We start from the raw sequence: 143,773 nt of genomic DNA, 5'->3' as shown, positions 1-143,773 counted from the left end.
AAACGATCAAAAAAATTTTTTCAAACCAGGATATTCAGTTACTTATTAGTCATTATGCATGGAAATGAAAGAAAAAATAAACAAAGAAGTTTAGTGACGTTATTTATTTATTAGAAGTTTGAATGAATGATAAAATATAACGATTGAAAGTTCCAAAAAAAGTTAACTGAAATTTTTCACAAAAAATTTCGGAGTACGGATAGAAAAAACAATATTACATTGTTACAAAAAAAATTAGTCGTAGCAATATCTTCATTTTTTTTATTCAAAGGTCCAAAAAAGTCTTGTTCAGTGAGTTCAATCAATTTGGTAATATGCCCTAAAAAATTTCAGTGATAATCCATTTTTTAAATGAGGTTATTTTTTATTTTTTTTATCGATTATTTACTAGCGATATTACCAGTAAAATCGTCCATCTAAGAACCAACCCTTCAACACCTCACGTGTTAAATACAAATTATTTATGATGATGGCACAATAGTCGTTCAAATAGTTCGTGTAAACTATACAACTCCTTCCAAAATTTGCGGAATACTTATCTGCACTATCTTCAGAAATTCTAATTTTAGTTTTCTTTTAGATTATACATGTAGCCGAAATTTTCCGAAATATGGCCGAATCCGAAAGGTTCAAAATCCGAGCGAAACTCCGGCCGACATGGCCGAAATTATGTGGTAACTCTGGCCAAATTTGTGGTGCCGGCCAGAATTATAAATCACGTGACTTATATTACATAAAATTCGTAATGGGCCAAAATGTATAGTGCCGGCCAGACAATTTCGGCCTGAATTTCGACTTTCGGCAGAGTTTCAGTTTCGGGAATGACTGGCCGAAACCGAAACCTGAAATTATGCCGAAATTACTGAATTTTGGCAACATGTATATTTCTGTTAGATTAACAATAAATTGTAAAATTTGTCTCAAATAATAATAAAGATAATTTAAAAAAAATTATCGTTATTTATATAATTTTCTTGTGAGAAATATAAAAAGAGTGACCTTTTTCCATCGAACAAATAGAAATAATAATAAATATTATCAAAAAAAAGAACGAACTAGAGGTTAGAACCGATTTGAATTTTACTAACCGGGTTTAAAACGATTATAATCGGTTTGCAATTCGATTAACCGGTTTTACTACAACCGATTTAAACCGGTTAACCGGTTTGTTGCAACCGATTTCGATTCAATAAACGTATATTATACTAAAAGAGTTATATTACATTTGTGGCTAAAAATAAATATTACATGTCAAGATTCTTTTTTTAATAGATCATCAAATCGATTATAGAAATAAAGTGAAGATCTTCCGGCATTCTTTTTTATTTTCTGATAATGACCGCATATCTTAATTTTTTCAGTTATATCATCAGATCAGAAAAATGAAACGTAACGTTTTTCGGACTTTGAATGGCTAAAAAACTAAAAAAAACCCGAATAACGCAATTCAGAAAAAGAAGATTCGATTTTAAAAAGGAAATCACTTTCCATTTTTGATTTGCCTTTATTTTTCGTCAAAAAAATTAAAGTAAAAAAAGAAATAATTTTCTATTTTTATTTATTTTTTTAAAGTATAATAATAAATTCTGAGAAAATAAAAAAAGTAATATGCGCAGTGATTATAGTTGTGTCCGAAATAGTGTTTTAAATTTTGAATTTGTATTTGTTTGGAAAATATCATTGTACCAGATTATGAAATATTCTGAATTTCCGAATTATGCAGATTTTGTACCCCTGAGTTACAACATATGCCATATAAAGTTAAACTCATTGTTCTGAGCGCAGCGAAGTATACTATGAGATTTACAAGTTTTTCTCTGTGATTTTTCACCTATTAAAATTTGTGCTGATTATATCACGATATACTTCCAATTTACTAAGACAAGTATCCCCTATTCAGTTTGTGATCACATCGTATACCAAAAATGCACGATCGGCACGTATAACAGATAGTAATTATGGTGAGTAAATTGCCAAGTTTTTATAATCAAATAATTAAAATTATCAAAATTATTAATTTTAATTAGAAAAGGGTGGTTTTGGTAACATAAGTTCTAAAAAAATAACATATGTAACTAAAGTCCATCAATAAAAATTATAACAAGATATTAATGTTGTCAAATCACATGACTGGCAACTATTTAAGAAAAAAAATTTCGTTTTTTATTGATTTGCAAATATTAATTTGACAAATATTGAACATTAAGTCATTTGATTAATCGGTTTAAACCGGTTTGAATATAACCGGTTAACCGAATCGTAAACCGGTTAAATTTCGAATCGGTTAAACCCGGTTATAAATCCGATAACCGATTCCGGTTCTAACCTCTAGAACGAACAATTAATTTTTCCCCTCGCTATCGCGGATTTCTTTGGTCCAGACGAAAATGGTCAACACCGAAGTCGCAGGAATCTTTAAAAAGGTTACAATGATACAAACGCGTCTCACGGACTTAAAATTATTGATGAGTGTTAGAATCTACTATTCGATCTCACGTATGAATTGAATATTATGTTTGAGATAAATGTGTTGAATTTTTAATTTAATTTATTTTCTTGATTTGACAATTTTATTCGATTTGACAATTTGATTCAATTTGACGATTTGGTTCAGATTCAGACAATTCAGATTCGATTCAATTTAATTCGAGTTTGATCAAATCAAATAGATTTAATTCGAATCAAAAATACTGTAATTTGTCAGCAAAATCGCATTTTGGCATATGGACGCTTGTATTACCAAATATTAAAACTAGTTTTTTTGACTTTAATTAATGATAAATATAATTAATTTTATATTTTACGGCGCATTATTAGGTTATTTATGTTATTTATAGTATTTGTTTTAATAAATTATTAATAATTCATTTATGTTCCTAAACCATTAAATTCGTCTCTATCTGTGATCATCACTTTCATATAAATACCTACAAAATTCCGTTGAAAAATTACATCCATCGGTTCCTTTTTATAATGAAATGAAGCATTCTAAATTAAAGATATTTAATGAATCATGATGATCCTAAATTATGACAATTTTTTCTAAAGCTTGTATCTATCTATACATTTCCATAAGGTCAAATGCGACTATTTCATTTTTTTGTAATATTTTCACCAATGTCATAATAATATCAGGACCCAGAAATATATATACAGGGGTGGGGTACACAGATGCATCGGCATCATAGTGGAGTGAAGTTTGATTTGCGTACAATTGAAAATTTTTTCGTCCATATTTAGGTCATCAAGATTGCGTATTTTTATCAAAATTTTTATATGTAAAAATTAGTTTGCGTATTTTTGGCTAATCTTATATATATAATATATTTACTATACGTATTTTATTTAGTTAACCGCATTGTAATATTTAGTATTAATTGAAGGAAACTTCTAAGGGTTGAAAAGTGAAATTTTGACTATTTTGAATAATATTATTGAAAAAATGATAAAATAGGATAAATTTATTTTTTCACATTAGTATTTGATTTTATAAATAATATAGAAGCCATGATAAAATAATTAATATGAACTTAATGTCTGAAATTTTATTTGCGTATTTTCGCAGGATTTTCAATATCAGGTGTCAATTATGCGTATTCATATAAAAAGTCTCTGCGTACAGCTCATAGTAAAAAAAATTATGTAAAATTATCAAAACATCAGTTAAGCTGGGAAACACATTAAATACTTGTTTTATTTTTAAAATAAATTTTTTTTTTTTTTGAGAATATCTTCAATAAAGAGTATTATTACAAAATCTTTAATAGCATAGAGTATCTATACTATGAGATCATTATCCAAAAAGGAAAGTACATGGGCGAAAGGAAGGAAATTATTTAGGGGCTTATGATCATGTAAATGTAGTTTTATATTATAATAAAATAAAGTAATTAGATATTGAAAGTTTTCTTTATTTCGCTCGTATAATTAGCCTAAAAGCGGTAATTTTAACGCAGGTTTAAATAAATATATTATTCATCACCTATTTTTGTGAATTAATACATATTTGTTCTTTATGCATTATTCATACACAAGTGAAAATGTGATTATCTAAAATTTCATTTTTTGATCGAATGAACTTTTTCTAAAGGCGCAAAGGGAAGAGTCTCAAATTACGAATTATAAATTCATTCTTATTATAAACAAGAACGGTACCGGTATTTTGACCATAAATTCTGGTCGGAGTATCCAATGCGGGCCAGAGATATTCCGGGTAAAAACAAATTGGTATTTGCTGGTATTGTTGTAACTTGTAACCAAAAAGCGATGATGTTCCAAGTTAGACTTGTGATACACAGTCCTCGATAATATAATCCAGAACCTTTGATACACCGGTGTACGATTATTTTATTCATTCATAAATTTAGTTTTTACAAATTCTCTATTATTGTGGCTTACAGAAGTAATTTTGACGTATAATACCATAACCAGAACAATCATGTAAAATTATAATGTTATGATTAGGTGATAATCAACTTACTATAAAATTTAATTATAAGGGATTTAATTTATAATATCACCAATGTTCAGAGTTGTGGTAAATTTCCATAACCATGATCTAGTAACATTTAAAAGTTTATACGTTATATATTGTTTCTGCACCCTCGATCTCGACAATAAGTGGTGGTCAATCCCTAAGTTTGTCCAGATTAAATTGCGAGAGTATTATTTGGTAAAATTAAAATATCATCATTAAATTTGTTATAATAGGTATATATGATATATCCCATCCACAATATAACCATAAAAATTAAGTTTAGTTTTATCATTTGTGTTTGGTTCCGTATATATATATATATATATATATATAGTCAACTCCCTCTATAGTCACTCCCGTTATAGTCACATTCTACTATATAGTCACACCAGTTGAATGTTCAAAACACTTTATTATTAAAATCTATCCTATATAGTCACAATTTATCTATAGTCACTATCACACCTATCCTCAAAAATCTTATATTAAAAAGAACCGTTTATAATCACAGTTATATAAAGAATATATTAAATAACTTGGCATCTAATAATCGTACAAAGATGTATATCATAGCTTGTTAGAATCGTCTCACTGAGACGAATCGAATGGTGGTAGTTTTATCCTTTTCCTGTGCAAACAGTCTTTTGACTTTATCTTTTATTTATATTTTAACATCGAAGATTGACGAACAATATTACAAAAATAAGAAAATAAACTAATAAAAAATAAAAAGAGTAGCTTCACGACTCATACAAGCAAAGAAATCTAAACTAAAATAAAATTAAAGCAAAGAAAAACTAAACTATTACAGAGTCGCATACCCCAACTTTACCCGAAGGCCAGTGTGAGTCAACTATCCAACGTCCAAAAATCCAGTCCGTTACCAGAAAGAAATCCTAAGAGGTTGAACTGTTAAGCGGCGCAGAAAATCCAAGTGCGAGATCCATGATCCACCCTGAATTATAGAAGAGGATATCCAAGAAATCCAGGAATCCTGAAAAACTGACGCCAAAGAAGAATTGTGAATATGTGAAGAAATAGCAGTAGAAGGAGGATTTGAAGATAGGCCACGTAATTTGGAAGCAGCCGAGATACCCTGTGACTCTTCCCAAGCATGGAAAAGAACATTTCAACATAACCAAATTTCACCATATAATTCGATTTGAAAGTCATTAAGAAGAGGAGAAATAGTTTTGTATACGACGGACAGAGGAAAGTATTGTTTCAGAAACGTCGTTAAATGAGCGGGTAACAATCCTCTAGTAAGCCAAAGACAGGATGAAGAAGGAGTTTCATAGTTCCAACAATCAAGAGCAGAGAATGCAGTTTGGAAATTAGAGTCCAGAGGTTTCAAGGACAAAAATGAGGATAAACACAAATCTCTGAATTTAACAACTTCAGAACGATGTGTTGAACATGGATTAAGTTCTGGAAGAATATAAGGACAAGTCCAAAGATGGTTCAAATCTTCAGGAGCGGAATTGCATTGTGAACAAAGCCAATCCGGAGAGTATAAGTAAGGTTTGCGTTGTTGAAGAGTAGTTAAAGTAGGCAGCATATCCAAAAGAAGTTTGATACGGAAGATCCAGAATTCAGGACGACCATTCTTATGCGAAGCAAAACCTTTAATTTGCGAAAGGCAAAAGTATATACCAGCCCAATCAAAGAGTGACGGAGGGCTAAGAGCAGTGAATCGTGCCATTGAACAAAAAGATAAAAGTGCGCGAGCATCTGCTACAGACCGGAGGAAGTGCCGAATATTCATGTCAATAGGCAAAGAATTAAAAGTTAAAAAGCATGGGACATGACAAAATGCCAAAGGTGAGACGGTAGGTTGTGAAGACAAATGAGAAGCTTTTGCCAAAGAGTCCACTTGTACATTGTAGATATCGTCACCATGAGCAGGGACTTTAATCAAATTGACAATAAGTTTACGATCTTTGATCAGTTGTCGAATAGAAAGCCAAAGAAGGTGATTGTGTTCTCGAAGCAACTTCGGTGAGAAGGGAACATCAACAAAGCGTTTCCATAATAAAATTAACTGACTACAGTCAGTATGAATAGAAATTGAAGAACCATGGGAAAGAGCGTTTAGCCCTAATATAACAGCATAGATCTCAGAACGCAAGGCTGAAGGGAAGCATGAAGGAATTTGTAAAGATGAAGATTCCAGGATAAATCCATCATCATCAAGAGCAAGCCAGGCAGAAGCCATGGAAGAAGATGAAGAGTCCGTAGCAATATGAAAAGAACCATCGGTATACAAAGACTGCACAGAAAGTGGCAAAACTTCATCTTCAGTCTTATCCATAAAGGAAGAAGCCAGGGCAGAGGAAATAGGTAAAGACGGGTTTGTCAAGTGAACAAGAGCCAAAGAAGTAGCATAACTCCATGAAGTAGATAAAATTATGGGAAGATAAGCCGCAAATACTTTGGCATTTCTGGTAGGATAACCTACGGTATCTGATAAGATTACATTAAAAAAGCATTTCTCACTATTACAGCGTTGTTTGATTGCAGATTTCGTGGATAGAGCGGGGATATTAAAGGAACAACCAGGACAAGGATTATAAGATCGTTCATCAGCAGAAGAAGATACAGGGAGCCAATGAGACATGATAGCAGAGTTTTGTTTCTTGTAGGTGATACAAACATGGCCCACGGATAAAATTTGGGTGGCAGAATCAAAATTAATAGCCCATTGAGGATAAAAATGATAATCTTTAACAGTATGATCTAATAGACAAGGTGAAGCTAAAGTAAAAGAAGAATTAATAAAATACAAAGGCAAAAATAAAGAAGAAGAAGAAGAAGAAAGAAAATTGTTTTTAATAAAATTAAACCAAGTAGGGATCTGTCCTTTACGACTTACAATACCAAGGTAACGAAGGTCAGACCAATTCATAAGATAACGTCCACAAGGAGAAGCCAACTGAGCAAGTACGAAGATATTCAAATGTTTCCAAAGTTTCCAACTTGTTTGAAAAGTTGAATGCGGTAGAACAGTTCGAAGCGGTAATGCTGATTGTAAATCTCGCCTCAGAGGTCAGAAGGGGAGGGACCACGTGATACTCAAACGCGAAGAAAATAATAATGAATTAAACAAAGTATGCGTCCGAAGAGAGACGACATGTGACCATGGTTCCAAGTTGATGGTAGTTGGGCAACTTTCAGCACCCAAATATCCTTGAAGATAGGAGATTGCATAGAGAGCAAAATCTTTAAAGTCAGGATGTGTGAATATTTTTTGCCAAGATGCAACATGGGAAGAGAGGAACCGATAAAAGGCATTTTGAATCAAAAAAGGAAGTTTAAGAAATAACAAGGCCAACGGAGTAGTTGCAGCGAGTCCAGCTTTTCTTCTAAGTACTGAAAACATAGGCTTGACTATTGATTGAATAGTACTTTCAGAGAAAAGGGTAGTTTGAAGACGAAATTCCAATCGCGGAAGAAGGACAACATTATAGAGATAGGCCACATGTTGTGCTAATAATTTCTTTGGACCCAGAAGAGCAGCCATATCTTTAACCATAGAGCGCGCTTGCTTAAGAACAAAAGCAAAGGAGGCAGATAAGGAAAACCAAACACCTAAAAAGCGAAACGAGGTATTAAGAGATAAAGAAGAGAGGGAAAGAAAAGTATTGGAAATTAAACACGAAGGTGAAAGTTCGAAGGTAATCTTTGAAGAAGGGGAAGAGGATGAAAGAAGGACATATTTTGCCGAATTGGCTTGAACATTATTTAAAGTATAAAATTCAGCAGTAACAGTAAGATGATCTTCTATTCCAGATTTTGAAGAAGCAATAAGTGTAGAATCATCCATAAACGTTAAATGTGAAATTGGTAAGGAATGTTGTTCAAATTCAAGTGGAGAATAATTTAAAAGAGCTGAAGATTTTAATTTAAAAGGATCTCGTGTTTCTCGATTCAAAACAGTAAGTAAGGGATCCAAATAAATAACCCAAAGAAGAGGGGAAATAATTTCTCCTTGATCGATACCAACACGTACTCGATAAGCAGCTGTATCACCGTGACAAGTAATTATCTTATTATTTCGTCGTGTAAAAAGATTCAAAATAAATCGCACTAAAAGTGCAGGGATATGTAATCTTTCTAAAGCTAATTTAAGCATATTTAAGTCCATAGAATCAAAAGCTTTAGAGATATCTTGAGAAACGATCCATAATTCCTGATCATCAGTAGAGTCATGTTTTTGTTGATGAATGATCGCATCAAGCATTTTGATAGGGACATCCGTAGAACCACCAGGTAAACCAGCAAAATTACCACCTTGGAGAATTTTATTATTAGCAAGGATGGTAGAGAGACGATTCGTGACGACCTTAACTACACATTTACGAACTGTTTCCAGAAGAGTAATAGGCCGAGTGTTCTTGAGTTGAGCATCAAAATCGTGAGGTTTAGGAATAGGATAAACCACAGCTTCACGCCAGTCAGCAGGAATATTACCGCGAGAAAGGCAAGTATTGGCAAGTAAAAGAGAGAAATCCAAAGCTTCACCAGATAAATGTTTTATCATTTCATAAGAAATTTTTGAGGGGCCGGAAGCTTTGTTATTTGGCATAGAAGAAATTACATCAGACCATTCTTGCAAGGAAATGGGTGCCAAAACAGGATCATATAATGAAGCAGACACATCAGAGAGAAGGGTGTAAGCTTGTTGCCAACGAACAGGAAATGAAGCGATAGAAGAGTAGTGGACCAACGGAGGAGAAACAATTGATTGAAAATGAGTAATAGCAGCTTGTTTGATATCCGAAGGATTCGTTAATAGAGTAGGAGTAGAGTCCAAGACAACCAAAACACGGTCAAGAACAATCGAGCGTTTTTTTACTGACAAGGCAGAATCTATAAAGGTGCCAAGTGAGTTCGAAAAGTGTTCATCACGTAATGCGGTGTAGTATTCCACAGAGTCCGTAAGATGTTGGGCGAATTTAGTGGATAAAAAGGCAGAAACTAAATTCTTCTGTGATCGTAAGAACGATTTGAATACAGATACAGGAGTTGTAGAATAAGTAGGGACTGAATAATCAGGAAGCAAGGATGCAAGATTCTCTAGATGGGAGGGTAAAGCAGCAGTCATTTGTGAAAGTTGAGTAGGCCGATTAGGATGACGAGTCGTAAGGCGATATAAAATTCGATCTAAAAACTTGTTAATGGCAATAAGTTTGGTTAATTCAGGAGAGTACGAATGTCGGTGTGTATTGGAGACTTTTTGAAAGGGTAAAGTTTCAATTGCAGCACTAAGTATGGCAGCTTTCAATGCATGCCACATACGATCAAGAGAAAGAGAGCAGAAATTAAAATTAGGGTGATATTGCTTGTCTAAATATACTCCAAGAGAATCATCAACTTCAGCGGTAAAATTATTCTATTGTTCAACTGAAGTGGAGGTATAAGAGAAAATAGTACGCATTTCTTTTTTTTGTTTAAGACGAGATTTAGCTAAAATAGCCAGGCAAGAACTGAAGTCAAAAACAGTTGTAAGAACTTTGTGATCTGTAAAAGGATGATCAAGAAGATCGGGGCAAGTAACCACTTGCGAAAAAAGACCAGGAGCAGGAAAACCAGGTAAAGACCAGATATAATCCAGTCTAGAAGATCTATTATCATGAAAAAAAGTGGGATCAGGACCATCACTAAAAGAATGAGCTTGATGATCGGTAAAAAATCGAGAAGAAAGTAAACGAAGGAGTTTAAAATGGTTGGGGGGATAATTAGAATGAGCAACTTCATCGATATTGAAGTCACCAAGTATAATTACAGAATAATTATTAGTACGTGCGTGATCAAGCCAAGAAAGAAGTTTGGCAATAAGATCATTGCAAATAGATTGATGAATAGAACCGGAAGGGGAATAATATATAGAAATAATAGAGATTTTAGTTTGATGAAAAAATAAATCTAATTTAAGAAGTCGACCTTTCCAAGGATCGATTGTTTGAACATGTTTATGAAGGGGGTTACGTAATAAAATGCCAACACCATCATGAGGACGAGAGGAGAATGAACAGGCCCAATAGGACCGAAAATGATGTTGGGAATGTTCATTTTTAAAAATAAATTTAGTATTTGAAGGGGAAAGACGGGTATCATTAACAGATAAAGCACCAAAAGAAGAATGAAGAAAAAAATTAAGCAAATGTTGTTGTCAAACAGGGGAACATAATCCATTAACATTAATTTGACCAAATTTAATAAGGGGAGAAGGGTGGGGAGAAAAATTATGTTTTTTGTTATCCATCATTATTACACACTGATAAAACGGTAATAAAGAAGGGGAAAGAAAGAGAACAATTACTGATTAGCTTGGCCATGTTGGCGAGCTAAGATGAGGTTGTTTTGTTGTATTCCTTCTTTAATCGATCCAGCCAAAGAGGCAACAGTATCAGAAAGAGAGGAGAGACGCTGTTCCATATCAATAGGAGAGGAAGGAGCGACATTGGAAGGTGGAATAGGAGCAAATTGAGGAATTGGGGTAAATCCACTTGTTGATTGTAAAGGAGGAGAATTAATATCAACAAGAATATTGTTATTAGTATGGTTCACTGAATCATCCCATCCTTGCATAGAAGAAGGGATGTAGGAAGGTGGTTTAGCGACAAAAGGTCCTAAAACAGGAGCACGAGCAGCCATAGCAGATTCCAAGTGGGTGATGCGGGTGTTCATGGTAGCAAATTGTGTAGTAAGGAGGGCTAGTTCTTCCACTACTTTTTCAAGAGCAGCACCAATAGATTTCCAATCAGTAAGCACAGTAGGAGGAGCGGGGTATGTAACATCCATGCCATCAGCATAGTGATCAAGTTCATTTGCATCAGGAATACGACGATGTTGATTATTGTTATTCTTATTATTAAGATTATCGCGATTCCATGGTCGGCGTTGAGAGCGAGAACGAGATTGTTGTCGATTATTAGGTCTGGAATTAGAACGATGGCGAGAAGCACTAGTATGGCGATGTCCATCATTGTTATAATCAGGGCGGGCAAAACGATTATGTCGTTTAGCGGGATAGGAAGGAGGTAAATGTTTATTATATAAAGCACGTAATTTATCATTAGATTGCCAAGGGCGAGAAGAGCGATTAGGCCTAGATGAAGAACCACATTGATCAGGGTTACAATGAGGGTGACCACATCGATGACAAAGAGAAGTGACTTCATCCGGAGAATGCCAGGTAAGGCCAACATTCTTGAGGGCGCATGAAATAGATTTTGCATTTTCCATAGCCGTTTCAGAGGCAAAATGGCAATAGGCATAAGGCTTTGGATTATAAGAATTCATAGAGAAGGGAACATTAATAGATTTAGCGGAAATTTCATCGGCAATTTCGGCAAGATCGACCGCAATAGTACCACGCGGAAGACCGGCAAGTAAAGCAACATAAGCGCGTCTTTCAGCGCGTTGGTCAGGTGAGAAAGTAGCAGGGCAGACGCGTAAGCAATGTCCACCACAAAGGACGCCCCAAGTAGAGTCGAGGTTCTGTATTGCACCAGTAGATTCAAAGGTAATGTATGCAATACGATAAAGTTTAGATAAACGGGTATGGCAGCGAGTAATATTGCCATAACGAGAGAAGGTGCCACGCAAAAGCGCGTCAGTAATGAAAAGGGGAATATCAGTAACCACCAGGGTACGTGCGTGTTCGTCTGCCTTAATAGCCTTGGGGTCATATGCATGGAAATGTAAGCCGAACAAAGAATCCATAGGGGAAGCTGTGGCTTTGTCAAGATCTTCCTTTTTCCGGAAGTGTACGATGATCCTCTTCAAATCGTTGGATCCACTACATGTGGCACGACTACCATAAGAGGGGAACAAGGAAAGTTGTCGATCAACCGCGTCGCACGCGTCGCGGTTCGAAGCGAAGTGAGTCCAAAAGCCTTCGACGTCATTAGGAGTGGCTGAGGCGTAGAAAAGTGTAGGTTGAGATTGTACTGCAGCTTGGGACGCGTTCGGGGAGGCAGCACGTTCTGGGAAGGAGACTGCGGGAGTAATTTCTGGGCTTTTGCCTTTATCGTTATTGTTAGCAGGGGCGTGTTGGGAAGCGTCCAGAGAAGAGGTATCAGGTTGAGAAGGTATCTCAGCGGAAGTTGTCTCAACAGGGCCAGGAGGCGTGAGAGGTTTATCAACATCCATGACAGAGTCTTCAGCACTGACTCTGGTACGTTTGTTAGTAGAGGTGGTCGAAGGTGAAGTGTTCGAAGGGTCAGATATAGCGGGACCTTGACCAGAAACGTTGCCTGCTGGAGAGCTAGAGGCAGGACGTTTAGAAGTAGTATCTTTGTTAGACTTGTTATTTTGTTTCTTGTTATCTTTAGACATGTTGTAGAGTGTCGTAGTTATCTAAAATAAAGAAAATATAAAGAAAAAGTAATAAAAAACTTCGAAAAAAATTTTTTATTTTTTCCGTGAATATTGTCAAGTGAGCAGAACGGGAGAGAGTTTTTTTTAGTTTTTAGTTTTATCCTTTTAGTTTTATCCTTTTCCGATCACTGGCTGACGAGTTATTCAACAAAATGTTAAACATCGGCATTATAATATTTCTTGATTTACGTTTACTGCGCCATTTAACATTTTGCTAGATTTCTTAGTACCTAGTGATTGTAAAAATACGATATATAGCTCGTTGGAATCGTCTCATCAAGACGAATCGAATGGTAGTAAGATCGTCATTCTAGGATCAATATTGGCAGAGTTATTACACAAAAACCATTAATATTTTTTTAATTTCGGAAATTAATCTAGTGATTGGATTTCGACGTATTTTATACCATTAGAACCGTCTCATCAAGACGAATCGAATGGCGGTAAGATCATCTCTCTACGATTAATATTGGCGAAGTTACGATACAATAAAGTTTTAAGTATAATTCTGGCTAAAATGTTAATTTTTGGCCAGAATTATGACATACAAATATAAGAAATTTTTTATATAGTCACATCTCTTTATAATCACCAAATATGGACTGTCCCAAATGTGTGACTATAAAGAGAGTTGACTGTATTTGTTATTAGACAAGAATTGAAGATATAACAATGATACAATTTCGAAGAAGAAAGTACAGAACTATACTGCAAGAGAATACATTACAGACAACTACAACAATGGAAGAAATTAAATCAATTGTAAACTAAAGACCTAATAATATACCCCTATGTGGCGAGTACGAAGAAATCCATTATTACGAACTTTGGTGTAATAGAATCTTTGGGTGGGAAAACATTCATTAGTAATAGTATTAACAAAGGATGCACCTAACCTAATTTTACTATAAAAGAAGCGGAACAATAATCTTTATTGTTTATGCTCATGTCACATACCGTATTTGTCCAAAAATAAGCAAGTACCAAAAATAAGCAATATCATATTTGTACGGAATAAGCAACTCGTAAAATTTTTGAAAAATTCCTTGTAAAATTTTAATAGACAATATAATAATAAATATAATTATAATTGCAAATAATGTTTAATGAAGAAAATTATGCTATTCTGGCATTAAAATCAATGAAGGAAATGCTCTATTCTGTCATTAAAAGTATTATCATCCTAATTACTTTAATATTGATTACAAATTTCCCAACTTCTGCACATTGTATAACCTTTGTACAAATTGGATGATCGTAAAATGATGATTTTGCGCATCTTGATAAGAAAAAAAGGTGTAGATTTCGAGCAATATAATTGTACCCAAAAATAAGCAACCCTATGATAAAAAAGGTTGCTTATTTTTGGGCAAACACGGGTATATATAAAAAGGTTAATTTACATTTAAATATATGCCTTTTAATTATTCCGTCCAACTAAATTCACTATGAGTATTGCTAAATATCAACGCTGGTGATTGTCATCTTACCAGAATTAGGGTAGAATTTTGGGCAGAATTAAAAATGTCATGAAACTCATGTGATGATCACGATGATCGCTGCGCGGTTGGTTCATAATCTAATTTTGGACGATATTTAATGTATCTGCTAAAGATCAAATCCTTTAACAGTTCCAATTAGGATAAATTGTACATATTCCTCCACACAAATTTTGGAAGGAGTTGTATAGTTTACACCTTACACGAACTATTCGAACGACTATAGTGTTATCATCATCATAATCTGTATTTAACAAGCGAGGTGTTGAATGGAATGATTTCGCTGGTAATATCGCCAATAAAATAATTGATAAAAGAAAAATAAAAATATCCTCATTTTGAAATTAGAGAAAAAGAAAAAGAAAAGAAAAGAACCTAGTTAACTTTTTTTGGAACAATCGTTTTTTTTTTATTATATTTTATCATTCATTCAAACTTTTAATAAATAAATAACGTCACTAAACTTCTTTGTTTATTTTTTTCTTTCATTCTGACCCTATAAAAAATTTTTCAGAAAAAATGATCACGTGTCTGTGGAGTTTTCCAGAATTTTATTTAGGGTGATCGTTTGAATGGATCCGAGAAAGGCTCACTTTTACGGAGTTTTTACAGAAATAACGGATAAAAATTTTTTATAAGGCAAGTTATGCAACTAGACCCAAATAAAAATGATTACGAAAATGGTGATATTGATAAAGATTCCGTTTTACGTGGTAGGATAATATAACGATATTTTTAAAATTTTAAATTATATTTGATATTTTTATTTTACATAGTATGAATAATAGTATTCATTTTTAATATTGAGCCTGTATCGTAACGTATATCAAGATTGTAAACTTATTGCAATGGGAAAAAAAAATGTTTAAATTCACGGCTCAAAAATCTCAAATTCGATGAAGAATCAATGAAATAATGAAAATTATTGTGCTTTAAGGATATAATAAATCCATTTTAAGATAATCATTTTTATTATTGTGATTGACATTCCGTACAACCTTATTAGCTTCGCCACTTTCTTAATTCGTTGTTCTATTTCCTATGTTAGATATGTAAATGGGATCTAACTTCTTTTAGTAGAAATTTAAAAACGAAATTATTAAGTAATCATTCAAAAAAGTTAGTTATCATTTGGAATGTTTATTTCCTTAATTTGCTACTTTATGCATGCAAATTAATATTATTTATTGTTCATTGTAATGTAAACACAAACATATCAGATATTATTCTTTAGTCAATGATACAAAACGCGTCTTACGGATTTAAAATTACAAACTTTAACTTATAGAACAAACGAAAATACGTTTAGGATGTAAAAAAGGAATTGCCGGGCCACATAACTTGTCACGGATTTGAAAATGCCATTTTACCGACATGTAAAATTACCCGACTTGCCATTTCGCCGAAAAATTCATTAGCTGCGCCACACCCTTACAGCGCCTTAATTTCAGTATTTTTTTTTTTTATTGATTAATTTATTTAGAAAGTGATAAATATAAACGATGTGCGGTTATGTATACATAATGTACATTCCTTCTATGTATAAAATGAAATAAAAATGAATACGTATATAAACATGTATAGTACGTAATTTTTTGAGTATTAAAATTCTCATTGCAAAAAAATTTTTTACATTATGCATAAAATTGTTTTTGGGAGGTGGTATGCATGATGATCACTTTTCTAAAAAAATTTTTTATCGGGAGTCAAAGTACGAGTTTATATAATTTACTGTCAAGTTTATTTAGTAGGTGTCCGACCAGCTCTACAACTTTACTTAGAGTGTAAAAGGAGGTTTTTTGCAGCGCTTCAGCTAGTTCAGCGCCTTAAAAAATATTGTATTTTAAAAAATACTATTTTTTTTTTTTACTTTAGTCAGTTCCTATTTATTTTATTTTATTTTTATTTTGAAATATTTTTATGATGCTAGTTATTTTGTATTGTTTACATCTTAATCTTTAAAATGTTTTATACTGCAAACAAATTTTCAAATTTCTTGTTTTTGAAAATTTGAAAATTCCGCCAGTGATTTAAATAGAAAATAGATATAACTTCTGACCAATCTTACGTAATAACTGCAGGAATTATTTGAAAAAAGGACGGAACAAGAGATTATCACATAAAAAATTTTTTTATAGTATTACAAAAGTTCTAAAGTTCTAAACAAAGCTTAAAATTGCAAGATAAAAAAAAATTTTTTTAATTTAATCCAAAAAAAAAAAAATTTTTTTTTCATAGTTAAATTTAATTCAATGTGTGTTGCAATCAAATTAAAATACAGTATTATAAGTTTAGTATCTCTTTGATTTCATTGTTACCCTTTTTTCTTTTTCTTAAAATATATTTTCGTTCTACATGTAAATTCTTCTGGAATTTTAACATGCGCCATTTAAAAAATCTTGAAACCTACTTGAACTTGAAAACTTGAAATTGTTTATTTTATTTTATTTTAATTTTATTTTATTCTATTCTATTCTATTCTATTTTATTTTATTTCATATATAATTTTTATTGTTGAAGCTGTAAGGGATGAATAAAATTACACCATGCAAGCTGGGAAAATAAAAATTTTTTGGTTAGCATAATGATAAATATTCTTTAAATGAATGATATAATTAGTTAGTTTGAATATAATAGGTTAGGTTGAATGCAATATTTATTGTATTTGGTTAGTTTGAATATTATATTCGTTACCGAAGTAAACTATATCCACTATATTCGGCTCGGCGGAGCGCATGGGTTAAAAAAATTCTTGCTTTGTATAAAAAGAGTAAAGAAGCACTAAAGAAGCGTTTATCTAGAATAATTTGAATTTCTTCAAAATTATGCAAAATATATATATTTATATTAAATAGTTATTGGATCCCCCATCCAATAACTGAGTTATATTTCGGTCATTAGGAATACTGCGGTGACCAATAGGAATTAATGCTACTAATACTGATTGATGTCTCATAAAAATATCGGTTAGTAAAATCCCGCATATTCCTAATCGACTGAACAATAACTTTCATTATCGTGCCCGATAATTTTGTTATTTTTAAAAAAATCAAAAACAAGCTATATGAATTAAGCTATAATTAAGCTAAAGTCCATACAATGATTATAATTATTAAAAACATAAACTAATAAATCTAAAATAAACTGATAAAATAAATGATATCACTTTTTCCTTGCCAATCTTTAAATCATGTGTTTGTAAATCACGAGTCAACTGCGGTAAATTACTATCCCGTGACATTTTAAATTTCTTATCTTGCATATCAATTTACCAAATAAAAGAGTCGTACATACAAGCCTAAAAGAAAGATAAATGCAGGAGATTGTTACATGCAGTTTCATGTTGGCGTACATGTAACAGAAGACACTCCAGAATAAGATAAACTCAATGAATTTTGAATGAAAGCCTTGTGAACCAAAATAAGCAGTATTTGAAAGTAATGATTTCTCTGAGTAAATTCCGAGTCATAGTTCTACAATCGATTTTACGAATTTGTCTAGTCAAATAATTACGTAGACCGGAGTTACATTCCCTGTTATTCGTAATTTCTATAAAAACTCCATGAATATAAATTGACTGAAACCAAATGTTAAAATTGCTTATGATTTTAGTTTTAGCTAGTTTTTACAATTGTTAAAAGCTGTAATAAAGTTTAAATGATAGTTTGTTAAAGTTAAAATTAACTTTTGTATACAATAACGACACTTCCAAAATTGTTTTCATTATAAAATTAATAACGAACTGTAAATGAAAAATCTCAATAACATTAAATTAAATTTATCATTACGAATAAAGAGTCTATTGAATAACGAAAATTTAATGTCCCAAAATTAATTTATTTATTTAGAGCGTTATAAAATTTACAATTAATTAAATCTGACACTTTCTATTGTAACTCATTCTTTAATTATAAAAATAATTATTATCTATTGAATAAAAATATAATTTCTAATTAATTGTACAAATCTTAAATTTCGCTCAAGTGTTTCCTTAAAATAATTTAAAAAATTATACATTTTTTTAATTACTTACAATCTTAAAATTTATTTTAAATTTAATTTAAAGAAAAAAAAACTAAAAATATTAATTCGAAATTGTGATTGAGCATTTGCATTATCGAAATACTCAATTATTTGTGTCGCATGCTTTCAATATTTCCATGAAAAGAAATTCTATTTCCATCAAAATCCGATCTCATGGATGTGATTTTTTAAATTTAGTTTGAGATTTAATTTTTGTTGCAAGGTTAATGTATGTTTGCGTTTAAATTCGTTTACGTCAAAATTGATTCCATAAATTTTCTTATTCAAAATACCTATAATCAAGGAAGGCGATAAAAATTTACATGTTACATGTCTTATATCATCTGGAATCTGGTAAAAGAATTCATAATCGTAATTGACATCGTGATAATCTTGCAAAGTAATTTTACAAATAACATTATAGATGTTAATATCGCCTGGCGGTTGATAAAATAATTTAAGTTCATTCGACTGCAAAGCTTGTTGTGGAGTTAGGATTTGGTCTATTGAAGCATTCTTGAAGTCGCTAATAATAATGAATAGATAAATATCAATCAAGCTTCAAATAAAATAAATAAAATGATAAAATTTTAGGACGAACCTTTTTAAAATCTGTTCCTGTAAAGAAGGAAGATCTTGTGTTAAATTCATTTCAAGATTAATCTTTTGATTCAAAGTTAACGCGTCTTTATATCTCAAGTCGTTTACATCGAAATCAATTCCATAAATTTCCTTATTTAATATATCAATTATCAAAGAGCGTGGGAACAATTTACACGTAACATGATAACTAGGTAAACTAGCTTCATAAAAAAACTCATAATCGTAATTATCCTCAAAATTTTCCGAAAGTTGTAAAGTCCCATTTTCTGAAAGTTTTATGGTCGGGTTAAAAGTTATGTGATAGAAATTATCATCATTCGGTGGTTGGTAAAATAACTCATTCAACTGCGAAATTTGTTGTACCGGTTGCATTACTTGCATTAGGTTGAAATATTGGTTTACCAAATCCAAATCAAGTGCTGCGGTTGTCAGTTGGAGCTGCTGCATTAAATATTCGTAGCTTTTTTTTTGCTATGATAGAAGAACGTAAAATATGTTCGTATTTATATAAAAAGAATTTAAAGTAACTTTTTTGCGGACGAAAAAATGGATGTTATGAAAGAATTTTTTAAAAAATAGAAATGTATCACGCACTAAGAAAATTATACAAGAAAAAAAAAATAAAAATGATAGTAAATAAAAAATATTGATATTTTGTATGTTTGGGGAATAACTAATTTGAAGTAATTCACGTTAAGCGAGATGAAAATTAAAAGATTTTTTTATTTCTGAACCTTTTTTTTTTTTCGCGGTTTTATAATAAAAAAAATTTCGTATAATGGGAGACAAAATAGGCAAAAAAAAAAATTTTTTTTTTATACACACCGACGATAATAAATTAGATCATGTGACTAACTAACGTTAATTCAACCAAGAATTATTGAAATTATGAATTCTGGTGGATAAATATGGTTCAAATTTAAAGCTCAATGACTTTAATATACGGAACATTAGCTTTATCTAACTGAAATCTTTTAATATATATTGAGATATTTTAAATTTGTGCATCAAAAAATTTTTTTATTATCTCTCTGATGATTTTATTGTGCACCCTTACTGCCGTCTGCCGTACGGTGTGACGATATTCTACTAATGACTAATCAATTTGCTTTATTTATATATTTTGAAATCGGCATAATTCTGGTCAGAATTACGTATTTCCAAATGAAGAAAATGTAATATTGGCGCAGAATGTTTTTTTTTTGTACTTATAACACCTGAAATCAAAAAATCAGATTGCAGATTGTTTGGATTGTATTTTTTATTTTAATCACTATAAAAATGTCTTGCGAGAGATAAGAAATTCAATAAGATGAACCATGAATTTAATGATTTTTAATTGATTCATCTGTTCCATCACTTCATTGTACATACAGTATATGTAATTTACGATCGACTCTCGCATTTTTATTTACATAAAAATATGCAACTCAGATTTTATTTATTTTATTTTTTCTATGCAATCTGAAGATACTGTACAAGTGTACACTAAGTGTCCATGTAAAAATAAATTGAACCGATCCAATCCCTAAATGCTTTAGTTTTAGCCTATTGAATAAAACTAATCATTTGTTTAGTAACTTTAATTTGAATAATCACTAATGTTTCTTATTAGTAAAATTCATGATGTAAAATATAACACAGAACACGTAATCTAACGAACAAATAATTCCGTGTAGATGAACTATAGAGGGTTGACCGCGTGAGACAGTAAAAACAAAATATGAAATATGTAGCTGATCAGTCTGTTTATATATTCATATTTTAATAATCGAAGTTCAGGAATTAAATGTACAGTATATGGGAATTTATTATGATATAGTAATCAGCAGTATTTCGTGTCAAAAAATAATAATGAAGTTCGCCAGTATGATGTATAAATGACGTCAAAATTAATTTACTCAACTATTTTTAATAAGTAGATTGTTATTATTCTGCATTCAACCTGGTAGATTAACTACAAATAAATTTCATTCTTTTCCCTGCCCGTAAGTCTCTGAAAATAGGAAAGTTTTCTGCTGGTACACAGTTTTGCTTATTATATTTATAAACGTTTGTCAATAAAAATTTATTTATACCGTAATCGTATGAAAACATCATCATGATATTCATTGAATATATATACATATTATATTTTGTATATAAATTGGATGTTAATAAATAATGAACGTTCGAAGATGAAGATAATTTACTCGATCATATTTGATGCTACGTATTCGATCACATGATTATAAATATTCCATGATCATCAACCCATGACGAAATTAATTTGATGAACACAAATTTTTTCCCAATATGTCATTTTTAAAGTTCTAAATTTGGATACTAGGAAACGGATCCGTTATGGGTCCGGAACAAAAAAAAAATATAACTAAAATTTGCAATTTTATTGGCTGATGATCACGCGAGTGGACAGAATTGCGCGTAGTGAGTCCGGAGCGAAGCGAGGACAATAAAAATTACATCAAGGTAATATAAGAGAACTTTCTTTTAAATTTTGTGCTTATCGGATTTAGAGTAGTGTAAATAATTTGTTTGCTATGAGAATCTTTTTATATACTGCATATATAATAAAAATATTATGTAGTATATTTCGTGTCGGCTCGCAAACTTTGGTTTATTTTTATTCCTTCGGCATTGCTTATCCTGGACAATCAAATTTGTCAATATAATAATTGATAGCCGATATGTTTAATTTTTCGTGTTATATATTTTCTTTCCTGTTTTCATACTATTTAATTTTTTAATATTTCTAATAAGAACGTACATTTTCAAAAAAAAAATCAACATGATTATTAATCTCATTGTAGTTTAATACAAAATGCTAACTCATTTATTTTTATTTGTTTTTTCAATAGAATCTTAGGATTTTAGAAATTATTATTAGTTATTGTTAGTTTAGCCAGATATACTGTATAATATTATTAATATTTTTGTGATGTATGTGATATCTATGAATATGCTTCGTGTACTTTTGACTTTACGTTAATGCCGGTAAAAAAATATTTTTTTTTAATAATAAAACAGGCTTTAAAAAATATTGTGCCGTTAACTGGATTGTGGTCAAGGATAAGAATGTTCTATATCACTCATAAAAGTACGTTCCCGGTGATCCTGAGGCACATCGAGTTTGAAAGAGTTTTGGGTTCATCCCTTTGTTGTTGATGTAGATGTGATGGTTTTAATTGGCGGTATTTTCGCTTGCGTTTGTTCGTATTAACATTAATGGTTGATTCCCATTTTTTAAACACGTAATTGTGAAGCGCCAGATTAATTTGGGTTTGTTTTTTTTCTTTTTCTTTCCTAAGACGTTACAATATGTATGGTCACGTGATTTAAATCGCCAATTTTTTGTGGAAGAAAACAGAGCATTTCGGTATAAAGTCTAATTTTGTGTTGTGATAACTTTACACAGCTTTTAGAATAAACTATAAATTTTACCAGAAAGATTTTTCCCGTGGCCCGCATATTATGGGGATTACATGAAAATTATATGAAATTGTATTTAAGTGTGTTTAATTATGTGAAAATTATGTGAAATTATGTACATATTATATAAAGGATCAAATTTTGATTGTGAAACTCCATAAACATCATCCTTTTAAATTCTGCGCATGTAGTAATAGCGCTTACTATCATATTTTATTTTGCGTGCTCTGCGCGTATAAAAATAACTAACGCTGGATTTTTTAACGTAACTCATATGATATGTTATTAAAATAGAGCCTTTAATTGCCATTACTTTCTGATTGGATAAAATTATCTGTTGCCTAAAAAGAAACAAAGCCATTAACATTATATTCTGTCAACTATCTTAAATCAACTTTCTCCTTTATACCTAACCCTTAGCAAATAATTTGACAACTTATCCCTAAACTAACTCTTTTTTTTTTAACTAACCATAAACTAATAACATCAGAGATATTCCTATAACAGCTTATTCACCTCTGGATGAATTAAGATAATTAAACCACCACCTAGGATTAAATAATATTAACAATCCCGGGTTAAAATTAGTCATATACTAAAAATTAAAAATTAATAATTATAGAATTTTATGCAAATAAAAGATAAACAATATTAAAAGCATTTTTTCCTTAAAATTCTAACCATTTATCTATTTATAAAGTCAGAATTAAACTTCTAAACTACTTTTTGTATATTTGATTTATAAGGTTCTAAATTTGCCGATTTTATGGAAACAAGAAAATTTGCCAATGAAAAGTTAAAAAAAAAATTATTTTTATCATATATATATATACTGTATATATATATATTGGTTAATTTGGAACCTCCAATAGGTATAATTCTGGTCGGAATTACAAATAGCGCTATTAGTCACGTGATTATAATTCTTTAAATTGTCACTTCGAACTTTATATAAATACAATAAAATGTAAGGACGTTCCGTGTAGTGCCAAGCTCTCTAAACGACAAGGAAATAGAATTAAAAAATGTAATTTTATATATCCAACAATCGATATACAACAACGCAATTACCCTCGTTTATACCCTCTAGGCAGCATACCTTGCATTGAATGCACTAGTGCCCGCGATGATAATACGCACGTGGGCTTATGCAAGGAACATTCAATTCATATCAAAAATATATTAATGCGAGCTGCTCATGATTTACATGAATTTATTATTGAGAATACGAAGGAAGGAAATTCTACTTTGAAAGATACCATTATGAATCTTCCCCTTTTTAATATCTCTTTTGTGGACGTTTTACCACAATCACATCCTGGTTATTTACTTATACACCATTTGGTCCCGAGTGACCTTGTTAAAATTTTTAATATTTATATTAATGATAAAAAATTACGGTTTTCTTTATTTTTAAAATTTTTTTCGACTTTAATGTCTTCAATTGATACAATTATTTGGACACGTCGTGCTTCCTTAGTTAAACATTGGGAACATACCTTATCTATTACAAAAAACAAAAAAAGATTTTATAGAAAACGACATAAGAAAAGAGCTCCTCCTTCTCCTGATCCAGGTGCTCCTGTTCACAATTCACCTCCACGTCGACATTATAATCCTCGGCATCTCACCACTACTCCTTATTATAGGGACGGTGGTTTTAATGATAATCTCGCCCATATTCGTTGGACGACAAGTAATTATTTACATTCGGGACATTGGACTACTTATAGAGATAATATGGGGTTCAATAATATAGATTTATTTTTAACTTTACAAAATAGTTTTCTTAAAAATGTTTTTGATATTATATAGTTTATTTTTGTTTTATCTTTTCTTTTTTCTTTTTTTTTCTTATATATATATTAAGGCGGGTGTTCCTGGGAAAGTTCGTGGTTCTGACTCGCGTTCACCTATTCCATAAAGAACAGAAAGCGTCACGCCTTGGGGTGGCTTGCTTCGTAGTGATAGTATTATATATAGACTTTTTAGGTTCTCTGTATAATTGAATCTACGGGTTTGATTTTCTGTTTTCTAAAAATAAAAATAAAAAAATACAATAAAATGTAAATCATCTTTATAATTAATCCTATACACGTGCAACAAGGTACAATATATAGAAAAATACATGGAAAAAATAAATAAATAAATAAAATAAATAGATGTAACTAATAAGTAATAATGATAAATAATTCGCAACATACTAAATTAGCAAATATATCGGTTTTGATTAAGGAAGTGATGATTTTTGATTATTAGAAGTTGTATAAACTGTTGTATCGTTTTTGATTATTGAAAAAAAATGTATCAGGTATCATTTGATAGTATCGCGTTTTATTTATTTAATTTATACTAACATTAATGTATCATCATATAACATTCTTTTCCAAAAATTTTGATTTCTTTTTCATTTATTATATAATAGTTTTATATTTGCGGTTTATAACCTTGTTTATATTTTTCACGTGATAATTATATGTAAAATATTTCTTTTTATAAAGTTTGTGTAATGTTTACTTTATATTATAATATGGAAACTTACGAAAATCAAATGTTGTGCTGTGGAAAGGTATGTCACATGCAAATCTTTTAAAAATCGCTTAAAAATCACTCGTTAAAGCTATTACTGCGATTCTTTCGTTTCATATGCACTTCAAATTTTTTTTTGCAAGTTTTATTAAATGATTCACACATACTGTACATCATTATATAGAAATTACAATAGCAAATGAAAAATCACGTAAAAACGCTACCTAGCTATTAAAGAATTAGAAAAGTTAAAAAAAAATCATACTTCCAACAGAGTTATTTCTGAAACAAAGTTAGGAGTATTAAAGAATATATTAGAAGCTGATAAAAAAGGTAAAAAGTTAAAAGGGAAGAAAGAAAAAGTTAAAGAATTGTACAACAATTTGTATAACTTTTTTTTACACTGCTGTTTGATTTGTTTGATTCTAATCTTAATGATTTAAGTGATAATGCCTCAATTTAAATTCTTCCCTAAGTTTCTCCCTGTCTTCTTTTGAAATTTCTCTTGCTATTCTATCCTTCGCATTACGAATTAATAGAGCAACAAGTTTACCATTATCACTTATTTGCATAAGAACATCCTTTTCTACCTCGATACTTTGTAATCTTGTTGTAGGCGGATAACCAGTAAAATAAACGCTTAACTCGTTACGATCTTCATAATAGATAGAGTAAAGAAATAAGGGCCGCTTATCATCTATCCTCTCGTTACAATCGAATAAATGACAATACAGAAAAGTTGACGCATCAAATATTTCAATCGAAATGATCTTGTTATCAAGAACATAGCCGATGAGGAGGTTGCCAATATGATCGCAATAGTCGTGTAGAACATCATACTTCCTCAAAAAATGAATTGAAAAAATGTCTGCATCTTCATAATATGCATAGTTTGTATTTGTCCATATACTACAAAAATATTTCATTTTAAATGAGATGATACCACTATTTAAGTATACTTAATATTAAATAATAAACATACCTTAAGTTGACATCTGTCCTAAGTTTACCTTTATCCTTCGTATCATTATGTTCTTCCAAATTTAATATTTTCTTGAATATTTTAATAAAATACGGTAAGACAAATAAAAAATAAAAATATTAATATAGTAAGAAAAAAAATTATACATACATCTATAAGAAGTTCTGGGATCAAGTCGCTAGACAAATGTTCTTCTGGAGAAATCATCATCTTATTTTTAGACACCACTTTCCAATGCTACTTCCCTCTATATTGAGTAAAGAACTTTCAGTTGTCATCTTTTCTCCAGTATCGGTCACTACTTCCTGAGTAAAACGTAGGACAAGTATTTTTGTCAATAACAACACGTAATACAAGTCTTCGGTTCGAAATTTTCTTTGAATGATTATCGTATTTGATTTTGAACTCTCGCACTCTTGTATATTATCGTTATTCCTGCTATAAGCAGACACCAAATCCTCAACTTCTTCTGGTTGAAATGTCGTCTCTTTCAGTGTACGTATTCTCTTTTGCGTGAAACGTCCAGGCAGTGTTGGGTTTTGGACAGACTTTTAGGATTTGATAAAACTTTGGACAGGTTTTGGACAAACTTCCCAATACTGCCGTCCAGGTATACTGTGTTCAAAAATAATAGACCAATTTTTGTAGTGATAATATGACATAAAACTGTTATTGTTATTGAAGGACTTGTTGAGTATCTTTAATCACTACTACGTAATTTTTTGGTGACCGTATTTGACTGATGTAGCTTTTGTGTGATACAGTCTCATTACTGAAAATTCTCATCAACAAACAATTGTTGAAACACATGAATTTATTTCATTTAATTACACAATTACATAATAGATTTTTTCCTTTGTATTATCCTGCTCCCGATCGTACAAATCCAACAATAACGTTTTCTAAACATCTAATTCGTGGAGGACACGGTTTCTTGATTTTTTTGATTTAAAATATCTTAACCAGTGAACAGGTTCACATGTTACAATGTTACAAATGTTACATGTAAATTAGTACTAAATCCCTTAGATTTGACGGGTTTTTATTTTTTAATAAAAATTTTTTTATCATCTGACGTTAAAATTATATTTAGTTAAATCAATCAACAAAATTTAAGGAGAGAAATAATATTTTACTATCTTGGTAATAAATCAAATAAATTCAGACAAATGATTAATAATATAATTTAACTGACATCGATAATCAATATTCCAAATAAATAAGACTTTATTACCATAATCTCCTAATGACTACGTGTTACTAAAAATGATCTTTACGCAAAAATGTAATAACCGACATTCACAAATTTTCTTGTTCTAAATACCTATAATCAAGGAAGGCGGTAAAAATTTACATGTTACAATGTTACATGTCTTATATCATCTGGAAACTGGTAAAAGAATTCATAATCGTAATTGTCATTGACATTTTGATGATAGTCTTGCAAAGTAATTTTAACAAGTAACATTATAGATGTTGATATCGTCAGGCGGTTGATAAAATAATCTAAGTTCATTCGATTGCAAAGCTTGTTACGGAGTTAGAATTTGGTCTATTTGAAGCATTCTTGAAGTCGCTAATAATAATGAATATAATAAAAGTTTAAAATTTTAGGACACGAACCTTTTTTAAAATTTGTTCTTGTAAAAAAAGGAAATTCTTGTGTTAAACTTAGTTTAAGATTAATCTTTTGATTCCAAGTTAATGTGTGTTTGTCTCAGGTCGTTTACATTTGAAATAATTCCATAAATTTTCTTATTCAATATATCAATTATCAAAGAGCGTGGAAATAATTTACACGTAACAATCGTAAGTCGTAACATGATAACTAACGTCATAAAAAAACTCATAATCGTAATTATCCTCCAAATTTTCTGAAAATTGTAAAATCTCATTTTCCGAAATTTGTAAAATCGGTTTGATAAAAATTGTAATTTTTTTAAAAAAATTTTTATTATGTACTTTATAGTATTTTAATGTAAAATCAAGCTAATAGGTATAAATCTGGTCGGAATTACAAATAGTGTTGGCCAGCACTATTAGTCACGTGATTTAAATAAAAATGAATTGTCTATACCCTCTTTGCGTTAATAAATACCAATAATACAATAAAATTTATTTATTTAGTATAAAAATTGTGATTTACTTAAATCATCTTTATAACTAATCCTATACACGTGCAACAAGGTACAGTGGAAAAAATACATGAAAAGAATAAATAAATAAATAAATAAAATAAAATAAATAGATGTAACTAATAAATAATAATGATAAAATAATTCGCAATATACTAAATTAAATGTAAGTAAAATAATAGTTATATAGTAAATAAATCTGCTCAGAATGGGAAATGGACGATTGAAGGTTACATTAGTTAAAAGAAATTAACGATTCAATTATATAATTGATCGTATTTATAATTTAGTGATGTTACATTCGCAAGTTAGTAAGAAGAGTTTGCAATTCCTCAATTTTTATTTTAGCATTATAAACGGTTTGTTCTATTTCCTCTTGTTTTATTTGTATTTGTTGCTCTTGAAATTGTCCCAACAACCGTTGTAGTTGAAGATTCTGTTCCTCTGATTGGCGGAGTTGCTTAGTTAAGGAAGCATTTTCTTCTTTTAAAGATACCAATTTTTCGTTCATAAGAAAATTTTTTACTAAATGTTCATTTAAAGAATAAGGGAAACTTCCTTCAAAGTCTTCCTGAGGAAAAAGGGTCCAATAATAGTTAATGTTACGCCAATTTCCTTCAAAGACGAAAGACTCACTGCCGTACAATTTAGTTCTCGACCAAAGATAATAAACTTGACATTTTCTTTCAAGACGAACTAATAAATCGGCGCTTAAATCAGAAGTTTTCTTTACTAGTTTATACGTTTGACCATCGGCAATATCTCGCAATTTAATGACAGATATTTTTTCTTTGTTTACAAACCCTTGGATCTTTTCGCTATAACTTTCTACTTTGCCTCTCCAAAGGGTTTCGTATGGATTCACATTTAAATTTACCGAATTAATACAAGCTAAAATTTCTTCCTTTGTTATCATAATGTTGTCTTTATTGTTAGGGTAAAGTGAAGGATATTCATATTCAAAGACTTGATAAGTTCATTTTTTTATACATTGATCGGTTTCACATCCGTGTGCACAAACTATCAGCCAATACGGAAAATACTAATATGCACACATAATGATTTCTTATTTCCACCAAATTTCGACAAATAAAGCGAAATGTACAACAGAGAATTGTTTATATTATTATTTTTACTGTTCCACAAGGGATTTATTTATACAAATGAAGTGTGATTATATTGTTTGTTGCTCTGCATCCGTATAAGGCAAAGCTCTGAAAGAGTGATAGTTGCCCTCGGATGATAACCTTTTTTTTAAAAAAAAAATAGTAACGCGTTTATTAATTAAGAACAATAATAATATTGATTACATAATTTTTAAAGCACCTAGAAAATAAAATAATTTACATAATCATATTCTCTATAACTAAGTTCATTCTATAAATTTCTAGAAATTATATAATCTATCTAAACTAATCTATCTAAAATTATAACATTTTAATTATCATGCTCCAATTGTTCTTTATCGAATTTCCTTCAGTAATTTGATCTATCATTTTATCTTTTGTTACTAATTTAATATTTTTTGTTAATTTTTTTATTTGATTTTATCATTTTCATCTGTTTTTCTATTTTTATTATTATTTTTTTTTCTTCTGAGCCAACATCTTCTTCGTTAAGAATTCTTTATATTGAGATCTTTTTTCTTTAACCCTCTTTCTTTTTCTATTTCAGCCACTGATTCACATCTTGGTATCCATATTCTTATACTTTCGTAACAGAAACTCCATAAATTTTCTATTTGTTTGAAATTCTATCGAAATTTATATTGTAAACTCCTCTCAATAACTCCCATTCTCTGTTTTTCCCAGAAAGTACTATCGAAGGTTGTTCTAGAACTCTCTTAAAATTTGGATCCATTCACGGAAAATGTAAATAATTCGATAAATTAAAATTTTGACTTCTTCGTGTTTCTTTTCCTCTTCTATAATTATAAATCGATTCTTTAATTAATGCATCAACTTCTATTTTATTCGCTTCACATTTCCAGACGTGCTCCCAATCTTCTTCATATTTCTTACATCTAGGACATAAATTCCATTCACTCCTCTCTTATATAATATACTATACGTTGGCAATTCCTGAATTAAATTTTTTATTTTATAAGATCTATCTTTCATGTCGTTACTCGTTATGATTGCATTGCCAAAAAGAATAGTTGTTACGATTATTCACAAAATGCAATGTAATAAACCAATCAAAATATAACCCGTTAACGTTAATAAATCGTTCAATAGCAAATTCACTACTAGGACTTATACCAAAAAAATGTAATAAAAGCTCAAGCCTCTATCCGAATTTCCTTATGTAGATGGACTATTTTAATTCTAACACATGTTTTGGCAGATACTGTTGTCCAATATTTTCTCTGCAATTTTTTCTCTGAAAATTTACGGATTCCACGCAATCAATAAAAATCTTTTTCTCTCTAATCGAATCAAAAATTTGCTTAACCAATGATCAAGGCTTCATAATAATTTCAGTTAACATTACGCAATTTTTGTATTTATATTCTTTTAATTTCTCAATGATATCTTTTTTTTTTTGAAGAGTTCTTTGAAACTTAAAACTGGCCATCTTAAAAAAGTAGATCTTTGCAATCTTGGGGTTTTTTTTCCATGTTATTTCCGTAAATGTATTATATTCATGGGAGTTTTACAGAAATTACGGATCCGAATGTATTAGTACAAATAAATATCCTAAATTTTATTAGAACGTCCACAACTCAAACCCCCAGTTTTTTGTGCAGGAATAGCGCCACAACAAGTTCGTTTTCCTGATAATAATTGGAGAAGAGGGAAAGATGGTTGGATATGTATACCCCAATAGGATGATGTAGTGAAATTCTAATATATTCTCATCCCGGAACATACAATATATAATTATGATAAGAATACTAGATCAAACAATCATAAAACGAGCAAGCATTTAGTCATCTATAGACAACCATGGATTTAGGTGTCCGCATATTAGGTAGAAAAAATTTGTAGACAACAGATAAAAAATCCCGTTGAACTTTTTGCTCTGGAATCAAAGGACTATCAAGCAAAAGAGTGTCATGGTCATTTACACGTTCACATCAAACCAGAGGTGGTTATAGCATTCGAAACCACTGGAGTTGATGCTGTGTATGGAAAAATAGGGCAACCCAAGCAGTATGGCATACAAAATTGTATAGAATTAGAAACACATCGCCTGAGATGGGACAAGTTATAGAAGAGATTTATGGGTTAGATTAGAAACTAACGGACTTAAATCAGAAATTAGTGGCCTTAAATCAGAAATTAATGTGATAAAAGATGATTTGATTCAAAAGCTAGATGCGATATTGAAACTTATTCAAAATAAATAATGAATTGCCATCACAGACTTATCAATAATATCGCCAATTGATAACAATCATATCCCACCCGTATTCCACAATCATTGGTGTAATGATTATTAACAAAGAATTGAATAAATTTATTATTTATTCGCCTCATCTGCTATCAACTGTAAAACTCCCACTATATTATGTCCATTACATAGATGTTTACAATCATATATTTTTACTTATTCATTGGCTAGTCCGGAGAGGTGTAATTAGGGATTTGTATACAATATCTTACATATCGACCAACAAAAATAGTTATTATATTCCTTTACGAGAGAATGATTATCCCGGATTGTCGGTATAACTTTGTGACAATCACTATCAAAGTTACGTGATGTATTAGTGAAACTAGAAAATCCATTGTTATTTATAAAAAATGATACAAACACGAAAACAAAAATGTATGCATTCGAAAATGGACAGTAAAAAATTTGTCATTTTTAATTTCATACACGGAAAATAAATTATACGCTGTGTCGCATCTATTGTCATTATTGCCATGCGAAAAAATCCATAAACATATTATAAATGATAGTATGGTTAATAAAAAAGCCTCATTATGAGCGAAATATTATTATCGTTTCTTAGTATAAATTGCAAAGGAAAATTAGGATATACTTTTCTCGGCGAATCCTCATTATCAAAGAAATCTATCATTTCTAATGCAATTGTCGGAATAGACTGTGCGCAGTGTTGATGGCAATAATAAAAAACATGTATGTTGTAGATATCTAATGTTTAGTATCATCACTTCGTAGAATCTCTGGTTACAAAGTAACATATCTGAATAATAAAAGAATGAATCTTATGCCTGATGTTGCCACTAGAAATAAGCACAGATACAAATAGCGATGGCCTTCAAGCGGCACAATATTTTTTTATCCATCATGAAATCAAATGCAAAAGTAAATTTCTTTCGATCACAGACAATTTTTATCATATGCTTATTTGCTAATCTTTGGAATTAACACTACAGGCCTGAAATTATTCCGCATCAAAAAAATTATCTTACGGAAGTTAACTGATCCTTTATATGCTCTGTGTTGGTGGGTATGATATAGACAAGTAAATTTGTAAATATAGATAATAAACTGATGTTTATAGAATTGGATGTAATTATAAATAGAAACAAAGCTATAGAAATTTTTCGTAATTGTAGTAGTAAAGAAATATTATAATATTTTTTTATTTGCTAAAAAATCATTATATTATTTACTATGATCAGAAAAATACATGTGCGCAACTATGCTACTAAGTATTAGATTAAATTTCTATTTCACATGTTAATGATGTCTTAATTCCTAATATGCCATCCTAACTATAGGAAGAGAAATTCTACCTAACATTGATTCAAGCTTTCTTGCCAAACGTTCGTAAGAGAAGCGTATTGATCAGTTTTCAAGACTGTAGCGTCACCTAAAATTTCATGAAAGGTTTCCTTGGATGTCCATTACAATCTGCGATACATTTTCTAACAGTATACAATCTCCCCCTTTCTAAATTTTCCAATAATTCACGAAATAACTTTCTGATTCTGAAAAAACAAGTCTTCTTAATAGTATCCACTTAATTGGTCTGTGTGTTTCGGCGCTCCACGCTAAGTTCTTGATAAGATATTCCTTAGTATTATCGAGAAAGTATAATTTCATAGTCTCATCAACATATAAGAGTACTGATTTTCCCGAATGAAGTATGATACTGTCAATGGCCTTAAGAGTATTCAATGAATCAAACATTTACTAAATTTATCGTAAAACTTATCCCAGCCTAACTTGTTCTCATCGAAGAAATAGCTAATCCTTTTCGAATTTTGCTGTCTGCATTATCACCATCATATAACGAAAGTCCATTATACGTAATACAAACGCTGGTTGAATTACGAATAATGACCCTTCCATTATCCTGAGAATTTTTTTTAAAATAATTACTAACAAGTTTAATATCTTTACCTTTTAAACTAGCTAACTCGTCAAAAAAGAATGATTTTCCTCCTCCTGGTGCAGATTAAAGTGCGAAAAGTGGATGTAATTTTTTATCGCTAAGACTTTTGCATTACTGGTTTCACAATACCGTTTATAAATATAATTGTATGTTTCGCGCAGAATATCGTCTCTACCTTTTCTTATCTATTATCGCACAATTTGTGTGGCTTTGTGAAATCAGTTTTGATCCCTCTTTTATTCTCTTCATCCTCCGTTAAAACTTTACTATTGATTCAGGAGAAGATCTTTCAGAATACATGAAAAATGTTAACATAACATATTACTTCCATCATGCAAGAATACGAAATTTATATAGTTTATTCTTCGCGTACCTAGTTTCTCTTTTTTCGTTATATTTGCCTTGTCTAAGTCCGAACCTTCCGCTTTCCTTTCACTAATCGAATAAAAAATTGATAATTCATTACTGCAAATCACTTACCAGTGGTGGCGGGCACTTGGATGTTATCCGCTGCATCATCATCTTTTTATCTTCTTGGCACTAAATTTTTCTTCAATGTTAACTTCCTTAACATTTTTAAGTAGGGATACGTCTTTTTCAGTTTCCAAAGGATCAGATCAGCATAATCAATGTCTAACGGTTTACTTTTCTTATTCCAAATAAGATATTCAACATTACCCTCCTTTATAGAGTTGGTACCAAGAACGTTAACCGAAAAAATATTATCAAAAAAAGTGTGTTCTAAAGTAAACAATTTAACGATACTTCTATTTTGGACATAATTCTGTAAAAGTAATAAAATGAATTTTTTAGAAAAATTATTTTTAGAGTTTGCATGAAAAATTCTCGATGAGGAATTATCATGAGTATTTATAAAAAAAAGGAGAGTTATTGTTACGCAATTTTTCAGTCGTACGGTTTACCGTATTTGACTAGCGTGACCGAAATTTTATAAGGTCTTAGAGAAACACCCGTTCACATCCACGAAGATTATCTAAAAATTTTATACCGATAAATATAATTTAATCTAATATTTATACAAATTATATTTTTTGATCAATTAAGCGATGTATATAGACCGTTGGAACAACAAATCAGATAATCGTCCATTTTAAAACACTCATTTTTTTGGTAGAATCTTCAAATTCTTTATAAATATGATCAGGATAAAATGAAATTGTCAGTAAAGATATCGACAAATTGAATAATAGGAATAAATTGATAGTTTTCTTTAATGTTTCATAATTTTTCATTATTCCATCTTGTTCTATCATTATTTCTCAATTCTCAAACCAAAAATCTGTTGATCGACGAATATACATCTAGATGTTCTTCTATGATCTCGGTAAAGGATTTTGTATAAATTCACTTTTAAATCACCTGTTGGTCTTTAATAGATAGGATTAGAATTCCCAACGCTGTTATTAAAAAAAGAAATAATTATTCAACCATCAGATAGAGCCACGTGATTAGTGTCAGTAATTCCGGTCAGCATTTTGCCGGAGCTACGAAAATATATATAACTGAAACTCTGTCAATTAAAACGAACCATAGAACCTTAAAATGAATTTTACGCGTTAAAAAATTTGTTTAGAAACACTCTAAGAAGTATCGTAAAGATAGATCGTATTTTTCATAAAAATAGATTAAAATTGTTATTTTTGCTTATCAATGTTGTCTCAAATAAAGGAATAGGTAGTGATTGTCAAATGAAGCATGTAACGTTAGAACGTTTGTTGGTAGCAGCAAATTAAAAGCGTGCACAAAAGAATTATAAGCATTGTTTTTTTTGTTTTCATTCTATTCATTTTAATAAATTTCAAAGAAACATAAAGATTAATTAAAAGTAATAAAAAGTAATAAAAAGTTATAGAGGAAATAAAGTGTTTAAGTACCAATATATTTGACAATAACTATAATAGATAAGAAAATTTAATATTTTACTAGTTTCATTTAAACGTTGATGAATATAGTTTGATCCTATCTACAATAAGTTCTTTTTATTGACTATTTCCCTCCATTTCATCACTAAAACAATTTTGTTCACCTACTGAAATACGAGTGGTTTACAGTTTCTTGGTACTTGTCCACTTACCAAAGCGCAAATGTCCCTCCTATCAAATCATAAGATGTTTCTCAGTTACCCAATAGATTTAGGTCTGCAGAAATATCAATGCATTTCTTTCAACTTCGGTCAGAGAATAGTGTATTGCTAGCACAAATTGACAAAAAAAGTTTTACAAAATTTAAAAATGATGATAAAGACGAAAAAACAATACTTTAACAGTCACGGGAAATTATTAACTGCTTATATAATTATTACATCACGGGACTAGCTATCAATAAGTAATCACCGAAAAACTAGTCGCATAATTGGCGTAATCGACGTAACAAATATTGTCTAATAATTAGACGCGAAAATGTGAACTATTAATTACTATAATTATATAATGATCAAAGAAATGTGTCAGCACATCGATATTCAATGAATATAAATACATCATGGAGCAAATTTTATTTTTATCCTTTTTCTTTCCTCTTTTTTTCTTCTATTATATTTCGTCAAGTATAGTGACAATCAACTCTCCAACGTTAAAACATACTTGAGCGAATACAAAATTTTGAAGTTTAGTAGAGAAACCTGTGTTTAATCCTTGGTCCTTAGTCCCATAGTTCAAAATTATATGATTATATGGGTAAAATGAGAGGTGATGTGAGTTGGAGTGATTGGTGTGGTGATTAATTAGTGGGTTTGTGGGTTGGTATATTGTGGTTGGTATGATCTATAGATAACTTCACAATTTGTCACCTCTCTTTAACTAAATATTACCTAATACAGAAATATTTTGTTAAATCATAATTTATTTATCCAAGTTGTATCATTAATTGATGTTTTAATACGTATCATTATTAACGTCACGTAAAGAAAATTGTACTTGTTCATTTATAATATACATGACTAAACACGAGACGCCATGCGCAAATATAATACTAATAGGCTGACCAATAATAATTTATTAAAGATTTAACGTATTAACTTAAATTGTTTCTTATAATAAATGTATTGTCAATCGTGGGGTATTACGCTAGATTGGAAATTTTTATAATAAAATCCAATCCAATTGAGTCCTCAAACGTGAAGCATCGACTCAATCCAATCTAAACGAATTATGAATTCATCCCTCAAGTTGTAAATACAAATATTTTTTAAAAAAAAGACTATATTAAAATTTCCTTTTGTATCACGTCACGCGATATTTAGCCATGAAAACTATACAGATAATTTATACTAAAGATAAAACCATTAGCAGCAATACAAATTAATCGAATTACACATCTTCGTTAAAATAAAAATTGTGTTTCATACCTTTTAAGATAAATTTTTTGTAAATCTTTCACTATCAACAAATCAAATTAATAAATATTATTTATAGCTATTTTTCGCTATTCCAAATAAGGAATTTTGCAAGAAGGGCTTGTACTACAATAAAATATTTGCATGCAAAAAAATCAGGTTTTAAATTACCATATTTGGTATATTTTAGGATAATTATACAAATTAATGCTCATTATGCTCATTTGCAAGCTATTATCACACCTCTCACGAAATAAATCTTCCTGAACTTTAATAATATGTAACAATAATTTTAACTAATTTAAAATTATTTATAATATCTGTTAATATTATCTGTAATTAATTGGGCGTATTCACAAATATTGTTCTCAGAAACCATCGGCCGGCTCCGTAGATTATCATTGGAATTTTTTGGTATTGGAATGATCCCACATACATACTTGTACTAATAATTCTGTATCATTTATCTTGAAGCAATCAAAAACTATTTTATATAGTACTGAACAAGTGTGGCGGTAGTAAGAGATATAGCAATAACAATTGAAACGGATGAAACGAGCTATTATGGATCAAATTATGAGATTATATCAATCACAAAAAACGGAGTACTAAAAAAAATTTTGATAACCTCCTTTGCGTATCAAAAATAGTAAACAATATTAAGTTTATTTACTGCACAGTTATTGTAATAAAATCCAAAAATAATATGTATGTTACTTAAAAATCATCATAATGAACAATTTTGTATCGCAAATAATAACTTTGTTATTTTATTATTTATTGTAAACTGAGACAAAATTCAACTTCAATTTAAATTCACAAAAAAAAAAAACCAAAATTTAAAAGAAATATACTAAACCAATTAATTAATGATAAGAAAAAAAAAGAAAAAAAAATAATAATAAACCATCGAAGAGAAGGAAGCTCGAGTAGGAAACAAAAAGGAAAATAAAACTTGACATCCTTATAAATACAAATGAATATAATACAAATGAATGGTAATACAAATGAATAATAAATTATAATTATTTTCATAATTTAATCTCTTTTTTTTTCATATGCTAACTAGTAGTTACAACATTTTTAAGTAATCTCAACAGCATATACTGTTGTGTCAGCAAATGATTACGAACTGGTCAGTGAACAAATATCCGGTGTTATAATTGACACGAATATTTATGAAACGTAAAATCGTTTTCACTCATTTTTTAACTCCTACGTAAATTCGATTTCTGAAACCAGCAATGCTAAAAAGATTGATTCAATCATAAGTTTTAAATTTAAAATTTTACAACAAATAACAATGATGAAAATGACAATTCTTTTTTAATAATTACCTCTTGATCTCATCTACATTTTGTGGATCGTTGGCAGCCACAAGTTTATGTGATCCGCGTGCATCGGCCGATTTACGTTTAACGGATTCGCATTTAAAAAAATCCCAATCTTCAATTTTTAGTTCTGGATATACATCTTCAACTGATCGTCTGATTCCAATAGCCGAATAATCGTTGAAATGAACAAATTTCATTATTTTCTTCCTAACATTTTTATATTTAAACAAAAGTAGTAATTAATTAGTAATTTAATTATTAGTAATTTAATTAAGAAAAAGATTAATCTTGAATATAATAAATATATTCGTACGTTCTTGGTATGATAGATTTCTTATCTTTAAGAATTAATTCAAAAGTGTTAGGATCTCTTTTTTTATTGGATGCAATTTTCGTCGTGAATTGAATATTCTTAATTTTACAATTTTTTTGAAGTTTTTGGGAATTTATTAAATTCTCTACTGGCATTGCTGTATGATTCGATTGAGGTGATAATAGCAATACTTCAGGTTCTCCATTTTGATCTATGCTATACGTGCCTGATGTTGATGTTTGTAATTGTTGTGGATAACTGTGATATATAAGCGGAGATTGTTGTGACTGTTGTGGATAACTTTGATAAGTTTGTTCACTTAAACTATTTCGTAATTGATGTACGTGTTGTAAATAATTTTGATATGCAGCTAAAGTTTGTTCGCTTAAACTATTTCGTAATTGATGTACGTGTTGTGGATGATAACTTTGATATGCAGCAAAAGTTTGTTCGCTTAAACTATTTTGCAATTGATGTACGTGTTGTAAATAATTTTGATATGCAGCAAAAGTTTGTTCGCTTAAACTATTTCGTAATTGATGTACGTGTTGTGGATAACTTTGATATGCAGCAAAAGTTTGTTCGCTTAAACTATTTCGTAATTGATGTACGTGTTGTGGATAATTTTGATATGCAGCTAAAGTTTGTTCACCTAAACTACTTTGTAATTGATATGCATTAGCTTCACATAATCTATATGGTGATTGGGCTAGAATTGGCGCAAATATACGTCGGTTATTGCGAAGTGCCATGGGTGAAATCTGAGAAATTGGTGAATTTGAAGCTGAATACGATCCGTAAGCATTAGACAAATTATATATAAGCATTTGTTGTATTTGATTCTGTCCGAATTCGGGACAATCCAGTTGTGTAACATTGTTTTGAGTCATTTTTAATACGATTTTAATGTTTGATGATGAAGAATAAGAATTTAAAAATTTCGATTCAACAATCAAACAGGAGTCCTTTAAATAAGTTCGGTGTGTTGGGTTCTCCTTAATATTTACTAATTTGTAAATTGTCTTTAACAGTTAAAATATCTGTTTCGTAATAATATTCTTGAATTGTAGAGTGTGGCGCAACAGATATTCGAGATATTTTTGGCAGATAAACTGATAGCTGCATAAAATGTTTATTATGTTTATCAGAACACCAACACATAAGTAAAACAAATAAAATTAAGGTTAGAATTTATAATTCTCATTATTTGTATTAATTTAATTGTAAATTCATCGTTTTACGTAATAATAATTAAAAAATTTTCGCAAGATTTTCACAACTAAGGAATTCGTAAAAAATTTTTTTTTTTGTATTTTTTTTTAATGCTATATAAAATATTTCCATGCATGATGCACCTTATATTTTAGCATAATTGGTGATTCATCACTTAAATTTTTTGACAAATAATCATTGAATTAAAGAATTAATTCATTACCTTACGCACTTAAAAGTAAAAAATTTAAAAAAATACGTTAATTTATCATCTCTACCAAAATGACATAATGCATAATAAAATTGCCTCGTGAAGTGTGCCAACCGATTATTTTTATGTACTAGTAATAACCATTGAACAATAATCATATGTTGTATATATTTTTTATTCCGTGTGAATATTTTTTTTTTTGTTTCAGGTTTTATTTTATTTTATTTTTTTTTGGTACAACGATAAATCGTATTTTTTTTTATTAAAAATATCAAATTAGTGCAGAGCATGTTATCACCACCACATTCTGATAATAATTTGTTTTTTAATACAGCAGATATGCATGTACACATTATATAAACAAGTATTTAATAAATAAAAATATCTGTTAGTAATCATAAGTAAATGATCTACACCGGATTAATTATTAATTGTCAACAGTTAATGAACTAATCTTCGCAAATTACTGCAGCAAAAAAAAATATGGAAACCTTAAGAAAACCGCGCATATATTAAACATCATCTCAATGAACTACTGTACAACGTTATATACGGTTACGTATTGTTTCGGAACCACCTAATTAAGTATTTGTTGTTTATATATATATATGTGCGTACTATTTAGATATCTTTGCATAAATATCAACAATATTGCCACAAATAAACAGATGTTTAGTACATAAGTTCTTTATTACGACAAATCGAATATTTAACTGTAGTATAGTACTACTGTAATCATCAATTATTCCGCTTTTGTTCTTATTTACCTATCTGCTTCAAAGTCATTAAAGTTGTTACAGTTTACAGTTATAAGTGACTCATCATTGTTCATATAATTTATTGTTCATTTAGAATTATAACAGATAAAGTTTTGCCATCATAATGCAGGGGTCATTTGGAATTTTAGATGATGGAAAATTGTACAACTTATTATGTTTCTCACGACCTAATTTGTATCAGAATAAGCGTAATATCATACGCTTCTGATTTATCACATGATCGCATTTTATCTATCTGAATTTAATGAGATTAATTCATTTGGAATACCGATATTACACCTATGACCTATCGTATTATACTCCGTTGTGGTCGATACCTTTGGAGCATGGTTACCGGTCATATCCCAAATTATCATGGAACAGGAATATTTGATGTTCCACATTCAACAAAGATTAATTCTAATTATCACACACATTTGGCGCATGGTCAAATCTGACCATGATACATAATCGCGTTTGAGCTACAGTCATTTAATATTATATCGCTATATAAAATATTCTAGGAAAATGTAAATACCTTCAATAGGTCATGGTTGAAAAACTTGAAATCATAAGAAAGGAGAATGGATCTTTGGCATTATCATTATATATAATTAATGTATTGCGCGGCGTTTGACCAGTATTTTATGATGTAGTAAACGTGGAAGTATCGATTTCTCAGCTCTCTAATATATTACTATTTTTATTAACTATTAATAATGCCCTGTAAAAAAAGTCTTTTTTATTCCATCTTTTTTCCGTAAAAAGCTCATATTTCCGGAATTAATAACTTTATATCACGGAATTTATCGAATTATTTACATTTTCCGTGAATGGATCCGTGAAAGGCTCATTTTTACGGAGTTTTTACAGAAATAACGGAGAAAATTTTTTATAGGGCATAAATAAATAATTTTATAATTAACTTCCTTGACGATGTCTAGGTTTTATATCATCTACTATATTTTATATAATGAGGTATGTCTTTGGATCATATTTATCCGTACGTCATTCTCGTACAAAAGGGATCATAATAAGTAAAAATCTTTATTCTATCTTACTACTTGACAAATTATTGCTATTTAACGAAATAATATTATTACAGAAATGCAACGGTGGACTAACTAACGAGCTCACGCGTTTATATCAGGTAACTAAATTAATATACACAGAAAAATTCTTTTTCACTCAAAATCATTTTTATTTCGAATTCTTAATATAGTCTCAATTCTCAGTTTTTTAAGAAAATTTATTATAAAATATAATTCTCAAAAATCCGTGATATGCAAAATTGTGCGTTTGATTTATGCATCTACTTACTACCAAGTTATAAAGAGAAAGAACGCGTGACGTATGGAAGTCTTCTTTAAACAATGGAGTCTGAGAAAATTGTCATATTCAAAACACTTCTTTAACTATGATTTTTATTAAGTTGAAAAAGAAGAACATTTGAAATTAATAGACCATCGTTATTTTTTTATTAGTTAGATTTAGGCAAATTTGCCGTATATCGCATGTTTTTACTCAAAAAAAAAAACCAAGTTGAATTGAATCATGTGCCGGAATAGCCTGTCCACTTTTTTATTCCAAACTTGGTGTAAATGGAGAATTATTCATTCCATTATCCACTCATATTCTTTAGCAAATCTATTATTATAGTATGTCCTCGCGTTTCCTTAGTTCATAAAATTTACATTGTACTGTTATTGTCTTGAGAAAATAAATTGATATGATTCCAAAAATAATAATATATAGTACCTTTAAAATTTAAATTTAAAAAAAAATGTTGGACAACTATCCAACGATTTCCTTTTCCATAGAGGTAGGTTTTGTATAATTCAAGATAAAGCATAAATACAGAGGGCGATCAGAATTATCCGGCCACTTTTCAAGTTGAAAAAATTTATATATATATAATATAGCAATAATAAAAATTTAAGTTAAACAAATTCATTATGTCTTTGTTTACTAATTCAGATAAAATTTTAATAATAAATTCTATCTCCATTTGCAAAAATAACTCCCCAATTCACAGAAATATGCTATTGATAGATTTTTTATAATATTCTGGAGGAATACCTTTCAATGCAACTTTAACATAGTACGTTTCAAGTAGTTTTATCAGAAAATTTAATAAGGTATGCAAGCATAATGTTGAAAAAGTATTATGCCATTATATTACATATTAATTACAGGTATTATGCAAATGTAATACTATGTAAATTATAAATTTTTCAAGTTTGCGAAATTCGCGAATTTTAAAATTTAAAATTGTATGTTAAGGTTATTTTGAGATCTAGTGATTGAAATTTTGAAATTTTTGGTTCATCAGATTCGTCTCATTGAGAGGATTTGAATGGTAATAATTTAATGTTTGTAGGATCGATATTCATCACATGATTACGCTCTAAAAGCCTAAATGTCATCTGCGATATTTTCTGATCCTGTGGTTAAAATTTTACGATTTATAGCTCTTTTGATCCGTCTCATTGAGACGATTCGAATGGCGGTAAGCACAGGTCGATCAGATCGATATTGGCGAAATTATGATATTTTTAATATTTTTAAGTTTGTTTACACAAAATTGTAAAATTTATAAAATTCATACAATAGGGTGACTTCATATTTTCGAAAAATATGAAGCATTGGAATTTGTTTATTGTGATTATAAATACAAAATTATATCTTATTTATATTACATTAACACATCATGATCAACAAAATTTTAGCAAAATAAACTGGCCGGATAATTTTGATCACCCTCTGTATTTGCTTTTTGACATTTTATATTAGGAGTAGCCTATCTGATAAGAGACCGGAACAAAAGACTAACTATATGTGGCGTTCACAATAGTTACAATTACTGAGAACTCCCACAATCTTTGTAGAGAAGATAAGTCAAGAGACATATCGAAATTATTACAAATAAAGAAGACTTGTCGTTTGACGAAAGTTATATCAAATACTTCTGTTTCAACTTGCAATAAAACAACTGGAAGCATAAATTATATTGGGAGCCAATCTTAAGAAAGTGTTGAGAAACTACTTCTTTCATCCTAAAAAGAATATAATGGATACCTACCCATAAAGAAATTTGAACGTATTACAGTATATATAGGAATATACGGCGGAGATCTGAAAATTTTTTATAAAATTAAATATCTTCATAATGGAATTGGAGCGTAACCAGTGAAAACAGTGTCTAAAATGTTCGTATTTTTGTATCCAACTGGCGTACTTTAGTTCCGAAAGAATATCGCTTTGCTTAATAGTAGTAGCACGCGAATACAGTCCACGATACATATTCTTTATATTAATTAAAATACTACAGACCAAACTGATCAGACCCTGTAAAAAAAGTCAATCCGTTTTTTATATTCCATTTTTTTTCCGTGAATTAATAACCTTATATCGCGGAATTTATCGAATTATTTACATTTTCCGTGAATGGATCCGTGAAAGGCTCATTTTTACGGAGTTTTTATAGAAAAAAACGGATAAAATTTTTTATAGGGAGATAATCTGAGCGTTTACGTTGTAGACTTGCAGAGTAATAAATCGAACATGACAACTAATCGATCCAGGAGTTATTTAATTATCGTGTTACTATGTCGTGAATTCGATATATATTGTCACATGGAAATGCTAATGCTGGAGTTACTTCACAAGTTCGGGAGAAAAGAGAAGATATGAAGAATTTTCTTTATTAAACTTCGCAGATTCAGTAAATCTATTGACAGGTCGCGAACAATTGTGTGGGCTTGGACTTTAAGTTGGATTATCAAATTGCGCAGATTCTAACCTTCTTACTAACTCATCTAAAAAGTAATTCAATCGATGGCTTCTTTCTAATTTTCGTGTATGCAATAATATTTTAACATGATCATTTTAAATTTTCGTCTTTAACATCCAATCAAAAAATATAAATTGGTTTCTTAGTTATCTTTATTTGGTCAAAAGAATGCGAGAATGCGAGGTTTTAATTAAAAAAAAATAAAATAAAAATAAAAATAAAAATAAAAATAAATAAAAAATAAAAAATGAAAAAAAATTCAAAAAATAAAAAAAAATAAAAAATCAAAAAAAAAATATTTGGTGGTTTAAAATAATTTACCAATCATGTTTTATTATGCTTTATTGCTTTATGCTTTATTGCTTTTTTGTACATTCTCACTCTCGTTTTTTACCGAAAAATTTTTGTCTTTGTTATTTTTTTTTTCATTATTCCAATTCATTCATTGCTTTACAAGTACATATTAAAATTTTTTACACAATTATCTCTCATAGTACATTTTGATCGGCAAATTGCACGTGATATCAATTTATCTCCAACCTAGGGTACCTGTCACAGATTTCCGATTTTGAACCCCCGATTATCAATTCAAAATTTTTTTTCTTTTTGATTCGAAATGTTCAAGAAAATCAGATTAGAAAAAAATGATAAAATTCAAACACCAAGTAATCACACTAAAATTTTTCAACCTTTTCGCGCAATAGGATATTTTGCAAATGATATACCTTTTGATATTCAGAAAAGAGGAGACGTATATTACCTCACAACTTGTGTTGGTAATAGTTTTCATGTATATGAAGTATGTTAAAAACAGGTTTATTATTTTTCTTACAAATTATATCAATACTTTAATAAAAGTAATAATAATTTGTTATTATATTTGCATATTTCAAGTGCGGGAAACTAAATTTGATAACTATAGGTATGTTCCATTCGTGTTAGAATTATTCAATACCATTTATTTATTAACGTTTATTTATCGATAAGGTCCTCAAACAAATCAACCTATTACGGCTATTGCATCATTAAATGAAGATACTTTTGCTGCATGTGGAAAAGAAATCATCGTTTATCATCGTGGTAAAGAGGTGATTTTTCAACTTTTACTATTCCATTTTAATTTCAAAAATTTTAGTAATTTAGACGAGTTTTTTAGGTTACTAGATATACTGGAAATATCAAGGGAAATATATTTTCGCTTATAATTTTTAGTAATTATATTATTGCTTTAAACGATGATAATGTACTTACTTTATGGGACCATACTTCTGGAGGTATGAAATTTGTTAGTTTTTTTTTTAGAAAAAATATCTTGATGGAATTTAACTTTAAAAAAATTACATTTGAATAGAATTTTATGATGAAATTAAATTTGATGAGGATTTTACTTTATCAACGGTCATCCATCCAAGCACTTATCTAAACAAAATATTGATTGGTAGTAGACAAGGAAAAATGCAAATTTGGAATGTTCGCACAAAGTATTTATATCATTTTAAATAATTTTGTTAATTTTATTTTTTATTTATATTTTCTATTTTCCTTTTTTTTTACTTTTATGTGATAGGAAAATGATATATTCATTTCCTTCATTTGAATCTCCAATTACTTTCCTTACACAGTCTCCTGTTGTGGATGTTATCGCTATTGGTTTACTTAATGGAACAATAATTTTGCATAATATTAAATTGGATGAGAGTATAATGTCATTAAAGCAAGAGGGATGCGTTACTTCAATTTCGTTCAGAACTGGTATTTTTGAAAAAATTATCATCATATGTATCATCAATATTGTTATAATGTTAGTCAACCTCTCTAACTAAACGTGTTTTATAGACGATAGGCATGTCATGGCTTCTGCTAATATGCATGGAGATATATCTATGTGGGATCTTGATAAGCAGAAATTATATAATGTGATTAAAGGTGCCCATGATGGATTAATTCCTTCAATGCAATTCCTTATTGGACAACCAATATTAATAACATCTGGCGCTGATAATTCGATTAAGGTATAAATATATTTTTAATATCATTATAATATTAATTCTAAAGGTTAAGATTTATTTTACATTTATTCTTAGGAATGGATTTTTGAAGGGCGAGATGGATTTGAACATCGTGTTCTTAAGTCGCGTAGTGGCCATCATTCACCTCCAACAAAGATCAAATATTATGGGTCTTCTGGACATTTCATTCTTAGTGCAGCAGGAGACAGGTCACTTAGAGTATTTTCTGTAATTCGCGATTCTCAGAGTGTAGAATTATCGCAAGGTTATAAATCTCTTACTTTACTGTATCAATTCAAAATAATTTTTTTTCAGTAATTACAATTAAATCATTATATTAATAAATTTAATAATTTTTAGGATCCATTATTAAACAATCCAAGCGTTCAAAAAAGCATGTTGATGAACTTAAATTTCCCCAGATTACGGATTTTTCATCATGTAAGATATTACTTTAGTGATTATAATATCTATCGTACCTTTTTTTTAAACAATAATTACTTTTTTTTTTAGCCGAATCTAAACAAAAAGAATGGGATAATATCCTTACATGTCATATTAATGATTCAAGAGCTCGAACATGGTCATTTCAGAGAAAAGCTCTAGGAGAACATATTTTTAAAACTCTTGATGGAACATCGATTAAGGTGCGTGCAATAAAGAATTTTCTTTTTTTAAAAAAAATCTTAAAATTAATTTATTAATTTAGGCATCAAATATAAGTGCATGTGGAAATTTTGGATTTATTGGAACATCATCTGGTGGAATCGAAATGTTTAATATGCAATCTGGATTACATAGAAGAACTTTTGCTGGAAATGATGGTACATATAAATTTTCTTGTTAACTTCATCTGCAAATCATTGGTTATTAAATAGTCTAATTGGTGATGTAGGACATGTCAAATCAATATCTGGTTTAGCAAGTGATCCAGTTAATAGAATATTAATTAGTAGTTCTCTTGATGGTACTGTTAAGGTAATTGATTATCAATGTCTTGACTTTTGGCTTGCGTTTATTAACATCGTCAAAACTTTTATAATGCTTTAGATATGGGATTTCCATACAGCGAAAGTGCTACATACTATTAAGATCATGTCACCTATTTCCACCATGTTATTTCATTGCAACAATGATTTATTAGCGATTACTAGTGATGATTTATGTATACGTGTAATTGATATAGAAACTCGCAAAGTTGTAAGAGAATTTTGGGGTCATCGGAATAGGATCTCAGATTTGGTAGGTTTTCCATGATTAATTTAAAAAAAATAGTATATTACAAGATTATAATATTATTTAACATATTACAGACATTTAGTCCTGATGGAAGATGGATTGTTTCCACATCTCTTGATACTACAATTCGTACTTGGGATTTACCTACGGGTCATTTAGTTGATATCTTTCGGGTGGAAGACATACCCACGAGTGTTACATTTTCTCCAACTGGTGATTTTTTGGCCACTTCACATGTTAACAATGTTGGAATATTTTTGTGGTAACTAATCGGAAAAAAAACCATTAATCCGTTTTTTTTAACACGCAAAGATAATAGAAAGTTTTTTTTTTTGATCTATGTTAGGGCGAACCGTGCACAATTTCATAATGTATCCTTACGAAACATAAGTGACGATGAAATAATATATACAGTAGCGCTTCCGACTACAACTGGATTGGAAAGTGATAATGAAGGTATAAATAATATAACCATAATTCTAATGAATCTATTCAAATGATAACACGAATTATTTTATTTTAGATGAATCTGATGAAGTAGTTAATGATAAGGAAGATGAAAAATCATTTGAAACTGCAGAACAACTCTCAGAACAAATGATAACATTATCATCAATGCCAAAATCCAAATGGCAAAATTTGTTAAACTTGGAGACTATTAAGGTATTTGTGAATATGATTTAATTATTAATTAGTTGTTAGTAATTATTTGATTTTTAACGCCCTATGTCAATAATACCCTATATCAATAACACTTCATGTCAATAACACTCTGTCAATAACACTCTCAATAATACCCCATATCAATAATAGAAAAGAAATAAACCCAAAGAACCTCCAAAAGTAGATGATAAAGCACCATTTTTCTTACCTACGTTGCCTGGAGTTGATCCTAAATTTATACCAGTAAATAATTCAAATGATTCTAAAGACAAGGAAAAATCCAAGAATATAAAAATGTCTGATATTAAAGTAGAAACAGAATTCGCGAGAATATTAAAAAAGAATCAAGAAGAAGGAGATTGTAAGTTAATCTTTTTTTTTAAACATTTTTTAATAAAATAATTTAATTAATAATTTATTTAAAAAAATATTATTATTATTATTATTATCATTTCCCATCATATAATTTTCCCATCATATATAGATACAGAATTTTTTGAATTCACGAAGACTTTAAATCCTTCAGCAATTGATTTTGAATTAAGATCATTAAGTCTAGAAAATAATTTTTTAGATTTAAAATATTTTTTAAATGCGATTGAATTTAAATTAAAAACAAAAAAAGATTTTGAATTAGTACAAGCTTATTTAAATCATTTTTTAAAAATTTACGGGGATATTATTTTATCAAATAATGATGATCAACAACTTTATAATCATTTAACTTCTATATTAAATGAACATAAAAAAGAATGGAAAAGGATAGAAGAATTATTACATTATAATCTCTGTGTATTAGGATTTTTTAGAAAATAATTTATACAATAATAATAATATTAATAAAAAAAAAACAAAGAGTATTGTAATTTAAAGAATTCTGGATAATCTGATCTAAAATTGTATCTAAACAGTTTCAATTGTTTCAAATGATGAAACATTGCTTTTGCGATCCTTCTAAATATAGTGAACAAACAATCATTGCAATATAAAAAAAATAATACAAAGAAAAAATAAGGTTAATTAAAATCATTTTTCAAAAAATTTATGCTTGTTTTTTTTTTAAAAAAAAAATTCTTTAAAATGAGATAAAAATAATAACAAATTGAAGAATAATTTAAAATTGTAAATAATAAGTCCCATCCGTTTATCCGTTTTTTCAGAATAAATTTTTTTTTATATTATAAAATATCCTTTTAAACGGAAATAATATCTATATAACATTCAGTTCATAACAAAGTTCTTATTTACTACTAATAAAAAAAAAGAAGGATGCTAAAATTACAAGGCCATGGTCGCACGTAGTTCCGCTAGTTCATCATCTTCATCCTGTTCAGTAACAGTAACTCTCTTTTTGTACGCTATTATAAAGTTTAAAAATAATTTGTTAATGCTAAACCAGTAACGAGAAAAAAAAAATATTCATCAAATTTCATACCAGGTTCGCTTGTTGGTACGTTAGGAGCAGTAACTGGAGGTGCATCTGCTCCGAGCAATTGACTATCAAGAACTTCTTGCTCTAATTCTTCTAATTCTGCGTTCAATTCATCCTAAATAAAATAAAAAAAAATTGTTTTTATATTAGTAAATAATAATTTTTTGATTTGATAACAGTGATAAATAGCAATTATAATAAAATGAAATATACATCGTCTATATCGAAACCAATCATTGGTGCAGAAATTGCATTTGAAATTTCATCAGCCATATCAATTTGTTCGCGTATATTATCCATTGTATCATCCACTTTATTTATATCCCTAAATATAAAAAAAAAAATAGGTTATTTTTTAAATAAATAATTTATATATGATATATTTGTTCAAGGAAATGTAATAACATACATAGATCCGTGTATTGCTTTCATAGCTTCAGCACCTTTTTCCATAGCTTTAAGAGTTTCCAGATTAACATTCGCATTTTCAATCGCCATCACCTGCGCTTCGATTGTAATACGTGCACCGGATATCTTTTCGATCTGATTTTCATATTGCTTCTTTCGTTTAAGCGCCATCAAAGCAGCTAGAAAGTAATAAATAAAAAATTACCTTTTTTTAGTTAATGTTTATGATACAAAAAAGGAGAAACAAAACATTTACATTATTATAACATCTAAGAAATCTAAAATGTTTAAATACAAGAAGAAAAAAAAAACAAACGAAAAAGAAAATTTTTTTTTATAGATAAAAAAAAAAGAATTAATCTAAATAACGCGACGGGTTTCACGTATTACGTGAGAATTCCATATAAGAAGTTACTATTTGGTTTTTTTTTGGTTAAACATTAACATACCTCTTTTATTAGTAGCCGCATTCGACCTAGCATTTTTTAGCTCAGTATCAATCTTAGTTTGCAAATGACTTTCACGCTTTTCTAACATTTGCAAAGTATCTCTGAGACGAACGATAGCATCTTTAGCGTTAGCTTTTGGTTTCTGACGAGGAAAGAATAATTGCATCTTTCTTTTTTTTAAATAAATGAAATATAAATAATAGTTATATAACGGACAAGAAACTACAAAAAAAAAAGAAAACAACGTAAATAAAATGGGATTAAATATCAAAAGATATAAAAGAACTAAAAGAACTGTAAAATAAAACTTTTCAATTTTAAAATTACGATACGTACATGACTTTTTCGTCGTTGAATCTCCTACCAATTGGAACAATAAAGTAAAGACTGAAAAATCCTAGGAATACCTAGTTTTGTATAAGTCATTCACGTAATTTCTGATCTACTTATAGGATGTTATTGTTTCAAAATGAGCCAAATCCGCAGGAACTTAACATATTTAATTTTTATGCATGAATACATGATATACATGACGAATTGTAATGCTCACGTGATAGAATACTTTTTAATTTATAAATTAATATAAATTTTTTTTTCTTTCAATCTTTTATACCTTATACATATAAATATATATATTAATATAAACAGTATCTATACATACTTCGTTGAACGATCAAACTTTCTTTTCTTTTCTATCTAGAATTTTCTTTATTTTTAAGAAGAATAAATATTTTGTTTATTTTTTTTAAAAAAAATATAAGAATACATAATGACGAAACAAGTGAAACCAACCCTAATTTCTATTATTTTATATGAAGCTTTATTTTTAATTTCCGGTTTTTTTTCAACTCTTGGACAACAATTTTTATATTATCAAGGTGCTGCAAGTAAGTAAAAAAAATAAATTGATTTTATTTAGTTCGATTAAAATAATTCAATATACTAAAAGTAAAAAATTTTTTTTTTTTTAATTATTAGCTGGTTTGAGGTTTGAGAATTTTTTTTTGTGAATTTCTTTTTAGATTTTTAGAAAAACAAAAGAATTTTTTTCCTTAGATTTATTTGATTTTTTTTAGTCTACTTACCAATACGGCAACTTATTTGGGTATGGCAGCTGTTGGGTTTTTACTTTTGCCTGGATGGTATGGATCTCGTAAAAATAATGATGATATTAATATGGTAGATGTCAGAAATTTTAGTGATCCTTATAATATCAATATCATAAATATAATTTTTTAAGTGATTTTCTTTTTTATAAACCTATTTTTCTTTCTTTTTTTTCTTTTCTTTTTTTTTCGGGGATAAAAGAAATGTGACGAATAGATTTATGATCTACTATTCAAATTCCTTATTATTATTTGAAATTTAGGCATCGATGACAAAAGATTATCAATTATTACCAGGAACTGAAGAAGAAACTTCAATAGATGCTCAAAATATTATTAATACGAACCAACCAAAAGAGGTTGTAGATCATAAAATCATTTTCGCTGCTGCTTGTTTAGATGTTATTGCCAATTTCGCTTTAACAATTGGATTCTTTTATGTTGGAAGTGGGGTAAGAAGGAAAAAAAAATTTTTCTTTTATTTTTATTATGATTTTATCAGATCATCGAAAATTAATTATTATATTTCATAAAATAGATGTACCAAGTAATATATAGTTCGGTTGTTATTTGGTGTGCTATTCTTTCATTCTTTTTTCTTGGACGAAAAATTTCCTTCGTACAATCGATTTCTATTATTGGTGTATCAGTTGGACTTGCACTTAGCGCATTAGGAATAAATCAAAATAAGGAATTGACTACGCCACCACCACCATCAAGTTCAACGGGAACGACGATGCCACATTCATATCACATGTCTAACACTATGTTTGGAATGCTTTTAACATCATTCGCAACATTTGGATACGCATGTGTTTATGTTGTATCAGATCAAATTTTAACAGCACGAGCACCAAATACACTACCACCATCACCAAAAAAAGTATGTTTTTTAGTAGGAACATATGGTAGTTTAATATCATTTATATATATAATATTTTATACTATTCCAAATTGGAATATATTAATAACACAAGAGATGGTAAAAAAAATACCACATTCAAGTAATTTTGTGATAATTTTAATGTATTTTTTATTATCTTTTTCATCATTTATTCATAATTTTGCATATTATTGGTTAATGAAAGAAATTGGTAATGTTTCTACGAGCATATTAAATGCATTGAGAGCCATAATTGTATTTGGGTTAAGTCATATGATGTTTTGTAAAATTGACCATGGACAATGTTTAAATATTTGGAAAGGGTGGAGTGCATTTATAGTGGTTGGATTTGTTACAATTTTTTCTGTGAGTAAGGCAAGAGAATCAAAATAAATAAAATAAAAAAATATATATATACGTATAGAGGGAGGGTTATATATAGTAAATTCTGTGAGTAAGGCAAAATAAATAAAAATATAATGGGAGGGTTATATAATATATACAGTATTATAAATATATTATCAATAATTTAATTACATGTAATATTATAATAATTATGATCTTGAATTCATTTATTTAAGTAGACTAATCATAATATTTACAATAAACTACAAAAACTTAGAAAAATTAACACTTATAACTAACACTTAACACTTAAGACTTTTAGCAACTACTACATAATAACAAATTACAACTACAGATCATAATAACAAAAAAAAAATAAAATATTTACTAAATCTACAACATCATTTCATCATGGTAAATTATCTCATGAATCGTTTGTTGATGAATTGTAATTAGCAGTTTTCACTCCTTTACGACTTTCAAAGAATTCTTTGTTAATAGTGATCAACTAAAAATTTCGATCAATTATTTCATTTATTTCGATTAATGAAAAAAATTTCGCGTTTATAATAAAAAGAATTTAGATTAATTTAAAGTAAATAATTTTTTAAAATACCAAAATAATAAATTAAATTACCTTTGGATTTTCATGTTGTTTAATCTTATTCCAAGGTTGTTGTGGAGAAATTCTATTAACTACAACTTCAGGACTTTTAGCTAAAGTGTATCCAGCATATCTAATAAAGAAAAAAATAAAAGGTTAAACTAAAATATCTTACAACCAAACGATAAAATCAATTACACGATAAATTAATCACTAATCTTTACCCAACACCACCGAAAATACCAGCGCCGGCAGCAACAAAAAGAGGAAGAAGCTTAAAAAAAAAATGAATAATAATTATAAATAATAATTATAAAATAAATAAAAGAAAATAAAGAATTTAAATAAATCAAAAGAAATTAAAAGATATACAAATAATTTATAATAATACTTACAGCTGGGTTTGTTCTAAAGAAAGCGGTAGCCATGACTAATTATTGTTAAAATTAGAGAAGAAAAAAAGAGTTGTGTGGAGAAAAAGTTTCGCCGTTAAAAAAAAGGATAATTATGTTTGTTTTGTTCAATATAATTGGTTAAAAGTCACATTACTTTAAAATTTTTATGATAAAATTTTCCCAAGCACAAAAAGTTAGTATTATGCTTTTAATGTTAAAACTATTTTTAATTATGGTTATCTATGATTAAATTTTCTCTCGTGATTTATTATAGATTTTATATCCGACCAATAGGATTTTTAATCTTTTACCCATTTTTTCCCCATGACTAATTTGTATCATTAATGCAAATAATGGGAAACTTATCAATAAAAAAAAACATATCCCATTAATGAAACATCTTATGTTCCAATAAATTCAATAAGGAAATTCATGGTTGTAACGAATTTTACTGTACATCAAAATTTCTTTGTTGAATTAAAAGAATCACAGTATTTCTTTAACCAAAAGATAAGGTTAATCTTACTGAAATTGACATGAATAAAGTACATATATATATGATGCAATAATGATTTCAATAAAGGTTACATTGGCTACAAATACTACAATATGAAAGTAACAACTACAGATCGAAACATTTTCTAACATATTTTTTTTCTTCAAAGAAAGGAAGAAAAGGAAAGAAAAAGAGATAAAAAGATGTTGATTTTTGCATACGTTCAAATGTTAAACGTTTCACATGATCTATATCTAAAGCTTTGCAGGTTTGCAGTATACTTGCTTTTAAGAGGAAAGTTGCACAAGATTTGCAATAAAAGAAATCAAAAAAGAAAAATGCAACCTATGCAAATTTTTATTGGTAAGGGCTTATCATTTTCATTCACTAAAATACTTAATAAGAAATTTTTCTGAATGGAGTTTTTACGGATCAAATTAAAACTTATATGATTTTGAGCTTAAACAAAATTAAATAAACAAAACAATAAAAATGTACTTTCAAATTCCGAATTATTTTTTTTTTAAACAATAAATAATGTAAATTTTTTATATTGTAAGACTGATAAAGTAATTATCACATGTAATGGTTAGACAAAGAATAAAGATAATATGAAAATTATTTCACTCTGTAACTCCTTAAATTACCTTCTGAAAGTCATACGTTATTCACATATGTCAATTTTATTTGTCGCGTCATTCTTATGAAATAAAAATATACAAATTAAAAAAAAAATCATTTAAATATAAACGGGTTTAACTATCAAAAAAAAATTTTTTTTTTTTAAAAAAGATTTCTCTTTTTTTTAAAAAAAAATATATATATATATTTATATATAAGATTTCTTTTAATAAACAAAAAAAATTTAAAAATTAATAAAAAATGTGGATTATTGATACAATAGTAAAATTATTTAAATTATCATATAATATTTTTATCCATTTCATTATTACTATAAATCGATGGATAGTGTTTTTAACACACCTAATAATGATGTAAGAATATAATTTATTTATATTTAAATATTTCAATAAGTAAATTATGGTTTATATTAAAACTTTTTTATATCATTAGGTTTTTCGTATGGAATTCATTATTAGTAATTATTGGTATAGTACAAACCGCACAATTGACAATAGGATTCGGCTGTGATGTATCAAACTTAGCTACCTTCTTAAAGAGTCCTGATTCAAATAAAATTTCTATTCAAGAAGAAAAGGAAGAAAAACCTTTAACCTTTTGGCAGAAACGCCGTAAAGTTTATCAAGAAATGATCGATAACCTTTACGTAAAATATATGGAAAGATTGGTTGAAATACAGCAAGAACAAGCAAAATATTGGCAATCTGATAATTATATTTACCCTCAATCACGTTTTTATGATTATGATAATTATAATTATGATAATGTTTATTATGATAATAATATTGAAAATCTAGATTATAATGGTGATGATAATGGTGAAACTAGTTCCGATGCTAGCGGTGGAAGTGGTGATAATAATCATCTTTTTATTCCTCCTATAAAAATTACTGAAGATACTTCTACTGCTTTTTAATAATAGATTTTATTTTATTTTATTTTCTTCTTTTTTTAAAAAATGCATTTCAAATAACAAATATAGCTTAAAATTATTAAATTTTACAAAATTGTTTAACAACTGTCGGCCGTTTCTTTTTTTTTTTAGCAGAGAGTTGGCTCGGGATTATTGTTTTACTTATATAAATCATAATCGATGATTCTCTCGCTTAACTTACAGTTGTAGGTAATAAATTAATAAATAAACTATAATTAGAGTAAAATTTATACTACCCTTTTTAGTAGTCAAATTCATAAAAATAGTATATAAATAGAATAAAAAATTCATTTACTAAAAAGGTAATATTTTGTTCAGTAACATAATAAGCTATAAATTTACATATATTATATTATATGTATAGAATTTACTTAAATAATACAATAAAAGATTACTATTTTATAATTTAAATATGGAAAGTAAAATATGATTTTTATAACTCAAACATGTATAAAAGAAGTTCTTTTTCACAATTGAAAAATTGCTAAAATGTATACTTTTTTTTATTTTCTTATACAATTAAATAATCTAAATAAAAATTTATTTATTTAAAATATTAACAATTAATTTTAATTTTTTTAAATCATTTATTAATAGTAAAATAATATTTTTAAACATAATTTTAATATAAAATTATTCTTATTAACAATTTTTCACTATTTTCTATAAAAAGTAAATTGAAAATAAAAGAATTTCTAACTGGATGATTTATAATTATTTTAATAATTTATAATTTAAATTTATTATTTCTTCTTAATAATACACTCATTTTACTCATTGTTTTGATATTTTAAATTATTATAAAAAACTTGAGATTTATTGCAATCTATACAATATATAAGCTAAAAAAGAATAAACAATATTTTAATTCATTATTATTAAAATAATTGTATTATTAATTAATCTAACAAATGCAATTTATAGTTTTATTAAAACAAATTTACAAAAATTATATAAGATAGTTTTTCAAAATATAGTATTAAAATTTTTTATTTTAATAATAATATTATCTAATATTTAATCTAATATAAATTATAAAATAGCTCCATATTAAAAAGAGATAATAAAAATAAAATATAAAAATAATAAATAATTTTTTAATATTGTATAATTATTAGAATTATGCCATTTGGACAAGAATTGTGAATGGAATTACTTATTACTATAAAATATTTTTTAATAATTATATAGTAAATAAAACTGATTATATATTCAAAAAACAAATTTGATAAAAATATATTTAATTTAATAAACTATTAAATTAATATCGATCATATTATATAAATAATAAATAAGTTTTTTTAAATTAAAAAAAATTTATTAATTAATTATATATTTTTAAAAAAAAGAAATTATAATTAAAATTAAAAAAAATCAATTTTAAATAATTTATTTTAAAACTAAAAAAATTATTATTAAAAAATATATATTTTTTATTTTATATTTTTTAGCAAATTAAAAAAAATAATACTGATAAACATTATTTATTTTATTATTTCGCATATTAATATACGGGAAAATATATGTAATTAATATATATAAATACTTTCTTGTATATGAAAGTAATAAAAACAAAATAATCATAATAATATTTTATAAAACAATAAAACACAAAAAGTCTTACATAATTATATAATTAGTTAAAATCATAAAATTTTAATTAATAAATATTATAAAAAAAAAATAGTATTTAATTTTAATAATATAATATAGTAATTGGTAACAATTTATTTTAATACAATTAAATATTTTTATTATATTTTTTATTCATTGAATTTTTTTAAAAAAATCTTATAAATTATATAAATAATATATATTATAATAAAAATAATAATAAAATTTTGAAATTTGCAATATTTTTATCTGATTTTATATTAAACAAAAATTATTTTATAATTATAATAAAAATATAATATTTTATTAAATTTTAACATTATATAATATAATTAAAAAATTTTTAATATATATAATTAATATTACTACTATTTTAATTATAATTAATAATAAGTAAAAAATATGAAAATTTCATAAATTATAATAAATAATATTAAATGAAAGATATAACAAGTTGAAAAAAAGTGGCAAAACTTAATTAGAAATTTTAATAGTAAAATAATAATAAAACATAATAAAACTATAAAAAAAAATAAAAAAAAATTAATAGTATTAAGGATTTCTGTGAATGGAGAAATGAATACCAGTATAAAAGGTGAACAGGTGGTTGCAAGATTGAAAAAAATATTACAGGCTATTTTGCAAAAAATATTTTTTTTTTAATTTTAATATATTTATAATCAAATAAATTAAATAATTGAATAATAATTAGTTATAAATTACTTATATAATTTTTTTTAATTTTTTTTAAAAAAAATTATTCTTAATTTAAAACTTTTTTTTAAAAAACAATTTATTTTTAATTAAAAATTTATTTATCAATCATAATGCCTATTGAATGGTTACTGTCACAAACTATTTAATTAGAGAAGAAATCATCAAACTGGATTTCAAAAAACTATATCAAATATTATTATTTAAATAAATTTATATTAAACATGAAAAAGTATTGTAATAAAAAATGTAAACTTTTTTATTAATATTTAAAAAAAAAAATATTATTAAATAATAAAAAAAAAATTCCCACCACCAGAAATGGATTTCTAACAGCACAAAAATCAAAGGTATTCACAAATATATAATAAATATAGTATATATATCCAGAAGCTAATAAAAATTAACTTATAATAAAATTTTTCCTAATAATATGATGTTTTATTGGTTTATTAAATATTTATATAATTAAAATTAATAAAAAATGGTATAGGTTATTTGTTAAAATTCGAATTAATCTTTTTTTATGAATTTATAAATTTGCCTATTTTATAAAATTGAAAATGTTCCAATCAAAATTCAAAACTGAGGGATAAATTCAAATATGTAAAATTTGCACGTGCACGTATTGGACAGTGATTCATATTGTATTTGCATATTGGTAAGACAAGTTACTGGAGTAAGCATAATCAGATTTAAGAAAATTTTTTTTTTTTGATTTTTCGATTATCAAATTTATCTACAAAATTAAAAAAAATATGTTTTATGGACCAATAAAAGCTCGAAATCCAAGCTGTCCAAGTCGTTCCGAAGTCCAAGTTTAAGTTCAAGTCCGTCCTTAACGATTTCTACCAAAGTGTTGTTTCAATCTGTAATGAAAAATGTTGGAAAATTCTTAGACGTTCATTAATAATATGTGATTCACCATATAGAAATGAAATTATAGTTGGTAAAAGAACATACAATAATGGTGTTATTTATGAAAATTTAATAGAGATGAAATAAAAAGTTAGTAGTGACAAATAAAAGACACGAGCAATGGTTTCGATAAAGAAGAATTTTATGAATATAGTACCATAAGATCGATGAATCAAATGGTTTAATAATAATTTAATGATATTAGAATATATAGTTAAATTAAATATAGAAGAGATAATTAAAAATTTTAATTTTTTAAATACAAAAGGAAATTTACCAATTCCTACGATCGTCGATTTAATGAAATCTTTAATTAAGAAGAAAGAGATTATCACGGCTGAAGAATTATTTGGAAAATTGGGAAAAGAATATTATGATGTTGAGATATATAATAGTATGATGGATGGATATATTAAATGTGTTAAAGAAAATAAATTGGAAAAATCATTATATATTAGAAATGATGCAAAGAAATGGAGTTACCCCGTAAAAAAAGTCGATCTGTCTTTTATATTCCATTTTTTTTCCGTAAAAGGCTCATATTTCCGGAATTAGTAACGGAATTTATCGATTTATTTACATTTTCCGTGAATAGATCCGTGAAGGCTCATTTTTACGGAGTTTTTACAGAAATAACGGATAAAATTTTTTATAGGGTTAGACCAAATAAAAAAACATATTTTATTAAATTTATTTGGTAAATTAAAAGCTCAAACTGAAGCAGTATTTGGAGATATAATTGAAAATGGAATTGAACCTGATGAAAGAGGTTATCAAGGAGTAAACTTATATTATGCAAAAAATAATGATATTGGAAATGTTTTCATTATTTTGATCGTATGATCGATAAATAAGTCCCGAAAATTGCAATCGATTTATATAAGGAAATGGTTTATACTGCAAATATTAGACCTAATGGTGTAATTTTAACAACTTTAATGTGCGCTTGGACTCGACTTAAAAATCCTATAAAAATAATGATTTTGATTAAATATTTGAGGATATAAAAAAATATGAACCGGATTTAATCGCTTATACAACTTTAATTAATGCAAAATCAAACCAGGATGTTTATTCAGTGTACGTTTGATTTTTCGCATAATCACGTGTACATTACTGCCGTGTGTCACCAGTGTTACACTATATTTAGAATCATGATCGATCGATTTTTTTTTTCCAAAGAAATTTAATTTTTTTATCTTTTTTTTTTACTTATTATTATTCTTTTATATTAATATATTTTTTTTTTCATGTTTCAGTTTTTTTTTATCATGTCATCATCATTTTCACAACTTTTAAGAAATTCAAGATTATCAAAGTTTGATCCTAAATTATCACAAGTTTATAAAACTTATGGGGAATATCAAAAACTTGGTGATTATGGCGTAAAACGTAATTTACCAAATTATTTACGTACAAATGTTGTAACAATAAATGAAATAGATACTATTGAACATCAAACTCCTTATAATAGTGCTGAAACTTTAATTAGATTTAAAAGAAAATGGAAAGAAAATTTTTTAATTTCAAAAACTGCTGAACCTTTAAAATCAAATGACATTTATCAAAGAAATTTTATTAATATTTCAAAATTATCATTAAAAGATTTTAAAAAATTATTAAAAAAAATTGAAAAAAGAAAATATGATTGGAATCAACTTTTAATAAATTCTACTTATGATTCAAATAATTGGTTGGAATTTTTAGGTTTAACTTTTACTACAAAATCTTCTAATTCAATTATTAAAGGTTTAACTTATTCTCATAATAATCCTGGTATTAATTTTGAAGTACAAGGTCGTGTACTTAATAAAGATTCTAATGGAATTTTTGCTATTGGTATAAGTGGTTTGGTTGGTAGTTTACATTACGGTAAAGCTCAAAGAAGATTGGTTCAAGTTAATCGTAAAAAATTGGATAATTTTTATCTTGAAAAAGTGGATTTTGATGATCAAGGTCGTCCAAATATTAGAGTTTCTCATTCTCCTATTCTTACTTATCAAAATGATTTTAATTTACTTGATAATTATCCTGGAAAAAATTCTTTATTCTTTGATTCTGCTACAAATCGTGTTAAAGATAATGAAAAGACTCAAGAAGAAATTCTTACTAGACTTCGTTCTTTATTAAAAACTAGTGGTGATTCTACAACTTCTAGTGATGTTGAACCTTCTTCAAAACCTAGTTTTCAACTTGTTTATGAAGAAATGTTTTCTTCTAATACTAAAGAAGAAGGTGGTGAAAAAAATAACAAGAATCTATTGGAGATTTTGAGTGAAAATAAAGAGTCAACAAAAAACAATTCTATTAAAGTAGAAGGAGGTGAAAAAAATGGCAAGAATCTTTTTGAGGTTTTGAGTGAAAATAAAGAGTCAACAAAAAACATGGAATTTAATGAAAAGAATCAAGTTACAAAAGATCTAACAGGCGATAAAAATTCTGATTAGAGATTAGGGATTAGGAAATAGGAATATAAGGTAACTATAAGTTATTTAGCTTATATTCTATTTCATCAGGAACAAAGAACTAACGTTCCATTTTTTTTATTGTAGGGTTGATGAATGTCTTGAAAGGTATTTAAAGAGAGAAGGAGAAGTTGTTTGTTCTGGCGTTTATAGAATTAGGTTATTTTGATCTTTCTTAACGCGTTTATAGAATTATCTTTCACGTGTTTATAGAATTAGGTTATTGCAATCTATACAATCTTAATATTTTAATTCATTATTATTAAATAATTGTATTATTAATTAATTTAACAAATGCAATTTATAATTTTATTAAAATAATTTACAAAAATTATATATGATAGTTTTTTTAAAATATAGTATTAAATTTTTTATTTTAATAATAATATTAATATTCAATCTAATATAAATTATAAATTAGCACCCATATTAAAAAAATAGATAATGATTTAAATATATAAAAATAAAATATAAAAATAATAAATAATTTTTTAATATTGTATAATTATTAGAATTATGCCATTTGGACAAGAATCATGAATGGGATCACTTATTACTATAAAATATTTTTTAATAATTATAAAATAATAAAACTGATTATATATTCAAAAAATGAATTTAATAAAAATATATTTAATTTAATAAATTATTAGATTAATATAGAATCTTTATTATATAAATAATAAATAAGTTTTTTTTAAATTATACTTTTTTTATTTATAATATTATAAAAAAAATTTATTAATTAATTATATATTTTAAAAAAAGAGAGCACCATTCATGAATCTAAGAGTTGGAAACCTATCTAAAATAATGAAAAACAAAATTGTTAGGTTAATGTTTTGTTAAAATAAAGTTTAAGAATGTGAAAAAAAAAATACCATAATCTGTACATCCAAAAACCTAAAGTAACTGTTTAAAAAATTGAAACATTAGTAAACATTCCATTAAAGAATAATTAAAAAATCACTTTCCTGCCAAATTTCCATATATCCAAATATTTGAAAACTATAAAAATAAATAAATGAAATGTTAGTGAATGTTTTGTCAAAAGAAATAATAAATAGTAAAAAAAAACTTTACCTATTAAATTTTCCATATGTCTAAATATTGTATTTCATCTACAAAAAGAAAAAAAAGAAACTTTAATTGTTTTTTTAAAAAGTAAATAGTTTTTTTTTAATTAACATAAAAAACTGCTAAAAAATGATCTACTTACCAAATTTTTTATGCATCTAAACATTTAAAAAATACTTAAAAAAAAGAAAAAAATGAGCATTAATAAACTTCATTAAAAGAAATAACGTGTTTAAAAAGATTCAAAGCAGTCACTAAAAAAAAGTAAAAGAAAAAAAATAGGAAAAAAAAACAAGAAAAAGAATAAGAAAAACAAAAGAAAAAAAAGAATAAAAAGAAAAGGGAAAAATGAACGGAAAAAAGTGGAAGAAAGAAAATGAAAAAAAGGAAATTATAAAAGGAAAAAGAAAGCTAATGAAAAATATTAAACTTAAAAAAGCTTATTTATTAAATTGCAATTTGCAAATCATTATTAATATTAGCTAAATAATTTAAAAATAAGCTATTAGTTCTCTTCTTTTTATGTATATTCTTTTTATATTATTTTTTATCTTCTTAACTTTTTTTTAAATTTTTTTTGTTTTTCAAATTAAAACTTTTTTTAATTATTTCTTTTAATTTTTTTTAAAAAGTTTTGATCGAACTGTTAAATTTTTTTTGAAAAACTTTAAAATTTTTAATATAAGATTAAAGATCATAAACTTTCTTACCAGCTGACAAAATGTATGAAATTTTTTTTAAACTACAAAAAAAGCCTTACTAAAGTTATCTTTAATATAGAACTAGTAATATATTATCTTGGCTATAAAGTTTGTAATGTAATTAAATTTGAAGAAGCATATTAATACTATTTTAAAATATTATTACTATTCTATATTTTTTTTTTAATTTATTTGATTTTTTAAAAAATTAACAATTTTTTTTAATTACAATATATATATTTATAAACTTATTAATAAAGAAATAAAATTCAAATATAAAGTATATGAAGAAACTAAAACTACGTTAATATAATTAACTTATATACCATTCATTATTTAATAAATAAATTCTATATATATACTATTAATTAGTTATTTTCCTATGCAAGTAAATTATATGTAAAATAAATCATTTTAAATATAACAGTCCTTAAAAACTTCCAAAAAAATTAATAATTAAAATTTATATTTATATAATAATTTTAAAATTTTAATTTTAAATTTCATTTAATAGGAAATTATTGTATAGAAATTTTTCTAAAATAAAATTTATTTTAATAAATTTAAATTTTTTTTTTAGTTGCAACATATTTAAAACTTTATTAATAGATAAGAAATGTTAATCGTATTAAATTTATAAATTTAAAAATATTTAAATATTAAATATAAATTATTATATTAAAATCATTAAATATAAAATATTAAATTAATTTGTAATTTAAAAATTAATTGCAAAAAATTTGCAAAAAATGGAATTTAATATAATATTAATTAAAAATAAAAATAAAATAAAAAAATTATTTTAAAAATACTAATAAATATTTAAACTTTAAAATATTTGATTTCAAAATAATTGATTTAACAAATATTGAAGAATTTGATAAATATGATATCAAAGGTTATTAAAAAGAATTAATAACTAAGTTTTTTTTGTAATTTCTTTTTAATTTGTAACTAATTTCAATTATACTTAAAGAAAGATATGATAATTAATACTAATGCAGTAATGCTTCAAAAATTTCTACAAGTAAATCAAGAAATAGTAGACATCAACAGTAAAAAAAAAACTTATAAAAAAAAGAAACAGAATAGTTTAATATATTTTTAATAATACAATATATATATTAAATGAATTTTAATTATATAAAAAAATATTATTTAAAAATAAAAGATTGGATATCAGAAAAAAAAATTTGTATTGAAATTAATAAATTATATTAAAATATGGTTTTATTATAATTAATATTTATATATTTTAAATGAAAATAATTTTAATATAAAACTATTATTATTTTTAAAAATTATTTTTAAAGGAAGCAGGTATTATTTATTAAAATTGCCAGTAGGTCAAATTACAAATAAAGGCAACTTATAATTAAATTATTTAAAAATAAAATATATATTATTTAAATTATTATTTATTAAAAGAATAGCTAATTCTTTAGGAAGAATAACATTTAATAAAATAACTGAAATAAGTATTTTTAAATTAAGATAAAACAAAAAATTCACAAAGAAATGTAATTATCACAAAACACTGCACTTAAGCATTTGAATATTAAATGTAAAATATTAGTTTAAAAAATTATAAATAAAATTATAATATATATATTAATAGAAATATATACCATTATTTTTGTATTAGAATTGAATAATTTGAAACAAGATATATTAAAAGTTTAAATATTTTATTATTAATTAATAAATTAAATTTCTTAATTGAAAAAATTGAAAAAAGTAGAACTGAAATTTAAGATTATAGATTATTTGATATTTTTTTCTAAAAATAAGATTATTTAAGAATTAATTAATAGAAAATTTTATATTATATTCTAGTGTATTATTGTAGTATATCATCTGTTAGTATAATTATGTAATTTGTATAAGAGATACTTGACAAAAACATTAAAGCAATCTAGAAATATATGCAATTAAATACTAATAATACGAAAGAAAAGAAATATAGTTTTATTAAAAAAAAGTAATCCTTAAATAAAATGTATAAAAATGTCTCTCATAATTTAAATCTCCTTGATTTAAAAGTTTACAAAGATTAAAATGTTCCCAAAAACGGTTTGGTGTTTGATTAAATGTTCGTCATAAAGATAAGATTACGTTATATCAATAATTTTTTTGCTCGAATATCACTTGAAAATCTCACGTTCAGATCACGTGACAATAGTTAAAGTTTTTGACTTGTAATAATATAAAAAACGGCCAGTATGCTGTTACCAGTCTTATTATTATTATTTTTTTTTAATAAAACAAAACATTGCATGAAATTAACAATTAGTGACAAATAGATAAATAGTTGTACATATGATAACTTTCAATAATCAAGGATGTTTACGTGCATACGTTATGTAAAGTTTAAAAGATTGGCAACAATTCCTTTACATGGTAAGCAAAAAAGCACCATGCGAAAGGCGTGAATATAAAAGAATGATTTCCTTATGTGTTCCAATTGATCGTGTATTCAAAAAAAAAAAAAAGTTCTATAATATATATTAGGCTGTTTTTTCAAGGAGGAAAAAAAGACTTGCACAACCAACAAATCAAGTTTTAATAGATGGAAGCTCATTAAAAAACGGATTTTCATGAGTGTCCCAAGCCACTTTAATTATAATAATCATCATTGCCTTATTAGAAAAAAAAAGATGTCATCATAAAAGGGATTCCGAATCCTTGTGATTTTAATAATATATGGTAATTCTTTGAAGTACAAACGCCTGAAACAAAAACAAGAAAAGTTATAATATATTTTTTTGGGCCCGTGTAATTGTACAATATATATAATAATTATCACATCAGTTATCATTCTTATATAAATAAGTTTTTATTACAATTCTTTTTTTTCTAAAAGTGTTCTTTTCAAAAAAAAAAAAAAAATTTTTTTTTAACCGTAAATTTTCTTTCCAGTGAACCTGTAAGTATATGAAAAAATTTGTTATCTTATCTAAAATTGTTTGTTTTTTTCTTTGTTTATTATAATAAATCATTTTTAGTGAAGTAAACCTTTATTCGGATAGTGCCCTCTTTTTTCAACCCGATAAAAAAAAAAACCTTTTTTTTACTAATAAAGTTTCTCCCTTCTTTTTTTGGGTTCAATATTCTCTTTCAGTATAAATAAATAGGACTGGGGAATTTTTTTTTCTTGCAGCAAAAAAAAAATTTTTTTTTTCTTCAAAAATTTGGAACTTTCTTAGTTTTTTTATAGATTCAAGACAATAAAAAACTTTTTTTTAACAAAACAAAAGTATTATTAGTGTAACTTAAATAATTATTTGAAGAATTTAAAATAATTACAAATGTCTCCTCGTACGAACTCCCCCACACCACCATTTGGTCCGTACGACGATATCAATGACTTTGATTATCCTGCAGGACCTTCAGGACATCAAAATCCTTACTTCAATAATATCAGTCAAGCAAATTTTTATCCATCACAACAACAAAATAATATAACACCTAATGGAACAAATGTACTTAGAAATGATATTACAGAAACACCTTCAACTCGTAATAGTTCTAATAATGATGAGAATGGATTATTTAAAGCTCTTCTTCTTCGTCCTCTTAATATACCAAGAAAAGTTCTTTCATCTTCAGTAGTAAAAGGTGTTTCTTTAATGATATTATATTCATTTTGTATAACAAGTGTATGTTTTATATTTTTTGTTTCATACCTTTTAACGTTCTACGATGATGCCCGAAGATTATTCCGTACTTCACGTGTATGGGCACAATTGAGAAGTGGAGTTAGAGAGAGAATAGCTATGATGGGGGATGATTGGGAGGATTTCTTACAAAAATATTTTGATCAATCATGGGATGGCGTTGATGTTAATCGTAACGTTCATCTTGGTAATAATAACAATTCATCATCAGCAAATGATTCAAATTCTAAAAGACAAACTCCATTTAATAATGGTATTCCAAAAGATTTAGATTGGCTTAAAGGAGCATTATTAGATTTTATGACTGTTATTGCAGGTCAAGATGTAACCAGCAAATTTCAAGAATCTTTTCGTGGTCAACCACCAACTGCAACAGCTGGAGGTGATACTGGAAGAAAATAAATTTATATATATATGTATATCCTCTCTCATATTATTATATATTTATAACATTTAATTATAACATATTGAAGGTTGTAAATGATAATCTCGACTTTCATCATCCAAAAAAAAAAAACTTTATATATAAATATTTTCTTTCATTGTGTATTTTTTTTTCAATTATTTTTTTTTTTACAACTGTAGAATTTAATAAAGATACATTCTAAATGATTTTGATACTTTTTATATCAAGATATATACATATTTTTTTTCACACAAAAGATTTTTCATACAAAGATATTCTTCTCATTCCAATATATTTTTCATACAAAGATATTCTTTTTCATTCACAGTGAAAATAAAAATCATAAAAAATTTGTAGGTGCATTTAAATATTGTTTCCTTCAATGACCAATGTATATATATGCTGATAAAAAAAAAATAGAATTTATATATTTTCAAAACGTATTTACTATTTAACGTATTCAAACATTAATTTTATCAATCAAAAATTTGTTTTCAATCATCTATCTATTTGATTTATTATTGTATTTCATTTAAGTGCGCATTTATTTACTGTGTTTATTTTATTGTATTGTTATTGATTATTATTGTCAATTTTAAGGATGATTGGGCGATTACCCGGACGAATGAACGTGCAAAACGTTTAACCGTCAAAAATTTCGAAAAAAAAAAAACTTACGATTAAAAAAAAAGATTTTTTTTTGGGGGGGATAATAAAAAAAAAATTTATAATTAGCTTATCTTAAAAAGATTATGTATAAACTTAAAAACAGCACGATTTTTTTCTCCTTATTTGTTTAATCAAAACAAAAAAAAAGCCATAAACAATTTTTTTATTATTATTTTTTTTTTTCAAACAATTAGAATTTTCACATGAATAATATCATCATGATCGTGATATACGTATGTTATTTATTTCTTTTACTTACTTTTTCGTTTAATTTGTAAAACTTTTTTAAACTTTTTTAGGAAATACAAAATGAAAAAAAGTATTTATTTGGGTAAAGGGATTAACTATAAAAGTCAAAGACCGTTATAAATAGGTTTATCCAATAAAATAAAATGATTTTGATCAATTGGGAGAGAATCTTTTTGATTATAATATCGATCGATGCAGAATAATATCGATCGAACCTTATAATCCAACATTCTAACAATAATTTAAAAAGTTACACAAATGTTTTGACAAAAAAAAAAAATTTTCAATCAAATTACTAATTATATTCAAATAATTATATTCTAATAATCATACTCCAAGATATTTAGTCCACCATTCTTCAAACCCGACACATTTTGTATCAATACCCAATTCTTCAAGTCTCTTGGTTGATAAATGACTATCAAAAGGTTGTTTCGCTATAAAAAAAAAATAGTATAATAACAATATAGTATTAATAATTATATTATTTAGACAAATAATAAATTATCGATAACTTACCTGCAGCTGAAGGCGGTTGTGAATCAAGCGGAATTAAATGGTCACTTGAACAATTCAATATTTTAGCAAAAGTTTCTAAAAAAAAATAAAAAAAAATATTAAAGGAATGAATAAGTAAAAAAAAAAGATTTTATAATAATACTAATTCATATATATATATATATTTAAGGACTTACTACATATTTCATATTTTGTAAACATTTCATTTGCGGTAAAATGAAATATTCCTTTTATTGGAACATTTTGTTCAACACTTTTCACTATAATAAAATAAATTATTATTTTTACTAAAAGTAAATTTTAGAGAGAATAAAAAGGATCGATTTAATTAAATACCTGTAAGATCTTTAATTACTCTAGCGACATCTTCGACTAAATTAATTTAAGTTCAAGATTTTGAATTCAAAAATTCATTATATATAAAAAAAAGAAATATTATTATTATAAAAGGCAGGTATATTTACCATTTGTAGGATATCTTTTGGAAATATTATTTATTTCAGTCTTCTTTGATGAATCCTAAAATAAAAATCCAATATTAATAAATATTTAATTGAAGCAAATAATGCGATTCATCTGATTTTTATAGATTCTGGTGCTTCAAAAATCGTAGCCGACCATTACAAAATCTTTTCACGCACAAATCCAATTAATATCAACATTACCTTTACAGAATCAATCAATATATTCGCAGCTGATTCAGCGGGAGATTCGGCTTCACCGTATCTAAGTATACGATTCAGATTAAAAATTTCTCATTTTCAAAAAATTGGTTAAAATACTTACAATAGAGGTATTCTTAAGATTATACTATCGGGATTAATTTTTTGTATGGCTAATTCTCCTTGATATTTTGTATTTCCTAAATTAACAATAAATTAAAGTCAACCAAAAATTCGAAATACTCTTTATATCTATCCATCCCATCAGTTTGGTAAATACATTTACCATATAGATTTATTGGATTAGGTGTATCATCAACTTCATAAGGAGGATTTTTTCCATCGAATACATAATCCGTTGAAATATAAGTTAATGAAAATTTGTATTTTAATGATAATTTAGCAAGGTGTTCCGTTGTATTTACGTTTAACTATCAATCAAATTTATTATTAATGTAAAATAATGAAAATAATGTAAAATATTAAGATATCCTTTGTAAATGCATTTAGCATTCATATAACTATTGTCCCAAAAGATTATAACTTACCTCATAAGCTAATTCTTGATTTTTTTCTACTACATCAGGTTTTCTTTCGGCAGCACTATGAATAATTACTTTTTTTTTTAAAAAAAAAAAATAAATTGAATTTTTTATTTTAACCAAAAAGATTTTATTTATTTATTCAGTTACTTTATAAAAAGGAGATTTACCATCAGGTTTAATTTCTTCAATGAATGATTCAACAGCTGCTTTATCAGTTAAATCCAACTTTATTAAAAGAAGATAAAAAATTTACAATCAGTTAAAAATATAAGATAATTTTTTAAGAAATTTGAAGAAATTTGAAGAAAATTTGAAAATTGATCATAATTGATCATGATAAGAATAACCTGTTTTAAATCATTTTTTACTCTGGTTTTTGCAAGTCCAATAACTATATAAGATTTTTTAAATAAAAATAAATTATGATTATTACAGAAATCATTTAAAATAATTGAAATGAATGAATGAAATTTGAAAAAAAAAAAAATTGGAAAATCAAAAATTTAAAAAACTTTATAATATAAGTTATAATCTTATAATCTTTGATAAAAAATACCTTCATAATTTGAATTTGTTTCCTTAAAAGTTTTGTAAACAGCACGTCCTAATAAACCAGAAGCTCCCGTTATAATAACTTTCATTTTAAATGGAAAGAGAGAAAAAAAAAAGTTGATCGTTTTTTTTAGTATATCATTTTTATATTTAATCGACGTAGCACAAAGTTGCTGATTATCAATTATCATGTGTATTCAATTCATCAACCGATCGGCGTTACGCCTGGTGCTAAGTTTTGCCAAAATTTGATATTTGGCCAAAATTATTATAGTGTATACTCTTATAGAGATCGGGGTACTCATAACTACCATATGTGAATAATATAAATAAATAAAAATTTAAATATTGTACAATACAACAACAGATAATGGGATAAAATTTATCCACTATCGAATTAAATCATTCCGATAACCGATTTTTATATACAGTAGTATCGAGGATATTGATGAATTGGAGAATCAAGATTCTGTATTTCCAAATGATTTACTGTTGAACGTCCGTAGAAAATAGTTATTTAATACTGTGTATATATACTTGATGGAATCAATAAATTACCAAGAATCGCCATTCACCACTATACAATAAAAGGGCCGAATCACACTGCACAACATATCTCGAAATACAGTAACTGGTTTAGAAATTGTATATACTGTACCTCGGTTACAACTTCCATCCTGATAATACTTAAAACTAATATATATGAAATATCATTTTCATAAGAAGCTTTTCCTTTGAGTAAACCAATAATATTCAATTACATAATATATTGATTTTTGACCAATAAAAATGCTTTTGTATTAACCCTCCCCTAAAATATTACTTAATATCTATTAACTATTGTCACTACCTTTATTATACGGCATAAATCAACTGCTACTGTACGTATTATAGATTGAGATATTCTTAAGGGGGGGGGGATAACTTAATTAACTTATGCAGTGCGGTACGGTATGTATTCTAGAATCGAAATATGACCGATTCAATATAAACATTCAAAATTTGTGAATCGATATCAATTAATTTCATTTTCAATAGTTAGCTTGTGAATAATTAAAAAGTAACATGAACTAGAACGCAAAAAATATAAACTTTGGTTACATTTGTAATAGAATTAATAATGTTTCGTTCGATCATGCAAACTAATATTCTTTTTCGATTTTTCTTTGTAAAATCACAAGAAGACCTTGTAATACATAATCCATTCTGAAATTACATCATTACACATTTACACTTTTGTACGCACATTAAACCAATTATATGATTTTTTCATATATTAACCGCAAACAGATAAAGGTCAAGCTTATATTCTTTTAGTTAGATGCTATTATCAAGATAGATCATTCAAAAAAAAAATTGTTTATTCGTTTACATGTTATCTGATATGTTACCTAATAATTAAATTTATTACCCATAAATTCGATTATCAAGATGGTTGTATACCAATAATAGGATCGCTGAATACTCTGAATCCTCGATTTCTGGAATCACAGATGAGAGCAGACAAAGATAACATTGTTTTTCTTGACCTAATACAAAACTTAATCCTCTTTGTCTTTGCATTTTGCATATAAACACATTGTGTTACAAAATATTACACGTTAAATTGTCTTTAACGAATGGATTAATGTGCGTAGAAGCATGATAGAGTAAATAAAGCATGATTACACTCAAATCAAACATGGAACAATTAAAACAATTGAAAAAAAAATTTTTAACAAATTTAATAAAATTTACGTTTCTTTTATAGAAAGTAAAGAGTTGTTTAATAAATTACCGTAATTAAAAATTATTATAATTAGCTAAAAAAAAAAACCCAAATATTCTATAAAAATGTATTCTACAAAATCAAAGAGATACAATAATAGATACAAATGAAATAATAAACACCCCAGGTGCAATCACTATATATATATATATAATTATTTTTATAATAAATTATTTTTTTTAATTAAAGATTAAGAATAAAACCATTCCAATCATGAAAGATAATCCGAGGACCATATTATTTTCATTAATATTATTTGAAATGGCAGAGGCTGTTTGATTTCCAGATCCTCCAACAAGATTACTACTAGAGCCCAATATAGAATTACCTTTATCATCACATTTATAAGCAGTTTTATATTGAGATGCTTGATTATTGAGGTCAGTAATAAGTTTTTGATCAACGCAAACAGCGCTACATTCATTATCAAAAACTGATGCCATACTATTGGCAAATAAACATAAACAACTGGCAACTTTTGGTGAATTAGGTGATTTATTAAATGCCGTAAATTCATCCTTCGATATTCCCTTACAAGCTGGTAATTCTGATCTCTTATTAGTCCAACAATCATTACATTGTTTTGCTAAATTTTGGTCTGGAGCTGGAACTGGAGCTGGAGCTGGAGCTGGAGCTGGAACTGGTGGAGCTGGTGGAGGTGGTGGAGCTGCGGCAGCTGGGGGAGCTGGAGCTTTAGCAGCTTTAGGGTCAACCTTTGCCTTTGCACCCTTTGCATCTTTTGCGCCCTTTGCACCCTTTGCATCTTTTGCATTCTTTGCATCATCTTCCTTTGCTTTTCCTTTAGCTGGAGCTTTAGTATTGGCTTTTGCGGGTTCTTTGGTTTTTTTAGCATCTGCTTCCTTAGCAGGGGCTTTTGCGGGAGCGGGAGCGGGAGCAGGAACAGCTGGTGCAGGTGCTTGACCAACAACAAATGATATCAAAAATAATAACGTTATTAACGTTAATATTGAAGAGAGAGGTCCATTAAATAATTTTCTTCTTCCCATATTTTAATTTTTTTTTTTAAAGGTAATTATTAAAGGATTTTTATTTTTAAAATTACGGTAATAAGTGAATGAATGAATGGATGATTTTAATTAAGAAATTTAATCTTGAATAACATCAAGAAAAAATTTTTTAATAGAGGATAGAAAGAAAGGAAGGAAGGAAGGAAAAAAAATAAAGAGAGGTAGGGATAAGGAAATGGGAGAGATAATTATTTCACAAAAAAAAATCCAAAAAAAAAATTCGGTTTTCATTTTATATGAAATAAACAACCGAAAATGCACATGAACGAATTTGAAATACGACATACAAATGTACGACAGTTACAGAATACAGATTTAATGAAATAATATACATACTTACAATAATACACATACAATATTATTCATTAGGAATTTTTTAATTAAAATAAAATTTACGTTTTCGTAAACAATGTAACAATTAAACCCAACCAATACATAAAGATTATTTATTTTACTTTTTTATTTTGATGTAACCTTTTTTATTGCCTCTTTTTTTTTTAATGTAACCTTCTTTTTTTAAATTTATTATTTTTCTTTAGAAAGAATATTTTTCAAAGAAAACATCATCATACATTAAAAAGGTTTAATGCATTACTTACTTTGAATCATTTCTTTTTTATGAAAAAAATAAAAAGGTGGGAGAAAATTCTTATCTTTTTTATGTTGTGTAAAAATGTGATCTTATGGATTGTTACACGGGTTTAATTAGCTACTACGATATAAGGAAAGTAATTTAATAAGTACCGTCCGTTTACAAATCAGTAGAAAAATTGAATCACATAACGTTGTACCAAATGTTAAGGTCGATCAATATTATTAACATTGGTTGAAATCCTTTTTGTTTTGTAAAACGAGTTATATTCAGCCTATTTATCTTTGTTATTCATAACTGATAATATTAATATGAAATAAATTTTCCGTTAAAATTCAAAATCTTAAACAAATATTACAAATATGAAAATCTATTATATTTTTGATCACAAAAATAAATATACAATAAATAGTATCCAATTTGTTTTATTATTAACAAAAATTCACTTCTTTAATTATCGAAATTGTATACTCATAATTAAGGTATATCATACGAACGGCAAAAAAATTATCAGTTATGCGAGTTCGAAGCAAATTAATGAGTAGCATTGAAAGTTACGTGCAAGTATTATTATGATGATTTTATTCATTTGTTCAGAACTTCAGAAGTCAAAAACTTTATTTTTGAGGAAGTATTAGATATATTATGTTCTGTCGTCGTACATAATTTTTAACTAGCGTATCGTACTACAATTACTTCTTAATATACATTTAACAGGGTCTTCAATATATTAGTATACTAAGATTTTCTTACATTTCATATGCTAATTATTTATAATGCATTATATTTTGAGATTATTAGTTAGATCTCTAAGAATGATAGGCGATCCTGCATTTTTTTAAAAAAAATTCTCATCCCTTTTTTTAAAAAAATTTAAGCTCGCATAATTTATATAGGTATTATAACGGAGTACTACCTCGTTCACCATATCCCCTAAAAAAGCGAGTTAATGTAGGCCCAAATTAAAGCTTTGTAATTCTCACATAAATTAGTTTGCTTTAAAATTCTCGACCGTTCTTTGAAAGATAAAGTTCAGAGATCACATAAGGTAAGTGTTGGATAAATTGATAAAAAACAATCTTTTAGTTTAGTGAGTGTTCCTGAGGGTTATTAAAAAGCACACAATCATCGTCAGTTAACGATTCTCCTCTACAAGAATTTTGTTTAACAATCCCCCCTCCCCTCTCAAAAATTCCAAGTTTATATAACATCAAAAAAAGAAAAAGTCTTTGATTTTTTTTGTTTTTTACTCCTCTTCCCTCATATTTTCAAAATTTGATAGTTAATAATAGTTTTAAAAAATTTTGAAAATTATTTTTGGCACCCCCCCTCTTTTTTCAATAAAAATTCGTGTTAAACAGAAAATCCAATTGGTATGGCCTCAACGTATCAACTCCTTCTCTCCCTGGTCCATATTATTGATAGGCGATCCTGCATTTTTTTAAAAAAAATTCTCATCCCTTTTTTTTAAAAAAATTAAGCTTGCATAATTTATATAGGTATTATAATAAGAAAGTCACGGAGTACTACCTCGTTTATCCCTGCAAAAAGTTAGTTAATGTTGGCCCAAATTAAAGCTTTATAATTCCCATATAAATTAGTTTGCTTTAAAAATTCATCATAAAGCGATTGTTCTTCGAAAGATAAAGTACATAAAGTGAATGTTAGAAAAAAAGAGGCCAAAATTGATAATAAAGCAACCTTTTAGTTTGGTGAGTATCTCTGAGAAAGGTTATTAAAAATCGCTTACGATTCTCTACAAGAATTTTGGAAATCAAATTAATTTAACGCATCAATAATGTGCCGTTCCGGATTCCAATCAGTCAGTCATCATTCTATTAAACTTCACATAAAAAAAGTTATCACGTAGTTTTAATTATTTTAACGATAAATTTTATTTAATCATGATAATACATCATAAAATTAACCTTAATAATAAATATTGCTAATAAATAACCTATAAAATTCTCCTTATATAAAAATATCAAAATAAAATATAGTATAATGATAGGAAAAATAGATGTGTAGAATAGCATATAGTATACTGTATGTTATATTACTTAAATCAGAAAGTGTTACCCACGAAAGTTATTGAAATTGATAAATGAACCATTTACATCAAGAAAATTTTGTTGTTGTTGTTGAAATTGAGTGTGCGAATTATCGTTAGTGATATTTGAGTAAGTATGCTCCTGTTGAAATTGATTTTGCGTATTTAAACTAGTTGAATTTGTGGTAGGCGTAGTAGGTATAACGACAATTACGAATCCCGGAATCTCAAATCTAAATGTTCCGGGATTATTAAAATTTAGCGATGGAGTATTAACGTTATGATTGGAATTATATGGCGTATAGGATGAATTTGATGAGTTTGCAGCAGGATTAGATTGTATAGTAGATGTTGAAATAACACGTTCATTATTTATAGAAGGGGTCATGGATTGTCGTTCATAATTATTAGTTGCGTAAGATACTGGAATGCCATAAGAAATATTTAAGTTGTTATTAAGAGTATTTGATGAATGTTGTTCTATTTGCATAACATTTGTTTGTGGTAAATCACTAGAATAAATATTAAACCCACTATTATCAATAATAAATCTATCTTGGATATTATTGATATTATTATTTAAAGGGGATTCATCATAATAAATAAGAAAATTTTTAAAAGAATAGAAACCAATTTTTTTTGTTGAATAAAGCCCCTTTTATACAGTATCTGTAGTTTTTATAGCCGCGAATTCATCTCATTAGGAACCGACAAAAGGAACTCACATACTGTAACAATATTAGGTACAATGTGTAACATTTGAGAGATCAACCTTAAAAGATTTGTAATTCAGAAATTCATACAATTCATACATGAAAAATATTATAAACAAATTAGAATTGATAAACCTTATTTAGCAAGACAACGAAATCATGTGCATATCTCGCTACATCTACTTTATATATCATTATAGAAATTTAATATTTTTCCTTCTACGACTGTTATATCATGATTTTTCAATATTATATATATATACAACGCGGAATTTCTTTTCTTTCTCCGAGCGTCCTCCTTATCCCCAATTTGATTCATTATTTGTTCTAAAATACTAGGAAACGGGAACCGTTGTAAGTCCGGAGCGAAGTATAATAAATAAAGATGTAGCGATATTCTACTAATTAGCAGCATAACGCCTTGGAATTCCGGTAATTTTCTGCTGATTAGCAGCATAACGTCTTGGAATTCCTGGACAGAGAAACTCATGTGATTGAAAATTTACACGTTATTTCCATAGATCATCATAGTGCGTAGACATATATAGTCCTTCGCTTCGCTCCGGACAATAATTTCTATATTCATAAAGAATATCTAATGTCTGAGTTTGATTATTAAGTATTTTTATGAATAGTATTATAAAAGAATGAGCAGAACAATTCCTATATATTCGATAGATCGAAATTATTTTCCGTAAAAAGATCGAATGTTTCATCACTTAATAATTTTGTACCAAATATTAATTTTACGCCTATGTAGTAAATCAACATTACGTAAGGAAGGACGACGCAAAACATCACCAATAACAGTTGTACTCAATTTATTAACAATATAATTTCGACATTATCTCACGCGTGTATTTTAAAAAAAATGAAAAATGATTGTCATTATCTGTTATAGATAGATTAACGTACTGCATGCAGTATTTACAATATTTATTCGCTGTTCTCCGTAACCAACCAAGTCATACCAACTTAAAAAGATCAATAAAATTTCACAATTATAAATGGTTAATGGGTATATTCGCATAAATCGGCGCAGCATTGTTGTTATTTATAACAAAAATACTGCGCCAATACATATCAAAAATCGATAAATGAATAAAGCTAAGTTGCCAATTATTTCCGTAACCATTTTTTGGAGGATAGTATATTTAGTATTATCTTCATAGGTGAGTTTTGGACAGGGTGGAGAAGATAAAATTTTATTAATATTAGGTCTTTTATAGTTAAAATTTTGATTCACGGCCTTATTTATAAATATGGTATATAATACACATTTACTTTTTGCCAGCCAAAGTAATTTTACGTGTACATTTGATTAGACATGACGGTAGTTTTTCAAATAATCATTTTCTTTATTGTAGTAATCAGCCCGATCTTTTGTTTTTATACTCTTCAATAAATGTCTTCAGTAAGGTAAACTACAGCGACGTCATATAATCTCATTTTATTTGTCACACTTGTTGACTTACATTCACGAAGAGTTTAATCATTTAAAATCATTTGAAAATCGAAGGAAATATCAGGATTAAATTAATTTTTAAGAAAAAGCTTACTATTTTGAATATAAATGTGGCTGAATTAAGTAAAAGTCTGTGAATTCGACTTTCTCTCGATCAATATTGTTATTAACATCTTTTTCCAAGAACTTATAACATGTTGTTGACAAGTCAATAATTATTTATAAAAGGTTTTCAAGCTTGGAATTATTAAGAAGAAGACTGCAGTGAGATATAAAGTTGTGATTGTTAAAGTTTCCGTACTGGGTGGACGCGCAGTTTTGCCCCTTGAAAATAGATGCTATTATTCCTTTTAGAAGTTCATTTTCACAATTGACAAAGTATGAACAGTTATTTTGCTGCTGTTATGTTATTGGGTTTGATATTTACAATTTTTTTTATATTTCAAGCACGCACAATACAAACAACTGATAACTGATGAAATCTCATACTCGAAATGGACCGAGTAAGTGCATTTTTTTTTAATAAAACACTTCCAAGCCTTCATATAACGTTATATTAATCGAATGACTTTAAATGATATGGTTTCTTTTCCACAATTAATTGCATCAGCCACTTCCAAAACTACATTACCTGACGAAACAAGAGATCCTCTTCTTACTAAGATGGTAAGATCACCGCCTATTTAATTTTCCACATTAGCTCCGTTCTGAAGAGGTAGTCTCGTCTTGAATTCATGACAAACAAGGTTATTAGATAATAAAATTTTGCAATCTAAGTTCAATTAGTCATCGGGAACGACGTAATTATGAAGAACATCGTATAAAAAGAAAAAAGTTTAGTAAGTCAACCAAAAAAAAAAGATATTTGGTTAATCAAAAAGGAATCAAAAAAATGCAAAGACTTTTATCATAGGAAATCTGAAATGTATCACTATAATTTTTTATCATTTTATTAATTGAATATCTGTTTACATATTGAAAGAACTGTAAAATAAAGATAACTTACGTCTAACGCTAACAAAAAAAAAATGAAGTTTATATAATCTTTTAATGATCACAGAAATGAATTACAAATAGAAAAATATCGCGCTATTTCTGAGATAAAACAACACGAACAAACAAATACGAATCATTTAGAATCGATTCAATCAAAATCAACCTCAAGGAATTATAGATTTGATTAAGCTTCAATATAATAATTCAGATAAATTTCATATTTAATGTAATTATTATAATAACATTAACTACAAATCCATATAAAGATAATGTCTTTGAAATTGGAATTATAATGTTTAACTAGTTAAATAGTAGTATTAGAATGATGACATTATATTAATCTTCGCATTATAACTTATTTATTTTTTATAACTATGTACTGTACTGTACATTATTAAATATCGGATGACGTCACGTGAGAGACAGAAATTTACCGGAATTTATATCATATTTAATTCTTATCAACGTAGAAATTATATAATTTCGGTTGCAAATAGTCATTTTTTATGTTTTCTGAACAAACATTTAATTGTTGTGCAGCACGGAGTAACAATAATTGAAAAAGATAATTTTATTATGAAAAAACTAATACAGTATTATATCGTTAAAGTAATATTTTAATAATATTTGTTGATTATTAACAATTATTTATTTCTTAATTCAATATCGATTGAAAAATCTTTTATTTAATAATTATGACACCCTCAAAAACTCTCTCATATACTTGTTCTACAAGAAAAAAAAATGATTTTTCTACATTTCTTAATCTCGTTCCATACCTGCCCAACATCTCACTCACTATTACTTTGATATAAAAAGAAAATACGATAGGTACTCGGGTCTGTGCGACAGAGTGAATTTCCTAATTTCTATCCTTTTTTTCTTTTCACTTTAAAATTGTAAAATACAGGGTAATATAAAATTTTTTTCACGCAACAAACTACCAAAGCGCCCAATATAAGTAAAAACGGAATTAATATCCACCTAGGCAGCCCTAACTAGTACTTCGATCCTAGCGGTTTTATCCGGATTTTCATCCGGATTGAATTTCATTAAATTTCGCTGGCACTATGAGTTTGGCCAGAATTAGTATAAATTTTTGGGATAATAATACTTTAATGTTGGTTTAAATTATAGTCTGTTTAAATCTGAAATTCATAATCTTTCTCAGCCATAATCGTCACATGAAAATATTCAAAGTTTTCATCCGGATCGAAGCACTAGCCCTAACCTCGACTTTGGGTGATCGTTTGAAATCACAATTGATTTCATTAGGGATCATGTGGCATTTAATGCAATTGTCGTATATTGGATGATATGGACGAATGAAAGTATGACATACCAAGATTTAGTTCCAAATGAAAGATTGTGGTGGGGTGTGGACAGCATTCTCACTGCCTTGGAGAATTATGGCGAAATCACATTCAAAAGGCCAGTTGATTTGATCCAATTCACCATCTTAAACTTCAATCAAGTCTCGTAAATCGTAATTGAAAGGTTTCGTATTGAATTCTTGAAGAACGCGAGCAACTGAATCCGATCATCTGTATTGGCATTGTAGGAATTGAGGGTGTGAAGATAAGGAATTGCTTAAGAGATGGGGTCTTACAGAGGAATCTGCAAAAAACCTCCGTAATAGCGAATACAATGACACCGTTTGGGTTTGAAATATTTTCTACATTGACAAATTTTCCACATATAAAAACCAATGGAACGGTTATGAAATAAAATGCGGACCACGAATGTTTCACTATTATGGATATTATAAACAAACCATTCAGAAAGACTTTCAGAAATCGAGAATCACATATCATGAATGTTATTATATTATCGTGCGTGTTAACTTAAACGTTACTATGATATTGTTCAAACCTCAAGTTCATGGAATAATATCAAGAATGTGTTTTATAAAATGACATAATATTTAAGATTTCACTCCCGTTAGAAAATCAATAGTCAATAGGAACCATTTAAATTTATTTACGTGTAGAGTACATAATATTAGAAACGGAAACTGCGGAGTGAAATTAATTGTACAGTATTTGAAATCTGTTCTATTTTTCAAAATTTTCAAAATTTTTTTTCGCGAAATTCTTTTTAGTATCGATACCTTCGCTTCGTTCCGGACAATTAAATAATTAAAAGCTTGCTTTTTCAGTTTCACCATCTTTTCCGGTAACTCGAGTGCTATTTTCTCAGCTCAAAACCAACTGTATCTATTTTTAAATACTACATAACGCCCTATTAATAAAGGTTTATATTAAGTGGCAAAAAAATAATGATGCGAAATTATACAAGATTAAATGTCACACGAAATTCCAAAAAAAAAAAATCTTGTTTTTAATAAAAAATCGCTTATATCATTTAAACTTCCTATTAGGTTCAAAAGGTGTCATAATCATTAAAAATAGATTTTACTGCAGTATATAAAATGTGCGCAAAAATTTTTTTGCTCAGACTAACACAAAATCTAAAACTCCGTTTTTTTTCAGAAGAAAATTAAATATCGTCATGCAGTTCCATATGAATTTTACTATTGAAAGATTATGATCGTCGCAAGAGTCGGCTTTTATATTCAGATAACTTTAATTCTTATGAAAGTATTCCGGTAAAAACTTGATTTTTCTTCAGCCACTTTGCTAAACAAATATTTTCAAAAAATGAGGAGATAGTCTTAAGTTTTTTTTTAAAGAATTTTTAATGTAACGAAATTTTAATATCAATTATGGCTAATTAATATTGGTAAAAAATCACCCTAATTAAAGCTTTAATTTTACTTTTATTTTTTATTGGTAATAGATAATAAAGCTAATAAAAACTATCTGATAACCAAAAGTTTTTACAAATTTTAGTTAAAAAAGATCGTTTTTTTGTATTGTATGTTAAAATTTATTACTATATATAAGAATTTGAATGAAAAAAAAATACGTTTACTACAAATCAATTAATAAAAAAAAAATAATGTGTTTGACATCAAATTGAATCATTAGTCAGCGGAAATACAAAAATTCTATCGATAATAAATTTTCACTGGTTATAAAGCATACAAGTTATCTAACAGGAATTTTCCAAAAAGATTTCACGAGACGGATTTCAAAATCCGCCTACGAATCCTCCATAATAAGGAACGTAGTACAGTACCTACGCATTTTCCGCAGTTTCCTTTTCTTTTTATAATTTTCCAGAAGAATTTATGTCATTTCAATGCGTAATAATATCCTAATCAAGAAACTGGAACAATGTAAAATAATTATTAGTGTTCGTCAAATTTATATAAAGTGGTTTCGGTAGAATCGTTCTTTTTTTTTATTTTTTTTTAAAAAAAAAATTATTTGTATTTATACAAATAGTTTCCTAGTTATAAAAATGAATGACGCTTCTTCGTATATTGTCCCCATGAATACTAATAACATAATCGAATCCAATAGAAATAGTATTACTGACAAACCGCATAATAATAAACCTATTACTAAGATAGAAATATCACCAGGTGGAAGGTATCTTGTTACTTATAGTCAAGAAGATCATTCAGTTGTCGGTTGGAATATCGAAGATGTAGATGAAGGACAACTTAAATCAAACGATAGTGTCAAAATAAATTATGAAATAAACCAAATATGTGTTTCTGATGATAAGAAACTTGCATATATTAATAATGACAGGACGCTTTTAAGTAAGTAGTTTCTATAAATATTAACTTAAAAATATTACCTGAAGAAAATCGATATTAAACATTAATCTTTATAATTAATTATATATTAGATATAATCGACATAAGAAATAATAATCAAATAAAAATCGATATGAGAAATTATTATCGTTTAAAATCTTTTATAGAATACTTCATCGACATAAGAAAATATTTTAAACCATATTATTGCACCTTTAATTCAAAAGGAGAATTTATTTTATTTGTTTTATATCGAGAAAGCCATCTTTATATTTATATTTATTCTACACAAAGTAACAATAACGATTTGAAGTGCAAAAGAATTTACGAGTTGCCCGAAGATTTTGAATTAACTGAATTAATTACAAGATATGACAAACTTTATTTATTTTCGAATGATTATGCCTATGAGTGGAATAGTATTACTGGAAATTTCATAAGAATGTTTTGGATGAAAACAAAGGACGCAAAGGACGTGAGAATTTCCAGTAATGGTATATTTATTTGTCTAAGAATCGAGGATGAAATTATTATTTATTCAATTGAATTAAGAATTCCTATCGCTACTTTGGATATAAACAATGGTATTGATTTTTTTAAAAAATTAAAACATTAATCTTATCATTTATACTAAATTAATCTTTATTTAGATATTCAACTATATAATTTTATGAAACATACCGGATCATGTCTTGTATTACTTCAATTATTTGATCGTATACCGAATAAAGGAATTTGGAAATCTATCATGGATTATTGTTGGAAAAAAAGTTTAGATCGTTTAAATATAGAAAATCCATTACCAAATAACATTCTAACTACAAATAACTATGGGTTTGGAATTCTAGATGGAAATGTTCAGAAGATTAAAGTTGAAAATGTGATATCAAAGATTAATTTTCCACTTCAAATTTCTGACGAAATTATTGATAACTGGTATGATTATTCCAATAATTATTATAGTCATTTTAGGATCAAGGAAGATTTCAAACTCTTAAATGCCCATTTATTCAGTCCTTATATGAATGCTATACGTAAATTATTTGTTGTTGCTTCATCAAATTACTATGTACAAAAACGTGAACTTGAATTTAACCAGTGGAAAATAAAAATTGATGATGAAGAAATTGAATTGCGAGTTCTCAAGGATAAGTGGTATCGAACTTCCACGAAATTTGATAGCGATTATTCAAACTTTGAAAAGTATTTAATTAGTAGCTCATTATTTGATAACGGTGATATCCTTATATTAACAACAATTGGTCTTTTTATTTATCATTTTAATGAAGATAACAAATCTATTTCCTTAAACTATTATTATCATATGTATTTAAAATATTTAAAATATATGGAGTATATGAATTTTATTCCTGGGTTGTTAGGATTAAAATTAAAACGTTACTATTACTATCATTATTATTATTATTATTATAAAAAATTAAAATTTTCAACTCCCACTTTACCTTTACTTAATTATGAGAGTTTTAAATTGAATGATGAATGGACTTCATATTTGATAGATAATAAGTCAAGTCTTTTGAAATATGGTGTTGAATTATTATCATTCTCAATTAAAGAACATAAATTTGAATTGATAGAAGATATTTATAAAAAATGTATAATTTATTTTAGACAAGATTTAAGAAACAATAGCAAGTTTTTAAGTATTATTACTTCTACAATGCCATTGTTGAATGAACATTTTCCTGAATATATCTTAAGATATTCATTAGAAACAGCCATGATTATAGATTCTCCTATTTATAGTTTAAAACATCGAAATATCAATTTACATCTTTATTCTTTTTTCAAACATCCTCCAAAAGTTAATTTGATTCATCCGCCTATTTTATGTGCAATATATACAATATATATAGACCGATTTATTTCTATGTTACCACCGATTCCATTAATAGTTCTTTATTATGTAACTTATGCGCTAGTTGTGATTTCAATACTTTTCTTAGCTCTTTTTATTTCTAATCATGCTCAAATTTTTTCCATTATTTTTTCAATTTCCACAATTATATTAATTTATTTTATTTATAAAATTTACTTAATACATTCAAGACCTTCAATACCAACAATTACTTTTATGATTTCATATATTAAGTTTGTTAATTATCCACGAGATTATAATTACATTTTTGATTTATTTTGGCCTAAACCTAGTCCATTTGTTAATATAATAAATAGAGATATCTACAAAACATGGAATGGGGAAGCATTAATTAATTTTAAGTGGAACGCCTACGGAAAGTATTATTATTTTATAATTTGTAATTTATTTATGGCTTTATTTTTGTGTTTTACTGCTGTCGCAACAATTCCTCAAGATTACCTTAATGAAAATTTAAAGAGGAACGTTTTAAAGACCTCAATTACTCTTGGATCTTTTCATCTTATTCAAGAAATTCGTCAATTTATCTATAATCCTAAAAAATGGTTTCTCAATTATTGGAATTTTTTTGGTAAGAATTAAATTAGTATACAATACATGACTTTGTTATGATATTATTAAATTTATTACATTCATATAGATTTGGGTGCATATTTAATTCCAACTGCCACTTCCATTTATTGGTTACATTCAAATAATGAAAACACTTCTTTGCTCTCATTTTCATGTCTTTTATTAGACATAAAATTTCTATTGTTTTTTAGAGCATTTGAATCATTTGGTATCTATTTCGCAATAATTGTTGGTGTTGCGAAACAATTGATTTCCTTTTTGGTCATTTTATTTATTATAATTATTAGTTTTGCTCATGCTTTTTTTGTCCTTTTAAAACCAAAACTTGCCTATGTCTTGGATCAACCTACAATTAATAATGATCCTAATAATCCTTGGAATTTGAATACAACGTATTATAATCAAATAAATGGAACAACTGCGCAGAACGCATCATTTATTCAAGCACCTGATGAGAATACCAACATGTTTACAGATTATGGAACCGCACTTTTTGCAATATATTTATTTCTTACAGGTATAATTCACATCTTTTAATTCTTTTATTTTCTTTTTTAAGTCTTGTTCAATCTAAATCATTTACTATTATTAATAGGTGATCCAAGTGCTTTATCAAATAAATGGGCGTATAAAGAACATCCTGCTCTTATCATATTAATTGTCTTATTTTCTTTTATGATTGTTGTATATCTTATGAATTTGTTTATTGGTTTGCTCAATAAAGCAATTGAAAAAGATAATAATAGAATCTCATATTTAATGCAAAAGGCAGAGGTATAATAATTTCATTTTTAATAAAATTATATTTTTTTTGTAAGAAGTACTCAATTTTTTCTTCTTGTAGATTCTAGTCGAAATTGAATTATTTTACTTACTTCCACATCAGAGACGTTGGGAAGCATGGTTTCCTGAAGTAATGTATGTCATTTATTTATTTTATTTATCTCTTTATTTGACAATTTTTTTTTTTACTAATATATAATTTTAACTTTAAGACATTATTACGCTGATGTTGTTAAGGCTCGAGAAAAAGTTAAAGAAATGATTAGTAAAGGTGAATGGAATATCAATGATTTTCCGGAATTGAAAAAAGACTTATTAGATAAACTCAATATTCAATATAACCCTGTTAATTCAGAAATTATTAGAAGAGATGCATAGATAATTCATTTTTTTTTTGCTTGGTTATATTAGATCTCTAAAGAAATCATTTTTTATCTTTTTTTATAATTAAATGACTTTTAGAATTAAAGAGTGTAACTTTTGTAATCATTTATAATAATTTGTTATTTTACTTATAAATTTTGCATTTTATATATAACTCATTTTTTTTGTCTAAATATTTTTCGCAAGTAATTTTAAATAGAATTATTCAAATTTACCGTATTTTGCGGTAAGTAAGCACCCCTGAAAGTAAGCACCCCTGGCCAGAATTATGGCGATTTTGGCCAAAATTATGAGGATCTTGGCCGGCATCAAGTGCAAAAAAAGGTGCTTATATACCGCAAAATACGGTATTTATAATCATTTTTAAATATAATTTAAAAAAAAAAGAATAAAAGGATTGAAAAGAAGATTCGATAAAAAATGTGATTTTCTAATACTGCGCCAAATTTCGCACGTGCCAACGAACACATGATTGACTACCAATAAAATTGTTGTGTTCATTTTTTAAATTTTGGTATCGATTCATCTTACAGATAAATTCTGTGATACTAATGAATTAAAATAATATTGAGCGTCCAAAAGAAGGATGTATTCATGTTATTGTTGAACATTTGTGAAAATTAAATCAAGGTTAGTATTTATTCTTGAAGCTTTGGGTATGATGCAGATTCTGATAGAGTTTTATGAACAGCAAAAAGAGAATAGTATAGAATTTCGGTCTATCAGATAATGCAAATTTGTGTGACAATTTACAATCATATTTTTCCAAAATTAAATTTATTTAATAAAATAATAAAGTTCTAACAAAAAGTTCAAAGATGACGTGATTCTAATTATTACATGTGGCGTAGTTATCCAATTCATAAAATTTTGTTAATTACTTTATTAATACTGAAAAGAAAATTATTACTAATATAATGTAAATATTGTAGTAATGACGGTAGATATAATATATATAATATAAATAATCGAAACAAATTGTCGTCCAATGAAAAACGCATTTGCTTACAAGATCCTCATTTATTTATTAATATCATATACGTAATGATTTTAAAGATAATAACTGATAAGATTAGCAATTACAAATTTTCCTTTTGAAATACTAATATAATACTAAGCGTCCTCATGAATTTAAAATTTTCATTTGCACTAAGTATAATAATTCACGCAATCACGCATAGTTTATCATTGAATTTTCAGACTGAAAATGTATGTCTTCTAAACTACTTCAACTATTTCAAAATTACATTACCTGATGAATCAACAAACAAATCAACAAGTAACACTATTGATTCTCTTCTTACTGAGTATCACCACCTATTTCGTTGAACGTGACTTCTAATCAAGTCTCATTACTCATTAGATTCAAGATCAACAAGGAAATTATGTTTGACTTTCTCGAATCATCTATATTGGCATTGAAGGAGGTGAAGGAGTCGGGTAAAGATAAGGAATTGCTTATGAGATGGGTCTTATGGAGGAATCCGCAAAAAACCTTCGTGATACGTACACAATGGTACAATTTGGACTCAATAAACTTTAAAATATTGGCTAATTGGATGGGTCCGCAATCTGTGGAAATCTTAGGGGTTTGAAAGTATTTTTTATAATACAAATTTTACACGCAACCAGTGGAACAATAACGAGAGGAGAGGTGGTCCACAAATGTTCGCATCCTCTTATGAAGATATTATAGAAATCGGAAGATACCTTGTTGAAAACCAATAAGAAAGTCAAAAATCGAAAGATTGGGAAGGTTTACTTGTTGAAAAAAAACAAGACTCTTGTGAGTGAAAATATATCAATTTTATATTTATATTTATCCTCTGATTGGTGGGAAGCAGATTTTGAAGGCCACCAAAAACATTAGTCGGTGAGCACAATGCATCATTTGATATGCTAGATGAAAGTAAAAAGAGAAGAAAAGAAATTTGTAAAACAAAGTAAACAAAAATGTCAAAACTAATTGGTTATAGCAAAGTACTTTTATTTATTTTTTTATTTAGACACGCGAATAATAATTTAATTCGCCAATAAAATTACATTAAGTAGTCACGTGATAAATTTTTTTTTTATATATAAATTGAAATTTGACGTGAACCAAAAAACTAATTTATGTGGCCTAAGTTTCTTTACTTTTTATATATCATGTTTTAACAAGCAGATCTTCGAGCAGCACGCGCAAGCCAGCCGAAAAATTTTATGTGATAATTAAGCTTAATGTTGATACAATTTCGCTTTATTTGAAAATAAATAGTTTCTTTAAAAAATATTTAATTCCATTTTTATGACTTGATTAGGATGTTAAAATACAAAATTGAGGAAAATTTCTCAATAATATATATTATGCATGTGATATAGTATTGTTCGCCGACAGGAAAATTTACCAGCCAATGAAGTACTAGTTAAGTTCTAATAGATAATATATGGATTTATTGTTGAATTCCATGAACGGTCTCATCAATTCCTTTATTACAAAATAATAAGGCACTTTTACAATAAAAACTATTACAAAGATTTTATTTAATAAACAATCAATATTTCCAATGGTTTATTGAGAATGTAATAAAGATTATTTAAATATACAAAGAAATCTTTCTTTTTGTATAGTACTGTAATAGTTGAAACGTACTTAAACACAAAAAATTCATTTAATAAGGAAACTGAAATAAATGTAGAACAATGTAAATAATCAACAGTGTTATTTATTATTAGTCAAGGTGTTTTCAGTAGAATAGTTATTTGTAACCCATACTAGTTTCTATAAAATGTAGCATGATAATCATTTTAATTATTCATTATCCAATGGAAGTATATCTTTCTATTTTACTTAATATATATGTTATTATTTATGCAACAAAATAGGATCATGTCGTTTTTAACATACTGATATTTTTAGATTGCATAAATATCTTGATATTTTTGGCACATTACGTCAATATCACATATATTAATCTTTAAATAAGCTTATATAGTTTATTTATTTATTTTTTTATATGGAACATGATCTTGGACGTCTGCATAATAACACCTTGACCCTTATTGTAAAATATATCATGTTGGATCAAGCCACAGGTCAAGAGCGATACATTTGCTTCAATAATTGTGTTATTATGCAGACGTTCAAAGATCATACTTCATAGTTCATATAAATAAACTCAATGAGTTACTAAATAGAAATTTATGCAATAATAATATTTCGTACCTTAGTCTAATGTACAAACTGTATTATCGTACGGTTAATGCAGATCATGCTTTATATAGAGTTATTATTGTTCAGTCGAGATTTTAATAATCGATGATATTGAAATCAGTGATAGTAGCATTAATTCTTATTGGTCATCGCAGTTGCTTTTGATTCAAAGGGAGAACTTGATTTAATTGTTTTATTCATATTTATTATATTTATTCTACACAAATTAATAATAATAACGAATTGAATTTACAAGATGACCAAAAAATTTTGATTTTCGATAAATACGTTATTTTTAATTCGAATCTGTATTATAATGAATAATCATCAATAGTTTGAAACAAAGGACGTGAAAATTTCCCAATAATTATAAATTTATTTGTAAAAACACTTAGAAATGAGAATTTAATACATTTGGTGGTAAAACGTGTGGGCTTATAATAAACATTTTCATTTATAACTTAGTAAGTTTTAATATTATTATGACCTGTACAATTTTCTTTGCAACTATTCAATTCTATTAGTAAACTTTAATTAATAGTTTTACATTCAATATAATCTCCCTTAACGTGACTAACATTTCTTTAATTAAATCTGAAGTTTTCTTCCTATTTTAATCTGATATTTTTTTTAAATAAAAGATATTTAGAAATATACCATTCCGCAACCAGACCAAAAAAAGGTGCATTAACAGTTCCATCATCATTATACTTTGTCCATATTTAACTTTTTGATCAGGTCAAGTGAAGGTTCCGATTCTTTTGCGGTAAAATCTTACTAACACCACCTCAGGTGATGCGCGTTGCTTATATGTATTCGCGCAGTCGGCGCAGCGTACATTCCCGAGCATGTGATTGTGATTGTGGCGTTTACTATTGTTAAGGTAGATATGCGCTCACTACAATTTTATATATATATAAGAACTTCATAGGTTTGCGCACAAAATTTTTATATGCTCTGCGCGTATAAAAAACCGGCCATCTCTCGCTTTCACATGTAGTGTTCGCAGTATCACATTACTCGCATCCATAAATTATTCACTTCCTTATTTGATAATAAATCCGGTTTCTTCCAAGTATATATAGAGGAGAAAATTAATTTACTTTAAATATCGTCTAACTCAAAATTTTTCTATCTTAAACCCTCACTTAATAATTTTTTAGTCTATCAAAAATGGGTATGCGTAACTCAACACTTTATGGATATTAATCATACTACTTTATCTGATCAGTTATTTATTTTATTTGTAGAATACGAAATTGAAAATAAAGATAACTTAAAAAAAAGATGTGAAGAAGCCATGAAAATTATTCCAAATTATGGAGATTTCACAAAAAATTATTTTTCTATCGAAAAGGAAAAGTTTAGCGATACTATTACACAATGGCAAAACAGTTATCCAGATTTGTATTATGAATTGGAAAAATGGAAGGAAGAATCTGGATTTACACACGAAACGTTAACCATAATTCGCAAAACTAAAAGTAAAAAAGTAGAGTGCGTATTTCTAAAAATTTACGAATCAGAAGGGACTGATATCTTGAATTGTGTTGATATTTATAGAAATTATCCAAAGCCAAGCAAAATTTTGAAAGTACGAAACATAATATTTAAACACAAGAGTGAAAAAATTTTCAATCAATTAATGAAATCGCACTCTAAAACTGTGGCAGCTCTTATTTTATCCGGAAATGATGGAAATGGATTAAAAATATCATGGAATTAATAGTATATTTGCATCATCTTGGGTTTAGCGAATCTTGTGGTGACCCATGCAATTTGCAATTTTTTCTTCCTTCAATACACTACGTCACTATAATTTCCTTTTTCAGTTAAATTACCCTTGGCTATTTCCTTTACATTTACAGCATAATTTTTTTTTTTGTATACATAATAATCATTGCATAATGAACGTGGTTTCTGTTTAGTTTATAATTTTTTTCACAAACGATCTGTTACACATTCACAAACAATTTCCTTTATCAACAAAATGTATTTATAATTTTTTCAAAAAAATAAATCAATTACTAAAAATTCATCTTATTGAACACATGAAAATGACGATGTTCATATGCAGTGAAACAAAGGGAAAATGATATTTAATCGTCTAAATATTTGTAAAGTAAATTACATTGTTAAAAACTCTAAAAACACGGAATTGTAACAAGTTATAAATAAATTTTAAAGGGTACAATTATATAGGTAATTAATTATCTTTTATACTATACATTTCAGAAACATATATAACATATTTATTTATCTGATATGCAAAGGTTAATTTATGACTCTGTGTAAGTCCGAAGACTACGAATATAGAATTAAGAATGATGAAAATAGGAAAGAAATGTGTGAAAAAGCTTTAGAGAATATCTCCTATAATGGAGAGTTTAGACAAAATTCTTTCTTCATCAGAAGAAGTAAGCTGGAAGATACTATCAACTGTTGGCAAAATAGTTTCCCTGAATTGCGTGAACAATTAAAAGGTTGGAGGAAGAGCGATGTAGGAAGTAAGTTTACGAGTAAAGAAATATTAAGTCCCCTTCGCAGGGGTAAAAAAATAAAATTCGTTTTTCTAAAAATCTATGATAGAGGAGAGGGAGAGGATACCGAGGATACCGAGGATACCTTGAGATGTGTTAGTATCTCTGGAGAAGTTTCAATTAAAGTAAAAGTTATGGACAGAATGTTCGGATTGAAGAGATGGATTGGTGAAAACATTAAAGAACATACCAGAATGATAAAGTCACATCCTGAAATTATGGCCGCACTTATCATGTCACGAGGCAAAAATTTGAACGTATTATGGGAATAAAACGAGCGAAATGAAGCTGAGTAATGCCTTACGCTACCTTTATTTCTTCGTACCATTTTATTGAGATTTTCCACATACATATCTAGTTTTTTTTTAGCAATAAAAAAAATTTAGTTTTCACTAAAAATAGAATTTAAAGGCTTCATAAAGTAAGTTAATAAATTCATACAATTTGTGATTATTTTTATATAGATAAAGAATAAAGAAAATGATTCTGTAAAATCAGTAAATCATGGGAAACTCAGTTGTACAACAGTACCCCTATTCTTTAACATATAAGGACCCCTTTTAATACAATAGTGTAACTTCTAATTTTTCATTGGCTTAAAATCTCGTTATTTATTTTGATAAAGACTTTTTTTTAAAAACTTTGTTTTTATACACCAACAATAAACCCATTTTTGATTAAAAAACAAAATTACTGTCTCAAAATAAAATCTTATTATATACATAAAGAAATTTTTAAAGAATAATATCAATATCCTTGTCTCTAGAATAATAAAGTTTTTTTTTTATTATTATTATTTACTGAACCAGCTCTTAGAAGTATAATAAAGTAATAGATAGATAACGCATTCCGAACTATTCTATAATTTATTTATTTAATCAATTAAAGTAAAATATTTTTGTTGATTGATTATCACTAATCATATACATATCATGCCGTGTTGTGTTACCATGTTTGGTTTATAAACGTGTCTTTTTCCAAAATATTTTTTGTCAACTTTGATTCAGTATCATTAATACTAACAAACGAGAAATATTTCGTGTATACATCCATATCTTTTTAAGAATTTTCATTCACTTTTTTAGTCATAATAACCATGGGCAAGTCTTTATTTTATTAATACCATATGAACATTATTTTGATAATAAATCTGGTTAATAATTTTTTGTTTTTTTTTTATTAGAGCACACAATTAAGGACTTTAAGTACGAAATTGAGAACGTAAATGACCTAAGAAAAAAATGTGAAAAAGCCTTGAAAGTTATTTCAAATTATGGAGATTTCACAATTAATGGTTTTTCAATTAAAAAAGAAGAGTTGAACGCAATCATTACAAAATGGCAAAATAGCTATCAAGAATTGCAAAAAGAATTAGAAGACTGGAAGCGAGAATCTAAACCTTCATATGAAACTGTAGCTCTTCTTTGCAAGAAGAAAAAAGTTGAATGCGTTTTTCTAAGAATTTATGATTCAGGAGAACCTGGTCTTCTAAATTGTGTTAGCATTACTAGGACTTATGCAAAGCCTGGCATAATGTCGAAATTACTAAACAAAGTATTCAAACATAAGAGTCAAAGAATTTTCAAACAACTGGCAAAATCGCAACCTGACACCATAGCCGCACTTATTTTATCCAAAGATGATGGATTGAAAGTTATTTGGAAATAATACATTGCAAAAGTACAAAACATATCTTCTGTGCAAGTACTAGTTTTCAACACAAAATATCTCGTATCGTACTAATCGTCGGACATACAAACGCAAATATCGTATTATCTGGGGATAACAGATTTAAAATATCGTTTTGGCAAAAACATAACCGTCTTTTTTACGCAAGTACCGTAAATATTTCGTATTGAATTAATCGACAAACATACAAACACAAATATCGTAACTTCGTACGTTTTATTCGTTAAAATATTTCGACACTTATCTTAAAATCAACACAAACAAATATAATTTCGATTTACTGTACATATACTTTTTCAATTACCAATTTCATGTAAATTAAAATTTTTTTTAATATCGTGTATTAATAATGTATTAATAAAATTTACTATGAATTTACTATTAAAAAATGAGTATAATCAATTTTTGTGAAACAAAACTGTCGAAATTAGACAAATTATCTTATTTCGATCGTTTTTTTAGGGTGTTAAAAAAATTTTTTTTCCGTTCGGGTAAGTTGGCGAACCATTTAGTAATTACCTACTATAATCACTTAAAACAATATTAAATAATACTACAGAAGTAAATACAAATACTTCAGAAATGCAAATATTGACTGAAAATTGGTTTTAATATTAATGAATAGAGTACTGATGAACCTACTTTACTAAACTAAGAACCTTTGAATTGATGAGATATACGATGAAAATTTTGGGTCTGATAGTGAGTTTAAGGATTTTTAATACCGTGCCTTGCACCAATCTGTAAATCCGTTTCCGAAGACAAACCTACCTCCAACCCCACTAGTATTATCGATATATTTCCTAAATTTCTAAAGAGTTTCTAAAAAAAATGTTTTTTACAGTTAGAATCAAAAAAAAATAATTCGAAAAATAAATCACAAAACAACCCTTTAAAACAATCAAGTCCTCAAGAAATCAATAAAATTATATCCTTATTTTGATCTTTGGCTTCCTGTTGTATTGTCATCCTTATGTAGGAGACCAAAATCGATTTCTTCTCTTCATGCATTATTAACAAAATGTTGTCATTGGACATACAAATCGTCATGAGCGTTGGTTGGAAATACTAGAATGCAAATATTGACCCTATAAAGCGATTAAGAAATGGAAATATGTGGCTCATTTTTTATCAATTCTTTAAGAATTATCCTAATTTAGCCAATATTGTGGTTCTATTAGGACTAAAAAGAATAAAGGAATTTTATTGTCAAAGAATTATTAAACTGAACGAATAAATACAAAGGAAGACGCCATTTAGAAATAATAAGATAGATATAAGATCGATAAATAAGTCAATAGTATCTTTACAAAAAAAGGAAGATACCTTAAGAAATAATGAAAGCACGTCCCGTTCAATACTAATCAATGGAAATTCTCAACAATTAAATGATAAAAATCCTGCTAATCCTGCTCCTAAAGGTAAAAGAATAGTTACAACAAACAAAAAAAAGAAATATTAAAACCCTTATTGCTTAAAGAAACAATGCAATTGAATAAGAAATTGACAATATCTTAGCTAACTTGCTAACTTGCTTACCTTCTTCAACTTAAATATTAAAAAAAAAAATATCTATTTTAAGAACAAATTTGCCGAAATTAACAATATAAAATTAAAATTTAGATTTTATACAAAAGCCCTTGTATGAACAATTTCTATAACTTAGATTAAAAAAAAAATTCATCTTTTTTTTTTTAAAAAAAAAAGAAGATATCACATGATATTATAGCACATGATCTAGAATCAATATTATTCGTTAAATTGTTGTACTACTATTTTTTTTTTAACGAAAAAATTGTGTAATGTGGATATTGTCCGAATTGGTATAAAATGCGCCAATCCTTTTGAGAACTTTATCATTGTGCTGCACAATCATATCAGAATGCGCTAATAGAAGTTGTGTCATGCCCTTTTATATTGCGCATTCTAGCAGATGATGGACAAACCCTTCGCATAAGCCTTCCGCAAATTTATGATTTATCTATCGGATAGATGGTATCACTACTTTAATGGGTTACTCCATAATTCCATGGACATCCCGCCATCCCATATGGGTGAACCCTATCAGTTAATCGAACAATCAAATTTAAGCCTTTTTTTAGATGAAAATAAAATTATCAAATAAAGTTTTGCGTTTGCGTCGGTTCTATCGCGTATTCTTTGTCTACAATACACATAATATTTAACCAATAGAGATTTGATCACGTGAGCACGAATTTTTATCGAATATAAAAGTTTATATAAGAAATAATTGTCTTAAAATACATTATATATATCCAGAGATTCTTAATCATCATAAAAATAAATGTTATAACATAAACGATATTTTACACTTATTATTACTTAGTTACAGATCAAATTGTGATCGTAGAAATAAAATATAATAAATTTATGAATCTGTATAAACTGCTTTATGAAGCCTTTAAATTCTATTCACTAAAGTAAAAGTAGACTAAAAATTTTTTAACGGTTACTTTTGATATTCATTGTGTAAAAGAAAACTATGTGTGTATGTTTGTTTGTTTTTTTTGAAACCCGCAAGGGTAGTGTGAGACGATGGACATTACTCATTCTCCCATATTAATTTTAATCCAACTCTTCTAGACATGATAAGTGCGGCAATAACTTCTGGATATGACTTTATTAGTTTGATATATTTTTTTTCGTCCTCACTAACCCATCTCATCAATTTGAAAAATCTATTAACTTTTACTTTAATTGAAATATCTCCAGAGATACTAACACATCTCAACAAGGTATTCTCTTCCTCACCTTTATCAAAAACTTTTAGAAAAACGCACTTTAATTCTTTGCCCCCGTGAAGGGGACGTAATATTTCCTTTTTTGTATATTTATCTCCTTCGCTAAACTTCCAAAGTTCTAATTCATCACTCAATTCTTGGAATTTCTCTTTCCACATGTTGATAATATCATTCAGTTTATCTTTCTTGATAGAGAATAAATTTTGGTTAAACTCCCCATTATATGATATATTATTTAAAGCTTGTTCACATATATTTTTCCGGTTATTTTCATCTTTAATTCTATATTCGTATTCTTCGGCTCTTTGGTATTCTTCGGTTCTCTGCAGAGCCATATTAATCTTTTGGAGTAATTGCATATAAGACAGTTAAATAAGTCATTTTTTTTTTTTTGAATTTATAATAATTATTATTAAAAATAATTTAATTACCTATATGTTGTAACTTAAAAATTTATTTCACAACTGTTGCAAAATTCCGAGTTTTTAATAATGTAATATTTCTTTACCTTAAAACTTTTTTTTTAGACGGCTAAATATTATTTGTATTATTTATATTGTTTATAAACATGTGAACCAAGATGAATTTAGTATATTTAAAAAGTAAATTTTATTTCTTTGAAAACTTATAAATACTTTTAAATGAAGCATGTGTAACTAAATGATCGCTTGTGAAAAAAATAATGATTGTGCAATTAAAAAAAAAGGAAAACCCGAATTGGCTGCATAATATAAAATAGAAAACTATGAATTTTTATAAACCCTGAAAAAAAATGAATGATTGTAATTAAAAATTGTGTTGATGACGTCAAATATTTTTAAAAAAGTACAAATGAAATGCAAGTTGTCGGTTGGTGATGTTTGATTTTTGGTCATTAGATACAAATGAAAATGCGAGTTGTAGTAATTCCCACAAGTTAATTCTTTTTATGAATTGATTGGCGTTATTTAACCTAATATTTTTATGGTTATATGTTGTAAACATGCCGTTAGTTCCATAATATTTTTAATCCATCATTTCCGTTATTTCCGGATAAAATAAGAGCTGCCATGATTTTAGAGTGCGATTTTATTAGTTGATTGAAAAGTTTTTCACTCTTGTGTTTAAATATTATATTTCGTGCTTTCAAAATTTTGCTTGGCTTTGGATAATTTCTATAAATATTAACACAGTTTAGGATATCAGTCCCTTCCGATTCGTAAATCTTTAGAAATACGCATTCTACTACTTTTTTGCTTTTGGTTTTGCGAAGTAAGGCTATCGTTTCATGTGTAAATCCGGTTCCTTCCTTCCATTGCTCTAATTCGTAATACAAATCTGGATAATTGTTTTGCCATTGTGTAATGATATCACTTAGCTTTTCTTTTTTAATAGAAAAATAATTTTTTGTGAATTCGCCATAATTTGGAACAATCTTCATGGCTTTTTCACATCTTTTTTTTAGGTTATTTACATTCTCAATTTTGTACTCTACAAAAAAAAAAAAAAATGATCAGATAAGGCAATGTGTTTAACATACCTAAAAGTGTCAAGAAAATTATACCCATTTTTGATAAATATTACGTGAGGATTCAGGTAGAACAAATTTTTTTAATAAGACCTTATTTGGCATTACAAAAAGAGCAATATTTTATTGTGTCGTAGAAGAAAACCGATAAAATTATTAGGCGTAATAGCTATAAAAAAAAATTGGTTCTGAAATTTAAATATTTATAAGGTAAAAATAGTTTTTTTTTCCTGCTAATTATTGACATTTATTTATTTGTGCATTATACTGATGAACCAATCAAAGATAAAATTTCTATTTTTACTAATTTTACCTTTTTTGAAATTTTACTGTATTATGATGAACCTTCGATATGAAAAATCTACGGTCACGGGTGTTTATTTTATCCATTCACATGATCATCAGCCAATAAAATCGTAAATCTAGTTTATCTCGATCAGTGATGGATGCAGCGTACATGATTGTACGCGATATTTTTTCATAATGGCGCTTTATACGTAAGTTATTTCACGGGGAACTGTGGATATCAATGACTTTCACGACGCAGCCGTGAAAATCAGTGACTCCTTGAAATAATATTATTTATTTTATATGAATAATGTACGTTCTGCGCGTATAAAAATAATCTGATTTCCAACACTGCTTACAACGGGTTCCGTTTCCTAGTTAGTAATATTATTTTATGTTAATAACAACTATATTTTTCATAAGATTTTTGCAGATATGATGATTAGAAATGGAAAAATAAAATAATTCTGGCTAATAGAAATATTTTCTCTGCATAGAATAGTTGGACCTAATTATTCATGATAGCGTACGCAATACTAATTCACTTCTACGATTCATGGAATTAATGATTTAAAAAGGGATAACTAACCTAAATAAAATAAATGCTCGGATAATCAAACGAAGGAACTGGGTTAGAGTTCGGCTCTTTTAGAATTTAGACCTACTACTCTAATATTTTATTACCTACTGGCCGACATCACATAAAATAATAAAGAATTTTAGTTAGATTGTGTAAGGATTAATATATAAAATTGTGTAACCAAACTTTGTTTTCAAACTCAATTCCAATCGTAAATTCGCTTAACACCGATTGGTTCAGTAGATACTTCTGCAACCGCATATTAACCCCCAGAAGCATCAGAACGCTTCCAAATTAGCCAAATGGAAACATAACTATTAAATATTTCATAAAAAAAATAAGGCTATTCATTTCTTGCATTTTCATTTTTCGAAGTATATAAATATATTTTCTTTCATAACAATGTGGTTTTACCAATTATGGTTCTTTGTGTTCGTTTGTGAAGCAATGGCTAAAATCACTTGTTTGTTAAATCCAAAATTTCAAAAATTTAAGGTACTCCTTGTCAACTGTTTTCCTCCACGTTCAGAATTTGATAATTCTTTCATTTACTTATTTTATCTATTATTTATTTGTTATTATTGTGATACAAAATACGTTCAGTATTTACGCCAAATGGAATCATAAGTCCATGAGTTTCCTTATTATATTTCTCATCGATAATTGGCAGTAAAACAGCCGAATATCATATTTCGTCAACTTTATTTGTAACACCAATTCTTTTGAACAATTTGCCAATAAATACAAGAGTTGATGAGATTGATAAGCCTATAAAGACAAATGATTTTATCTTCCGACTGGACGTTGAATTTTTGCCATCCAATTAATGTAAGCTCCAACTTTACATGGTCTCATTTTATTCTCTTTAAATTGCACACCCTCTTATATTATAGAGCTGACTGTAATACTGTAGCTTCTTTATACTGTAATCATAAAAGTTTTATAAAGTCATGTACCACCGAATCCGATGATATATATATTAAATCTTTTCCATGAAGCAAAATTGACTGAATTACGCGATTAATCGTTTATCAATTAATTTATTTTCGATTCTAAATTTTCGATTCCGATTAATCATTTCTAATCGATTGTGCACCATTTAATTTGTAGCAGAATGATCACAAATTTAACATAAAAGCTATTTTATTTATTTAGTTTTTTATTTTATTTTATGGATAATCAGTGATCGGCGGTAACTCTGGCTAAGTTTATAATTCCGGCCGGAATTAACTTTTTGTGTATCACTTGCTTATCTTAAGTCACGTGATTTAGAATTCGCAATTTTTGATTAATTAGAATAAAGTTTAAAATCTTTAATTCTGTTTTCTTAATAGTGTTTCTAATAATAGGTCTACATTAATATGTAGGTTTAATACCATAAAAAATAGTTAATAGACTATCTTTATTTTGTTGGGGATCCGTCCAAACGCTATTTCAATAAACCTTCCCAAATTTCTTTTTTTTTTTTTGACTTTTCCTTATTTTAAAATTCAAATAAAAAAAACCGCTTAATTAACTTAATTAATTCTGAACCAACAATAAAAATTATAATTTTATAAATTTAAATGATTCAATAATTTTAATTTAAAGATGTTTCATTCATATGATAACGATTAAAAATCTACTAACATTATTTTCGAATAACCTGAAATATTTCATAATAACTATCATAATTATTATTATATCAGGAATTTCAGGGTTGACACCATAGCTCGTATAATTTACCTTATTTTATACAATACAATACCTTATAGTAGGGACAAAATATAATATTTTAATTATTTAGTGATTTGCGTAGAATTTACTTCACCATAATTAAATTAAGTCATTCAAATTTGAATCAAAGTATCGTCCAATAAATTTAAAAAACCAACAATAATCCCTATAAAAAAAAGAATGTCCGGAAAAATTGCAATATTCCGGACGCCAAGACATTTTGAATTCCCAGAAAATGTCTAGAATGTCTAGGAGGGCTCAGGCCTAGTGTCCGGAAAGTGTCCGGAATAATGCAATTTTCCGGACAATTTTCATTTTCCGGACATTTTCGATGTCAATTTCCGGATATTCTTTTTTTATAGGGTAAATGAAATTTTACTCTCCAAATCAATTTAACTTTATTTCCTGCTTAAAAAGCGCATTTGAAAATGTAAGTATCAATGATATCAAATCATGTATAATTAAGTTTTTAAAAATTTAATACATGAATGGAAAACCAATGGTTGGAGCCGATCTGGAGTCTTTATTTGAATTTCTTTGTTATATAGGCAAATAGAACAATTTGTTTACCTTCTCCTTTGATAATTACTGTATGTATTTATTAGCAATAGATAATTAATAAAAATACTTCAAATTAAGAAATAAATTTGAAGTTCCCAGATATAAAATATTTTGTTGCTGTATAGTATAAGTAGGGATGGCACGTGATTTAAAACAAGATGTTTTAAAACAATTTAAATCAGTTTTTTATTGTTTTAAAACTTTTTTTTTTTTTGTTTTAAAACATTTATCGGCATGATTATTGCGTAATTATTTTTTAATAACCTTTTTTGTAACTTTTTTAAAAATTATTCTCGTGGAAGACCATCATCAGAAGACGTCCGTAAGCACTTTGAATGAGTTGCGAAAAACACCTCGTCAAAAGTGTGTAATTATTGTGGAAATGACATTAGTTATTGATTTAATTGATCGATTAAAAGATTTAAAATTAATATATTATATAATTCTTTTTTTTTTAAGAGTTAGCGCACATTTTATTTAACGAATAGTAGAGGATCACTAGTATCACTAAGCTATTACAAATAAAATTTCCAACAAGGTCGGTCCGGCTATACTCTAAATATATATTATATAATAAAATGCTTAAATTTTTATTGCAGATATGTATTACGTAGTAAAGTGCTTAATGTTTTAGAACACGTTTAAAACATGTTTTAAAACGCCAAAATTGTTTTAAAACATGTTTTTTGCCATCCCTAAGTATAAGTCTAAAAATAAGTAAATAATGGGGCTTACATTTTTCATAAAATGTATTCTCATCCTTGCTAACACGAACAAAGCAATTTGAAATATGCACAACTTTAATGAAAAGTTTTTCTTGTCAATGCGTCTAGAAAAAAATCTAAGTGTAAGTATTATATCATCCTTAAAAGTATATATAAACTGCATTTTTATTAAATTTGTAATAATATAAAAATTCTGTTATTTTCATAAATCAGTAGTTACTAAGTATTAAATTCGTAAAAAAGTTGAATTTTATTTAGATCGAAACAAATAAAGATGAAAAGATATCATTAAAATCATATCAACTTTCATTGAGTTCGTTGTCGAAGAAAAGTCCAATGAAGATGAGTAATAGTATTGGAAGCCCCAAACAACTGGTAGTAGAAACATTTTAAATCATTTAACAATGAAATTTCCTAAATGTACCATTTTTAGGTCATTATTGTTATAGTGAATAGCTGTTTCCTTATATGAATATGAATCAAATGCTTTAATTTTCATTGCTTTCAGTTCCTATTCCATATTGATAACACCGAAGAAGTAGTTACCATATAGCAGTGATGTGCATTGGAAGATTGGAAGCTATTGGAATTTCCAATTCTCCAAATTCCAACACATCACTGCCGTATAACACTGACTAAGGAACCCCCATTTTAGCGTGCTGCCCTTATAATATACCGGATATGATATGTAGAGGATAATTTTTAATTCTGGTAAAATTAGGCTAACTAGGCTAATTCTGGCTGATTTTTCCATGTTCCATACAAAAGTACTCCCGAGTACGATTCAATTTTTTAAATAGGATAAATTTGATTTGTACCCGGGTACCTTAGTCAGTGCTATACGGTATTTGGCACGGATAAAGCAATTATACTACTTGTCTACAAAAAAAAAAATAAAATTTTCAAAGTTCATTGCTTTTTGTGTTAAAAGTTAGTTATGTGTCTTATAAGCGCAGTATACTACTCTGAATTAGTATTTTTTCATCACTTGATTCTGAAACAAATCATTTTGAAATTACACAATCAACCGATAATGGTTAGGTACTCGGGTTTAAATTATAATGTCATATATTCGAATTATAAATTTTTTCAAATTTCAAATTTTTTTGATAAAAAAATAATTATACAAATATAGTTAATACAAATGTTAAAAATATTGTTTGAATTTGCCATGGGGGTTCTTTACTCTAAATAGTTAATGTTTGGAGATGCAAAGAACATCGTCATTTTAGTCAAATTTTAAAATTAAAAACTAGAGTAAGACTGACTAGCATTAAAGTCACCTGATTAATGATTAACTCAGAATTTTAGCAGAAAATGCTAAACTCGAAATTATCATATAATGATTTTTTTTTCAACTATTAATGGCAAAGTCGTATTTATGTAGCGTTATTCACACGTGTATAACTCGTGGTTCCCTAATTTTTACAGCAATGAAGTTTCAAATAATCAAATTAGACCAAAATTAACTATAAATGGATAATTTAATGAAATGCATAAATGATTGGTTGAAAATAAGCCACGCTAATGGTTTTTTTGACCAATTAAAATTACCCTCAATAGGTCCCTTATGATTATATATATATATATCCGGCAATGCCATGCCAGCCATCGAGTTTATACAGCCTTTACAAGTCCAGTGAAACTGCAAAGTAATATTTCGCCCCTACCATTTATTTTACATTATTGTAAAAAAAAGGGTTGCGGCTTAAAATCTAACTAATGTAACTTATCACCCTCCGAAACTCTAATATGCAGGTCAAATAAAGAATATGTTTCAATATAAAAATATAAAACCCAAATTACAATTTATGGTTAAAAGACTTGATTACTAAATAACTAAAAATTATTATTGTTATATTTCTTAAATTGATTCGTTTTAAATTTAGGATTCAACCAATAAAACCTTTTACTAACAACTCCTTTTTTTATTGTTTACCGAATTAAGGATGATATCATTAAAAATAGTTTTATTTTTTTTTTACTCCTTTTTTTTTTAACGTAAAAATATAATTTTAACTCGTACTAAATTAATCTCTCTTAAGCGCGTTTACAGAGATAATAAACTTTTTAAACTTTTTACCAGAATCAAAACTTGTTATCCGATGTAAAAAATTGATGAGCCACAAATGAAACCCTGGTGATGATCTACCCGATAAAAGCCAAGTAAAATTGCCAAGATAATAAATAGATCCAAATAAACATAATTCCGTTCTATTTATTCTATTTTTATATTACCATGTTATTTACTGTAATTTCCGTAAGAACAAATGGTATTTGTGTTACCTAACTTACCTCGCCCCCAATCACGATCATCTCGTACAAAATTTATGAAAAAAAATCGTTAAAAATGGCTTTGATCGTGGCTAGGAAAAAGAAGGCTTTGAGATTTAGGAAAAATCTAACTTTTAGTAAGATTACCTTTGTTGAATTATCTGTAACAAGAAACATGTTTCAAAAATATATAAATCATTACTCATTTAAGAATTGTTTTAATTTATGAAGTTACCTCATATAGTAAGAAAATAAAGTTGTTTACAATACAATATAAATTATTTATTTATCGGTATCACCCGATGCACATAATAACGGGGCTATTATGATAATAAGTATAATTGACCCACTTTTTTTAAATAAATATATCACATTCTTTTTCTCTCCTCCTCTTCTCCTTTTATTTTCGGGTCCAAATTTTTCGGAAAAGGTTTTATACAAGTTATAAATAGACACCGCCTCAGTAATTCTAATATCTTTTTATCGGTAAATTTTATTTTCAGAAAGTGAAAATCCATTTCACAAGCCAAGAAACTTTATTCAAAAATTAGGGGTTTTTAAATAAATTAATAAATTTGGAAAAAAAAAATTTATTTATTTAAATAAAATTCTCAAAAAAAAAAATCCATTTTTCTCTTCTTCAAATATTTAATAAGTGTATATTATATTATTTTCTTGTCATTATGAAAGTAATAATTATCACTATATTTTCCATAACATTATTGTCATCAATAGTCAGTTCACAAAAAGCATGTAATGGTTATCCTGAACTTTGTGGTAAACTATACTCCGGTATAGCATACCCAACAACACATAATGCTTACGCTTATGGTAAGTCTGTAGCGGCGAACCAAAATTATGATATACCAACACAATTGAAAGATGGTATTAGAGGATTTATGTTGGATGCCAACTTTCCCACAAACAATACAAATGAAGTACATTTATGTCATAGCTCATGCGACTTGTTAGATCAAGGTCCAGCAGCTACTACTTTAAAACAAATTGGTACTTGGTTAGATGATAACCCAAATGAAGTTATTACTATATTATGGGAAAATGCTGGTAAAGTACCAGCCGCTATGTTCAATAGTATATACACTCAGTCTGGGTTTGTCAAATACGCTCATTTTCAAGAAGTTGGTAAAGATTGGCCTACTTTGAATGATATGATTGGAAGTGGTAAAAGAGTTGTAAATTTTGTTGATACAGGTGCTGATCCATCTGTTCAATGGTAAGCAATTTTTTCTTGTCCTTTTTATTTTATTAAAAAAAAAATTTACATATGTTGTTCAAATTTTTATTAGGTTAATGCCAGAATATAGTTATGTATTTGAGACCCCATTCGAAAATGAAAATGCAAATGCATTTACATGTACAGTTGACAGACCAAAAAATCAGGAACGTCCGATGTACGTTCTAAATCATTTCTTATATGGTACTTTAGCAATTAGTACTTCAATTGATGTGCCTCAACCTGATAAAGCGAACACCACAAATTCTGCTAGTTTAGCTGATCATGCTAAAAAATGCCAACAAACGTTCGATAAAATTCCTAATTTTATTGCTGTAGATTTTTATGATCAAGGTAGTGATAATCAAAATGTTCTTTCGATTACCGCTGATTTAAATGGTGTTCAGTATGTTCCAAAACAATTGGGCGATGGTAAAAGTGTTTCTAAAGGCGGAAAGGGAACCTCTACAGTAACAAGTGTCGCTAAACCTAATAGTGATTTAAGAAATGCTAATATTCTTACTGGTTTAGCTGGTGTTGGAACTATAGCTATGTTCGTATTATAATAGTAAAAAAAAAATATAGAATTTAAACATATTTATAGTTATTGAATATTTATTGTAATTTATTGAAAGTTATGAAATATGAAATAAAAAAAAAATTTTTTTGTATAAATAAAATTGTGATGATCACCTGATAGTTTCAACTGCGGTAGAATAACAAAATCGTTTCAGAAAGTATGCTCACTTACTATAATCAGTTAAATCACGTGATGATAATGATTTTTTAAAAAACGCGAAAAACTTCTTTTCTTTTAATTTCTTGTACCGAAAAAAGTTCATAGATCCTTAAACATTACCTTTCTTATTTCTTAACATAAACTAAAATGTCCCAGCAACAAGATCATCACGTACAAGAAGAACAACAACAACCGCAGCAGCAATATCAAATTCAATATCAAAAAATATCAAAACTATTAGAACTTGTATCAGATTCTGAAGAAGAGGATACAGATTTAATCCAACCTAATAACCAAATAACTTGTTTAAATGATATTGCAATAAGAAATGAAATAATAACAGAACATTTCGGTTTTTTACCAATAAGTTTTGTTGATGATATAATTAATTCTATTAATGAATTAATTTATATAGCTATTGCTGGTATGGATAATTTTGTAAACTCTGAATTGAAAAATAAAAAAGAAGTTGAACAGGTGCATGTGAAAATCAAATTTTTAAAATAATTTGTTTTTTTTTTATATATTTATGAATGAATGAATAGAATAACTTTTTTTTTTTTACATTTCGTCATACAGGGTACACATCAAATTGAAACGTTGTTGGAAAATTTGGTTGATAAATATTTTGAACGATTTGAGATATACACGTTACATAAGATTCTTGCTATACGTGAAAATGTTACGGTCGTATTGAAGCATAATGAGGTAAATTTTATTATTTTTTTTTTTTCAAATTTAAAGATTGAACATATTTATTTTACTTTCTTAATTGTATCAGGGCGTGAATTTTAATGTGGATGAAAGTGTAGAAGTAGAAACTGATAAAGAGATTGAATTATTACGAAAAAAAATTATGGCCGTAAATAATTGTTTAATTTGGTATTTTGATGAAGGTTTTTGTTGAGAATCCTATTAAAATTGTATTTATTAAATATTATAAAAAAAAATCGAATTTACCAGGCGAAATGTTTTAATCTCAAGCTAAAAAAGCAACTGATTAAATATGATATACAAATTGAAAGATTAAAGCGAACCGAAAATAAAATATCGTTTCTACGAACTGCTGCAAAGGCTCATAATGGTATCATTATTAAATAAATAACTCTTCCTTTTATTTGTTTAATCATAAAAAAAAAAAAATAACATTATTATTCTTCACTTAGCATCTCCTTTATCGGATACATTGAGGTTTGTAACCGATCAATTAATGGCCATTAAAAAGATGTACTATAATTTGGATGAATCGGCTAAGGAAGAAAACTTGAAACAGTATGAAAACATGATTGATGAACGTGAGAAATTTATTAGCATGATGGTATTACGACAAACAGAGAAAGAAAGATCATTAACACGTAGAAAGGAATGCTGAAAAAATGTTTGTCACACATTTAAATCATTTTTTTATACATCTTTTTTTTTGTGTCAATAAATTAGTATTAATATTTGTGATTTCCTTATTTCCTTTTAAAAAAAACATCCTCACACATATAATTTATTATGCTTTATATATCTATCTCTCCATAGCGTAGCATAATCTATGCTGATTTCGAATGAATGATAATTCGTGTATTATGATTAGTAAAAAGACATTGTCTATATATAACAATTAATCCTTTAATTTTGGTTTGGTTTATTGTAATAAAAAGAAAATTATACAAAGTTTATTCAGTATTAAGAAAGAAATACAGATTATAACTGATAAGATGAACACAACTTTAATATTCTTTTTATACAACCATCCGTTAAATTGCCAAGAGATAAGTAACGACCCTGAAAGTGTCTTTATAAAGGCTTTTGTTACTGCAGAGAATTGTATCATTATTCCTATATTAAGTATTCTTATGATTGAATCATTATAATGCAATATATTAAATAATTTATATAATTTATAAAATACGCATCATTTTTAGTTAAATTTAATTTGATCACGTGCATTATTTAATTTAGATTATGAAACACTTTAGAGACACTAGTAAATCATTTAAATTTTTAATTAATTTTAGAAAGAGAATAATATACGAAGATCTCAGGATAAACCTGTGCCAAACGCTTGAGTACCAATGATTTTTAATTTAAAATATTTCCCGTTTTTTTCTTTTGATCGCCTTCTGGGGATAATAAAAAAGAAAAATAAAGAAATGGAAATTATTGTTTATCAAAAAGAGATTAACTTGGCTTATTATAGAAAATCTTGTAATTCAAACCTATAATGGGTAATTTCTTCCATCCCCGACTAACAAATAATTCCCTTTTTAAAAAATAAAAATATGTACATATTTAAACACGAAGTAAATCAATAACTATGATCTATCAGCCATTCTCATTTAGTTATATTTTCATTTTTGAAAAAATTTTCCGCTATATATATTATATTTATATTTATGTTTGTTTATATTATATTAATTAATTATAATGTCCGAATATATATATATAGTTTTCAAGGAAATGTGAATCAATTTTTTTTTTGTCTAATTTTAGCAGATTTTATGAATATATAAATAAAATGAAAAATTATTTAAGTACATGATCAATTTTTTTTTTGCTTTTTTACATCAAACAATTATTCACATATATCTATTTTTTATTAAAAAAAAGAGAGATAAAGATAGCTTATTTAAAAGAATTCGTTACGCTAAAATAAAGTTAAAAAGAAAATTTAAATAATTAAACGTAAATGAGTTATTCGCAATTGAAAACACAATATTCAATCGAAGTTGCTGATGCTCCTGATATTCCTGGAGAAGGAAAACCTCGTAGAAATGCTCTCTGTCCTGATAAATTAATTATTCACCCACCAAATGCAACTACTTTGTACGAAAATTTCTTACATGGTGTTAATAAAGCAGGTAAATTATTAAATTATCTATGATATTCAAATTCAATCGTAAATTATTTCCTCTTTAATTATTCGAATTATATAAAATTTAAATTTTAATAATAGGTAATAGAAATTTCTTGGGACATCGAGAAATTCGGGATGGTGTTGCTGGACCTTATGTTTGGCAATCATATATTGAAGTACAAGAACGTGTGGCGAATTTTGGTTCAGGTTTAAGTAAATTAGGATTTAAACCTAAAGAAATCTTAGGGATATTCTTAATCAGTACCCCTGAATATGTAAATATTTTCTTCTATTAATTATGATATATAATTTATTAAATTCTTAATTAATTTCTTGATTAAATTTTTTAGATAATGGCACAACTTGCATGTCATCAATATAATTTCATTTCAGTTCCATTGTATGATACTTTAGGAATTGATTCTATTGAATATATTATAAATCAAACTGAGATGGAATATTGTATTGTTACAATTGATAAAGGTCGAATACTTCTTAATATGAAGGATAAATTACCAACTCTTCAAACAATTATCGTTATAGATAAATATGATCAAGAATTTACCGATCTTGCAAATTCACTTAATATTAGAGTATTAAATTTTGCTGTCATAGAAAGAGATGGATCTGTTCATCATATTAATGCTGAAAATGCTAGACCTAATGACGTTGCCGTAATTTGTTATACTTCTGGTACAACAGGTACACCAAAAGGTGTAGTACTGACCCATAAAAATATAATGGCAAATGTTGCTAGTATTAGATGGCTTTCTGAAAAAGGAAAATGTTATTTACCATCAACAGATGATGTACATATTTCATATTTACCATCAGCCCATGTATATGAATTGGTTAATACTGCAACTATGATTTATGGGGGAGTAGCGATTGGATTTTATCAAGGTAATACCTTGAAATTATTAGATGACATTGCTGAATTGAAGCCTACCATATTCATTTCAGTTCCACGTTTACTCAATCGTGTTTATGATAAAGTAATGGCTGGAGTTAAAGCTAAAGGTGGTGTTGCACAATGGATGTTCACCGCTGCATACAATGCGAAAAAAAATGGATTGGATAAAGGAAATGTTGATCATTGGATGTGGGATCGTGTAGTTTTCGCTCCAATTAGAGCTAGACTTGGTGGTAGAGTTAAAGTTATTTTGTCTGGTGCCGCTCCTATTTCAACTGAAGTTATGGATTTTTTGAGAATTGCTTTTTCAGTTGATGTATATGAAGGATATGGTCAAACTGAAAATGCTGCTTGTTTGACAATGGTAAATATTTTGATATGATAATCTATTATTATTATAATTATTTATATATGATTTATCGAGCGATTTTAATTTTTTTTTTTTTTAAAAAAAGTCTTTGTTTGGAGATACTTCGTCTGGTCACGTTGGTCCACCACAAGTTTGCGTCGAAGTTAAATTAATTGATGTACCAGAAATGAATTATACTTCAAGAGATAATCCTTATCCTCGAGGTGAAATTTGTGTTCGTGGTCATAGCGTTTTTCGTGAATATTATAAACTTCCTGAAAATACTGCTGAAGCTCTTGACAAGGACGGCTGGTGTCATACTGGTGATATTGGATATTGGGATGATCAAGGTCGTCTAGTAATTATAGATCGTGTAAAAAATATTTTTAAACTATCTCAGGGTGAATATATTATTCCAGATAAGGTATTTACTTTATTATTTATTTATTTATTTATTTATTATTATTATTTTTAATAACGTATGAAAAAACAATTTTTTTTTTTAGATCGAAAGTATATATATTAAACATGAACTTGTTCACCAAATATTTGTTCATGGTGATTCTTTACAACCTTCATTAGTTGCTATTGTTGTACCTGATGAAGGAATGCTTTTAAAATGGGCCAAACAAAATAATTTAGGTAGAAAATCTTTTCAAGAATTATGTGAAGATTCTAAAGTTAAAGGATATTTACTTCAATCTCTTATAAAATATGGTAAAATCAATAATTTGAAGGGGTTTGAAATTGTAAAAAATGTTCATTTAACTTATAAACCATTTTCTATGACAAATAATTTACTTACTCCAACATTAAAATTGAAAAGGTATCAAGCTAAAATAAAATTTCATAATGAAATTATTGAAATGTATGCTGAAATTGCATAAAAAAAAAAAGAAAAAAAGAACGATTATAAAATTTTAGATTGGATTAGACAAATATAGTATTATTTATTATATTTATTCATATGTATTTATATTATTTTTTGTATATATATCATTAATAACATTTGATTTATTTATAATTTATGGTAATTAATGATATGACGCATCTAAATTTTCAACTCATGTAATATGGGGGGGTGTATACATCCTAATGATCCTACCAGAATTTAGGAGTTATACATTTGCACGTGATAGCGTTAACTGACTTTCACGTTAATATAATCTCACCATGTCTATTGGACAATCTGGACAATCGCGACAGGTCTCTGATCCGATTATAATGACTAACGTTCAAATTATTGCTTACTTATTGAGGAAGGTTATGAGCAGGAAAAATATCGTATTTTTTTCATTCGTTTATAGCAATAGGAAATGACTTTTTTCCATATCAGATATGTAACAACGAGGGAAATTTGATTGTCGTGTTACGTTAAATTTTCATTAGTTTTTTTTGTCCTTTGTTATAAATAATTCTTTTTTGTTTCCTTTTCTTTTTTAACGAAAAGAAATATCTATAGTATTTATTTTCGTAATATAATAAAAATCTATACCGAAAGTAGTATTAAAAATTTTAATTTTTTAAATCAAAGAAAATATGTTTGTCATAAAGAGAGGTGTGTAAAAAAGAACAAACGAAAACTTCATGTTAATATTTTTCTACTGGTTTTTGCTTATTGTTGAATAATTATTTATTCATAAATTTATTATAATAAGGCGGAAGAAAAGAAACAGTTTATTTTGATAAGATAACTTCCAGAATTTCTAAACTATGTTATGGTTTAAATATGGAGTTTGTTGATCCCGCGAAAATATCTCAGAAGGTGTGTTAATTCTCTCCAAATTTACGTATCTTGATCTAAAAATATTTCGCGTTTTTTTTTTATGTTAATGATAGGTTGTCAGTGGTATGTATCAGGGTGTCACCACTGTGGAACTTGATAATTTAGCGGCTGAAACTGCTGCATATCTAACTTGTAATCATCCTGATTATGCTATTTTGGCGGCAAGAATTGCAATTTCTAATTTACACAAGGAAACAAAAAAACAAGTATAAATAATAATATCTTTCACGATTATTAAATCACATAAAAAAACGGATCCTAATCTTAAACCCTAACCTTTTCTTGAAATATTAAGTTTAGCACAGTTATTCAAGATCTTTATAATCATGTTAATCCAATTCGTAAAGTCCATGCACCTTTAATTTCTAAAAAAGTTTATGATATTGTTATGGAAAATGCTGATAAATTGAATTCAGCAATCATCTATGATAGAGATTATGGTTATAATTATTTCGGATTTAAAACTTTGGAAAAAAGTTATTTAATGAGAATTGAAGGTATAAATGAAATAATTTTAAAAAAATTTTGTTATCAGAAATGTACTAATACCTTTTTTTTTGTGACTTTGTAGGCTTAGTTGTTGAAAGACCACAACACATGTTGATGCGTGTTTCTATTGGAATTCATGGTTATGATATTGATGCAGCTATTGAAACTTATAATTTAATGTCCGAGAAATATTTTACTCATGCAAGTCCAACTTTGTTTAATGCTGGTACACCAAGACCACAAATGTCAAGCTGCTTTTTAGTGCAAATGAAAGATGATAGGTAATATTTAAAATATTTATGTTTAAAATTATCTAAGGATTCGATTTTAAAATTATTTTACGTGTATTCACTTCTTTAGTATCGAGGGAATATATGATACCTTAACAATGTGTGCCTTAATTTCCAAATCTGCTGGTGGTATTGGTATTAGCATGCAAAAAATTCGGTGTGCCAGTTCCTATATTGCTGGTACTGGAGGAACTTCAAATGGTCTTGTCCCAATGTTACGTGTTTTCAATGACACTGCGCGTTTTGTAAATCAAGGTGGTGGTAAAAGGAACGGAAGTTTTGCCGTGTAAGTAAAATATAATAGTTGATTGTTCAAGTTGATTATTCAAATGTTTTAATTTAAACCATGTTCGGTTAAATTAGATACATTGAACCATGGCACGCCGATATATTTGAATTTCTCGATTTGAGGAAAAATACTGGTAAAGAAGAAATTCGCGCACGTGATTTGTTCCTTGGATTATGGATTCCGGATCTTTTTATGAAAAGTATATAAATAAATTTTTCTTTTACATTTCTTATATGAAATGATTTCCAAGAATATTTTATAATTTAAAGGGGTTGAAAAGAATGATGATTGGTCTTTGTTCTGTCCTCATGAATGTCCTGGTCTTTACGAACTCTATGGCCAAGCATTTGAAGAATTATATATTAAATATGAAAGATCCGGTAAAGCACGTAAAACAATTAAAGCACAGAAACTTTGGGTTGCCATAGTTGATGCTCAAATTGAAACTGGCATGCCTTATATGTTATATAAAGGTAACCATATAACTTAAAAATTGTTTGTTTTAAATATTTTTCAAAATTTGTTAACATTAAAGACTTATTAATATTTATAGATTCTTGTAATGAAAAATCTAATCAAAAGAATCTTGGTACTATAACATGCTCTAATTTATGTACTGAAATTGTTGAATATACTGCACCCGATGAAGTAGCCGTTTGTAATTTAGCTTCAATTTCATTACCTAAATTTGTTAATACCAAATCGAAAACTTTTGATTTCTTGAAGCTTCATGAAATTGCTAAAGTTGTTATAAAGAATTTAAATAAAGTCATTGATGAAAATTATTATCCCGTTCCAGAAGCTGAAAAAAGTAACAAGAGACATAGACCGTAAGTATATAATTATTGAATTTTTTTTTATTGAAAGTAATTCCCATTAAAATTTTCTTTTTGATTCTAACAGAGTTGGCCTTGGAGTACAAGGAAAGTATAACTTATTTTTAAGTAATAGTCATTATTATTAGATAAATTCAATGGTAATAACGATATTCGATTCTTTTATAAAACAGGGCTTGCAGATGCATTGATACTTCTTAGGTATCCATGGGAATCTGATGAAGCGCGTAAGCTTAACCGAGATATTTTTGAAACTTTATATCATGCATCTCTTGAATCATCATGTGAAATTGCTGCTAAAGATGGTCCTTACCCTACATATGAGGGTTCCCCGATTAGTAAAGGTATCCTTCATTACGAATTGTGGGGAACAGGAGTACAACCTTCAGATCGATGGGACTGGGCAGAGTTGAAAGAAAAGATCAGTCAATATGGAGTAAGAAACTCTTTGTTGATTGCACCGATGCCCACTGCATCTACGAGTCAGATTCTTGGAAACAATGAATGCTTTGAACCATACACAAGCAATATTTATCAAAGACGTGTATTAAGTGGGGAATTTCAAGTAGTCGTAAGTATTATAATCAAATAATTTTATAGTAACATGAATAAAAAATTTAATTATATCTTGTTTATTTAGAATTATCATTTGCTTAAAGATCTTACAGAGAGAGGTGTTTGGGATGAGGAAATGAAAAATGAGATCATTGCTGCCAACGGCTCCATCCAAGGTCTTGAGGAGTTGGATGATGAATTAAAAAACCTTTACAAAACTATCTGGGAAATTCCACAGAAAGTTTTGCTTGATCTTGCGGCAGATCGTGCACCATTTATTGATCAATCACAATCGTTAAATGTTTTTCTATCAGAACCCAGTGTTGCTAAAATATCATCCATGCATTTGTAAGTATTTATTTATTTATTTTTTCTTATTATTATTTTTCATCATTTACTTATAATTTAATATTATCTATACAGTTACGCGTGGAAGAAGGGTCTTAAAACTGGCATGTATTATTTACGTACAAGACCAGCTGTTGATGCTATTAAATTTACTGTGGATCAAGCATCATTAGCAAAGAAAGCGGAAAAAAAATCTTTATAATAATATTAAACTATAATATTTTAAAAGTAATAATACTTAAAAACATCATCGAAATGTTCAAATTAACTACAATTATATGTAGCAATAACTCAAAATAAATAATTTGAATAGTTATCGCAAAGTAACATTTAACTTTTCTTCAATATCTTCTCTAACTCGTTCTTGTATTTTGTTAATTTCGTCATTTGTGACAGTTCTAACAAAGTAAGAAATTAAGGAATTAATAAATATTTGTATATACATATGAATATATACACAGTGAAATTCGATATAATAGAACCATCCGTTCCATTAACAAAATTTGTCAAAAATCCGTTACATCAAGAATTCCGTTATATCGAGGTAAATTAATTATACGCCCCAATTCCGATATACCAAGATTTTACTTATGATCCGTTATATCGAGGTTCCGGTATATCGAATTTCACTGTGTAAAAATATACATATGTATAATTATTTATCATGCATAAAATTTTCTACCTGTCCATAGATCTGTAATTAATTCTATAGCATAAACTTCTTTTTTTTGTTTTCGGATGTACAAAATCATCAATCTATAACAATACAAGATGTCAAGTTATTTCTTTAAATTCAAAAAAAGAATTTTCTCGTCTGAAGGAAGGCTCACCAGTTTAACGTCTTCAACCAAGTCTTCAGCATTATTCCTTATAATTTCACAAAAATTATTTTCATGAAAATTTTGATCATTTAACCAAAAACTAATGTCTTTTATACAGGGAGGAAATTTTGAAAAGGGGAGAAATTTTATAATTTTATTATCATTAAAATCAGTAAATTGATCTAAAAATCTTTCATCTTGTGACCAAAATAATCTTATATCTGGTATGTCAAATAATACCATAGCTATACGTTCTAATCCTAATCCAAATGCCCATCCAATTTTATCACTTTGACCTTTTTGTTGTATTTAAAAAAAAAAAAAGATTTTCAAAAGAAAAAAAAAATTAATAATTCCATAAGTATAAAGAAGAAAATTTTTAAGAAATCTCAAAGTATCACTTACCAGCCTTATTTAAGATATTTTGATCAACTATACCACAACCACAAATTTCTAACCATTTACCTTTAAAAAAAATTTCCATTTCCCAACTTGGACAAGTAAATGGAAAATATGCATCAATCCATCTAATTTTTAAATTTTCATCATGATTTATAAATAATTTTTTTATTAAAGAATTTAAAGAAAATTTTAAATGTTTTATAGCAAAATTAACTTGTTCAATTGGATGACATGATTGTATTGGATTGTTTGTGGAAATTATTGTATCATCATTAACTTCACTATTATCTCTTAAAGGAATTTTTCTTGAATTCAATGAAATTAAATATTTTTTATCCTTAGATATTTCTTGTTCTATATTTTGTATATTAAATATTTGAGCACCTTCCATTTGATGAAAAATAGGATAATGAGAAGAATCAATTTCATCTCTTCTATAAACATCACCACTAATCAAAAACTTAGTATTCATCTTACTGAATACTTCTAATTGATGAGCTGAAGTATGTGTTCTTAACATGATTTGTTTATTTATATAATAACTATCAGTTTTACTTCTACCAGGATGATCTTTTGGAAATCCCAAATCATCGAAATTTTTTTGTACTGTTACGATAGGATTAAATGTATTAAAGTAAGAAAAGTGTGGAAAGTGTTGTTCGATTTGTGTTCGTAAAATGTAGAGTGGGTGATGTGGTTGTAAATGAAGTTTTCGAGAGAGTTTTGATAAAATTGAAGGCGAAACGTTTGTTTGATCATCTAGTTTATATGATATACCTTCTATTGTAAATGTTTCGTTATGAGTCACATGTGGATATGGATTAGATGGAGTTTCTGTTGATAAAACTGATGAAAATAGTTCATAATTATATTCTTATGATCGGAAATAGAGATATATATAATTTTTTTCACGACAGAAAATAATTTACCTTGAAATGAATTTAAACTCTTTGAATTTTGTAATGATGAAAACATTTTTTTGTAACATGACGTAAATTTTTTTGTACTTGAATAATATGAAAATTGTATTCGATTCATTTTTTAAGGTATGTTATAAAATGGGCGAGAAAAAAGGTTGGGCTATATCTATAATATTATCTAGATTATCACTTATGTATATCAGATTATCATTATCATTTCATTAAAGATTTATTCTATTTTTTTTTATAATTATGGAAAATAAAAATGAATTACCAATCTTTGCCGAAATATTACCAAATGTAAAGTCTATGACTGTTAGTGTTGGTTTAACGAGAAGTAAAGAAGAGACTTTATATGAATTCGGGTTATATCCATTAAAATTTATATTTGAATCAAAATCACCAACTAAAACAATTTCGAAATCAACAAAAACTTTTTCTACATCAAAACTTGAAATACCTTTAATACAAACAGTAGAAACCTCAGAACAACCAATAATAACAAATTCTAATGAAGGCATAGACATAAAATTAAAATTACGTACCTTTGTACGTAAAAGACCACCAAAAAAAGATATTAGCATAAGCGAAACCTACCAAGCCCCTTTTAATTCAACAAATATATCTTCGTTTAAAAATATATTATGTAGTTATTGTAAAAAATTTTTAGTTAAAAAGAATACGTTAAAGAAAATATTGGACATGCCATCGGAACATTGGGCTGAGTTAGTAGATTGTTGGATGTGTCACCAGGAAGATTATAAGCACGCTAAAATTGGTGATATTATCGCACAAGAAAATATTGGATTGGTTTCCAATAGCTATTTTTTATTGCATCCTAATAATATCGAAGAGGATTCTTTGAAAGTCGATGAAGAAGAATTACATGAAATTGATGTAAGTTATTATTCCCTTCTCAAAAAAATTAATAAATTGCGGTTTAACACGGACTTAAAGAAGGCCATTATTGTGAGATGATGATAACTTGGTCGATACTACGAGTCCAAAAATAAATATTTACTCATATTTCAAATCAGCATGCTTCTTGACTAAAATTGTTTTGACATGTTATTACGTGAGTGTACATTCTCTAATTATAATTTATGTATTAACAATATACACATATATTTATTCTTTTTAAAAAAACATAGTGGACAAAAGGAATGTCAAAGAAATGGATATCAATAAATTGTTCAAGATGTTTCGCTTCTGTTGGAGATGGTCTATATTGTAAATCTAAAGAGGAAGAAAAAGATGAATTAAAATTGTTAGCTGTTAAACTTAATAAGTATATGACTTTAGTTGAAATGGAGGGCGGTGCCGATGCTGATAAAAAAGAGTAAGCATCATTTAATAAAATGGATCTTGTTATGTTCAATTAAGAATTTTTTTTTTTTTTTTGTTATAGGTCAGTTATACAAAAATATAAATTTACCGCTTTTTTAGCAATAGATTTTCTTGAAGCAACAAAAGTACATGCAACTTATAGATTTATAGTTAAAGGAAAAAAACTTAAACAACCTTATCTTTTGGTATGTAACGGAATTTTTTTTTTAATTGTTTAAATATTTTTTTTTTTTTGTACAATTCAAAAGTTACTTTTTTTTGGTATTACCAAAAAATATAGATTTGGTTGTTTGGATGGGACTCGAAAATTATGACGAATGTATTGGAAGAATGTAATTCCTTCAAAATATTTTCAAGGAATATTGAAGAAGATTGTAGCGTTGTTGAAAGTAATTTGAAAATATGTGATGGTAAATTATCATAATCTCTTTTGAAAATATATTTATCAAAAAGGGTTTATTAAATCCAAAAAATCCGCTTATAAATAGTTATGAAGATATTGTATATTGATTGTACGATTATAAACCAAGATACTGATGATGATAAGTCCGTAAGGTATATTTTGATTCTTTTATAACCATTATTCAATATTATAAATTCTTCGTTTAATTCTTCATTATGTAGGTTATTGGAACAATGGAGAAAAGATAATACGGTGGAACATTTTATATATCAAGATGATATTTGTTTAGAGTTGTTGTTATTGCTAAGAAAAAGTACAAGTTGCTTACCTGCTAGTAAGAAGTATATGAATGAGTTCTTGGTAGGATTTATGGATATGAATGGGTAAATTACCAAGACAAATAATAGAGTTCTTATTAAACAAGTATATTATGATGATGATGAACCAATGAAGAAAAAAATATATTTAAGCTGAAAAAGATTTGGCTTTGCCAATTTTATTTGATTTAAAGAATTCATGAAACTAAGCTAAATTAATTCTAATTTTGGTTTTTTTTTTATTCTAACTTATTTATCGAAATTTTATTTTTACATTAAAAGTAAAAATCTACTTATCAAACTTCATATTGAAATTTTTACACATGTTTACCACCAATATTCCAGCCCATTCTTTTTAATTTTTTAACTATAGGAGGAGTGACAGCAGCGGTTACTCCTAATCTAAAAGGAACTAATAGTTTATGTATACCATAAGCAATAACTAACGTGCTAGCCCACGACGGCGTTTTATTAGATTTATTACCATTAACAGCAGTGTCATTCTCAGTATTGTCAGTTTTAGGTGTATTAGTGTTAGGATCTTTTCGTAAGACGATCCAACTACCAAAAGTTTCCGTAAACCAGTCTTCAACTTTTCTAACACGATCAGCTCCACCAATTTGGATAAGAATAAATGTTAGTCCTAAATCCAATGCTGAAATTACTAAATATACTACTATAGCTGATACTCCATATTTTTTTGTCAATATTTTAAATTTTTCTGTCATACTTCTTCCCTCGACTGTATCAGTTTCTACAGAAGTTACTTTTGAGGAAGAATCTTTTGAAATAGATGTTAAATTATTCCTCGACTGTGAATTCTTTTTAGAATATAAGAAATTAGTGTTGAATGTGGAATTTTTTTTTGGCGATTGTAATGAAGAAAATGAATTACGAAATGAATTATGATAATTCATTAAGGATGATAATCTTAGTATCGATTGTTGTCTTGTAGCATCCTTTGCGTCAATAAATGCTTGGTATTGATATTGATTTTTTAAGTGTGCTAATATGTTGTTGCTATTTCTTTTTGATGAAATAAGCTTGTTAGTTGAATTTTTTAATGTATTGGATAATAATACCGAAGATATTCGAAAATTTGAATTCTTTAAAACCGTTGCGAACGCTCCTTTTGTTATCGACATGGTACTGATTAACATTTTATCAGTAAAAGGAAGAAAGAGATTTGTAGATTTTATCATATTATAATAAACGGTATTGATAATCACATTACCAGCTGATTTCTATTTTAGGTAAGAAATGTTAATTACCAAATCCAAAGTTTATCACGTGACTGATTTCATAATATACATCTAATCTAGTAATTGTATTTTAACGAATCCTTAAGCTATTTTATAACTCTTAATACCTTTTTTAAAATAAAAAAAAAAGATATTAAAATTGGACCAGTATATTATGAGCTAATTACAAAAAACTACTTTTGCAAAAGAAAGCAGATTTGAAATTCAATCCTCAAAAAATAATTTTTGACAATTATCTCACAATCTACTAATCTGATATCTTTTTTTTTATTTTTAAAAGAACATTGAAAACTATAAATTAATCACTGGATTATGAGTTAATGCTTTTAATTATTTTTTCCAATTTTTATATAATAATTTACTCAGATTCTTAGGTAAATTATAAATTAAAGTTTTTTTTGAAAAATATTTAATAATAATTTTTTTATTTTATTTTTTCTTTTTGGTAAAATTTAACATTAGAATTTATTCTATATTTTTATTATTCCTATAAATATATTATATTTACATAAAATTTTTTATAGGATTAATGTTTATGTCTTATTAAGCAGCTTATTTATTTAAATGTAATAAGTAATATATAGTATTACATAAATTTGCCAGATTTCTTTAAAAATACTTGGTAATTTTCATATTGCATAAAAATATATAAGTTTCTAATAAAATTACTCAAATTTTTTTTATTTGAAAGCTAATCCTTTATACACTTTATATTTTAAATTAAAAAATTTTAAAATATAAAAAAAAATTATTTAATTATAAAATATAATAACTTTTTGAGATTATTTTTTTTTTTTTTTTTTGCAAGGTAGTGCAATTTGTGAGTTTATTAATTATATAAAAGACAGAAAGTTCTGTTACATGTATAATTAATTTGTTTAAAACTCCAAACCGGTCCCCCGTCCATAAGATTGCTCCCGTGCCCTACCATCACCTTATGAAATTCACCTATATCCTCCCATAGTAGCTATCAGATTATATAGGATCATCATCATCATATGGCTTTAGTAAATGCTTTCACTACCCTCTAAACAAAAAGAAGAACTATATTTGTATTTATATAATTTGAGATTGTTATATGCCTTCCAAATTACCCTATTTCCATTTTTAATAAATTGATTTATATATTGTCTTGTTTTTTCTAAAGCAACTGACCACTGTTCACCACGTTTGAAAATTTTTTTCTTCCCTTCAGGTCATATGTACCATCTTCCACTTGCTGGGTTGGAATTCTTTCATATACGATACGTTGTTGTGCTGATATTTTTTTCCTTAAATCTTGCTTTTTAATTCCTTTTGTACGTTCCCAATCTGCAACTATGTCACAACGTGGTTGCCAAATAACCTTATAAAATTCAGTAATAAACATTTCTAAAAAAAGGGAAGCAATTGTTAGTGTAGCTTTTTCTGATTTGACTTTTTGAGATTATTTTATACAGTATATAATATCTTTTAAAGTTAATATCTTTACATTAAAGACTGCAAATGGGATTCAGAATTTAAGTTAGATCTGAACTAGCATATGATTTTTTATTAAATTCAGATTTCATAATTCTGGCCAAAATCGTTTTAATTTTGACTGAAATTAAACTGGCTAAAATTAAGTTGGCTGATTATTTTGTTTTTATAATAAATCTAATTTAAGTTTTTAATATATTAAATTTAGGCCAAATTAGACTGATCATTTTAAATTAATTTTTTATGTATTGGCAGATAAAATGAGCTATATAAAATAATTTAATATTAGTAATCTTAAAACTTATTTTCACTTTTATTATAGATATTCAAAATTCCTTTACTTTAGCGTCTTTGGCCAAAGTTACAAATCTTATTCACTCTTTTTGCGACTCTCTAATCAATTTTTCTTATAAATGGGTTTGACATGTATTGTAGAAAAAGTCAGCCTATTACAGCAGAATATGCACATTTTTCTGGTGGAGATCTATAGTATTTGACATATCCATCCTTGTAAAAATATCTTTCTTCGCAGATAGACCTAACTTTTTTCTTATATAGGCAAGGCTAAGATAAATAATTAGAATTTATAAAGTCCTCTAAATCAAATATATATTCACCAAAAAGACTAAAGTGTAAAAATGGGTCCTCAATTAATTTCTAAAATCTGCAATATTGCGGGTTTTAAAAATCAATTGCACTTAGTAATCTAATAATCCACAAACCCACAAATAATTCACAAATCTGCAAATAATTTATAGTATTACAAATAATCTGCAAATTTGCAAACTCACAAATAATTCACAAATCCGCAAATAATTTATAGTATTACAAATAATTTGCAAATCTGCAAATAATTTATAGTATCACAAATAATTTGCAAATAATTTACAGTATCACAAATTTGCAAATAAGTAGACAAAATTGTTCACTTTTTAGTATATAAATAAATTTGATTATATTTAAATATAAAGATTAAATTAATATGATTTATAAGTTTACAAAATAGACAAAATTAGTACAAATAAATTTGGTTATATTTAATTGCAAAGATTAAATTAACATGATTCATGAGTTTAGGAATTGGTATATTAAAGACAAAATATTTTTACTGAAGAAATTACAGAAATTATTCATTCATTAGATTTTAATGAAATTGAAGAAGTAGATAAAGATTCCAATTTTGAAGATTCAAATATAATTAATGATAAGTCAAATAATAATGTTGAAGTTATTATTGAATGGCATCCATTACAGTTGAAAAATTTTATTGATTTAAATAATCCAATTATTACAAAAGATATTGATATTAATACAAGATAATAGTGATACAGATTTAAGTAATGAGAAAGTAAAAATAGTCAAAATACTAATAGTAATGATAGTGATAATAAATTAGAAAGTAATAGTGAATCAGAAGATTATAATTATAATCCTAATGAAATTGCAAAAGATATATATAATAATAATGATATTACTGATAATAATTATAATGAATAATTAATAATAATAATTGATATTATAATATTATATACAGTAACTTACAAAAGTAACGCATCACCTTTGAATATGAATTTTAATCACATGTATTGACATCAAATTAAAGCCAATCAAAATAAAATTTTAAATATAAATTATTTATGATGTAAACTACCAAAATGTAATATAGATTGATTTGTTAATTTTTCAAGTACAACACAATTTATCAGAAAAAAGTTATGCATTACTTTTGTGATTTTTATATTTTTTAATAAATTAAACATTTTACAAAAATTAGTAATATATTTTATTATAAATTAAGTGATAAATAAATATTAAATGGTCTAAATTATTAAAAAAAATCAATTATTTTAATAATTTATAATTAATTTTATTTAAGTAATATATTTAATAATTACTATATTAATATATGTAAAATTATAAGATTAGGGTAATTTTAATGCTCACCCCAGGTGAAAATCACCTGGTCATATGATTTATAGAATTTATACATGTAAAGTAAAACTGATTTTTTAATAAATTATAAATTAAAAATTTTCCTCTTTACTTTATTAAAGCATTATAAAATTTGATAGCTAAAATGTTGACCAAAATGGTGAAATTATATTCTTAGCAAGAAAAATTCGAAAATTAGTACCATTATGAAAAATACGGATAAAGAAAGTTGATTTCATTTGAGTAAAGTAGTGAAATTACACTCTGAATTTAATAAACAAAAAATGAAAAATTCAAAAATTATTGCCATTATATAAACGCGAATATCTCTACAAGTATTATACCTATGCTCATGAAATATAAGATATAAGTAGTTTCGATATCGGTGAACAACTTTTACTTAATAAAGGAAGTCAATTTCATTTGACTAAAGTAGTGAAATTACGCTCTGAAATTAACAAACAGAAAATGAAAAATTCAAAAATTATTGTTATTATAAAAAATATGAATATTTCTACAAGTATTATACCTACGCTTATAATATTCAAAATATAAGTAGTTTCGACATAGCTGAACAACTTTCACTTAATAAAGAAAGTTGATTTCATTTGACTAAAGTTACGAAATTACGCTCTGAAGTTAGAAAATATAACACGAAAGAAATTTAGAAATAAATACACTATGAATTGTATGAAATACCTGTAGCTTCACAAGATATAAGTAACAAAACTGAGTCAAAGTGTTTAATATGTGTTAATAACAAAGCTTTTTTAGAAAAGAAATTTTTTTTATTTATAATCATAACGTGATAAATAAATAAATAAATAATTGTGAAATGTAACACAAATCAAGAAGGTGAATTTCACCTAAGGTAATTAAAATTAAAAAATAACCTAGGGTGAATTTTAAATTAATTCATAAGATTAATATACATATAATTAAAAATATTAAAAAAAAAAATATTTTTGTAATAAAATTACTAAATTTTTCATAACGAGAAAAACATTTTTTAAAAAAAAAATCAAGTGGTTGGGTTTGTAGATCAGAAATAATTCATTATCAAAGATTAATAATGATCTTCATTTTATATATAAAGAGAATATTTCATTTAATAACTTCGCATCTAATGATCACAGAAAAATAAAATAGAGCTCATCAGAATCATCTCATCAAGACGATTCTAATAGTAGTTATTTCATATCTCTAGATGCAATAAATAAATGTTATCATGATTTGGATGATTTGCCCAGTATCGAAGGAATTGTTTAAATTTTGGTCGATTGTACATTTTCCTCAATTGTTGACAAATTCCAGCAAACGGATATATTAATTTAGGTTTCAAACTTAGTTTTTCATTTGTTAATAAGATTCGGTTGTATGATGGAATTTGACACTACTTTAATCTACAACTTGTTAAATTTGGAAATTCAATATGTTGACATTTCGTTACAGTAAGATCTTCATCTTGATTAAAATTTTCTAATTCTTGTTTATTATATAATTTATAACACTTTTGACACAGCACAAAGCTATGAAATAGATCTTTAAAACCAAGCGCATTTTTTGCAAGAAACAAAGTGCCAGGAAATGTATCAAAATTGGAACCTCTGATTTCTCTTAACACCAGTTTCATGAATTTTATTAATGATTCTGTTCCTGTTTCTGGAAGGTTAAACCTTATTCAAAATCTCATAATCCAGATTAAAATCCATAATATTCGGTTATTATTCACCACCTTTGTATTAATTGATGGTTCAAATGGAGGACATAAATAGTTCTCAAAAATTTCAGAATATTCATTATTTGCTGAATCGTCATTATCATCAATGCCAGTATCAGATTCGGTAACTTCTGATTGTTCGAAGTCATTAATGAAAAGTTCGGTGAAAGTTGTTGAAAGTTTAGTATATCTTAATACATGTTCTCAAGATAAATAATTGAAATCAGAATCGTCAGTTTCTTAATTTTTTTCTATATCTTCTATATCAACAGTATTTTGTGAAACTTTAATTTGTTGCCTACTAAACCTAGCTGACTGATATAACTCATCGTTTGTATTTTGTTGAGATGACTCATCATTTGTATTTTATTGAAATGATTCAGCTTCGATATCTTCCTGAATTGACAATTGGCTTGATGAACTTGCATGTTTTCTCTGTGTGCGAGAATCGACCAATTTTCCTTCACATTTGTCACAAAAACAGTTAACTTTTGTCCTTGTGCTGAACCTAATTAGTTTAGCAATTGGTTGAGAATTATCTTTGAGTACATTTGATATTGACCTTTTTCTTGTTATGTGATTATTTTATGAAAAATTGATATAATTGACTGTAAAAGTCAATTTTAACCTTGACTCATCCTTTAAATTAGAATATATACCTATATATACTAAATAAAATATACAGTATATAGTGTAAAAAAAATTTCAAATATTCTTTTATTATTAATTCTATAAAAATAAAACACATATTTGTTTATTTTTTATGCATCCAATAATACCATAAATCTTCTATAATTCGCATTTTTGCTTTAACCACAAATCCTTCTATAAATATGCTTGCTGATAAGGTTTAAGCATTGGGTAAAGGATAATGAAGTAATGTTTTTTATTCTACATAGAGTTCTGGACGAGTTGAGTTGAATCAAGTTAAAAGGTAACTCGTACTTGACTCAACAAAATCAAGTCAAGTTGAGTTAAGTTAAAATTATAAAATTATCTAATCTGACTCGACTTAAATTTAAAAATATTTTAACCTGAACTTGAATCGACTTGACCAAGTCAAGTTTATCCAGGTTAAACTTACGCATTTTATTTATGTAATTATATTTATTTATTTTATGTCAAAAATTAATATTTATATTCCTTTATATTTATTTATATTTATATATTTATTTATATAAATTATTTATTACATAAAATAAATTGAAATTATTTTTTCAATTCTATTTTCCACCAAAATTTTAAGCACATGCAAGCACAGATTGTTTCAGCTGAAAAACTACATTTTTTTTGACTTATAAGATCAGTACTACTAGAAAAAGCTTTTTCGATTAGTGTGCTAGTTGCTAAAATAAATTTAAAATTATTAAATTAACCTTAAACAATAAAAGGTTTAAATTTTAAACAATATATTATTACCAGAGATTGCAAAATAATCACGTATATTAACATAGGGTGCAATTTCTTTATATAATTTCTCTTGTCTTTTTAAAGAAAGGGGTTTACAATTAATTATAGGTGATAGAATATTAGTATCACTAGGAAACGGAAACCATTGTAAGTCCTAAGCGAAAGATTTGTACAAAAATCCAAATATCTTTAAAAATTTAATTTGTACAAAAAATCTGGCATCCCTAAAAAAATAAAAATGAAAAATGAAACGTTAGAAACGTTTCTTTAAGGTTAAACAAGTAAGAAAAGCCCTTACAATTTACCTTTAAAAGTCCGGCATGTACAAAAAAACCTGTGTTCCTAGATAAAGAAAATAAAAATGAAACGCTAAAAACGTTTCTTTAAAGCAAAACAAATAAAAAACAACTCACCAGTCCTATGTATACAAGAAATCCAGAAACCCTAGGAAAAAAATAAGAAAGTCGTTTAAAAGAAAAATATACTTACTAGCCAAAATCTAAAAAAAAAAGGTAATCATAAACTTTTTTACTTGTTTATTTTTGATGTAGCTGTGCGGTCCAATCAGAAATGACGTGTGTGGATAATCAGAAATCGCCACGTGACACTAATTGTCATCAACCTTCGTAAAATTATATAGTCCTTCGCTATGCTCTGGACAATAAGAAAAAGTACGAACTGTAGCTTTTTTGTAATTATTTTCAAGTCTATCTTTATAAAAGATAACTCAGGATTCCATGAAGAAAAATAAAAATGATGATATTTTTAAATAAGAGGTAATTTTTTAAATCTTTGAAAGTATTTCTTAAAATTATAATATTGAAAACCTTCTCCATTTAAATAACGCTGAGCAACATTAAAACTATTTGCAGTACTAGAACGGTTAACAATTGAAACTATATCATCTATGGTATTTACCTTACTTTTTCAGTAGAGAACTTTAATCAGACTAAAACACCCATCACAAATAAACTTTGTATGTCCAGGTATCATAAAATTCAATTCAACTTTATCATATATATTACGATCAATCAACCATGAATAAAAAAATAAAATGTAATTATTTTTATTTTGTCCTATGCAATTATTACAGGTAACAATTAATTTTTTTTCTCCACAATTGTACTTTTAAATTGCAAACTTAACGCCCTTTCCTTGTTTTCCATCATCAGGCATTTCACTTTCATTAATTATATAATTGATCTGTTGAGTGTGAGAAAAATTGCTGGTATTACAAATACCAAAAATGTGTACTTTTCAAGAACTTTTAAAAAATAAAGGTCCTATTTGTTGTGAAAAATATGGAATTTGCACATTTTGGATCCAGTCATATGCAATATGAGCGACTTCTTTAAAGGTTTTGTATAAAGTTTGGGATCCAGAAGGATTGGGATTATTTTTGCTATCTTTAATTGCACATGCAATATTGGAATTGTAATAATCTCGCTCTTGCTGTGTACATTTTAAATGATTTAAATAATTTTCTGTAAAATCCAATTTTTTTTCATGTTGTGTAATATATTGAATGTCCATTTTCATTGTCTTACAATTTTCACACAAATTGGATTTTGAGGACATAAACTGAAGTGATGGTATTAAGGATTTCCAGATTTTAACAAAAGTTGATTCAACCATAACACGAATTTCTGGTTCATGCTTTTCCTTACTTATAAGCTTGTACATAGTCACGATATACTGAAGAATAGCTGAAACTGGTCGAAGAAATACAACAGACATGAAAATTCATTGAAATGCCGCCCAGGTGAAGGCATACCATGTATGTTTGAATAGTTTTTTAAAAATAAAAATACATCACGTTGTCATCACCATCTGCCACCCGATAGTAAATAAAAAGGAATCGCCTTATTATATTTAATCTCAACGAAACGTTAATATATTTTTGCTTGATTTAGATTTTATTTCTACTTAACTTTCAAACTGCGATAGCTCTTGCCATGATATTTTATCCTTGTTTCTTCTTCCAAAATACGATAATTCTCATTACGAAAGTTTATATTTTATTAATCTTATAATTATCATTATAAAACATTAATTAAAACTTAGGCGAACCATAAGTATATTCAAAAATAACTTCTAATAATTAATATTTTATTGAGTTCCACTGACCTATTGAATTCCACCTATATTTATATATTTTGAAATTTAATTTTACTACCCTAAAATTATAAAAGTACACTAAAATAACCTGTTCTTTCTTTCTAATATACTTTCTTTTATGTGCTATCTTTTATGTGCCATCTGTTATTCTTTAAAAAAAAATAATCTTTCAAATATTACATCGTAAAGAATAGAGCTTCGAACAGGTTAGCCAAATTCAAGTAACCTAACCTGACCTGACCTGAAATTCAAGTCAGGTATGAAGATTGACATGACCTGATTGACCTGTTGACCTGAAACTATTGATTCTACTATATAATAAAAGTGAGTTGCAATATTGTGATTCACTTTTTTATATTAATTCTATATAAAAAAAGTGAGTTGCGGTATTGCGATTCACTTTTTTATATTGATTTTATATAATAAAAGTGAGTTGTGATATTGCGATTCACTTTTTTATATTAATTTATATAATAAAAGTGAGTTGAAATATTGCGATTCACTTTTTTATCTTGATTTTATATAATAAAAGTGAATTGTGATATCGCAACTCACTTTTTTTATATTAATTCTATATAAAAAAAAGTGAATTGCAGTATTGGGATTTACTTTTTTATATGATTTTAATATAAAAATGTTGAATCACAATATTTTAAGAAAAACGTTGTGAAAACATTTTTTTCATAATATTATATTAAAAAAATGTTTTGTACCATTTTTTTTTGATATTTCAATAATAACATTGCGAAAACATTTTTTTCATAATGTTATATTAAAAAAATGTTTTGCAATATTTTTTTTCAATGTTTTATTAAAAAACGTTGCAAAAACGTTTTTTTTATAATATTATATTAAAAAAAAAAGTTTTGTACCATTTTTTTTCAATACTTTAATAAAAATAGTCCTGAAATTTTTCAGATTTCAGGTCAGGTTAAGTTAAATAGACAACCTGATATAACCTAAACTAACCTGACCTAATCCATTCAGAACTCTAGTAAAGAAATATTCTATTGTAAAGAAAAATAATCAAATGTTCCCAACTTATAATCTATCTTTTGTAGCTTATAATTACTCCTCAGTCCTAATTGTTCCTATTAATAAACTTGATAAACCTGTTATTACAGTATATCAGAATTTTCCTATTGACGAGCTCGATAAACTGGTTATCATGTCGTGATTGATCAACTTCTTAATTAATCTATCTGATCTTCATTAATCATTCAATAAACATTACATCATGTAGATTATTTCTTTTCCTAAATGTTTATCCTTTTCGGCTAATTATTTATCCAATTAAAGATGTTAGCCGTAATTCAAAAAAGTGTCATAATACAAAATTTTATATGCTGTAATTAATTAAGGCTATAAAAATCTTATAGCCGTAATTCAAATTTTTTAAAAAATAATTAAGGCTAACATCTTTATATCTAATCATGTGACTTTCTATTATGTGATCTTCTGTTCAGTGTATTATTTATCTATTTCATTAAGTTCGATGTCCATGGTTACAATGTGCTATATCATAATTAACTTCAATACAATTCATATTTTTTGGAGCTCTTCCAGTATTTCCATATATATGTTCTTCAATGCCATGTTCTCGTAAATGTTGTATAATCGTATCTAAATATTTATAACTGGCTCCAATAAGATTTTTATATGTTGTACAGCAAATTGGAAGATTATTATTAAAACAATAATTAAAATGCACATATTTTCTATTACTTTCATTAACTTTTCTAGTATTTTCATTTTTTTTGAAAATCATGAGTTGGCCTTTGACAACCATATTCTTTATATTTTTATCCAGGCTTTCAAATTCTGCTCGACGTTTAAGAAATCGTTCATAACCAATTTTCATAAAATAGGATTGATTAGAAGAATGGCATGAATACTTCCCTTTTTAAAAAAATTCTTTAACCTTTAATTTCAAATTATCGTATATTTTATCTTCAATATAACTATCAAAACTTTTTCAAATTCTAAATTATTTAAATTAAAATTATTATCAAAATCTGATGTTATTTTATCATCATTATCGTTATTCAGTATAACAATCAGTGGTCATGTCAGGATAAGGCGATTCACTTGTCGATCACTAATTGAAATTTTGTGTAACACTAATAATCAAAAATGAATGGTCTAATGCAACGTGATATTGGCTCAAATAATTAACGAAAGAACCTTAAGAACTTTTCAATTTAGAGGTTTCTGGTTATCTATTCCAACACTTTTTTTTATAGTATGACATTTATACAAAAACTTTACATATGGTCAACTTTTCCTTATTTTTTTTGATTTCAACCCAAGATGCAAGTTTATACGATTTCCAAATTCTGTATTAAGTGCATGATTACACGTATTTTTTTAAGTGCAATCGAAATGTTTAGACATAAAAAGGTGGTTAGGATAGTAACTTTAAAGGCAAATAGCAAATTTTTATTTTATCGACTAGTTAACCTATAGGAATTGCATTTGTTCTTTATATTATTATAACAAACTAAATAAAAAAAACGATAATAACTGATAATGATTGATTTTAGCGGTTTGCAAATGCAAACTGTTTATTTATCACTGCCCAATATTTACAATTTTTCACAATTCCTTGTTCTTATGATAATTCCACCACTCTCGCACCTTTTTAACAGTCCAAACTTCTGACAATTTCTCACGAACGGAACCAATAGCATCTTCCGGAAGGTAATTTTTATATATTTTTAGTGCACAAAGAATTGCTGTCTCATTTTCGGTAGTTCGATGTCTGGCACCTGCTATTTTTCTTCATTTGGATTGTGGTTCGATGGTTAGTGACGTTTCATTTAAATCTTTTACTACAGGCTGTGTAAGTTCTGGAATCATTATTTTTCTCTTCTCAGCCTTTTTCTTACTATTATAATCTTTCACCTTCGTTCTAACAACTCCTATTGTCCTTCTACCTTGTGGATTTCTATCTTCTGTCTTTAGAACTTCTTGCCGGTATATTGCTTTAATTCATTTTAAACCATTTAGATAACAATTAAACAGTCTACTAAGCCCTTCCTTATGCATTTCTGTGGGTGTATATTCTTGGAATAGTTGGTGTGATAAGGGGTCAGACATTCCAAAACCCGTTATGAAGTCATTCACGAGCTCTCATAAAGATTTCTTGTGTGACTTTATAGCCCGTTCACTATATGAAACTGCATAATCATTAAGGTACTCACTCATTAACAGGTCTATCCTTTCTCTTTCGTCCTGAGAAGACTTTATCTGATCTCTAAGGTTCTTCTCATCAATTATATTTCCATAAACATTTTGTTTGATAAACCTTACGCCAAACGTTTTCAGAGCTTCGTCAAAGCCAAAACAAACATGCCGTGAATCTTCATTAACATCGCGGGGAATTTTAAAGGTGCCACAATAATTTAATCTTTCTTCTAATTTAATTTAAGAATTTGCGCATGACGTTAAGATAATGGGCTATAGCTGTCGTATAGTTGGATTTCGCTGCACTTGCGTAAAGTGAAGCCGCTGCAGATAAAGAATTTCGTTGCAGACCAAAGTTTCCTATGCGCATTCCCATCCAATGCACTTTCCAGATACCAGCCCATTTATAGTATAAGTACCATATCTTTTTATTGTAATAAAGTAAGTTTTACATAATTATAAATAAATAATAAAATAAATAAAATACAATATAATTAATTGGTAATATAAAATAAAGGTATACTATACTTTGAGACAAACATGAGCATCATTTTCATCATCTATTATATCTGAAAGTGATATTCCAATTTTTTTTATGTAAATATTGATTGCTATCCCCACTGCCACCCATAAAAGATCCAATACTCGTGCAGTTGACCGATAATTGACTGCAGCTTATAATTTGTCCAAGAAATGAACGCCCAAACATGACGCCAAATTTAATAATCCGTAACTAGAGAATAGGACTATCAAAACTGAACAAAAGTCCTTCAACGTGTGCCATTGGCCCAAGTGAGGTCTTATATTTGGCCATTTCTCCCGGCATTTGATTAACCTACGAAAGATCGCCTCATCTGCTATGATATCTAAAAAGGAATGATTGTTCATCGCAAAGTCCTCCTTATACATTTCAGAAACATGCAAAATTTCTTCGTCAGAATTCGGATTGGCTCCTGGCTCTAATATTACAACATTGGGAGAAGGACCAAGACATTCTGGGTCTAATTTAGTAAGTAAAACGCGCTTGATAGTTTCCCCATCAAAATTTGTCTTGTAAATTAATTCACCTTCAATTTCTTTGAAATCTAACAAATCAAAAATAACCTTTTGAAACATATTTAACGTTTCATCAATACTCTAATTCATCCCGAATAATGAAGTATTAGGAGTTAACTCGATGACTTGTTCAGGACTAGTTTCTATTTCGACTGGCAATTGGGCTTGAAAGGCCATTCTCAGAGTGGCATGTGAGTTACCACGCGTAACATCATATATATTACCGAACTTGAAACTCTTCTCTTTAAAATCGATGTTATCGATGATTGCTAAATTTCACACATTGTTAGCGCGAATTAAACGGTTTGATGGATTCGATTCTTCCATTCGGATTTTTGCAAGTTTTTGTTCGTGTCTGTCACTATGAGAACTTACGTGACAAACTGTTAACAACTGTTGAAAAGAACCCAGTAATCTTGGCATACGACTAAGGCTAGCTAAAACTTGAGATAACCAAATTTTCAAATGAGGAAAAGCTAGTCCTAATAACATCGACGTAATAATGTTACAGTTTTCATTATCAGTTCAGAAATTACAGTTTTTGGTAACTTGTGACATTTTTTTCGTTGCCAGTTGCATACTATTATCATTTTTTGATATAATTCATCAATTACTCCAAAGAAGAAATCATTTAAAAACTTGGGAAACCCATCGTAATATTCTTGAATAGTTTGCGGAGATTCTAAGGCAGATGCTCTTGAATTGACATATGATCAAGAATTCCATAATTTTTGTCCAAATGTACAACCAAATTCCTGTATCAATCAATCAAAAAATTATTCATTCGCATCTTTTTTTTACCGTGAGTTTTCATGAAGAAAAAGAGAGTATACCTGCCTCAAAATCTTCTATTTCTAATTTTTTTTCGATTTCTTTCTTTTCAATTTCTTTTTTTTCAAGTTCTTTTTCTTTGATTTCTAATTTTTTTTCAATTTCTTGTTTTTTAGAAAATTCAATAAAAAGAGTCTTTATCATAAACAAACTGGGAGGTTCATTTAGGGTAGTTGAGATAAGAGTAGTAATAGTAGAATTGGAACTGAACATTAGGTCGGCAAAGGGAAGAAGGGCTTCGAAAGCTTTAGTTAATATTTTTTGATTTTTTTCTTTGTCATTTCCTGTTTGTGCGATATTAATTAACCAGTTACCCAAATACTCTAACCCTTTTGCTGTATCATCAGCATGTAATGTAGTACATGTTATCCCACTTTTTCCTCTCCCAGAATGATGATGAATATGACTACCCAAATTTTCGTAATACCAGTAACACACACTTTTTACCACGGATTAATGTCATCAAAAGCCCGTTTACACACTGGTAGACAATCTCGTAGCGCCTCACATGTATACTGTCCAATACATGGAACTTGAATATTTTGTTTATTTAAATGCCAAGAATGTAATGTGCATCCTGCGCCCCGAGAAAAAAAAGTAATATATTTATTACAAGAAATGCATCGTCTCCATTGAATAATTCCTTGATTAAAATCTTTCAATTGTTTATTTCGTGATTGATGTAGATACTTATTATCAAATTGGAAATGAGTATTACATACTCCTAATCTTATTAAAACTCCATCAACTTCATTGATTGCATCTCTGTCGACTTGCCATGTTCCAAACAAATTTCGTAATTGTCTTAGTTTCGTTGATTCCCCACATCGTTGAACTTCACCCTTAATAAAATCGATAACTACATATGGTGTAAGTTCAGTGTGTTCTAAATTATCTATAACTTCATCATGTTCAAATGTTTCACAATCATTTTTCTTTTTTTTTTCAGGGTCTTCAAAATGTATATCACTAGTATTATCAAGTGTTTCATTTAACATTTCACGTCCAAACTCGTCATTACTGCTTATTTCATCGTTGTATTCTTCTAAAAAGTCTATAGAAGGCAAGGGTGTGGAAATTTCATATTTTTGTTCTGACATTAATGATTTCCTTTGACAAAAAATAGTCAAAATAAATTGTAGAGATGCAAGTTACTGACATTCTTTTTTGTCCGTAAGGAGACAAAAATATCTACTTAAGGTCTTCACGTTTTGCATAACATAGTGTTACAGACCACGTTGAAACAACACTTTTACGTTAAAATACAATTGAAGTTTGGCCATTTTTCGCTTCGTAAAAATACGCTCCTAATAAAAGTTTCTCAATATTTATCCAATAATGATAAAACTTAATATAATATAACTTCGAAATAGCACTAAGTCACATGTAAATTTTTAGTGTACTTTATTATGTAAGATTTTTTATTTAACCAAAAAAACGGTTTTACAAAAATGTATTAATATAAATGTAGAACCTTTAATTAAATCAACTTCCCATACCGATCCCTGCTGATCCCTGACATGACCACTGATTGATAATATTAGATTCTTTTTTATCTTCAGAATCTTCAGAATTTGAATATTCAATGAAAAATGTATTGTCTAGGTTAGGGATCGGAAAAGATTCGATTAAAATCGAAACTATCGAAAATCGATAAGAATCGATTTTAAATCGAATCTCGAATAAAAATCGAATCTACTTATTGTGGTGCAGTTTCGTTAATTTGACCGTAAATTAAAATTAACCTTAATAATAAATATTGCTAATAAATAACCTATAAAATTCTCCTTATATAAAAATATCAAAATAAAATATCGTATAATGATAGGAAAAATAGATGTGTAGAATAGCATATAGTATACTGTATGTTATATTACTTAAATCAGAAAGTGTTACCCACGAAAGTTATTGAAATTGATAAATGAACCATTTACATCAAGAAAATTTTGTTGTTGTTGTTGAAATTGAGTGTGCGAATTATCGTTAGTGTAGGGATCGGAAAAGATTCGATTAAAATCGAAACTATCGAAAATCGATAAGAATCGATTTTAAATCGAATCTCGAATAAAAATCGAATCTACTTATTGTGGCGCAGTTTCGTTAATTTGACCGTAAATTATTATTTGTTCATAATAGTTAATTTTGGCCAACACTAGTCGAAAAAGGACAATTCGGCCTAAATTTGACCAGGTCGAATATAGGTCGAATAATGGTCTAACCTGTGTCAAATTGAGGTCGAATTTTCGGGCGCATTTAGGGTGCCAATCGTCCCAAATTCGGACTAATTATTCGACCATTATTTAGGTTTAAATTGACCAATATTCGACCTTAAAACTTTAAGCCGAATTATGGTCTAATAACAACCCATTTATTTATGAATTTATTTTGATTTTTTTTATCAAATTTATTAAATAAATGTATTTATTAATGCTTAAATACTTTATAATTATATTATTATTATTGCATCTATCTAATTTACAAAAAATATTGCTAATTCAAATACAATTCCACAATTACATGATTCATGTATTCGTATATACGAATCTTTGATTGTTCTTTAGCAATCCACCCGAACCTATAAAAAAAAGAGAAGAACGGTTAGTAACCGTTCATAATATTAAAAAAAAATAAGAAAAAAAACCAAGATTCGTACTTACTTACGAATCTTTGGTTTTTTCCGTTCTTCAGAAGACACCTGAGACACCCGGCACCTAAAAAGAAAAGAAAAGAACGGTTATTAGTAACCGTTCATAATAATATTAAAAAAAAATCAAAAAAATAAACCAAGATTCGTACTTACGAATCTTGGTTCTTCTTTTCCCGAAGGTCGGAAGCCCACTCCACCCGATCCTAAAAAAGAAAGAACGGTTATTAGTAACCGTTCATTAATATTGAAAAAAAAATCAAAAAAAAATAAACCAAGATTCGTACTTATGAATCTTGGTTCCTCTTTCCCAAAGGTCAGAAGCCCACCCGATCCTAAAAAAGAAAGAACGGTTATTAGTAACCGTTCGTAATATTAAAAAAAAAAATTAAAAAAATAAACCAAGATTCGTACTTACGAATCTTGGTTCTTCTTTTCCGAAGGTCGGAAGCCCACTCCACCCGATCCTAAAAAAAGAAAGAACGGTTATTAGTAACCGTTCATTAATATTAAAAAAAAAAATTAAAAAAATTAAACCAAGATTCGTACTTACGAATCTTGGTTTTTCCCACACAAAAGCCCGCCCGAAACCTAAAAAAAGAAAGGAACGGTTAGTAAACCGTTCCAAAATGATAAAAAAAAATAAAAATAAAAAATATATAAAGATTCGTACTGTACTTACGAATCTTTATCTTTGGGTTTTCGTTCTTCGGAAGCCCACCCGAACCTAAAAAAAGAAAGAATGGTTAGTAAACCATTCGTAATAATAATAAATAAAAAAGATTAAAGATTCGTACTTACGAATCTTTGGGTTTTCGTTCTTCGGAAGCCCACCCGATCCTAAAAAAAGAAAAGAACGGTTATTAGTAAACCGTTCATATATTAAAAAAAAAAACAAAAAAATTAAACCAAGATTCGTACTTACTTACGAATCTTGGTTTCTTGGTTTTCCTTTCTTCGGAAGCCCACCAGATCCTAAAAAAAGAAAGAACGGTTATTAGTAACCGTTCGTAATATTTTTTTTAAAAACAATAAAAAAAAAATCCAAGATTCTTACGAATCTTTGGAGATTTCCCGTTCTTCGGAACACGGAAGCCCACCCGAACGGCCGAACCTATAAAAAATAAAAGAACGGTTATTAGTAACTGTTCGTAATATTTTTTTTAAAAAAAATAAAAAAAAATCCAAGATTCTTACGAATCTTGGAATTTTCCCGTTCTTCGGAACACGGAAGCCCATCCGATCCTAAAAAAAAAGAAAAAGAACGGTTATTAGTAACCGTTCATAATATTAAAAAAAAATAAAAAAAATAAGATTCGTACGTGAATCTTTTGGGTTTTCGTTCTTCGAAGCCTCCCGAACCTATAAAAAAATACAAGAACGGTTAGTAAACCGTTCGTAATAATAAAAAAATAACAAAAATAAATTAAAGATTCGTACTTACAAATCTTTGGGTTTTCCGTTCTTCGGAAGCCCACCCGAACCTAAAAAAAGAAAGAACGGTTAGTAAACCGTTCATAACGATAATATTTAAAAAAAACAAAAAAAAAAAAAATATTTGATTCGTAATACAATACTTACGAATCTTAAAATACTCTTTCGGAAATCCATCTCCTTTCGTTTTACCCTTCCCTTCGTTTTCGTTTTCTTTCGTTTTCCCCTTTCGTTTCACCCTTTCGTTTTCCCCTTTCGTTTTCCCCCTTTCGTTTTCCCCTTTCGTTTTACCCTTTCGTTTTACCCTTTTGTTTTCCCCCTTTCGTTTTCCCTTTCTTTTCCCCTTCGTTTTCCCCCTTCTTTTCCATTTTCCTTTTCCTTTCGTTTTACCCTATCCCACGTTTTTTTTTCGTTTTTAGCTTCCCTTTCGTTTTTAACCCCTTTCCTCGTTTTTAGCTTCCCCTTTCGTTTTTAGCTTCTTTCGTTTTTAGCTTCCCTTTCGTTTTTGTAGCTTTCGTTTTTAGCCCTCGTTTTTAAATTTTTCCCTTTCGTTTTTGGCTTCTTTCGTTTTTAGCTTCCCTTCGTTTTTAGCTTCCCTTTCTGTTTTTAGCTTCCCCTTTCATTTTCTTCCCCTTTCGTTTTTTCGCTTCCCCTTTCTTTTTATTTTTTCGCTTCCCGTTTTCGCCCACCTTTTTCGTTTTTTTCGCTTCCCCTCTCGTTTTCTCTTCCCCTTTCGTTTTCACTTCCCTCGAAATCTATAAAAAAACAAGAACGGCTGGTAAACCGTTCTATAATATTAAAAAAATCCACTATTCGTAATAATACTTACGAATCTCAGTCACGTCTTGATCTACAAAAGCAAAAAACGAAAACGTTAGTAAAACGTTTCGTTAAAAAACAACAAAATAAAATTTGAAGGTATATATATACCTTCGAAATAGGAAGTCCGGCCTTCTAAATGGGCGTCTTGACCTACAAAAGAAAAAAAAAACTGAGGGACGAAGGGAAAGGGGAAAGGGGAAAAGGATAAGAAAAGTAAAGGGACGAAGGGAAGTAAAAGGAGGAAAGAGGAACGAAGGGAAAGGGGAAGGGGAAGAAAGAAAATTAAAAAAGTTTAAAAAAGAATGCAATAAGATGATCCTTTTTTAAACTTTTAATACGCGTAACGCGTAACGCGTAACGTTTATTCAACAAGGTTGAATATATGTCTAATCGTAGATCATTACTAATTGAAGTCGAATTTTTTAATTTTAGTCGAATATAGGCCGAATTGTATTAAGGCCGAATGTTCCTTTTTCGACTAGTGCAAATTCATAATTCCGCCCGCGAATCACGTGACGGAACACAAACTTCCTAAAAAGGAAATTTTATCTCCCAATAAAATTCAAGTTGCTATCGCACAAGGTTGTACAAATTTCCAAAAAAGGAATTTTGTTCATCGATCACTGTAATTTTTCGTAATCACGTGATATGTGTTTAAACACACCTATTATAAATAGTATAAAAAAAAATCGGTATTTGCGAAATGATTAATCGCGATTAATCGATTTTAATAACGATTCTAATAATGGGAATCGATTCCAATTCCTAGTCTAGGTCTTCTAAAGCAGTTAAAACTGTGTCATTTAAAGTTGCCTGCCGAAACTAAAAAGGAAATTCTGAAAGGTTTTGGCCAATCAAATCAAAAGCTGAAAATGCCAAAATTAGGCCGGAACTCGGTCTTAATTTTGGCCAAAATTAAAATTCGGCCAAAATCATGACATTGTGTCACGTGATATTACACAAATTTCCAAAAAAAGGAAATTTTGTTTTCCAGTAAAATCAAAGAAATATGTCGCACAAATATTACACAAAATTCCATAAAAGGAAATTTACGTGTCAATCATTATTCTGGCCAGAATTATAGTATTAATGTTGGCTAATAGTTTCGGCTAAATTTCGGCCTTTCAGTAAAAGTTTCGGCATTGTATAATTTTGGCAAATTTACTTTTAATTGCCTAAACTTTCGGTTTTAAAAAAGTTTCAGGCTTGGCTTAAACTACTTGATTTCGGCAAGCAACCTTAGTGTCATTATCATTAAAATTAATACCATATTTCATATTTTTTATTAAAAATAAAAAAAATGATTTTACGATATTTCTGATATTTTTTAATAACAGTACAATGAAAAAAAACTTAAATTACGGGTCTTTTTACTAAATATATTTGATGGAAAAATATACCTCCATTGTAACCAGGTAATCGCATAATATAGAGGAATAATATACAGAATGAAAGATCACGTGATAAAAAGTCATATAATTGGATAAATAATTAGCTAAAAAGGATAAACATTTAAGAAGAGAAATGATCTACATGACGTAATGCTTATTGGATGATTAATGAAGATCAAATAGAGTAAATAGGAAGTTGATCGATTGCGGCTTAGCAACAAGTTTATCAAGTTCATCAATAGGAATAATTAGGAGAAGTAATTATAAGCTACAAGAGATAGATTATAAGAATAACACATGAAAATAGAAAATAGTGAATTAAAAAGAACACGTAAGATAAAAATACATAAAATAATATTAGAAAAACGAAAAGATAATATGATATGAAAGATAATATGAAAAGATAATACAAAAAGATAATATGAAAAGATAATACAAAAAGATAATATGAAAAGATAATACAAAAAGATAATATGAAAAGATAATACAAAAAGATAATATGAAAAGATAATACAAAAAGATAATATGAAAAGATAATACAAAAAGATAATATGAAAAGATAATACAAAAAAATATAAGCCACAAAAGATAATATGAAAAGATAATACAAAAAGACGGCATATAAAAAGAAAGGATAATACATTAAAGACAGAACATAGAAAGATGACATATAAAATAGCATATAAAATAGCATATTAGAAAAAGATTGTATATAAAAGATAGCATATTAAAAAGGTAACATAAAAAGAACATAAAAGATAGTATATAAAAAGATGAAAAATAACACATAAAATAAAAAATAGTATATAAAATAGTAAAATAGCATGTAAAATAGAAAAAATAATATATATATAAGTTGATTTGTTTACCTTTAATTAAAACATTGATTTTGTTATATTTTTATTATACAAAATACTATATACAGTAAATTGGGGGTGAGTATTAAAAAACTTTTATTTAATGTTATTATACTATAAGTTGGTAAATATTTCTTTTAAATTAATAATTCTTAGTACTTACTATATATATTAAAAATTTGTATCTTAACTTTAAACATAAATATCTCCAGATCTAATGATCCAATCGGCAAGCTCTTTTTTCGCTCATATAGACCAGATCAAGGACTTTCTGAAGAGCCTAAATTTATAAAAAACGGATTAGTGGATCCCAAGATATTTGCATTTAAGCATGTTAAAAAATTCATACCTCAACTTTAAATGTAAATATTTCTGGATCTAATGATTCAATCGGCGAGCTCTTTTTTCGCCTATAAAGTCCAGAACAAGGGCTTTTCAATGAGCCTAAAATTATAAAAAACGGATTAGTGAATCTTGATATATTTGCATCTAAAGATGGTAATACAAATTCCGACATAAAATAATTATTTTTATTGTTTGAAAATATCTATTATGATAATGGGTTGATCACCTTTAGTTCATTGGTTAGTCTGTGAGTCCCCTCATGAAGCCTGAGTATGGTGAGGTCACAGGTTCAATTTCGCTGATCATGGAAATTAAAAGAATTTTACTGCAGACATTACTACCAATAGTATGAAAGTACAGGGATTGAACTGCATCATGGTAAATTAGTATGTACCGGTCGGTGGCATATTTCAACAAAGGGTTATGGTATCCTCCTAGCGTTCCCTATGAGGCCATTGGGAAGCCTATTGTCCTGTCTGGATGGTTACTGCTTGCATACCATCTGGGTGAGCTCTTGTCTTGGTGGTCACTCTACAATACCACTAAGTTATACAGAACTTTACTGTGGGGGTTTACTACGCTAGATGGTCTAAAATAGATGGTAAAGTCTCAAGTGCAATGTCTTAGCAGTAGTTTACCTTCTAATAGGTTTAGGCTGATTGGAGACGTTCATAGGCTCACAGGTATATAAGGTTCTAAGGTAAAGTTCGATTCCTGCGAATGACGTCTTGGTGAGTGATCTCTCGGAATCTGGGTTGGTTACTTATAATAAAGGAAGGATCCCAGTACCCTTAGTAGCTTACTGTTCTGATAGTCACTGCTATACTACTGGGGGACTTACAACTATGGTAAGCTGATACAGTAATTGCAGCCTGTAGTGGACTTTAAGTGAGGCCATATTAGTAGTCTTAGTATTGCAGTACCTCTAAGCTAACTATCATGGAAGGACTTCTAGATGTCTGCTCCATTATATCTGCCATACGTGGGTGGTTGCTCACTTCTGACAGGTGCTAGTAGGTAGCATAACTGTGTTAGAAACCCTGCTGCACTACGATCCATTCTTGTGTGGGTATAAACTTGGATCGTCTTCCCAGTGTGGTATATAGGGGGTAGGAAGGATGAACATCCGGTTACTTCTAAATAATTAGAGTAGGTTGTTTGGTTATCTGTTGCTTAACGATAGGAGTATATTACTGCAACTGGAGTTGTAATGCTCCCTTCACATAGCTTTGGTGAGCCGGTTATGCTGATATCTCCTAAAACATAAAAAAAAAAAAAAAAAAAATCTATTATGATACCATCTTTTATATGATATTTTTATTATACTTTTATAAACATTTATAACTATTCTTTTATAGCACTTGTATATATAGAAATACATAATCATCCATCCCAACACTTGAAAGGATTCCTTCTGAAATTAAGAATAACTTAGAATCTTTAATTATTCAAGCTATTCAACAAGATGATAATGTTACTTCAAGATCAATATTATCAGGTATAAAATATTAATAAGATTATTATTTATTATTATCAATTAATAATTAATTTAGTTTTGATATCTATATCTATACTATATAATAATTGTTTTTGTGTGTAACCATAATGTTTAGACTACACTGTATAAATAAATTTGAATTGCGTAATATCACTTCCATTGGGCACTTTATCACGTGACATTACACGAACTTCCAAAAAAGAAATTTTGCTTCCCACAAAAATAGGGAATTTTAGTTTCACAAATACTCTAAAAAAGGAAATTTTGCTTTCCAGTTCCCACAAAAATAGGAAATTTTAGTTTCACAAATACTCCAAAAAAGGAAATTTCTGCACTGATTATATAATTCTGGCCAGAATTAATTGTTACACACTTTTTTTATATGTATGTATACCATTGCAAAGCAACGGATTAACGGCTAGTATTAAACTAATAGAAAATCTA

General features: G+C 27.4%; 32 protein-coding genes across 33 annotated transcripts; 15 read left to right on the top strand and 17 right to left on the bottom strand.

Moving 5' to 3' along the window:
* Positions 1–18,543: 18,543 nt before the first annotated feature.
* Positions 18,544–19,434, bottom strand: OCT59_026333 (uncharacterized protein; the record flags this gene model as incomplete). The annotated part of the gene is made up of 2 exons (XM_025331668.2): positions 18,544–18,910; positions 18,986–19,434. 2 exons carry the CDS (start codon positions 19,432–19,434, stop codon positions 18,544–18,546), a joined length of 816 nt encoding a protein of 271 aa, XP_025184239.1.
* A 4,167-nt stretch (positions 19,435–23,601) lies between these two features.
* OCT59_026332 (uncharacterized protein) lies at positions 23,602–24,231 on the top strand (the record flags this gene model as incomplete). Its single annotated transcript, XM_025324829.2, has 1 exon — positions 23,602–24,231. One exon carries the CDS (start codon positions 23,602–23,604, stop codon positions 24,229–24,231), a length of 630 nt encoding a protein of 209 aa, XP_025184240.2.
* Positions 24,232–25,376: 1,145 nt separating this feature from the next.
* OCT59_026331 (uncharacterized protein) lies at positions 25,377–26,137 on the bottom strand (the record flags this gene model as incomplete). The annotated part of the gene is made up of 3 exons (XM_025324830.1): positions 25,377–25,854; positions 25,928–25,998; positions 26,078–26,137. The coding sequence occupies 3 exons, from the start codon at positions 26,135–26,137 to the stop codon at positions 25,377–25,379; spliced, it is 609 nt and encodes a 202-aa protein (XP_025184241.1).
* A 2,220-nt stretch (positions 26,138–28,357) lies between these two features.
* OCT59_026330 (uncharacterized protein) lies at positions 28,358–28,978 on the bottom strand (the record flags this gene model as incomplete). The annotated part of the gene is made up of 1 exon (XM_025314893.2): positions 28,358–28,978. The coding sequence occupies one exon, from the start codon at positions 28,976–28,978 to the stop codon at positions 28,358–28,360; it is 621 nt and encodes a 206-aa protein (XP_025184242.1).
* An 8,954-nt stretch (positions 28,979–37,932) lies between these two features.
* Positions 37,933–39,268, bottom strand: OCT59_026329 (uncharacterized protein; the record flags this gene model as incomplete). The annotated part of the gene is made up of 3 exons (XM_066143108.1): positions 37,933–37,978; positions 38,069–38,272; positions 38,379–39,268. 3 exons carry the CDS (start codon positions 39,266–39,268, stop codon positions 37,933–37,935), a joined length of 1,140 nt encoding a protein of 379 aa, XP_065992660.1.
* Positions 39,269–44,968: 5,700 nt separating this feature from the next.
* On the top strand, positions 44,969–49,104 carry OCT59_026328 (uncharacterized protein; the record flags this gene model as incomplete). Its single annotated transcript, XM_025309104.2, has 18 exons — positions 44,969–45,151; positions 45,247–45,274; positions 45,340–45,440; positions 45,509–45,626; positions 45,704–45,833; positions 45,920–46,104; positions 46,189–46,364; positions 46,437–46,626; positions 46,722–46,802; positions 46,875–47,008; positions 47,071–47,185; positions 47,257–47,339; positions 47,412–47,603; positions 47,675–47,862; positions 47,947–48,056; positions 48,124–48,263; positions 48,414–48,624; positions 48,748–49,104. The coding sequence occupies 18 exons, from the start codon at positions 44,969–44,971 to the stop codon at positions 49,077–49,079; spliced, it is 2,697 nt and encodes an 898-aa protein (XP_025184243.1). The 3' UTR covers positions 49,080–49,104.
* Positions 48,982–51,044, bottom strand: OCT59_026327 (uncharacterized protein). The gene is made up of 6 exons (XM_025324831.2): positions 50,889–51,044; positions 50,553–50,774; positions 50,105–50,282; positions 49,909–50,020; positions 49,699–49,810; positions 48,982–49,621 (listed from the first exon to the last, which is right to left on the bottom strand). The coding sequence occupies exons 2-6, from the start codon at positions 50,716–50,718 to the stop codon at positions 49,542–49,544; spliced, it is 648 nt and encodes a 215-aa protein (XP_025184244.1). The 5' UTR covers positions 50,719–50,774; positions 50,889–51,044; the 3' UTR covers positions 48,982–49,541.
* A 277-nt stretch (positions 51,045–51,321) lies between these two features.
* On the top strand, positions 51,322–53,244 carry OCT59_026326 (uncharacterized protein; the record flags this gene model as incomplete). The annotated part of the gene is made up of 5 exons (XM_025331669.2): positions 51,322–51,439; positions 51,531–51,540; positions 51,629–51,731; positions 51,922–52,110; positions 52,197–53,244. The coding sequence occupies 5 exons, from the start codon at positions 51,322–51,324 to the stop codon at positions 52,932–52,934; spliced, it is 1,158 nt and encodes a 385-aa protein (XP_025184245.1). The 3' UTR covers positions 52,935–53,244.
* On the bottom strand, positions 53,070–53,962 carry OCT59_026325 (uncharacterized protein). The gene is made up of 4 exons (XM_025314894.2): positions 53,886–53,962; positions 53,715–53,764; positions 53,524–53,623; positions 53,070–53,394 (listed from the first exon to the last, which is right to left on the bottom strand). Exons 1-4 carry the CDS (start codon positions 53,916–53,918, stop codon positions 53,311–53,313), a joined length of 267 nt encoding a protein of 88 aa, XP_025184246.1. The 5' UTR covers positions 53,919–53,962; the 3' UTR covers positions 53,070–53,310.
* A 1,160-nt stretch (positions 53,963–55,122) lies between these two features.
* Positions 55,123–56,276, top strand: OCT59_026324 (uncharacterized protein). The gene is made up of 2 exons (XM_066143107.1): positions 55,123–55,376; positions 55,456–56,276. Exons 1-2 carry the CDS (start codon positions 55,264–55,266, stop codon positions 55,937–55,939), a joined length of 597 nt encoding a protein of 198 aa, XP_065992659.1. The 5' UTR covers positions 55,123–55,263; the 3' UTR covers positions 55,940–56,276.
* Positions 56,277–60,471: 4,195 nt separating this feature from the next.
* On the top strand, positions 60,472–61,837 carry OCT59_026323 (uncharacterized protein; the record flags this gene model as incomplete). The annotated part of the gene is made up of 3 exons (XM_066143106.1): positions 60,472–61,554; positions 61,658–61,680; positions 61,756–61,837. Exons 1-3 carry the CDS (start codon positions 60,475–60,477, stop codon positions 61,835–61,837), a joined length of 1,185 nt encoding a protein of 394 aa, XP_065992658.1. The 5' UTR covers positions 60,472–60,474.
* Positions 61,838–66,466: 4,629 nt separating this feature from the next.
* Positions 66,467–67,917, top strand: OCT59_026322 (uncharacterized protein). The gene has a single exon (XM_025314896.2). It carries the CDS (start codon positions 66,755–66,757, stop codon positions 67,523–67,525), a length of 771 nt encoding a protein of 256 aa, XP_025184249.1. The 5' UTR covers positions 66,467–66,754; the 3' UTR covers positions 67,526–67,917.
* An 857-nt stretch (positions 67,918–68,774) lies between these two features.
* On the bottom strand, positions 68,775–70,814 carry OCT59_026321 (uncharacterized protein; the record flags this gene model as incomplete). The annotated part of the gene is made up of 12 exons (XM_025314897.2): positions 68,775–68,884; positions 68,967–69,041; positions 69,143–69,226; positions 69,303–69,338; positions 69,431–69,485; positions 69,632–69,692; positions 69,753–69,828; positions 69,915–70,059; positions 70,177–70,244; positions 70,341–70,398; positions 70,521–70,564; positions 70,730–70,814. 12 exons carry the CDS (start codon positions 70,812–70,814, stop codon positions 68,775–68,777), a joined length of 897 nt encoding a protein of 298 aa, XP_025184250.1.
* A 1,603-nt stretch (positions 70,815–72,417) lies between these two features.
* On the bottom strand, positions 72,418–73,718 carry OCT59_026320 (uncharacterized protein). Its single transcript, XM_025314898.2, has one exon. The coding sequence runs from the start codon at positions 73,498–73,500 to the stop codon at positions 72,673–72,675; it is 828 nt and encodes a 275-aa protein (XP_025184251.1). The 5' UTR covers positions 73,501–73,718; the 3' UTR covers positions 72,418–72,672.
* Positions 73,719–76,188: 2,470 nt separating this feature from the next.
* Positions 76,189–76,653, bottom strand: OCT59_026319 (uncharacterized protein; the record flags this gene model as incomplete). The annotated part of the gene is made up of 1 exon (XM_025324832.2): positions 76,189–76,653. The coding sequence occupies one exon, from the start codon at positions 76,651–76,653 to the stop codon at positions 76,189–76,191; it is 465 nt and encodes a 154-aa protein (XP_025184252.2).
* Positions 76,654–78,905: 2,252 nt separating this feature from the next.
* OCT59_026318 (uncharacterized protein) lies at positions 78,906–86,729 on the top strand (the record flags this gene model as incomplete). Its single annotated transcript, XM_066143104.1, has 6 exons — positions 78,906–79,007; positions 79,096–79,180; positions 83,658–84,860; positions 86,076–86,254; positions 86,325–86,398; positions 86,476–86,729. The coding sequence occupies 6 exons, from the start codon at positions 78,906–78,908 to the stop codon at positions 86,639–86,641; spliced, it is 1,809 nt and encodes a 602-aa protein (XP_065992657.1). The 3' UTR covers positions 86,642–86,729.
* Positions 86,730–91,013: 4,284 nt separating this feature from the next.
* On the top strand, positions 91,014–91,566 carry OCT59_026317 (uncharacterized protein; the record flags this gene model as incomplete). The annotated part of the gene is made up of 2 exons (XM_025310255.1): positions 91,014–91,017; positions 91,091–91,566. The coding sequence occupies 2 exons, from the start codon at positions 91,014–91,016 to the stop codon at positions 91,564–91,566; spliced, it is 480 nt and encodes a 159-aa protein (XP_025184256.1).
* A 408-nt stretch (positions 91,567–91,974) lies between these two features.
* OCT59_026316 (uncharacterized protein) lies at positions 91,975–92,772 on the top strand. Its single transcript, XM_025314900.2, has 2 exons — positions 91,975–92,042; positions 92,114–92,772. The coding sequence occupies exon 2, from the start codon at positions 92,122–92,124 to the stop codon at positions 92,650–92,652; it is 531 nt and encodes a 176-aa protein (XP_025184257.1). The 5' UTR covers positions 91,975–92,042; positions 92,114–92,121; the 3' UTR covers positions 92,653–92,772.
* Positions 92,773–93,374: 602 nt separating this feature from the next.
* OCT59_026315 (uncharacterized protein) lies at positions 93,375–94,465 on the top strand. The gene is made up of 2 exons (XM_025314901.2): positions 93,375–93,480; positions 93,564–94,465. The coding sequence occupies exons 1-2, from the start codon at positions 93,477–93,479 to the stop codon at positions 94,046–94,048; spliced, it is 489 nt and encodes a 162-aa protein (XP_025184258.1). The 5' UTR covers positions 93,375–93,476; the 3' UTR covers positions 94,049–94,465.
* Positions 94,466–96,632: 2,167 nt separating this feature from the next.
* OCT59_026314 (uncharacterized protein) lies at positions 96,633–96,989 on the bottom strand (the record flags this gene model as incomplete). The annotated part of the gene is made up of 1 exon (XM_066143103.1): positions 96,633–96,989. The coding sequence occupies one exon, from the start codon at positions 96,987–96,989 to the stop codon at positions 96,633–96,635; it is 357 nt and encodes a 118-aa protein (XP_065992656.1).
* Positions 96,990–97,819: 830 nt separating this feature from the next.
* Positions 97,820–98,251, bottom strand: OCT59_026313 (uncharacterized protein; the record flags this gene model as incomplete). The annotated part of the gene is made up of 1 exon (XM_025314903.2): positions 97,820–98,251. The coding sequence occupies one exon, from the start codon at positions 98,249–98,251 to the stop codon at positions 97,820–97,822; it is 432 nt and encodes a 143-aa protein (XP_025184260.2).
* A 6,597-nt stretch (positions 98,252–104,848) lies between these two features.
* OCT59_026312 (uncharacterized protein) lies at positions 104,849–106,431 on the top strand. Its single transcript, XM_025314904.2, has 2 exons — positions 104,849–105,716; positions 105,790–106,431. The coding sequence occupies exons 1-2, from the start codon at positions 105,166–105,168 to the stop codon at positions 106,280–106,282; spliced, it is 1,044 nt and encodes a 347-aa protein (XP_025184261.1). The 5' UTR covers positions 104,849–105,165; the 3' UTR covers positions 106,283–106,431.
* Positions 106,432–106,602: 171 nt separating this feature from the next.
* On the top strand, positions 106,603–107,992 carry OCT59_026311 (uncharacterized protein; the record flags this gene model as incomplete). Its single annotated transcript, XM_066143102.1, has 7 exons — positions 106,603–106,932; positions 107,035–107,163; positions 107,237–107,317; positions 107,419–107,539; positions 107,622–107,750; positions 107,815–107,833; positions 107,983–107,992. The coding sequence occupies 7 exons, from the start codon at positions 106,603–106,605 to the stop codon at positions 107,990–107,992; spliced, it is 819 nt and encodes a 272-aa protein (XP_065992655.1).
* Positions 107,993–109,132: 1,140 nt separating this feature from the next.
* OCT59_026310 (uncharacterized protein) lies at positions 109,133–111,596 on the top strand (the record flags this gene model as incomplete). The annotated part of the gene is made up of 5 exons (XM_025324833.2): positions 109,133–109,304; positions 109,400–109,575; positions 109,651–110,577; positions 110,669–110,986; positions 111,069–111,596. 5 exons carry the CDS (start codon positions 109,133–109,135, stop codon positions 111,447–111,449), a joined length of 1,974 nt encoding a protein of 657 aa, XP_025184263.1. The 3' UTR covers positions 111,450–111,596.
* Positions 111,597–112,101: 505 nt separating this feature from the next.
* Positions 112,102–115,480, top strand: OCT59_026309 (Ribonucleoside-diphosphate reductase large subunit; the record flags this gene model as incomplete). The annotated part of the gene is made up of 13 exons (XM_066143101.1): positions 112,102–112,120; positions 112,221–112,327; positions 112,402–112,554; positions 112,644–112,845; positions 112,920–113,118; positions 113,198–113,413; positions 113,491–113,615; positions 113,686–113,889; positions 113,970–114,246; positions 114,320–114,360; positions 114,426–114,823; positions 114,893–115,155; positions 115,231–115,480. The coding sequence occupies 13 exons, from the start codon at positions 112,102–112,104 to the stop codon at positions 115,355–115,357; spliced, it is 2,331 nt and encodes a 776-aa protein (XP_065992654.1). The 3' UTR covers positions 115,358–115,480.
* Positions 115,469–117,353, bottom strand: OCT59_026308 (uncharacterized protein; the record flags this gene model as incomplete). Its single annotated transcript, XM_025324834.1, has 5 exons — positions 115,469–115,553; positions 115,838–115,911; positions 115,986–116,272; positions 116,382–117,224; positions 117,308–117,353. 5 exons carry the CDS (start codon positions 117,351–117,353, stop codon positions 115,469–115,471), a joined length of 1,335 nt encoding a protein of 444 aa, XP_025184265.1.
* Positions 117,354–117,529: 176 nt separating this feature from the next.
* OCT59_026307 (uncharacterized protein) lies at positions 117,530–119,435 on the top strand (the record flags this gene model as incomplete). The annotated part of the gene is made up of 6 exons (XM_066143100.1): positions 117,530–118,195; positions 118,450–118,637; positions 118,707–118,830; positions 118,926–119,055; positions 119,134–119,200; positions 119,270–119,435. The coding sequence occupies exons 1-6, from the start codon at positions 117,551–117,553 to the stop codon at positions 119,433–119,435; spliced, it is 1,320 nt and encodes a 439-aa protein (XP_065992653.1). The 5' UTR covers positions 117,530–117,550.
* Positions 119,436–119,513: 78 nt separating this feature from the next.
* On the bottom strand, positions 119,514–120,555 carry OCT59_026306 (uncharacterized protein). Its single transcript, XM_066143099.1, has one exon. It carries the CDS (start codon positions 120,523–120,525, stop codon positions 119,683–119,685), a length of 843 nt encoding a protein of 280 aa, XP_065992652.1. The 5' UTR covers positions 120,526–120,555; the 3' UTR covers positions 119,514–119,682.
* A 1,213-nt stretch (positions 120,556–121,768) lies between these two features.
* On the bottom strand, positions 121,769–121,996 carry OCT59_026305 (uncharacterized protein; the record flags this gene model as incomplete). The annotated part of the gene is made up of 1 exon (XM_066143098.1): positions 121,769–121,996. The coding sequence occupies one exon, from the start codon at positions 121,994–121,996 to the stop codon at positions 121,769–121,771; it is 228 nt and encodes a 75-aa protein (XP_065992651.1).
* An 8,755-nt stretch (positions 121,997–130,751) lies between these two features.
* Positions 130,752–131,126, bottom strand: OCT59_026304 (uncharacterized protein; the record flags this gene model as incomplete). Its single annotated transcript, XM_025324835.1, has 1 exon — positions 130,752–131,126. The coding sequence occupies one exon, from the start codon at positions 131,124–131,126 to the stop codon at positions 130,752–130,754; it is 375 nt and encodes a 124-aa protein (XP_025184268.1).
* Positions 131,127–132,046: 920 nt separating this feature from the next.
* On the bottom strand, positions 132,047–135,438 carry OCT59_026303 (uncharacterized protein; the record flags this gene model as incomplete). 2 transcript variants are annotated; one of them, XM_066143096.1, is made up of 8 exons in its annotated part: positions 132,047–132,249; positions 132,469–132,681; positions 132,758–132,875; positions 132,992–133,125; positions 133,291–133,588; positions 133,790–133,989; positions 134,341–134,711; positions 134,786–135,438. In XM_066143096.1, the coding sequence occupies 8 exons, from the start codon at positions 135,436–135,438 to the stop codon at positions 132,047–132,049; spliced, it is 2,190 nt and encodes a 729-aa protein (XP_065992649.1). The 2 variants fall into 2 exon arrangements, with proteins under 2 accessions (XP_065992649.1, XP_065992650.1); XM_066143097.1 differs by lacking the exons at positions 132,047–132,249; positions 132,469–132,681; positions 132,758–132,875; ... (1 more) ...; positions 133,291–133,588; positions 133,790–133,989 and having other exon boundaries at positions 134,318–134,711.
* A 2,222-nt stretch (positions 135,439–137,660) lies between these two features.
* OCT59_026302 (uncharacterized protein) lies at positions 137,661–138,784 on the bottom strand (the record flags this gene model as incomplete). The annotated part of the gene is made up of 7 exons (XM_066143095.1): positions 137,661–137,709; positions 137,784–137,822; positions 137,908–137,957; positions 138,040–138,096; positions 138,180–138,227; positions 138,427–138,466; positions 138,708–138,784. The coding sequence occupies 7 exons, from the start codon at positions 138,782–138,784 to the stop codon at positions 137,661–137,663; spliced, it is 360 nt and encodes a 119-aa protein (XP_065992648.1).
* Between the last annotated feature and the right edge of the window lie 4,989 nt (positions 138,785–143,773).

This window comes from Rhizophagus irregularis, chromosome 6 (genome assembly GCF_026210795.1).
Source record: "Rhizophagus irregularis chromosome 6, complete sequence".
NCBI lineage: Eukaryota > Fungi > Glomeromycota > Glomeromycetes > Glomerales > Glomeraceae > Rhizophagus > Rhizophagus irregularis.
Note: the sequence above shows the minus strand (reverse complement) of the source record. Positions and strands in the feature narration are given on the sequence as shown.

Coding starts and splice junctions, on each gene's coding strand:
- OCT59_026322 (XM_025314896.2), top strand. CDS start 66,755: ATGTCTCCTCGTACGAACTCCCCCACACCACCATTTGGTCCGTACGAC.
- OCT59_026316 (XM_025314900.2), top strand. CDS start 92,122: ATGACTCTGTGTAAGTCCGAAGACTACGAATATAGAATTAAGAATGAT.
- OCT59_026327 (XM_025324831.2), bottom strand. CDS start 50,718: ATGCAATTATTCTTTCCTCGTCAGAAACCAAAAGCTAACGCTAAAGAT. Junction 50,283..50,552: donor TGCGGCTACTAATAAAAGAG/GTATGTTAATGT, acceptor ATTACTTTCTAG/CTGCTTTGATGGCGCTTAAA. Junction 50,021..50,104: donor AAAGCAATACACGGATCTAT/GTATGTTATTAC, acceptor TTTTATATTTAG/GGATATAAATAAAGTGGATG.
- OCT59_026306 (XM_066143099.1), bottom strand. CDS start 120,525: ATGTTAATCAGTACCATGTCGATAACAAAAGGAGCGTTCGCAACGGTT.
- OCT59_026324 (XM_066143107.1), top strand. CDS start 55,264: ATGTGGATTATTGATACAATAGTAAAATTATTTAAATTATCATATAAT. Junction 55,377..55,455: donor TTAACACACCTAATAATGAT/GTAAGAATATAA, acceptor TTATATCATTAG/GTTTTTCGTATGGAATTCAT.
- OCT59_026312 (XM_025314904.2), top strand. CDS start 105,166: ATGAAAGTAATAATTATCACTATATTTTCCATAACATTATTGTCATCA. Junction 105,717..105,789: donor GCTGATCCATCTGTTCAATG/GTAAGCAATTTT, acceptor AATTTTTATTAG/GTTAATGCCAGAATATAGTT.
- OCT59_026320 (XM_025314898.2), bottom strand. CDS start 73,500: ATGGGAAGAAGAAAATTATTTAATGGACCTCTCTCTTCAATATTAACG.
- OCT59_026325 (XM_025314894.2), bottom strand. CDS start 53,918: ATGGCTACCGCTTTCTTTAGAACAAACCCAGCT. Junction 53,765..53,885: donor TCTTTAGAACAAACCCAGCT/GTAAGTATTATT, acceptor TTTTTTTTTAAG/CTTCTTCCTCTTTTTGTTGC. Junction 53,624..53,714: donor GGTATTTTCGGTGGTGTTGG/GTAAAGATTAGT, acceptor TTTCTTTATTAG/ATATGCTGGATACACTTTAG.